This window comes from Pleurodeles waltl, chromosome 7, assembly GCF_031143425.1.
Source record: "Pleurodeles waltl isolate 20211129_DDA chromosome 7, aPleWal1.hap1.20221129, whole genome shotgun sequence".
In the NCBI taxonomy this organism is placed as follows: domain Eukaryota; kingdom Metazoa; phylum Chordata; class Amphibia; order Caudata; family Salamandridae; genus Pleurodeles; species Pleurodeles waltl.
Window position 1 is genome coordinate 1429209566 of NC_090446.1, and position 144179 is coordinate 1429353744.

Below are 144179 nucleotides of genomic sequence, written 5' to 3' on the forward strand. Positions count from 1 at the left end.
TAGGATCTACACAAATTACCCCTTGCTGATTTCAGAATTGTGTCTACTTGTCAGAAATGTTTAGGTTTCAGGGATCCAGCATTGGTTTCACACCCATTTCTGTCACTAACTGGAAGGAGGCCGAAAGCACAAAAAATAGTAAAAATGGGGAATGGCCAGTAAAATGCCACAATTGTGTTGAAAAATGGGGTTTTCTGATTCAAGTCTGCCTATTCCTGAAAGCAGGGAAGATGGTGATTTTAGCACCGCAAACCCTTCATTGATGCCAATTTCAGAGAAAAAACCACAAGCCTTCTTCTGCAGCCCTTTTTCCCATTTTTTTGAAAAAAACGAAACAGTCGCTGTATTTTGGCTGATTTCTTGCTCTCCTTCAGGAGAACCCACAAAGTCTGGGTACCTCTACAATCCCTGGGATGTTGGGAAATAAAATGCAAATTTGGCGTGGATAGCTTATGTGGACATCAAATATTGAGGGCCTGAGAACAAACTGCCGCAAACTGCCAAAAAAAGGTTTGCCACCCGAGGGGGAAAAGGCCTGGCAGCGAAGGGGTTAATAGTTCTGTCATGTGAATAAGTGGTTACTCACTGATCATCCTTGTGGTTGCAGTGTACTGTGGAGTAGTAACAGGCTGGAGAGGCTGCAGTGGTTCAGGTTTTATCTATTGCCCCGGAGTAGCGGAATGAAGGGCAGAACACATTAGACTTCTATGTCTTTGTCAGCATTGAGCTATGTTAGTTCTCTGATTATTTCAACACCATTTTTGTTAAATCACTTATTAAAAACAGAAAGTATTAAGAATATCTGTTGCACACCATCATCTTTATTTCCTCCTCTTTTTCCCCAAACCATTGCCGTGGTTTACTATTCCTTTTTTCCATTTTTATGCAAAAACCGTAAAAGTTCGCACTTATTTAGTATTGACATGTTGCTTGATTTCATGATTGTGTGTTTTTATTATAATTGTTTTCATTTGTTTTTCAGCGTGTTGATTTTTACACTTTCTGTAATATTCATTGGTAACAATTGTACTAGTAAAATAACAATAAATCATGTATACTGAAAATGCTTTCAGCCTTGTGGTACCTGCTACTGCAATCATTCCTACTGTCTGACTACAAGAGGGGGAATGCACTGTGTGCAGATTATTTCCCTCTAATGCTTCTAGGTCAGTCAGGTTCTACAGGAAATAAATTTGTTCAGCGCACCAAATAAGACATTTCTCTGGAACTTTCTTACATAGTCCACCCTGCCAGCCTGGCTGTAAAGTGCATCATTCAGATAGTGTACATTGGGCACGGTTTCAGTGTGGTTTCTCAAATGAAGAGAGGTGGACATTGCACTGAAACGTGAACGAACAGATTGCTAAGGTAGCTTCCGCTTGCCTTGCATGGCAACCTCCTTATTCCTCACCTTTGACATGATAGTGCCCTAGGTTCGTGGGAGTGCATGGGGCATGAATGTGGGTAATTTGTTTAAAAGACCAGGGGCCAGATGTACGAAACATTTTGAATGGCGCAAACAGCGAAATTCGCTGTTTGCGACATGCAAAAAGCACATTGCGATGCTCATTCCCATTTTGCGAGTCGGTAACCTGGTTACCGACTTGCAAAATGGGAATGCGAGTCGCAAATAGGAAGGGGTGTTCCCCTTCCTATTTGCGATTCGCATTGCGATGAGGAATTGCTTTGTGACCGCGAACGCGGTCGCAAAGCAATTTGCAGTTACCACCAGTGTCACACGGGTGGTAACCTATTCGCAAAAGGGAAGGGGTCCCCATGGACGGCAATACAAAAAAAAAAACTGCTTTATTTAAAAGCAGTCACAGACATGGTAGTCTGCTGTCTCCAGCAGGCCACCATCCCTGTGAGTGCTGTGAATCGCAAGGGGGTCGAAAGTTGTGACCCCACCTCATTAATATTAATGAGGTGGGTCTTTGCGGCCCCCTTGCGATTCGCAGATGGTGTCAGGAACATGCAATATGCGAGTCGCAAACTCGGAATTTGCTACATCTGGCCCCAGGTCCCTGGTATACACAACTCTTAAGCTGCAGGACGCTATTGTCCATGTTATATGTGCGCCCATAGTTTAGGTGAGAATGTCAGGTTGGCAGCATTTGGTGCCCATTAGACGTTGCAAAGAGGTGACAGGTTATGCCTGGCAATCATTATGGTAGTGCTGCAGTGAAAATATCACAGTAGTAGCAGGGAGCAGGGAGTAGGGGGGAAGTGGATTGTTTTCCACGTTGCCATCCGTGCCTACTCTATGCTATGCCTTGGGCAAGAGGACCGACGCACGCATGTGCCCTTGTTCCCATGTCTGAAGACGTATCCTTTCATGCAGACACACCCCTCGACGCACTCCAGGCTACACGCAGTTGGTGGTTTTCTGAAATTCTGACAGTTCAGAGGACAGGCCGAGCCGCAGGTACTGTAGTAGGCAGGACGCTTGCAGGATTGGCACAGTCTCCTAAGCACGCATCTATTGCTGGTTGTGTGTTCCAGGATGTAGCCTTTGTTGCATTCACACTTTGGAGAGCACATCATTATGCAAGTGTGAATATTCTGAGCGCAGCTCTCTGGGCAGACAGTTCCACATTCTTCAAAATGCATATTTTCGGGGCATGGACCTACTGAGAAAATATTAAGAGACAAGTCAAATAGAGATATCACTTTATTCCTTATTCTAGCGGTTAAACATTTGAACTACTCTCGCTAGGCTGTCTCTGCGCTCTGACTGTCTCTCTCTATGTCTAATTATCATCTTCATTAACTCTTCTATTTCCCTTGGCCTATCTCTCATTTCTAACTATTCTCTCCCTTATCTCCATCTCTCTCTTTCTCTCATTCTTTTTCATTCCGCTTGTAAGCCATTAGTTTTTCTTAAATTGTTATTGTTTCTTCACTCTCTGTATACCAGAGGTCTTCAAGCTTTTTTTGCTGATATCCCCCCTAAGCAAAACGTTTTGAAGTTTCCCCCTCTTTCAAAACTATGGGCCTCATTCCGACCCGGACGGGCGGCGGACGCCGCCCGCCGGGCGGAAAACGCCCAAACACCGCCCCGCGGTCAGAAGACCGCGGGGGGCATTTCAACTTTCCCGCTGGGCCGCCGGGCGATCTGCAAAAGATCGCCCGCCGGCCCAGCGGGAAAGCGCCTTCCACGAGGATGCCGGCTCCGAATGGAGCCGGCGGAGTGGAAGGTGTGCGACGGGTGCTGTGGTACCCGTCGCGCTTTTCAGTGTCTGCTAAGCAGACACTGAAAAGCAATGTGGGGCCCTGTTAGGGGGCCCCTGCAGTGCCCATGCCATTGGCATGGGCACTGCAGGGGCCCCCAGGGGCCCCACGACACCCGTTCCCACCAGCCAGGTTCTGGCGGTGTAAACCGCCAGAACCAGGCTGGCGGGAAGGGGGTCGGAATCCCCATGGCGGCGCAGCTTGCTGCGCCGCCATGGAGGATTCCCATGGGCAGCGGGAAACCGGCGGGAGACCGCTGGTTTCCCGTTTCTGACCGCGGCGTTACCGCCGCGGTCAGAATGCCCATGAATGCACCGCCAGCCTGTTGGCGGTGCATTCGCTGCCCTCGGCCCTGGCGTATTCAATCCGCCAGGGTCAGAATGAGGGCCTATATGTCAAGGATTTAGGGAGAGGGGAAGGGATAAATACATGGGGAGGGATCATGAGATCAATTTAGGGGTGCATGTTTGTAGCTCGTAACTAAATGTGGGATTTATAAAAAATCAACAGCAGCAAACAAGAACAGAATTGAGCAAAAACACAAATCCCCATAATTGTGATGCTGTGGGGCCCAGTGCACTCCACTTGCTTCACTAATGATGGTTGTAGCCCTGAGAAGCAGGCTATCTCCTCTACTTTCACTGCCTCCCCACAATGTCTGACACATCACTTCAATCTCGAAAAAAGTCTGGGCTCTTGCCGAAAGAAAATTATCTACTGCACGCTGCTCTCCCTTTTTTTGCACCAAGGGCATCATTTGTCCTGATACTAGGAAGAACAATGAGCTCTCATGCCCACTTTTTATTATAAAACATTCAAAATTGTGATGCAGTAGTCCCCTCTGCAAAAGTGTCACTGCACCTATTTCACAAATGATAGCTACTGCCTTGCTATGTGCTCCTATCTCACAATATCCCTCTTCCTCCCATATTTCACCATCCCTTTCCCTCTCATCTCTCAGAAGCCCAAACAAAGGTGTCTCAATTTCCATGTTTCACCTCTTGCAGACTCACCATTACACAGCAAAACGTCACCATTATGTCAAGTCATCTCCGATGTTGCAGACAAAAGTAAAGTATTGTTAAACGCACTACCATGGTATTTTTCTGGATTGTGAGGTATTATTTACATAATGTGCAACGTCACTCACACTTGTAATCCCACACACTACTGAAAAATCAATCCTTTCTTAATAAAGTAAATAAAGAATATGCAAGAATATTGACTCCTCAAATCCCTACAACAATATCAATAACAATATCAATTTGAGCTGACTCTACAGCTTTCTAAAGTCCGGGCTTCCTTCTCCCAAATTCGAACGGGTCTATGCTTTGCTAGAATGGTTCAATAATGATGTGCAGTGTATTTGCACAATGAAATTGTGTAAATGAACCCGAAAGAATGTGTGGATTATATTATTAAATGATCTGAACAACCAAGACCGAATCTCTGGTCCATTGAAATGTCAATTGCATTTTTTAAAATCTTTTGGCTATTTTTGCATTAAAGGCATGCTAGATGTGTATGCACTATTGTAGGAAACTGCCTCTCAATATAGTGCACTAAAATGAAGTACACTGTGCAGGGAGTTCAGTGGATCCCCAATTGGTATTGCAGAAGCAGAAGTAGATAGGAAATAATGCTCTCTTTGTGGTAGTGTGGTCAACGATTTAGGCGATTCAGCGGGTAGTGCTAAGCATCTGTAGTACTCGCAGAAGCAATAAATGAGACTCACACTCAAAGACAAAATCAGAGACCAATTTAGAAAAATAACAATTCATGTTATATTTGTTCCAAACCCAAGAACTTTGTGTTAGACTTTTTATCCTTGGCGTGGTCTCCCTTAACTTTTTTGCCTCTGTTTCCCAGGTTGTTGCTGTGTGCTGGATTGTGCTGGGCACTTTACCACTGCTAACCAGTGCTAAAGTGCAAGTGCTCCTTTACAAAATGTGTATGTAATTGGCTTATCCATTATTGGCATATTTGATTTATTAGTAAGTCCCTAGTACAGTGCACTGGAGGTGCCTAGGGCCTGTAAATCAAATGCTACTAGTGGGCCTGCAGCACTGGTTGTGCCACCCACCTAAGTAGCTTTATATTTATGTCTCAGACCTGTCACTGCAGTGTCTGTGTGTGCACTTTTAACTGTAAAATCGTACCCATGTGCCAGGCCTAAACCTTCCCTTTTCTAAGGTAGGCCCTAGGTAGCCCCAAGGGCAGGGTGCACTGTATGGTTAAGATAGGACATATAGGGCGTGATTCGAACTTTGGAGGACGGTGTTAAACCGTCCCAAAAGTGGCGGATATACCACCTACCGTATTACGAGTTCCATAGGATATAATGGACTCGTAATACGGTAGGTGGTATATCCGCCACTTTTGGGACGGTTTAACACCGTCCTCCAAAGTTAGAATCAGGCCCATAGTAATGTGTTTTATATGTCCTGACAGTGAAATATTGCTAAATTAGTTTTTCACTGTTGCAAGGCCTGCCCCTCTCATAGGTTAACATGGGGGCTACCTTTAAATCTGATTAAAGTTTAGATTCCCTTTGGGAGTGGATGGACATGTGGAGTTTGGAGTCTCTGAGCTCACAATTTGAAAATACATCTTTTAGTAAATTGATTTTAAGATTGTGTGTTTGAAAATGCCACTTTTAGAAAGTGAGCATTTTCTTGCTTATACCATTTCTGTGACTCTGCCTGTTTGTGGATTCCCTGTCTGGGTCAGTTTGACAGTTGGGCTGGTTGCACCTCACACTAGACAGTGACACAAAGGGAGCTGGGGTGTAGTCTGCATTTACTGATGAGCCATCTCTGCTAGGAGGGAGGGGAGGAGTGGTCACTCACACCTGAAAGGGCTGTGCCTGCCCTCACACAATGCAGTCTCCAACCCCCTGGTGAGTGTCTGGGCCTGGCCTGGGCAAGGCAGGATTTCACATTCAAGAGAGACTTTGCTTTGAAGTAGGCCTACTTCAAAGGAGAAAATGGGTATCAGAAGGGCACCCAAAACCACAGACTTTAGAACACTTCTGGAAACCAAGAGGAACCTCTGCCTGGAGAAGAGATGAAGAGCAGAGGAAGAAGAGCTGCCCTGCCTATGACTGTGCTTTGTGGAGCTATCCTGCAGTTGCTGCTTCTGCCAGAGTAAGAGTGCGAAGACTGGATTTTGTGTGGCTTCCATCTTGTGAAGATCTCCAGGGGCTTAATTTAGAGCATGCCTCCTGTTGTTTGAAGTCTCAGGGACAGCAAAGACTACTCTCTGCAAGCACCTTTCACCCCCGATCCCCCCCACCCCCTCAGTGACGACTGATAACCGGGAGGTGGGGCGGGAGAGACAAGAAAGGAACTGAAAGACCTTTCCTTTCCTTTCTTGTCTCTCACAGCATTTCTGCTGCCCGATTGCGATGCCATCGGGCAGCAGAAATGCCCACTAGACACCAGGGATTTTTTTTCCTGTAGATTTCAGTAAGGGGAGCCGCCTGGGATAATTTTTCTTTTTGTTTATTTTTATGTTTGGGGAGCGACCCCTTAGGCAAGGGTCTCTCCCGGGGGACCAAATTATTATTAGGCCATTTCTGCCCCCCCCGGGCACAAACCACTAGACATCAGGGATCATTTTTTTTTATTATTATTTTTATGTGTGGGGAGTGACCCCTTAGGCACGAATCGCTCCCAGGGGGCCAAATTATTTTTAGAGGGGCCAGAAACCACTAGACACCAGAGATTATTTATTTTATTCATACTTGCGCAGAAGGGGAGCGCCCCCTTGGGCAAGGGATGCTTCCCAGGGGGCCAAATTATTTGTAGGCCATTTCTGCCCCCCTGGGGGCAGATTGGCCTAATATAATTAGGCTGATCTGCCCGCAGGGGGGGCAGAAAACCACTAGACACCCGGAATCTTTTTTTGTTTATTTTTATTTTTTTATGTGTGGGGAACGACCCCTTAGGCAAGGATCGCTTCCGGGGGGCCAAATCATTTTTGGCCATTTCTACCCCCCCCCGGGGGCAGACCGGCATAATATAATTAGGCCGATCTGGCCCCAATGGTGGCCACTCCCCCGGGAGGGCAAAATATTTTTAAGCCTTTCATGCCCGCCCCCCGGAGGCAGTTTAGCCTAATATAATTAGGTGGATGTGCCCCCAGGGTGGCTGAAACCTCTAGACACCAGGGATATATATTTTTTAAATTTACTTTATGTTTTTATGTATGGGGAGCGACCCTTTAGACAAGGGCGCGCCCCTGGGAGGCAAATTGTATTTCAGCCAGGATCGGCCTATATTTGTTAGGCCAATCTGCCCCCAAGGGGGGCAGAAACCTCTAGACACCATGGGTTGGTGTGTGTATGTGTGTGTTTTGTTTGGGAGGGGCAGCCCCTTGGGCAAGTGTCGCTCCCCATGGGGGAACATTACGGTTGGCCATAACTGCCCCCCTGGGAGCAGATTGGCCTATTTTTGGAAGGCCCATGAAAGCCCACCAGAGACCAGGGAAGATTTCTTTTCAAAATAAGACCCCACCCCAAATTAATGAGGCCAAAGTTGTTCTGCCCACCAGTGGGCAGATTGGGCAATTATCTCCGATTCACACCCCGAGGGGACAGAAAGTCTACTAGATGCCAGGGAATAAAAAAAAAAAAGAAAATATTGGGGTGGTGGCTACCAACCAGTATGGGCCTGTTATGCCGCCATCGGAACTGAAGGGGGTAACAGTCTTTCAGCTCTCCCCGCACACTAAAACATCTTATTCCATGGCAAGCAAGATGACATTTTATTATTTTTGGTTTTTGTTTTATATTTGGGCCGTGAGAGCTTGGTAATTCTCAAAATCGTCCCACGTGGAATAGTGAGGGCTGCACTTTTTTTTACTTTGGGACACTCCAATGTAGAAAAATCCACAAGCCCTAGACATATCTGAAAACTAAACATCTGGTTGATTCCATGGTGGTCTGCTTCATATGCACCTCACACCATTTCCTTACCCACAATGCCCTGCAAACCTGCAACTTTGCTATAAAGCACACATTTTGTGATGTAACCTTCCAGAATCTGCAGGAATCCACAAAATTCCTACAACCCAGCATTGTCTCATCTGTACTGATAAAAATTCTGCTGCACTTGTCAGCCTAAAAATGTTTTTTTTCAAACTGCCGTTTTGGACCCTCATTGGTTCCCCTTCAATTTCGACATGTTTTTGCCTCTTCCCTGTCACAAGCACTTGGTTCACATACACAAGTGAAGTATCATTTCTACCGAGAGACTGAGGGGAACGTTGGGTGGTAAGAAATTTGTCCTGGTGCAGTGATCCCACACAGAAATGTGAGGAAAATGTGATTTGTTTAGCTAAATTTGAGGTTTGCTGAGGATTCTGGGTAAGAAAACATTAGGGGATCCACGCAAGTCACACCTCCCTGGACTCCCTTGGGTGTCTAGTTTTCAGAACTGTCTGGGTTTGGTAGGTTTCCCTAGATGGCTGCTGAGCACAGGACCAAAAAAGGAGGTGCCCCCGCCGCAAAAACAGGTAGTTTGGTATTTGATAATTTTGATGTGTCCAGATAGTGTTTTGGGGCATTTCCTGTTGCAAGCACAAGGCCTACCCACACAAGTGAGGTACCATTTTTATCAGGAGACTTGGGGAAACGCTGGGTGGAAGGAAATTTGTGGCTCCTCTCAGATTCCAGATCTTTCTGTCACCGAAATGTGAGGAAAAAGTGTTTTGTTAGCCAAATTTTTGAGGTTTGCAAAGGATTCTGAGTAACAGAACCTAGTGAGAGACCGACAGGTCACCCCATCTTGGATTCCCCTAGGTGTCTAGTTTTAAAAATGCATAGGTTTGATATGTTTCCCCAGGTGCCGGCTGAGCCACAGACCAAAATCCACAGGTAGGCACTTTGCAAAAAACACCTCTGTTTTCTTTGGGAAAATGTGATGTGTCCACGTTGTGTTTTGGGGCATTTCCTGACGCAGGCACTAGGCCTATCCACACAAGTGAGGTATCATTTCTATCGGGAGACTTGAGGGAACGCTGGGTGGAAGGAAATTTGTGGCTCCTCTCAGATTCCAGAACTTTCTGTCACTGAAGTTTGAGGAAAAAGTTTTTTTTTAGCCACATTTTGAGGTTTGCAAAGGATTCTGGGTAACAGAACCTGGTGATAGCCCCGCAAGTCACCCCATCTTGAATTCCCCTAAGTGTCTAGTTTTGAAAAATGCATAGGTTTGGTAGGTTTCCCTAGGTGCCGGCTGAGTTAGAGGCCAAAATCCACAAGTAGGCACATTACAAAAACACCTCTGTTTTCTTAGGGAAAATCTGATGTGTCCACTTTGTGTTTTGGGGTATTTCCTGTAGCAGGCGCTAGCCCTACCCACAGAAGTGAGGTACCATTTTTATCGAGAGACTTAGGGGAACATAGAATAGCAAAACAAATGTTATTGCCCCTTGTCTTTCTCTACATTTTTTCCTTCCAACTATAAGACAGTGTGAACAAAAGACGTCTATTTGAGAAATGCCCTGTAATTCATATGCTAGTATGGGCACCCAGGAATTCAGAGATGTGCAAATAACCATTGTTCCTCAACACCTTAGCCTGTGACCATTTTGGAAATACAAAGGTTTTCTTAATATCTATTTTTCACTCTTTATATTTTGCAAATAAATTGCTGTATAGCCAGTATAGAATGAAAATCCAATGAAAGGTGCAGTTCATGTATTGGCTCTGGGTACCTAGGGTTCTTGATGAACCTACAAGTCATTTATATCCCTGCAACCAGAGAGTCCAGCAGACTTAACGGTATATTGCTTTAAAAAATCTGACATAGCAGGAAAAAGTTACAGAGTAAAACATAGAGAAAAATTGCTGTTTTTTTACCTCAATTTCAATATTTTTTTATTTCAGTTGTTATTTTCTGTAGGAAACCCTTGTCGGATCTACACAAATTACCCATTGCTGAATTAAGAATCTTGTCTCCTTTTCATAAATGTTTAGGTTTCTAGGATCCAGCATTGGTTCCACACCCATTTCTGTCACTGACTGGAAGGAGGCTGGAAGCACAAAAAAAAGTACAAATAGGGGATGTCCCAGTAAAATGCCAAAATTGTGATGCAAAATTGGGTTTTCTGATTCAAGTCTGCCTGTTTCTGAAAGCTGGGAAGCTGGTGATTTTAGCACTGCAGACCCTTTGTTTGATGCCATTTTCAGGGAAAAACCACAAGCCTTCTTCTGCACCCCTTTTTAGGAAAACACAATTTTCACAGTATTTTGGCTAATTTCTTGGTCTCCTTCAGGGTAACCCACAAAGTCTGGGTACTTCTAGAATCTCCCTAGGATGTTGGAAAAAAAGGATGCAAATTTGGCATGGGTAGCTTATGCTGACAAAAATGTATGAGGGCGTAAGCGCGCCCTGCCCTAAATAGCCAAAAAAAGGCCTGGCACCCGAAGGGGAAAAGGCCTGACAGTGAAGGGGTTAAAGATTATGGGCAGTAAGCAATAGAAAAGAGGGGAAGTTATCATTAGTGTGAAGAATATGTGAATAGCATAAGCCTACACAAATACTTTACAAAATGTACATCTTACCCATGAATCAAGCTTAAATATTTATGAATACAACTTTCACGCATTTGTAACATAATATACATAACAAATTCCAAAATTCCAAAGCTATGTAATGACTCTGATCCTTATTGTTTTTTTCATACACTATGCAATTCTCTCTATCACAGTTAATGATGCTGAGCAATATGTATTATTTTTTTATGTAAAATTGAAAATCTCAAGTATATTAATTTGTTACTTCACCAATGTATACATTACACTTACAAAACAACCAGTTATAACAATGTTACAACTGGTTATTATCTTTATTTACTGAATACCTCCTAACTACAGTAATAAGAACTACCAAGCTTCATATTTGACAGTAATTTGCTCCACTGATTACAACTGTGATTATCCTTACTTTGGCCAAGTTTGGATCTCATGATCAATGTAAATCCTGTAGAAAAAAAGACAGAAATCTGTAAATGTCACACAAATTACATCATCTTCAAGCTTTGTGATCATGGTTTATTGTCACCCACAAACCCTGATCCCAGAAGGCTAAGTGGCCAGGACATAATGTCACCCATGAACCCTGGATGGCCACGTTACTAGGATGTGTTGCCATGCACAAACTTTAACTCCTGTAGCTCAAAAGACAAGGATGGGAGGCCATCCACAACCCTTTACCCTCTGAGGTCATGTAACCAGGTTGTTACATCACCCACAAGGTCTGACGCCAAGAGGCAAACTGATGTCACCAATGAACCCTGACTAAGGAGGCTGTGTGACCAGAATGAGATGTAGATGATTATGCCCACTTAGGTATGGCAGATACATATAAGGAGCTCCTCATGCATTTGATGTAAACGCTTAGCACTCCACCCTGAAAGAGCAAAAAGGGTACCATAACTAGTAACTTGAAATGCTCTCAAAATATGCAATGGGTAATACGAGTATATTTGGGTTCCTAAATTAGAAATGTGCAGAAAACCTAAGGTAGGTGGTCCCTCCAGCATGGACAATACCTAGTCAAGGAGTGCCTTAGACCCCAGACTATCCAAACTGCCACTAATATCCCAATGTCCTAGTTCTACTACTCCAACTTCAGTGCATATAATTGTCAGCTGAGCAAACAATGGATTCTTTAGACTGAAAACACAACAGGATAAGTGCCGCCAAGCACAGTCTGACTCCAAGGAGTCTACAGATCAGGAGCAGCCAATACTTCCTTGAGCATTCATAGCCATTCATAGCTTAGGCAAAAGAAGAGGGATGTGGTCTCTTCCACACAACAGCACTCTGGGCAAAAAGTGCTTTAATCGATTTTGGATTTGCTTCTGGAGCAAACAGTCTGGAGTGGTGAAATGCAGTGGCGAAACTTAATATACAAGCCTAGCAGAATGAAATAAAATAAAGTCTAAAAAGCATTCAAACTGAAAATATGGGTTAAAATCTAAACATTCAGTTGTGAGCGATCCATAATTCTTATTGTTCACCTCAAGCCCCCACACATGAGCCCTGTAGATGTCCTTTCTGTTCTGCTTAGAAAGGTGAAAAGGACTCTCACTGTCATGCCAGTTGTCCTATAGGCCCAAACGAGACAGCCTTTACATACCCACTTTATTTTACAACTAATATCTGCTTCAACTATGTCCCTAGTATTCGACAAGAGCTAGAGTGTGCTTATGCCTGCACCAATACAAAAGAGACTGTAGCTGGGCCTAGAGGGCCAATAAGGACTATATTCTCTGCTACCCCAAGCACAGCCAGTACAGATGAGCCCCGTAATTCAGGCAATGTCCTCTGCCTTGGCACTGTATACCTTTAATGCTGGTGAAATGCATCTCACTTTTGAGGTATGATACAGCCTCAGAATTCCAGCCTTGTGATGGCATAAATTTATACTGCTTTTCTTTACTTAGGGGAGCCGTAGCTTATTCTGAGTTAGCCTTATTTCAAGGTAATCAAAAGAGGTTACCCTGTCAAGGCTACTTCCGTCAAGAGTGAGGGAACCTCTAAATGACTTGTTTGGGTTAATAGTAATACATTTTTGGTATCTGCATGATTAATTCCATCCCTCGGTCAGCACAAAAAGCAGCAAAATGATGGCCAGCTGGGGTCTGAAAGACCAGCAAGGTGTCATCTGCATATAAAAGCAAGGGAACCTTTAGGCCTTCAACTCTAGATGCTTCATTATCACAGCCATCTAAGTATGCTACCACATCAATAAGGTAGAGGGAAAATGATGTGGGGCCAAGTACACATCCCTGCCAAATGCCCTTGTGAAGTCCAATGCACTCCATCTGCTCACCCTGAGGCTCCCAGAATACCTGATCATAGGTATCCTGATACAAACGCACCAGGATGTTCAACAAGTCAAAGGACATTTTTTTCGACTTCACTACCTCCCAGAGTTTCTGGCCGGGGACCAAGTTGAATGCACACTTTATATCCACAAACACTAAGTAAAGATGTGATCTCTGCAAAATGACCGTCTTCCAATAGATAATGAAAAACCTTAAGACATGGTCAATGGTGCTTACATCTCTCCTAAAGTGCTCTGGCTTCATAGGGCTTCTCCTCCCACCCCTTCAGGTCTCAGCAGACTTCTTGGGACACGTAGTCCCTTTCCTTGCAAGCACTTCATGTCCTATTCTGCTGCGAGGGCTCAAAATGCTCATGATAGCTCTCTGACATTATGGGGTTTCTCCTCCGGCCCCCTCAGGTCTCAGCAGGCTTCTTGGGACATGTATACCCTTTCCGTACAAGCACTTGCCATCCCTCACTGTGGGGCCTCTCAATGTGCTAAATAGCACTGTGGGATCACAGGACCTCTCCTCCTACCCCCTCAGGTCTCAGCAGGCTTCTTGGGGCATGTGGTCTCTATTCCTGCAAGCATTTGGTAACCTGCACTGTGGGGAGTCACAATGATTTATATAGCGCTCTGGCATCACAGGGCTTCTCCTCCCTCCCCTTCAGGAACACGTAGTCCCTTTCCTTGCAAGCACTTGGCATCCCCATGATGTTACATTTGGTATAGGTCTGAGGTATGGTATTTATGAGAGTCAAATGTGATTTGACAATGTTATCTAAGGTATTTCTATCAAACTGATATCTATATATTTGGAATGTATTGTGTAGTAATTTACTAAATGCCTCGATTATCATCTTGTTCATTTTACCTGAAGTCATTTTTGCTAAGTTTGTGGTTGACAATTTTTTTTCATACAATATTTTTGTAGCTATTTTTATTTTATTTTGTAGATGTTATCCACCACACTATACACACACACACACACACACACACACACATATATATATATATATACATACATATATATATATATATATATAATATAATATAATACCTAGTGGCGGTCACCACTAGGTAGGTACAGTTAGGACCTAGTTTCTATAGAAAGAGCATTTTTTGTTTTCCTAATAACTTTTGCGCCGCTTGACAGATCAGCACAAAGTTTCCCAAAAACTTTCATGCTCATGTTGGCTGCTGTCTGGAAAGTTTCGGTGTGATCTGTCAAGCAGGGGTCGAGAAAAAGGGGAAGCCCCAAAGCACATTTTCCACATTCATTTATCCATAGGGATTTTGAACAGCGATTGCGCCAAAACCACTAGACAGAATTGCACCAAATTTGGCAGAAAGGTAGCTCTTAGTCCAGAAAGAGCCCTTTCTTTATTTGGTGTGAATCCATTGAGTAGTTTTAGAGAAATTAAAGAAAATCCAAATTTACGTATATAGGGATGCAAATGATTCACAACCCCTCTGGATCTCATGCTGAGATATGATTGGCTGACAACACTTCAATAAGATAGTGTTGTCAGCTATGTTGGGACTCAGCTTGAGCCAAGTCCCAGAGAAAAAAGAAAAAGGTCCAAGTGCTGGGGTTCCAAATGGACTCCCCCCCACTCCTGCAGAGCTAAAAAAGCATGTTTTTTTTTATTTTACATCTGGAGTCGCGGTGGATCTGCGGATCCGCCATAAAATTTAAAAAAAGCACAGGCCATGCTTTGCCTTTTGTAAGCCTTGGGGTGGGCCAAATCCTTGGGAAATTCTGATGATAATGCGGGTGGGGTACCTGGCCCCTTCACACTGAGCCTGGGACTGTCATCACCCCCGGGCTTATAATTAATATGTTGAGAGGGGGTGCTCATCCCCTCGCTGCTCTGGGGTCCACCCATCCCAGTGGCTGAAAATAAATATGCGGAGGGGCCATGCTCTCCCCCACTGCCTCTCAGACCACTACCTCCCCAAGTCTGTACCTATATGCAGTGAGCGCATGCCCCACCTTGCCCTGGGGACCATCATCTGCCAGGGCAAATAGTTAAAAAAAAACTTTGGGACTCCCAGACCCTGGGGATCATCACCTCCCCAGGACTTTTAACACATTGAAGGGGGCCACTTGCCCCCCTTAAGGAGACACTGATGGCCCTTGGGACCGCCATCCATCAGGGCCGGCTCCTGCTATGTCCCAAGGGGTCCACCCGCCGGGACATAACTGTTTGCTGAGGCTTGGCTGCAGCTAAGCCACAGCTAATATTCTGGTTTTTGACAGCAGGACCTGTCCCAGATAGCCCATAAAGGACTTAAAACAATGTAAAAAAAATAGAAATTCAATAGCTCAGTGTGAAGGTCACATACCTTCACACTTAACGTTCAGGGTTTGAGGCCAGCCAGACTCATTTCCCTATTTTTTTTTTTTTAAGTAAAAATATTTAAGGCTCATACTGAAAGGTGATCTTACTTTTTCAAATAACAAATATTTAGCAAAAATGTTTTATTCTAAGTTGATCATACATCAAAGCCCAAAAAACTATCTCTCTCCCTCTCACTTTCACTCTCTCTCATTTTCAATATCTTCCTCCCACTCATACACCCACTCAGGGACTTATGCACCCACTTACAGACCCACTCAGACGTTCAGACACTCATGCACCCACTCACAGGCCCACTCAGACCCTTATACACTCAATCACAGCCCCAGTCAGACCCTCACACAGCCAGTCAGACAGTTATGCACCCACTCACACACCCACTCAGACCGTCACACACCTACTCACAGATCCACTGACACAGTGATGCACCCACTCAAAGACCCCTCGCGCATACTGATGCACCCACTAAAACACTGATGTACACACTCTCACACCCAGACACTCTGCCAGCCACTCTTACACCCACATACAGCCTCTCACACCTATTCTCATACCCAGAGAGGCCACGACCAACTTCTGCCGTGCATGGGCAAAGGGCAGTGCAAAGCATCCGGTTGGGTGGTCAGGGGGTTTGGCCGCAGTGACTGGCTGCAGGCCAGCCCTTGCAGGCACCCCCTCCTGTGCACGGGAGAAGGCCATGCATGGTGCAAGGTTTGTTGCTTATAGGGGGTTGGGCTCAGGGTCTGGTCACAGGCCAGGTCCTGTTGTCCACCCGCTGCCATGCATGGCTGAAGGCCGTGGGTGGTGGTGGTTGAATTCACGTATACCAATGAAAAGGAAAGGAACATTAAAAAAACATAGAAATTCACTGAAAATAACAAAGGCTACAGGGATGTTATAGTTAGGTTCTGAATTTATTCATACAAAACCATAGAAATTCAGCAGTTATAGTTATAGTTTTTTCAAGTAACTTCAACTCGTGCCCTAAGGTAACTATAACTCACGCCTTCGCCATGCACAGCTAATTACTCCACATATTATATGATTGATGACAGATTCTGTGCCATTTTTCTTATTCTCACTGCAACATTTGCAATAAAATTATTGATGAGACAACTATGCATGGCAAAGGCGCGGGTTATAGTTACCTTAGGGCGCATGTTTTAGTTACCTGAAAAAAACTCCAAGTATAACTTGCTGAATTTCTATGGTTTTGTATAAGTAAATTCAGAACCTAACTATAACGTCCCGGTAACATTTGGTGTTTTCACTTAATATATATATATATATGTACATACACACACACACACATGTATATGTATATATATATATATATATATATACACACATATATTAATCACACACACACACATATATATATAAATATATATATGTATATACATATATATATATATGATGTCTATCTTCACTGCTGTTGGCCTGTAATTCATGAAATACAGCAATGTGAATCATTCACAAGTAGCACAATTTTCAGTATTTTTCTGGCTTTTATAAAATACATTCAGAGAGGAACCACATTGTTTCCTCTCTGTATTTATATGTAAAAATGTGTAAAACATGAAAACTGGGAGCCTTATTAGTGGCAGTTGGCACTAGGTAGTTATAGTTAGGACCTGGTTTCCATAGGAAAAGTATTTTTTGTTTTGCTATTAACTTTGGCACAGTTTGATGAATCTTCACAAAATTTTCAAAAAACACAACGGATGTCTCTTCAGCCATCAGCAGCGCCCACCAGCAGAACACCACCAGGCCATATTATGGGTCCTAATACGGCTGACTACAGTCCACTGGCGTGGAGCTGTGGTCATAATATGGTGGATGGCTGGTAGCCGCGGCAATGGTCTTTTGACAGCCGTCGCCGCGACCGTAGGTGGGTTCTACTGCCATTGTCGACATGAGGGCCAAAGTGTGTAAAGCATTTAAAAATCACAAAACAGTAATAAAATAAAACACAAACAGTTTAAAAATCCAATTTGACACCAAAACAAATAGAATCGGATAAGGAAAACTGGAGATATGATTTTTTAGATAAAAAGGCCACTATTACAAGTTTGGCGGACGGGAAAGCCCATCTGCCAAACTCCAGGCAGTGTGGCCACAGCCTACATGGTGACCTCCCCACCAGAGTTATTTAGAGTTTCATGCTAAGTCGGCGGGCGGAAATCTGAGTTTGTGATCTGTGGTTTTAATATTGATGGCTTTATTGAATAAAACATACCTAATAATTTTACAGCAATATAACTTTTGACAACAAATAAAGTACATTAAGCATTCATTCCAGGGATTGGTGAAATGACTGTGTCTCCAGCTTTACACCAAGTGCCAGCTACATGAAATTATGAATCTAATGAATCAGTCCAGGAGCTACTTTGAACACGTGATCCTGATGCACCAATATCAACAATTGCAACTCCTGCAACCGTGATTTAATATGAACAGACACCACATCAATTGAAATGAACAATATTATTATGAATTATATTATAATTCCTGGTCCTTTCACACATTCTTGTTACATAAATATTGTTTAACAGTTAATTCATGAGTTACGTTTATATGCTTCACTGAATAATGAAGATCCCTATCTTAAAGTAGAAAAATTTCAAAAACTGTCTTGTTTATCATTATAAACACCATTACATTGATTGATTTCCCTAGCCTACAAGAATGCATAATTGCACATAGTGGGAGCATTATTGGACACCGCCCATAAATAGGCCTAAACAAATCTCAAGATGCAGAAAAGAATCATAGATTTATTTATTACACACACTTTTTTCCCATTATCCATCTGCACAGAGAGTGACATCACTGCTTCCAGCCATAATTGTCTTTAAAGGAGAAAGTTAAGCAAGAGGACATCAATCCCATCATCTCTCTGTGGAGGAAGTGACATCATTGCATTCCCCATCATCTTCCGCTACAGGAGGTGACATCACTACATTTCACATCATCCATCGGCACAGCAAGTGACACCACTGGATTTCCCATAATCTATCTTCAGAGGAAGTGACATTACTGGTTTGCCACTAAAACATCTTTAAAAGAAGAAGCCAAGGAAGAGGATTTAATCTCACATCACCCATCTACACTGGCATTGGTTGCACTGCATGTCCCACCACCTATCTCCATAGGAAGTGAATTTACTTCCTGCCTTCTCCCTTCTTCAGTCAACTCTTAAGGGTATCCCACAGCACAGGCCCGAGTGCGCACGTAAAGATACTACGCGTAAATGCTGTTTGCAATTAAGTTTACCTTTGTGACTCGCTCCCCAGAGTTTGACCATGACTGGGAAGAGCAGGCCTTTGTAATTGAGTTGTCTGTTATTTTTACCCTGATTCAAGGAACCTTATTGCCTTAGGAATAAATTTTACACTATAAGGTCCACCAGCAGTAGTTCGCAAATAGGTTACAACTGATGCTGTTGTTAAATTCTTTTGGTGTTTTTTCAGGTTTCTACTTGAATAAAGGAGTGAAATCGTAGAATGTGATCATAACTTTGTTTTCTAGATGAACAGAGAAATTGCTTTGGTGTCTTGGAGGTGCAGATAGAGCTTGTGTGAATCAATTAAGATCCTAAGATTTCTATCTCCTGTTGGTTGCAGCTTGTACTGAGAGGGTCTACTGCCAAACTCATTTTCATTAAGAACTGGACTTTGACATAATTGAATACTTGGCAGTTGCATTCACTGTGATGTTTGTTGAAAAAAGTGAAAACGGGAGTTAGAGTTGGTGTATATATCCTTAGGTGGGCTTTTTTGTTCTGAAAGCGGGAGGAAGCCTCAGGTATTCCGGGGCAAATTTACAAGCCCCTTAGAGCTGCCAAAGTGCCGCCATGGTGCTGCCACAGCATCATATTCTTTACTCTAAGGCAGCACTAAGGTGGCTTTTTCCATGCACCATATTTACAATGTGGTGCATTGTTTGCATTGCACCACTTTAGAACCCCTTGCGCCTCATTATGCCTACGCCATTTGTCTGTCAGTTTTTAATCCCTTCTCGGAGTAGGAGTTAAAATTATTCAAAAGGCTTCCCTGTGCTTTGCTGCACTAGTGTCAAAACATTTAACGCTAGTGCAGCAAAGCACCACAATGGCATCACAAATGTTGATGCTATTGTGCTAATGACCACCACGGTGCGCCTTATTGTAAATACAGTACAACCATGGTGTTGTTAGGTGCCGGGTGGGGGGCGCAAGAAAAATGACGCATCATAGCTTATGAGCCACTTTCCTGTGAAAATGTCCCTCAATGTCTTCAAAGTTTTGTTTAACATAGTCGGATGAATGACCGTTTTGCCACAGATTCAAGTCTTTCAACATAAATGCAAGGCAGGATAGGATGTGTTGGACCAAGTCAGAGAGGCGCATTTGGAGGATTCTGGGGCACTATCTAGAGTGCGGGCCAAGTCCAGAAGGATGTTTATGTGGTGACACCCGGTTATCAGCTCTTTAATTTATATGTAAGACACCTGTTCCACCTCATCTCCCATGACGCCTCTTTTTCAGAATGCAATAGTTTATGTGGACAAGTTCTCTGCCAGGAGGGCTCTTGAAAGATCTGCAATGGGAACATAAGCAGATTTCAGACAAGTTCATGCATTGTTGCGTGTGTTTCGAAGGTTTTGTTCAGAAAGATTTAATGTGTCCTTAGGTACATCTGTAAAATCAAGTCACTGATAAAATCAATAATCTTGACAGCGTCACACAACCTGCAGGCTTTGTTTAATACATAATAGTAAGCTCTGTGGTTCACCTGTGAGGAGCGCCAATAAAATATTGGCCTTGTTTCCCATTGCGAGCGCAATTATGATGATCTGCGAAGAAAATTAAAGTTCATGTTGTTGTGAGTTGCTATAACCTGTCTATGACATAGGCACAAAACCATAAATAAACATTAGTATAGCAATATCAAAATGCATTATTATTTGAAAATAAAATATATAAGTTTCAGCTCGACACTTTAAGTATATATCTATTTGAGACAAAGAAGATAACAACTGTAAATTTAAATGTTTTGTTTTATCTAATAAACCTTTGTTAGATTGGTGATGGTCCTGGAAAGGGATGTCTCCCTGGCAATAGACAAGAAGCAAAGAAGATACTGCACTTGTGTTCTATTCACCATTGTTAGTAAGAAGCAGTAAGAAGCAGGGGAGATTTTTTTCTCTTGACCTGGGCATAATGCTTTATACAACCTCCACCCAGCACTGGAGAAGGATGACAAAACCACATACGAAAGGCTTCTCAGTTCATAATAATAATAAATAATGATTCACAATAGATGTTAAAGAAAAAAGTGAGGCCCACCCCTATTGCGAAAGGGAGTCAAGTAACAATGGCAACACAATCATTTACAGTTAGTAAACTTCTTTGTTTAAAGACACCAGTCAGTAAAATCATGTTTACACAAACAGAAGAGATGTCTTCAACAGCTCTTTTTCCATAGATTTAAAGATCTAGCACCTTAAAGTCTGTATGAGGCACGCATTCCTCAGTCAAATCTTAAACAGTGCCTTAGAATTTCGATGTGTCCCAAGGACAGGGTTCTGGTGAGTGTTGTTTTCAGCAGAGGTATGAGAATAAAATGGTTATTTTTTATGTGGAAGTGAAGATTGTTTCTAAAAGTGAGATGCCTCTCTTAGGTCCCACATTACAAGTTAGTCAGATCAGAATTGCCACACCTCAACGCTTTCACAAAGGTTTCAAATCCTGACTTTCCACGGATCTTCCCCATCATTAAACTCTATAAAGCTATTAGTTCCACAGCACTTATTTCTGGATCTTTGCTTAGCTCTATAAAAACATCAATCACCATCTGACTCATGCCCCAGTGCAGCATCCTCACCTCTGCCACACCTACCATGTAGTGTTCTTGTACAATATGACCTAATTGGATCCTTTTCAGATATAGCTTCAACTTGTAAGACTTCATGGATGATTTCATTTCTGAACCTGGATTTTCAGTTCCTCCAGTTGTTGATATGGTTCATAGTTTGGATAGTCTGGTTAAAGTTGTTACTATCTTGAGCATGTATCTCGGAATCACAGCTCCCTAAATTTGTCATATGTATACTGGATTATGATGTCATCAGGACTTAGGCGGTCATTCTGATCGCGGCGGGCGGCGGTTTCCGCCCGCCATGCGGTCACCGCCAGAAGACCGTACCGCGGTCAAAAGACCGCGGCGGTCATTCTGACTTTCCCGCTGGGCTGGCGGGCGACCGCCAAAAGGCCGCCCGCCCGCCCAGCGGGAAAGCACCAGCAACGATGAAGCCGGCTCCGAATGGAGCCGGCAGAGTTGCTGGTGTGCGACGGGTGCAGTTGCACCCGCCGCGATTTTCAGTGTCTGCCAAGCAGACACTGAAAATCTTAATGGGGCCCTGTTAGGGGGCCCCTGCAGTGCCCATGCCAGTGGCATGGGCACTGCAGGGGCCCCCAGGGGCCCCACAACACCCGTTCCCGCCATCCTGTTTCTGGCGGTGAAAACCGCCAGAAACAGGATGGCGGGAAGGGGGTCGGAATCCCCATGGCGGCACTGCTTGCAGCGCCGCCGTGGAGGATTCCCTGGGCCAGCGGGAAACCGGCGGGAAACCGCCGGTTTCCTTTTTCTGACCGCGGCTTTACCGCCGCGGTCAGAATGGCCCCAGAAGCACCGCCAGCCTGTTGGCGGTGCTTCCGCGGTCGTTGGCCCTGGCGGTCCATGACCGCCAGGGTCAGAATGACCCCCTTAGTGATGTAATGTGCTCTGCAAGTGTAGTATGTTAACCCTTTTGTTTAGTATGTTAACCCTTTTGTTTTTAGTAGAGCATCCCATTACTCTACGTTGGGCTTCCTTAACATTTTGATATATCTCATTTTTCACTTTGCTATTAGATATTTTGGTATTTAGCAATAACGAAGATTTACTGTAGTAGTGAGAGATTAATTTGAAGTGTTCAAGTCATAGATATAAATCAGAGCGGCAGTACTAAAAGCTGCTATGAAGCTTTGGAATGTGAATAGAAACTTAGCAATAAGGAGACAGCGCAATTTCATATTTTATCATTTTTTGCGTTTATTTTTTAAGTGCCCCATCACATTCTCAATTCAATTTATTTATGAATGTGGATTAATTTTAAAAGGGATTGTTCAATTAAACCCCCCAGAGTTTATAATGTTTACATTTTATGAGTTTAGAAATTGCATAGTTTCATTCTGCCCAACAAGTCCTAATTTCCAGTGGGAATACTTAATTTAACCCCTAAAGAACTACACTTTTCTCACCTTGGCTTAGGTTGGTATGAGAATACTAATGTTTACAACTCTGAAGCCAAAATCTTTTGCTATTTTGTGTACGTTTGGAGTTGCAATAGGAAAACGTACCCCCACCGAGAGTCCAATAATGTTACTAATGTGGCTACATTTGGTGTGGATTAGGAAATCTGAATCCTACACTTCCCCTAATATGGCTAAGTTTGGGGTGGGAGTAATAAATCTTAACCCCCCCAAAAGGTTCAATCATTTCCACATTGTAGGTATGTTTGAAGTGTACATTGTAAAGCCGGCATTCTTGGAGTCCAACACTTTCTCCAACGTGGCAAACATATGGGTTTGGGATAGTAAATCCAGCTGTGCCAAAGTCTAACACTTCCTCCAATGTACCTAACTTTTGAGAGGGAACAATAAATCTAACCTAATGTCCCCTAAAAGTAAACACATTTAGCAATGTGGATACTTTTGGAGGGAAAAGAGTAAGTTTAACCCCTGCAAAGTCAAACAACTTCACAAATGTGTCTTAGTTTGGAGAGAAATATTAAATACAAGCCTCCCAAATTACAACTCTTTCTCCATTGTTGTTAGGTTTGCATAAGGAACAGCAAATCAAACACCCCAAAGTCCAACACTTTCCCCAACGTTGCTAAGTATAGAGGTGAAACAGTAAACATGACATACCAAAGGGCAGAACCTTCCACAACCAGTTAACAATTGGAGTGGGGATAGTAAATATGATGTTTCCAAAGTTTAATACTTACCCAATTCTTAAGTAAAGATCTTCAAAGTAAGTACATTTTAAACAATTTTATAATTTTTAAATGTTTAGGTTAGTAATAAGACTGCTTATTTCAAATATTTGTATTTATCAATTATATATTTGTACTTTAATAACACATGTTTTGACTTTATATTAGTTATAACACTTTATACATATGAATGTTTAGCAATGTTTAGTCATGCCTTTTCTATTATCACTATATTTGCAACATGTTTTAAATATTTTTTGTTTTGTACTTGAAATACGTTCATTGTTTGTATTCCTGCCATATATTAATAAATATTATAAATATGTTTTTGTTCATGGATGGGTATTTGTTTATTATATATATATATATATATATATATATATATATATATACATACATGTTTTTTTGCATATATATATATATATATATATATATATATATATAAATAAATAAAAAATCCACCTCAACTTCTCCTACCCCAAAGAGTCCAACTCAATCCTCACAGTGGTGGTACAACCATGGGTGGGGGACCCATAATATCCAATTTCTTTGCCTGCTCCCTGTTGGAAACACCAGCCAGATGCCAGAACCATGCTTTATTGATTTGGCTGCTTTCCCTGTCATGTTTTGGCTACCAAAGCCTTGCTCACGGGGTCAGGGGGCAGTCATTACAATGCACTTACATACTCCTGTCAATAACATTGCCAGTGAAGAAATATTATAACAGGGAAAATGCCTGTTTCATAGCAGCCATCATGAAACGCTAGAGCAAATTCACCCTGTATACATAGCTAGTTTTTTTCATCTAACATTAAAAACTCTTTATCTGTTATATGTAAAGTTCTAGTCAAAATCATGTAACAATCAATTACTTCCATGATTAGCTCTGAGTGATTACACTCAAGATCAGACTATGCCCTGTAAAAAGGACTACAACAGGAAGTGTAAATATCTAATATTGAGCAGCTATCTTGGAATGATAATACATTCACAATCCACTAAATGCGGGTTTCTATTATCCGTGATTAACAAAAATATAAAAGTTAAAATATATTGCAATTCTGTGATTGAGGTCTTTACAACAATGTTGAATTGTGCCCCAATGGGCATTCATAGCCAATATATATGATTTATGTCAGAAATTGTATTCAAACATAAAAAAAGATTGTCTGACATTGTCTAGGATTGCACACACCATATTGCACTCACCACCCTTACAAGAATACTAGGTTCAGCCCCAGTGGGCTTATTGCAATTACATTATTGTCTGGCTTCTTGTATTACCAGAAATGGCAAAAAAGGAAAAACAAAACTTAAATGAATCAACACCAGATCTCTGGTAACTTCAAACTGTTGGATCATTATTACACGTTTGAAATAAAAAATAAAGCTCTATTAAAACACTATTAAATGCTTTCTGTTCCTCTTAAAGACTAAGGGCCTGATAACTCCAATACGATGGTGGGGAGGCGGCCTTCAACCCAACGGCATAACCACATTCATATCATGATGTTTTTGCTGGGCTCACCGGTGTAAGCGTCGTATTGCAATGGAAACAGTGCGGCAGCAGGAGCCGAGGCCAATGCTGTCGTGCACAGCACCATTGGAACTTGCATTGTTTGCCATGACAGACAGTGCGAATTCCAAGGGTGTTGACAGGGGGGGCCCATTTACTGCCCATAACATGGTCGTGGGCAGTGCAGGGCACCCCCCTGTGATCCCAACTGTGCGTTTCCACCAGCCATTCCATGGCGGGGGCTCCACCATGAAAATGTTTGTGGAAAGGAAAGCTGTGATCAGCAGGGCGCTGCCAAATTAGGCATTGCTGTGGCTGACCACGACTTTCACAGCTCCCAAACCATTGGGATCCCTGAATCCAGTGGTGACAGCAGTCTCCTGGTGGTCCAACTGCCAGGATCGTAATTTGGCAGTTGGACTACCAGGACTGCAGCAGTCGGACTACCACCGTGAGTCCATCAAACTCGTTATCAGGCCCTAAAAGGAGTTTAAGACAGACTCAATATTATCCTGATCTGAAATTACCCTCTTTGACCAAATGGACTGACATCTCTTCATCTGAATGTATTTCTATAGGTAACTTGGTATTGAATCTGATAATATACTTTGATTCCAATCTTCTTAGTTGCAAGATCTTTTTTCCACCCTAATGTTTGCTGGAACTCTATAAAAGGGAAAAAAATCTTAACAAATCTACTTTTTCTTTATGTATTTCAGCAAAGTGTCCTACAAATGGATATTTCATATCCAATGTACTTAAATCTCTCTGATGCTCTATCACTCTCATTCAGATTGGGAGAATCACACTCCCAATACACATTCCTCCATATGAGCATGTGAGGGCATACACACAGTAGTCTGAATTACATGTCAATGCTTTGGAAATGTGGAATTCCTTATTGCTTTTGGAATATGGAACTTTGTTATATTTTAACTATTCTACATGCCACATAATTATTTCACTCCACATTAATCAATAGCTATGCTCTCTGTATTGTATTTGTAAGTTTTATTCACTTTCTCGACTGCTGATTTAATTATACTCTTGCTGTAACCTCTTTCCAAGAATTTGGTAGGCATTATTATTTTCTCTTTTTACAAGTTCCTCTCTGAACTGCAGTTTATTGTTGACCTTAGTAATTCTCTGTAATAAATGGTTCCAATTAGTTTTTTCAGATGTGCACTGCTTGCATGTAAGAGGCTATTACCTGCAGTCAACTTGTGGTATAATTTTGTTTCCAACTTTTGCCCACTTACATAAATCTCCAAATGCAAATACTGTATTCTTCATTTGCTAGTAGGGCATGTAAAACTTAAATTCAGCTCATTATTGTTAAGGCACTCCTTAGCTGATTCTGCTGAACCCCTCCAGATAATGCATAATTCATCAGTGTACATTATCCCTAGCACAAGGCCGTCAGAATATTCTGGAATGTTACTTATGACCTACTGCTCCTCCTTCTGTTTATGAATACATTTTTTTAGCTGGGGGTGAAGCAGGTCTCCATCGTTGTGCCCTGAATTTGTCTGTAGTGTTTTGCATCAAAAATTAAAAGTATTGTAATTGAGACAAAATGTAATAATTTCTACAGTTATTTCAGTTTACAACAACAGAAACAGAGATCTAGCTCGCAGGAAATAACAGCAAGCAGAAATACCTAGATCATGTTTTATGAAGAAATACTGCATACATCTAGAGTCATTAAAGTGTAGTCATCTTCCTGGTCTATTCCATGAATAAATCATAGGAAATTTCTACTCACTTTAATGTAGGATGTTAAATTAGTCAAAAATTGCCTCAATAGGTAATCTATATGTCTTGATGGATTGCCTAATAAACATCCTATAGAGGAAATTATAGGTCATCTTGGAAGATGGAGTAGATCCTTATGTATTTTGGGAATGAGATAAAGAAAAAGTGATTTGGGGAAGTCATAGATTAAAAATGTATATTCCTTCCATTCAATAATACCCTGATTTCTCTATAGTTCCCATTTGTACCAAACTAGTTTATGGGCCTTGCCTACTTCTTGTTTACCTACAGACTAATTAGTGCTGGATTCCTCTACTTGTATATATCCCTCTTTTAAATATCTCTCTCCTGACATGACAACAGCATTGCCACCCTTATCGGATTCTTTAATCACAATATTGTTATTTATGAGTTAATTTATTGCTTTTTGCTGGGCATACGTAGAGTTACCATAACTTTCTGTGTTCACATATCTCAATTTCTTCATTTCTTTAATTACCCCCTTTTCAGAAACACCAGTGGCATTTTGTTGTACTGCCGGCAAAAACATTGACTTAGGTTTAAAGCCACTAAGGCAACTAGTATCTATCTGTATGTCCATAACTGTCAAATTCTTCATAATCGGGTCCAAACAAATATGTATACATGTGTGTGTGTATGTGTGTGTGTAAATGTAATAATTGTGAATAATTGCATAGATGTTACATATGCAATTATTTACATTTATAAGTGTTTCAAAATGTACACATTTTTAACGTTATATGCAATGGACATATAAATTATTAGAATTAGTTTTAGGTAAATAAAGTTTTATTTATTACAAATGTTGGGTCATTTTCTTTAATGGTTGCTGTACTTTGTAGTCTGCCTTTGTAATTTTTCTTTAACAGCAGGTCTCCAAAGTAGTAGTTCTTCAATGCCGATCATGTGTACAGGTAATTACAATATCTAACATATAGAGAAGATAGAGGTGGGGTAACTTAATCCCAAACACAGAGAACTCTTATTCCTCTCTCTGAATGCTCACTGAATGCTGCAGGGGTCGTTTATGCATGTACAATGGACGTGCAGCGATCCTCGCCTCCTGCCTTGTGCACCTTTTTGGCAGAAGATGTGCCATTAGCAGCTTGTTCTGCTTGAAAACGAAAACTATTCCATCAGCTTTGAACATCTGGACATTTGAAATGGGAAATAAGTGGCTATTTTAACTTTAAATTTTTCCTTGTAACCAAATTGTGCCCACATATTTATTGTGATCTCTTCCAAGAACTTTGGAGCTTCTGGTCAGCCCTGCTTAGCCCTATGTTTGGCCACTTCCCAGGGAATCAAGGGAATCATTTTCATGGATTAGTGGTGGCTGAGGAAAAATCTAGGGAGGTCCCTACAAAGAGTGCCATAATGGGTAGCAGTGGTAGATGTGAGTACTGCTGAGGTGCGCCTCCAAGGAAGTGAATACAATGGAGTGGAGGCATAATACTGATCAGCAGGGCTGTTGGAGGCAGCAGGGCTGGCGGCAGCTGGTGGGTCATTATTAAGAGGGTTGAGGTAAGGTTTCGGTTTTCTGCTTTATTTCTCTGTGAATCTTTGGGAGTGCACTTGTTTGGTGTTATTAATTCTAACCTTCTACAGCTTGGTTCAGAATTTAACAAAATCTTCTATTCACATCTACCTTAGATTTAAGTGACAGACAACCCACAAGTCAAGCGGAGACTACCTGTCAGAAGAAAAGATTACCAATCTTGCGTAAGGGAGAAGAGGTAGGAAAAGGCTATGGTGAGTTGGACAATACCAGTAACAGTACTCAGAAAGGAGGGAGAGTGAGAAAAAAAGGGCCTATGGAAAAGATGCTTGAGGAGCCTGCTCTAACTCTGGCTATGCCCACCTCCCCCTGCTCCAAAAAGTGGTCAGAGCCTGCCCTAGAACCATTTGCCACTCATTTAGTTGGCATCATCAATAAAGGTATTTGTGGACAGATACTTTAAATGAAAAGGGGGGCTAGCACCCCTTTTGTCAACACTTCTCAGAGCTTTACAGTTCCTGGCAGGTGCTGATCAGTTGCCCGATTTACAGTTATTTGAGGAAAGGGAACATGGAGACAAGCCGGCTTCTTGACAGACTTACATTCTGGGCTACTGGATGACTTTATTGTTGAAAAGGAAAGGGATGTTAAGTGCTGAACTGGTAATGAAAGAGCAGGTCTTGTTCCAATAACGTTAAGTGGAGAGAAAGGGGCAACAAATGTGGAACATCTTCAGTCTACACTTACTTTTAAGCCATCTACATTGGCCCCATCACCAATGCTAGATGTTTTATTGCATGGTATTTTAAAAGCAATATATTTGAATGATAATAGTATAAAGTAGCAGTCAGATCTATTGAGAAATATTGGACATGGAAATGAAATATGTGTGTCCTTCTGAGTGAGATTCCAAGCCCCTATGTTAATAAGAATACGGGAGGAGCGCTGCAAGCAGAAGAGGCTGGGGTATGTAAAAAGCTCTCACCCGATACCTCCGGCCAAGTTGAAGGGAAGAAGATCTCAGATAAAGTAAATCCAGAAACAGTGAGAGAAATAGCAGTAAATAGGCAGAAACTGAAAGATAGTGTAAGGAGTGCTCTACCTATAAGGTCGCAGGTAGCTGAAACCAATACTGTAGAGGACTTACTGACAGAAATTCCCGATACAATTAATCATTTAAGGAGCACAGGCCACGTAACGTTCTGATAATAAGGGAAACCCTATGGTCTAGAGTCAGAGAATATGATGAGATAATTTCTCCTTCCTTGGTGAGAGTGGAAAGACGGTATCAATAAGGACAGCAGCAGCCAATACATTTTTATGTTTTGAAGTGACACAAAATGGGAAAAAGTACAAAAATTTTGGCCAATAAATATATATAATTTGTTTATTTATTACTGCCCCTTTCTAGGCTTCTTAACCTCTAATGATTTTTAAAAAAGTAGCATTTAATAAGTTTGACCGAGAGACTGATAAAATAAGTTGCTATTCACTTCTGGTGCAATAGGTAATAGTGAATGCAGAGAAATAATTAGTTGGCAAGGGTTTAAGATTAGTGAGCCAAGCAGAATTAGATGGGAGAATAGTGAATTCTTTCCTCAACAGTCATGCCAGGTGGATAGCAGGCAAATTAATCCTTCTTCCAATGAGCAGGCCAGGCTAAGTGACAAACATACTGTGGGGTTTAGGAGTGGACATTTTACAGTATCTATTCCATAAGATAGTAATGGCATGATAGATCATTACCTCACAACGTAAACTTGGTTTAGCCCTCATAATGAGTGCAAGCAGAAAGGGCAGACAAATATTAGGATGTGTGTACCCAACACAACCTAGCAATTATGCCCTTGGAATATGCATGGTTTAAGAAGATTAACTACATTACAAGCAAAATAATTTGCTTCCAGGAGACTTGGTTGTCACACAAATTTGTACTGAGGCATGTAAATTGGGCATGGGTCGGGTCCTTTCAGGCGGGGTAATGGCCCTTGATTCAGCTAGAATTGCATCAAATGCATCAAGAGGCACAAATTTAAGAGGACCTAGAGCCTCCCTGCGCCACATTTTTTATGATGCTTTTGTGGTTCAACAAGGCCACATTTACAAAGAGGTGCAAGGCATGCATTGTACCACTTTGTAACCCCTTGCTCCACGTTATGCCTGCACCAGGCATAACCCATGCAAGGGGGGCGCACAGTGAAATTTATGAGTATCCACTGTGCTATTATTGTGGCATTTGACAACTGTACAAAGAAGGCATTAAATGGAGGCACACCATTATTTATAATGGGCCTCCATGTACTTTGCCGGATTAGCACCATACATGGTGGTGTTAGGGGGGCGCTAAGGGGTGCAAGAAAAGTGAAACTGCACATAATGCAGCTCCACTTTTCTTAATTTTGGGCCTAAGTTTGTAGTGTGAGTAAGGATCTTGGCAATTTATGCACTAAACTTGAACACACTTTGATTTTTATAATGAGGATTTTTAATTGAGACTGTTGCCTGCATTGAAAGCCATGGTTCTAGGAGACATGTTAGCGGCATATATTGTTCTTGCAGCTATCGTTCCGAAATGGGGTAGCAAAAAGCATGCGCACAAACTGCAAAAACCGCTAATTCAAGAGGATTGTTTTTGCCTTAACAGCCGCATAGGGCTTGATAGGCCAGCTAAACAAACTTTTCTACAAAGTCATTCATAAGGGCCAATAGATTATATTTCTATCTATTAAATCTGGAATTGTGAGTTGTGTAAGTGCTTCTAGGTGTTGGATTGATTTGGAGAGATCAGTGGCTGCTACCCCTAGGCTAATATTTAAAATAAGTAAATTATAACCCTGGAAATTAGTTTTCCCAGGCAACTGACTACACATATCGATAAAAAGCAGCTGGCTCTGTTAGCACATTTTCAGTTGTCAATGGACGAGGGAGAAGGGAGGGGTATTATATGTCTGCAGAATGGTATTCTGGAACTAAAAAAAAGCTTGGTTGACTGCTGGCAAGTAGTTTTTAAAAATAAGCCTCCCAGTATAAGAAGGCCCAAGTTGGCATGTTGATTTAATTTACAGTGCCAGAGATTCAGAGAGATATTTGAGAAAGTTAAGAAAACAGAAAGGGAAAATGAAGCACTCAGAGTGGGCCCAGATGTATCAGAAGTACAAGGTGGATTATGTTGCCTTAATTAAAAGTCGGAAGATGCTCCTTTTCAAGGCAAATTGGGAAAAAATGATGGTGCAAAGAAGGCCATGATAGAGTTGCAACCTCTATAGTTGTTGAAGAGAATTGGATAAAACATTCATCCTCTATATATGGTGCTGACTTGTTTGTGGCGTGTGGTAGTGCAGCCAAAGAGTTTGGGGTTTTTTTTTTACAGCAAAATCCATAGAGAGCATAATTTTGACAAATAGCTCGACTAGGGCAGCTGACCCAGACAACTTTCAGACTATAATTATTTTAAAAAATATGGAAAGATGGGTTAAGTTTTTTAGTTTAACTTTTGATACATTTATGAGGTCTGGTTGTTACCACAATACCAGGAAAGGTTCAATTATAAGGTGAGTATTAAAAAGATGTCATCCGTCCAGTCCTATAAAGTATCGCCTATAACCTTGCTTGACGCAGGACTTAACATGTTCTAAAAGTCCATTTTGAAATGCATGAAGTGATATTTATCCTAATCAAATAAGGAAGATTTGAATACGGGCACTCAACTCTAGACCACTGCTTTTGCTTGAGGGCCTTGTTGTTTTGTGGATTTTCATGCTATTTTCAACTTATTACATTGTATTATTCCGTAGGAAAAAATTGTGTAGGATGAACATTCCCAGGGATTTTTTGGGCGTGTTGAAAGAATTGCATGAGGGAAATTGAGTCAAGGTGGTTCTTCAGAATAATGGCCCTCTATCTTGTGAAATGCAAGTTAACAATGGGTTACAACAGGGGTATGTCATGGTGCCAATATTGTTCTCCTTGTACCTTGCAGCCCTGCCTGCACTTTTCCAACTAACCCAATCTTTCTGCCCATGTAGGGGAGCAGCATATACCCCCCAGAAAATATTGTCATCTTGGATGTAACACAGCCGAGTCTGCCAAGAAAACTGGATGCTTTTGATAAATATTGCCACGAGAATAAACTCAATATCAACTTGGAAAAATGAATACCTTGGTTTTTGGGAAGAGTTGCAAGCAGTTTATCTGGTAAATAGGTAGAACTGTTATGAAGGAGTGTTCCTTTTATAAGTACCTGGGGGCAAAATTGAATAGTAATTTCTAGTGGAAGCTGGAATTGAAACTTTGAAAACCCTGGTGCTAACCACCATGGCACACTTGAAGAAATTTGAAAAAGACTTTGGAGGCCCCTTCCTGGAACCCATTCCTACAGCTTATAAAGTGATGGTAACCATCCAATTGTTATACAGGGTTGAAGATGTAGGAATAGGATGTAATCATAGCTGGGAGAAATTGGAAGGAGCATGTTTAAGAAAACTTTTTGGACCTTCCTGCAAGCTCTATGATCCAAGCGATTAGCGTTGAAGCTAAATGTAATTTATGGAATACTACTGTTGCATGCTTTCTTTACAGTTTTGGCAAAAATAAAGATCTGGAAATAATGCAAAGGTGTATGCTTTAAGTGCGAAGGAAATATGTGACAGTAGGTTTGTTTGTGTGAGAAAGGTAGGAAATCAGGTGGTAAGGACTGCCCTCTCTGTATAAAATACAGGCTTGTAACGTTGATGCAGCTCTAAAGATATCAAAAAGGGAATTGAGTTAGAATGGGGCATCAGAAACTAGCAATGGGGTTATGGAGTATTTAACCACAAAGAACTCTGCCATCTATTAAAGGGAATCCTAGGCTTAAGATTCTGCTTTCCCTAATCTATATAGTCTTACCAACCCAGCAATGCATTCAGCACTTTTGAGATTCTGTTGCAAGCCAATCACCTGATCTCCAGGTGGTTCGGATAGGGCCACGATAATCCTTGAATCCTAATGAGAACTGACAGGGCAGCAGTGAAAGACACATTGGAACCCTAGGAGTTTCAAAGGGGAAGAGAGATTGGGATGAGAGAGAATGAAAGAAATACCTGGATTTCTGCGTATTCTGATTTTTCTACTCTGGCCAGTGCTGGGCTCAAGGATATCTAAATCCTGGTTCTGGATTCAGGATACTGGTAATCAGGATTATTCAGACACAAGGGTCTGGACTCGGATTAACCTGAAATGAAACCACACTTTAAAGCATGAAAAACTAAATGGATCTTTTGCATTAACTAATGTGAAATCAACATACCAATATTTCACAATAGAACCCTTCCTCAGTGTGATTCAAGAATTATCCAGTAATTATCATGAACTGGAATTATCATGTACAAGGATTTCCACTGAGAGAAAATAAGCGGGTTAACCACAACAAAACATCTTCAAATTCTTCTGTAGTTCAAGAGTCCCAACAGCTCAAGGTCCATAGGCAAATACGCAGCGGCAATTAGATTGTAGTTCTCAATTACCCAAAAAAGTCTTTAGAATACTAACATCAGATTCTGTTTGAGAAAACACGGATTGAAAACCACCTATGAGCACAAGATCCAGGAAGGAGCAGCCATTACAAAAAATCCAACTTTTCTCTAATGTCTTTTAGTCATGAGATTGATTCAACTATTATTGCTGGCTTTAGATAAGTTTGATAAACCAAAGCTGATCAAGATCTGAAAATAAAGGAAAAAACGTGAGAGATGAATTGCAAGGTGCATTTTACAGGTCCTGTGGTAACTACGACGAAGATCGGGAACACTAGGTCAGAGCTCAGGAGGTGTGCTGCTGCAAGGAAAAGCCTGTTTCTTTTAAGGTATGGATGCAGATGGAAAGAGAGAACTGCCACTGTGAACGGAAGGCTGCCCAAGACTTGAGACAGGTAAGTGTTGCTTCCAAGTTAAACAAGGCTAAGCAGGATTTAGTCTGAAATGACAAATCAGGTGCAAGGAAACACATGAGGAAAACAGAGGAACTTGTTAGTTATTATTGTAATTGCATGTTTCTCAGCTGTCCTATTTCCTTTAGGAGGAATGTTAGACATGGGGTCTCTGGTTGGCAGTCAGTTTGCACTCTGTCCAAGCAGGGACCCTCACTCTAGTCAGAGTGAGGGAGTTACACTCCTACCACAAGCCTTGCTCACCCCCTTGGTAGCTTGGCACAAGCGGTCAGGCTTATCTCAAAACCAATGTGTAAAGTATTTGTACCAAAACACACAGTAATACAGTGAAACACTACAAAATGGACACAACACCAGTTTTAAAAACAGGTAATATTTATTAAAATCGAAGAAGACCAAAACGACAAAAATCCAACATACACAAGTCAATATATGAACTTTCAAAAGAATAAGAGCTTTATTCCATAGAAAACGATGGGAACATTGATTTTACACAAAGTACCTGGTTTGCGTCAAAAATAAAGCTGCACAGGCGAGCGTGTATCGGAAAAGTCAGTGATGCATTGATTTCCTACTCACAAATAAGGCAGTGCGCTGTTTCTTCTCCAGTCGGGTAGGCAATGAGTCATTTTTCTCCCTCGCAAGTGAGCGATGTGTCGATTTCCGGACAGGGCACCTCAGATCCGCGACGGGTAACCATGACTTTGATGCCCAGTGGCGATGCATGTGAAATCCGGTCGCACAGTGTTGGAAAACCACACTGAGTGGGGTTTGCGTCATTTTCAGCAGCCGCAAGCGGGTGTTGCATTGTTTCTCCAGCGTGATGCATTGATCTCCCAGTCAAGATGCAGGGGAGCGTCGATTTTAGCCAAGAAGTGGGTGGCGCATCATTTATCAGCCTCATTGCAGGTGGTGCTTTTAAAATTTCCCTGCACTGTGTTCTGTGTGTGGATTTTGGTCTTGGTTCTGCCAGCTTCACCTTTCAAGGGTCCAGGGACTGAATTGGGCACCACTTGGTAGGGCAGGAGTCTAAGCAGAGAGTCCAGGTTCTGGCAGAGGAAGTTTTTGATGGCCCTGAGACTTCAAAACAGGAGGCAAGCTCAGTTCAAGCCCTTGGAGATTCTTCTCAAGCAGGAATGCACAACAAAGTCCAGTCTTTGCCCCCTTCCACAGGCAGAAGCAGCAACTGCAGGATAGCCAAGCAGAGAGCAATCACAGGCTCTCCCAGCTCTTCTACTTGGCAGAGATTTCTCTTGAATCCAGAAGTGATCTTCAAGAAATCTAAAGTCTTGGGTTTTGGGTCCACTACTTATACTCTTTTCTGCATATGACGTAGGCAAGCTTCAAAGGGAAGTCTCAGTTGTTTACAGGACCATGCCTTGCCCAGGCCATGCCCCAGACACACACACCAGGGGGTTGGAGACTGCATTGTGTGAGGGCAGGCACAGCCCATTCAGGTGTAAGTGACCACTCCTCCCTCTACTCTAGCCCAGATTGTTCTTCTGGATATTCAGGCTACACTTCAGCTCCCTTTTTGTCACTGTCCAGAGGACATTCACAAACAGCCCAACTGTCAGTCTGACCCAGACAGGAAATCCACAAACAGGCAGAGTCACAGAATGGTTTAAGCAAGAAAATTCCCACTTTCTAAAAGTGACATTTTCAAAATACCAACTTAAAAAACAACTTCACTAAAAGATGATTTTTTAAATTGTGAGCTCAGAGACCCCAAACTCCAATTCTCCATCTGCTCTCAAAGGGAAACTGCACTTTAAGGATATTATTTAAAGGCAGCCCCCATGTTAACCTATGTGAGAGACAGGCCACAGTGAAAACCAAATTAGGTATTATTTCATTGTTAGGACATGTAAAACGGCAAGCAACACAAAGTTTCAAAGGCATTCAAACTCTGATGAAAAGAAAATAACAACATCTCTGATATCACTCAAAAAGGGGGGAATAAGGCATGACTATGGCATGACTAGCCCTGCTCACAACTGGGACATGACAAATTACGGTTGCAGTTGAGCTAGGTGTATCCCAGGCAAGTGGGTGAGTTGTGTCAGAGAGGGGATTTGTAACTGTGGGCTAGGAACTGCAAGATAGCCATGTTGGTGGTCCTCAAAAGACTGTTGTGTCGGGACTCCACGGAATTCCACAGAGTTCTTTACAACTCTGTGTGCTCTGCCGGGCCCTAGGTCCGACCTTCAGTGCCATCACCACAATGGCCAGCCACAGAGCATATTACAAACACACAGTTGCTGTGGCAGTCTCCTCACAGCGGTAAGTCAATGGCGGACAAACACTGGGGTCAGCATCCACCAAAGGAAAAGGCAAGTGCACAATGGATGAATTCAAAAACAACACAGCTGACACACATTGGCCAAGTGGACACTCCTGCAAATCAGCTATACACAACACCTCTTACAGACCAAAATCCTTTGCATCTCCACTGCCACTCCACTCAAATTTATCAATTTTTCGTAATAAGGCAGCCCTTTTTTCTACCATCAAATTTTACACCCTTCACACACATTGTCTATTTTTTTTCCCATATTAATTCGTCTTGTTTCATTAGTCACTGTGACCCTCTTTATTTTTCAGTCATGTCATGGTCCAAAAATCAACATTTTTCAAAGGATGAGTTGAGAGTCATGGTAGATGAAATCATTAGAGTAGAGTCACAATTGTTTGCAGCCTAAGTCCAGCACACTGCTATCAGTAGGAACATGGAAATGTGGGACATGATAGTTGAAAGAGTGAATTCTGTTGGGACCACCCTGCACACAAAGGAGGACATCAGGAAGAGGCGGAATGACCTCAGGGGCATGATGTGTTCCCTGGTCTCCAGGCACCAGCTGCAGGCCAAGAAGACGTGGTGGCACTCCCAGAGCCCCATTAATACTTTTTCTCTGGGAGGAGAATGTATTGGGCATATTGCATCATGAGGGCTTGACAGGAATGCCTGGGAGAGTATAGTTTGGTAAGACACAACACAAAAACTTTCATAAAAACTGCAATGTCATGCATGCTCACAGATCACCTTTTGCCACTGTCTTGTTCATTTTCTTCATCAACATTTAATACCCAGAGTACCTCAGTGTTAACACTGTCATTCTGTATTGATGGACCCACCTTCACAGCTACCAAGGCCCATCACATGTCATATCTTCAAATGGTGTCTGTAAGTCTCACAATAGCAAAAAATCATCCCAGGACACATGGTATGTCTCAACACGTAAATGTATGTCCAAACCCGAATGCCACCTTCATACAGATATGTAATACACAATATTTGTCTTCAGTGTTTGTATTTAAGACAGTCCCCTGACTGCAACTTCCAAGAGGCCCTGTTTCTTTAATTCTAACCACAAGTCCAGTGTTCACGTGTTCAAACACCTCTATTCCTCAACTCTCCATTGAAGTGTACTCACCGGGGAGTATACCAAATGTATAGTGTGTAAAGTAAAGGGAGTAAACTGAATGCAACTCCCAGGAGGCCTAGTGTCTGTAGCTCCAAACACTAGCTCAGTGTTCACTAATCCAAATACTCCTGTTTGTAATCTATCAACTGAAGTGTACTCACCTGGTAGGACACCATTTGTATAGTGTGTGTAGTAGATGGTCTGACATGACTGCAACTCACAGGAGGCCCTGTTTCTGTAACTCCAACCACCAGCCCAGTGTTCACTTGTCAAAATACCCCTGTTTCACAACTCACAATTGAAGTGTACTCACCTGGTAGGATACCATGTGCATAGAGTGTATTGTTGAGGGACTGACCTGACTGCAGCACCCAGGAGACCACGTGTCTTTAACTCCAAATACCAGCCCAGTGTTCCCTTATCCAAAAACTCTTGTTTGTAATTTCCTAATTGAAGTGTACTCACGTGGGAGGATACCATTTGTATAGTGGGTGTAGTAGAGGGAGTGACATGACTCCAAATCCCAGGAGGCTCTGTTTCTCTAATTCAAACATGAGCCCAGTGTTTACTTTTCCAAATACCCCTGTTGCTTAACTCTCAATAAAACTGTACTCACCTGGAAGGATACCATGTGTATAGTGTGTGTAGTAGAGGAAGTGACCTGACTGAAACTCCCAGAAGGCCTTTTGCCTGTAACTCCTAACCCCAGCCCAGTGTTCACTTGTCCAAAAACTCCTGTTTCTATTATTTTAATTGAAGTGTACTCGTCTGGGAGGATATCATGTGTATAGTTTGTGTATTAGATGGAGTGGCATGACTGCAACTCCCAGGGGGCCCTGTTTATCTTACTCCAGCCACCAGACCTGTGTTCACTTGTCCCAATACCCCTGTCCCTCAAGTCTCAATTGAAGTGTACTCATCTGCAAGGATACCATGTGTATAGTGTGTGTAGAAGAGGGAGTGACCTGACTGCAACTTCCAGGAGGCCTTGTGTCTGTTAATCCAAACACCAGCCCAGTACAAATACTCCTGTTTGTAATCTCTCAATTGAAGTGTATTTGCCTTGGAGGATACCATGTGTATAGCATGTGTAGTGGAGGCAGTGACATGACGGCAACTCACAGAAGGCCTTGTGTCTGTAACTCCAAACACCAGCATGGTGTTCACTTGTCCAAATACTCCTGTTTGTAATCTCTCAATTGAAGTGTACTCATCTGGGAGGACACCATATGTATAGTGTGTGTAGTGGACAGAGTGGCATGACTGCAACTCACAGGAGGCCCTGTTTCTGTAACTCCAACCACCAGCCCAGTCGTCCCTTGTTAAAATACCCTTCTTCCTCAACTCTCAATTGAAGTGTACTCACCTGCTAGGATACCATGTGTATAGTTTTTGTAGTAGAGTGAGTGAGCTGACTGCAACTTCCAGGAGGTCTTGTGTCTGTAACTACAAACGCCAGCTCAGTGTTCACTTGCTCAAATACTCCTGTTTGTAATCTCTCAAATTAAGTCTACTCACCTGGGTGAATACGATTTGTATAGTGTGTGTAGTAAAGGGAGTGACATGACTGCAACTCCCAGGACACCCTGTTTCTGTAACTGCAACAACCAACCCAGTGATCACTTGCCCAAATAGACCTATTTGTAATCTCTCTAATGCTCTTCACCCACCTGGGAGTACAGCATTTGTCAAGTAGAGGAAGTGGAATGACTGCAAAGCCCAATAGGCTCTGTTTCTCTACCTCCAACCACCAGCCCAGTGTTCACTTGCCCAAATGCCCCTGTCACTGTCAACTCTCAATTTAAGTGAACCACCTGAGAGTGATCAAGATACAGATCATGCTCAACTCAGAGGTGTGTCTGTCTATCTAGCTCCATCTTGACTTGCTAACCCAAGATGGAACTCTTGAGAATAGGCATGACACCTTACCCAGTGAGTAAAACAAGTATACCTAGGGCCTCAAGCTGCATCACCAGATTGGTATCAGCAGCAGACACATAGACACAGAACTGTGCACATGATGACTCCAGTCACATATACCACAAAGTCTGGGGTTTGCCTGCATCCCACTCAACTCGGCTTCCAAATGGTCAAAGCCATAGCTTGCCTCTCCAATGTGTTGCTTGCACTGGTGTTAAAATATAATTTTTAGGACATCTTCCAAAGTGCAACTGATCTGCACATCTCCTCAGCTGCTTGAGTCAAATTGTGTTGGCATGCTTCACACAGGTCATGAGAAATCACCCTATACCATGGTTACTTGGCACAATTGGATTACCAGCAACACAACTTTGTCCAAGGTCTCTGCTTATTGCAACACAAAACCTTTAAAGGTAGATGTCACAGTTTAACCAGTAACAATGTATGTTTTCCATCAACAGGTTGAGCTGCCGCTGCGAACATAGAGGCCACAGAACAGGATACTACTACCTCGTGGATGAAGCCCTCAGTGACAACAACACTCCTGGACATGGAGGATGGTTCTGGCTCATCTGGGCAACCTTGTCAGGCGGCAAGAGTGAATCTCACTATGCCCACAATGTCATCTCCCAGCCGTCTTCACCCGACATCACAGGAAACCATTTGCTAGCCCACCCAACTGTGTCCCTAACACAGTGTCCACCATCTTGTGCCCCCAGTCCTGGACCCTCAGTTGCAGCCCAACACTTCGGACAATGATGGTCCAGGAACACGTTGGGCAGGGCACTTTGTAGCAAGGGCAAAGGCATGTGGGGGTATGGTACATAAGAGGGATGCTATGGGCCAGTGGGGTGAGGCGACTGGGTCTGCTCTTGGCCAGGACACCATCAGCCTTGTCTTGGGGGTCTATTAGAAGTCCCAAGGCGTGATGGGCCAGGTGTTGACCAAACTCCGGGAAATCAAGCAGCTACAGAGGAAAATGCATAGGGATGTGTGAACAGATGGAGGCCCACAATTTCAACAAGGCCCCCCTAACAGGGATGTGGAGGGACACACATACCAACCTGAGCAGGGATTTCCAAAACCTGTATACCCCTTCCTTTCGCTCATCAACAGCAGACTCATCAACATTGGCGCCAGTCACAGGAAGGGAGGCCCTGCCAAAGGAAGAACCAGTCACAGACACCGCTGCCTCTGTGGCAGCTGACCACTTTCCCTGCAAGCGGGGTTGTCCAGCAAAGAATCCAGGAGGCACGGATAGCAAGATACCCACCACTGCCAGCAATAACCCTCTTCCTTAATGTCCTCCTTTGTGTGCCACACATTCACTCTGTAGGCTGATCCGGAACCTTATCATTCCAGTTGCAATAGGAGAAGAACTCAGAACTTTGGACTTCCAGTGGTGTGGCATCTACTTCAATGAGTTCATTCACCATGACTGACCCCTTCACATCATTTTTTAGATTGATTCATGACACATATATTTTCTGTTATTCGTAGCTTCGCAATAAAATCATCCATCACTGATTGATTGTCTGCTGATTTTGATTTCATATTGAGCCATGTAGACATGTCAGACCATGTGAACCATACAGTGATGATCTACAGTACTTGTTCAAGATGGGATATGTTGCATGTACACAGTTTCCAGCTCAGGGTTATAACCAACCCACACAAACACATATATGCAAGTGTCTGGTCAAACTGAAAATGTATTATTGTTCAGCACATAGGCTGTCAATATGTCTGAACTATTGGAAACTTGAATGATTGTCTCATACTGAGTAAATGATCATATTTACAGGTTCATACCTCCAGACCACAGAATGAAGGGATTTATCAGACATTGTCCTGTAGAATAGGTAAACATTGAAGCTGTTGATGTCATCTGGTTGAGCCTTACCACATACCACACCAAAGTAATCCAACATCACATTATCCAAGATTCAGACAGATGACAGTACAATAGTTCCTGATCACAGGGCCATTTTAATGCAATGCGCATGCATCAGTTGGTATGACACAATCATATGTCAGTGTTTTGGTACAGGCACTGTGGCCTGCAATAATAAAACACTTCTACAGGTATATACAGGTCATACAAAAAGAGTGTTTAACCAATGTGAATGGAAAATGACTTTGTTGTATGCTAGGACTACATATTTTATGACTACATGACACACATTGCCGGAAGAGTAGAGGAGGGCTCCAACAGTCCTGTCCAGACAGTGAAATCTGACCTTCAGGAGCCCAAAAGCCTACTCCACTGACTGCTGTGTTCTTCTATGGGCCTCACTGAAGTGGAGTTCCCCAGGGGACACTGGAATCCTCAGCTGCGTCAATAGCCAATGATGGTTTGTATATGGTGAGTCACCTGTAAAGGAATGGGACATAAGTGCAACAAGTCACTAACTTCATCACTGTAGCACCTGACATTGCACACACACAATCAGAACAGACATGACTCACCAACCAGCCAGGCCTTCTTTGGTTGCAGTTGGGACATCAGCTGGTATATGGTGCTGTTACACATTATAAAGGAATCATGGGCTGATCCACAAAAATGAGCACATTCATTTGAGATGTAGAGATTCGCCAAATAGACAACTTGCACGTTGATGGAAAATAAGTTTTTTCTGTTGTGATAGACTTGTTCAGTGGACTTTGGTGGCATCAATTGCCCCCACCACATGTGGGAAGCTGGCAAAACCATAGAAGTCAGTCTTCACATTGGCTAAATCCTCATGTTGGAGGAACCTGACATAGCTGTCAATGTGTTTCAACATTGCTGATAGGATATCTCTCAACACCACACTGAACATAGGTTGGGACAAACCAGCGGATAGGGCCACTGTATGTTGTAAGGATCCTGAGGCCAGGAAGTGCAATACTGACAAGACTTGTACAATGGGTGGTCTGCATTATGGATTAGTGTTAGTTGGCATCAGATCTGGCTCCAACTGATAACATAAATCCACTATTGTTTGCCTAGTCAGATGGTACAGCTATATAACATGGCATTGCTGCAAGGTCTGAAGGTCTGGCAGTGGGTTATTGCATCCTCCCTCTCCCAGGGTGCCTATGTGTGAAAAGACTTGATTTCAAACATTAGTGACTGTGTCGACAACAACATACATGATACATGCCAACGATATCATGTGACAAAGCATTACTCATTGGATAGATATGACACCCAGTATATATCACAACTGCCAACTACACAAGAGTCAAATGTGCCCTTAATGTGAACACATTTGTCCACAACATGGATTTCAGCAACACACAAATATCTGTTACACAATTGCCCCCTCAAAATGCAAATGTATTTTCCCACCCCCAAAAATACAGTCAGAGGTGCACCACTGTCATATGCCATCTGTGCTGTGCAACACACTATACTGGTGATTGTGTAATAGGGCCCACATAACAAAACCGAATAAGGATGTTTGTGATGATCCAACAAATATATTGTAGGTGTGAAGCAGTTTCCAAAGCCATATAAAGTATTTCAGACCACCAAGATGGAGGATGCCTGACCTACTACACTGGGCATTAGGAACCGCCAGCGACCTCTGGTGGAAGTCATTTGCATGGTAGGCAGTTCTGTCCACTGCAGACACAACCATAGGCTAACGTTGTTGCCTGTGGTGGTCATGGCCCAATGGCTGATTCCGTCGGTGGTGACGACTGCGTACATGGCAGACGTGACTGCCATGATGTGCAAAATCAGTCACTTGACTCCTGACACTGCTGCCAGGAACACCTTCACTACTTAAGCTGCTGTGTGCTGCCTCTGGGAGCGATCATGCCATGTCCAGCAGTTGATAGGGCCCCTGCCTTCTCTCCAGAGGAGCTGGAGAGGATTGTAAATGAGGTCCTACCCATGTATGGAGAGCTTTATGTCTCACCAGAGGAGCAGGTCAGTACCTCATGTACAAAATTTACTCTGTTCAACACCATCCTTTCGCTCCTCACAGGCTACGATATGCCCCTGTATAAACACGAAAAGTACACTGTTCCAAGTCAGAGACAAATAGGAAAACCTGAGCAATCAGGAGTGAAACCCTCAAGCATCACAATGGATGACTCGCATCATCATCGGGTAATACTCCACGCCAGGCCGGCAATGCAATGCCCGACGGGCTCCCCAATCAGGGAGCAGCCAGCCGTATTGTTCTAACTGGTAACTGATAAATATCAGCTGTCTTAAACGACTGTGTCTATGTTTAGGCACAGACGCACAGAGGAGAGAACACAGAAATCGAGATAAAATTGGTTCAGCATCACTGCATATTTCATAATTTTAATCAATAGCCAGTGATGAAACCAAGGTTAAAAACAAGGGAAAGTCTTCAGTTGAGTATCAATGCTCAATTGCTTTCACAAACAATAAACTCAAGGGGATGTCATTCTAGATATCCCCTAGACTAGGTCAACATGTGTCGCGTCACCTCCAGGCGTCTGGCCGATGCAATTACGATTCAAATCAATGCATTGGAACATGGTCTAAAAACGACAATTACATTGACAGCTTTTAAAAGCCGTCTTGCTGAAATTACAACTGAATTAAATGAAACCAAAGAGTTTTTGACACAACAGAAAGTAACCAAACTGCAAAAAGATATTGTGAGATTCAGCAGAGAAAAGGTGTACCCTTATATAAAGGAGGATTATGATGTAGACACCCAATCCCGATCATCTGACGAACCCACTGCTATTTTAAAAAAGACCCGGACATACAGTAGTGGGTCATCATCCGACAGTTGGAGCACGGACGAGGTTTTCCTATTTGTCTCTGACTTGGAACAGTGTACTTTTCGTGTTTATACTACGGTTGGGAGAGTGTACACTGGACCAGTTTAATCTCCCGGTCCCCCCCCCCCCCCCTTGTTCGTTATATACGATATGCCCCTGTCTGCCATTTAGACTTCTTGTGTGCCTTTTGTTGCAGTCTGTGTGGCATCAATGGGATGTACATGGTGCATGTATTGGTGACCTGTACTATATGTTGTGGACATTCACATTGCGTTGCGTGGTGCTTTTTGGGGACCTAGATCCTCCTTGTGTTGGATGCACATAACTAGCCAGGAGACTTTACTGCCTTCCAATGACATTTCTTTGTTTATGATAGTTGTTAATGTTAGTCAACATTTACGTGCACGACAGCATGAGCTGAGTATTCATCTTGTCTGAGTCATTTGAGGATCTTGTACGCAATGTGTATAGTGCCAAAGATCTTCCAACCCACATCTGGCCTTGCACAACTGTTGTCGGAAGGCATATCATGACTCACTCTGCCCCTGAGGTTGCCACACAAGCAACAATCCACATTAATGATGGCCATATGATGTACTGTCATGCATGGAAGTGATGGTGATGTGAGTGACATGTAGGTTCTGTATGCTCAGCCTGCCGAGTCCAGGGCCTGTCAAATGTATCTCCCAGTATGGGACATAGTCCAGACTGTGGGAGAGTCACTGTGGGTATGCAACTGTGGCACTGCGTGCACTCCATATTAACCTGCAGATCATGTCAGATAGCTATCTCTAGTGACAAAACTTGCCCTGAATTGACTAGATTAGGAATGGGTACTTAGGTAAATCCCAGAACTAGTCCATTGTGTATTTTGCAGCATTGTCAATGTGTGTATTTGACTCACGACATGCCCCTTACTCCCCCAGCTCTGTTGTCACCTTCACAGAAGTCATGATTGTCCTTTTCAGGTTTATTGCACAAATGACAGACCCATAGTGCAGACAGTGTGTAGATTCCTGGGAGGCCATGAAAGGTGACTCAGTAGCTTGGTTACATAGCAGAAATTGTACAATACATACCTTGGTATGTTGGATGGGATCTCTGTGGGTTAGAAACATTTGTCCAAGTGAGTGTACTGTGGCACAGGTACATAACACAGAAACCAACTCTGAAGTGGCATGAGTGTGCATTTGGTAGGCAACATGTCCATACATACACAGGGAAAACACATTCTGTACCAACCATGGCAGCCCCTTCATTGTCACTCAGTATAAGGGTGAAGTCTGGACTATGGTACTTCTCTCTATAGATTGTATGCAGTGAGTGAATCTTGCAGAATGTACATGTGTTGGTCCAGTCAGGTCTAAGGAGTTTACCCTTCAGAAGCCACATTGGTGTGTAGTGTTTCATTGTGGCTCACCTCACAGTACATGTTGCTTGAGCATGGGCTACCTGATGTCAGTAGGCTTGCTTAATCATTGCAGGCCATGGACAGGTCAGTGGGTTAGGCTGCAGATGAATCCTAAAGTGTATAGTCATATCCCTGTACATATTGGCATGTGTGCCCTAAATTTGTGGTTTAAAATGTTGTGCAGATGTGTGTGACAACCATTTGTGCAAAAACATCCATACAGGATAACACCCATCAGAAGAATGAAATTTGGAGAGCCAGCCCCTAAAAGGTATGGATCCTGGGGGTCCAGAGCCAGCAGAGTGCCCACTAATGCAAGAGGTTGGAGAACCTGAGATGCTGGGCCCAGAAGATCGCGGAGGTCCAACTGGGGCGGGTCGCACATCAGAGCCTGACCCCCCCAATGGCCCACATTCTTGTGGTGTTGTACGCAGACATTGGTGGGCGTTTGTCATACACAGCATATTCCTACATGGCTGTGTACATTGATCAATCAAGTAAAGTTTGTTGTAGTGGGTGTACACTCTACACTTCAGTGGTACAGGCCAAAGAAAAAGAAGTGATGGATCACTGTCCTCAGCCATGTGTCTGGTCAAGTGAATAGATTGGCATCTGCTCCACAAGGGCCACTTGACTTCAGTGTGTGACAAATGCTGGTGCCCCACTACTGCCTGTCATGTGAAGGTGGCCATCATATATGTGTGAGAACAGACATTGTTCTTTGGGAGCAGCTACAGCTAAAAACTTTCCCTTGGTAAGTGGGGAATGTATATTGACATGATTTATGTGCCATCACTGTTGCCATAATATGTTGTGCCAACTTGTTAGCATGTGTCCCTTTCTCTTTTGACAAAATGTGTACACTGCTGTTTCATACATGGTCTACCTGTGTTCATGGGATAATTTCTGTATTCCCTCACACACATGTACATGCCAACCTGTGTTTGGAATTGGGCATGTGCAATGGGGCTGCATTTCATGTGGTGCCTCAGATAGGAGTGTGTCGCCATTGTCTGTTGGCTCACACATACCCTCGCCCATCATTGCATGTCTTTTGGCATGCACAACTGCAGTGGCAATGAGGGACATGACAGGTAGGGCTAAAAATGCATATCCATGCAATTTATGTGGCATCATGTGGAAATGTGCACTGCACATGTGTAATGACGAAGGTGTGTTACCTGACTGTTAGCATGCATCATGGAGTGACTTGTAGTTGTGTTGGAGTCACATGTGGTTGGGTGCAAGCATTCATCCACGGAAATCTGGGTTTGCAGGACCAAAATAGAGACAGTGATGTAGGTTCCCATTGGGCAACATGTTGAGGGCCATCTACAACTACTTGGAAATCTCTGGGCCTCTCCAACATACAAAGGATGAATAGATTCTTCTGATGCAATCAGAGTATGTCACTTTAAGGGGTGCCCGACAGTAGTGGTGATTATTTCCCTGGGGCTTGCCGATTTTTCTTGTGGTAGATTTTAGAGACATATCTCCCTGACATATTGCACATTTCTTGACAGTGTACACTTCCATGCAAACGTGTAGTATATCTGAGCAACAATATTACTACCTCAATGACTTCATTAGGGCAAGTTACACATGGTGAAGGATGTATTGTTGATATGTTTCCAGCTTGACCTGAGTATTTCCATGTCCCCTTCCTCAGGCTACTGTACTGCTGTTATCAACATTGCAGGATTTTGGAACATCATTTGTTATTGTTGTGTTATTGTGTATGTAATAAAGAGATGTCTGCACGACTTGTGTGGGATCTGTGGTAATAAACTTGGCATTGGCCTACTATTGAATGACAACAGGTAACTGCAGTTTGCTCCATGAGGCAAAGCATTGGAGGTGGTGTGGTGTCCTACTTGTTCAATGGTTACTGTGATTGCACAACTTCATCCATGCAATTGTAGTTGTCTGAGATCCTGATTTTCCTGTGAGAAACTGTTGACAGTTTATGTGGCATGCATGCATATGGTATGGTACATGTAGGAGCTACTTTGATGTAATTTGTTGCTGGGAACTACTTTAAGTCATGGTAAAGTTTGCTATTCACAGCTGTTGTTCAAGTGTGATAAAGAACATGTGATGACCCTTTCCCTCTTGGTATTTGCAGCATCAAACCCAGGCAGGAGACAGGGCACAACCAAGTAGGGAAGCATTTGGCTACGGTACCTCCACTCATGACACCACTGACACGGAAGGACTCAGTGGCCTGCAGGGTAAGGGGAGTGCTATGGAGGCAATAGGATGAATCTCATGATCATCGGATTCTGCCACTCCATAGTACAATAAGGACCTGCTCCTGTACCATTCTTGTTTGCCACCCCCAGTTCTTTTGCCAACCTCCCTGTTGCTCCCCACCCAGTTGGCAGTGGCAAGAGGGTGGGCTTCTCCTTTCCCCAGCCTCTGTTACCCCTGCTGCCTTGAGTGAGGAGGCTATTGACCTCCTGAGGGGTATCACTGTGGGGCAGACAGCCATTGTGAATGCCATCCAGGGGTTGGCAAGCCAACTTCAGCAGATCATTGCTTTCCTGGAAGGAATTCATAGTGACATGTCTAGCCTACATAGATCTGCTGTTAGGCTCTGGCATCCTTAATGACAACAACCCACCACCCCCTACATTCTTTCCCCTCAACCTCCCTATTCCCAATCCAAATTCCTTATTCCCCTCCCTGTCCAAGCACACAGACACATTCATACGCACCCACCTCAACACACAGAAGCAGCACACATTGACATAAACACCACAAGACTCACTGGCACAAAATCACTCAACATTCAATCACAGACACCACATCAGCCACTACTTCAACAGATACGCATCCAACCCCACTGACCCACACACCACATCAAGCATACCCACAAACACCACCGCAACACTCAGTGACACATCCACCACGCCCACCATACACCCAGACAACAGTTCACCACCCACTGACCCACACACCTGACACCATACCCACAGATACCAGTACAATGCTCACCTACCCATCCACCACATCAACCATACCGCAGATACCACCCCAACAAACACAGACACATCAACAACACATCCACCATACCCACGGACACTACCCCAACACACAGATACATCTACCACATCCTACATACCCACAGACACCACCCCAACAGACACACACACATCTACCACTCCCACATCACCCAGCACCTTCACCTCCCAGCCCCCAAGACACACACACCTATACTTATACACACAACAGACACCACCCAAACAGAAGCATACCTCAAACACACCTAAGGAATCTACACCCACATATTAGAGGGCTACTCCCTCAACCTCCAAATCCCCAACCCCTTCAGATGACCTTACCCGTTTTCCCAAATAGAGTTTCACTTTCAAATGTGCACTTACCCTATTACCTCCTATCCCCTCCCACCCACATTCCAACCCACACCTTCCACCTCTAAGTCTTCCCCTGTCACACCTGCCCCTCTGCAAGCACCCATATACCTCCCCAAGAAGAAACCCAACCCTCCAAAGAAAAAGACCCCCTCCTCCCAAACCCAAACCCACCCATCCCAAATCTGATTCCACCCAATCCAAGGATGATCCCTGAGCTGCCTGCCTTCCCAGTTGATGTCCCTTCCTGTGGAGGATCTCTGGCAGTGATGGGAGTCAGATTCGGGCACAGTAATATGCATGGACATATATGGACTGGCCTTTGCTTTTGTTTTTGTTTTGTTGGGTACAAATTTGTTACTTTTCTGTCTTTATGTTGTTTCTGTGTAATTTGTATTGTATGCCTATAGTGTGTGCTTCAACCTGATTGCTGATACATTTGCTGTTGTTTGCAAAATCTGGCTTTGTGAGCAGTGCTGGTTTCAGCCAGGACTACGGTAGATGTTCACTGTATGGATCTTTGTTTGTTAATGCAATTGGGGTGTCACTGCATTGTGTTATGTTTGCTATGGTAACTATATAATCTTGTGTCATCCAATGTCAGCATGAATGGTGTTAGATGTGTCCCTCTGATATGGATTGTACATTCATCTCATGTGTGGTAGCTTGAGTTTTGTGTGTGTACACGTGGAGGGTGTTCATTTGTGCTAGCTTCCTTTGCATCTGTCGGAGCATGTGTACATTTTGATGTGTGTACTTTGCAGCTACTTCATCTAGATGTATGGCCGTGCTGTTGCTGTTGTATGTGCTTTCTTCACTTGCACTTGCACAGTATGAAAATATGCATGTCACTTGGTTCTACTATTGTTTGTCCCTCAGATACATGAAGGGACGGTTACTGTGCAAATGTTGTTTTAAATGCATGTGCAAAGTGAACCAGGCAGGTCGCTCCCCCCATCTGCCACACAGCCCCCTGTGGGTTGAACCTCAGTTGCCGCTTTTGCCGCCTGACTACTCGCTCCCTTTTTTCTGTACCCCTGCGCTTGGCTTCTGTGCCACTTCGTTTTTTCATTCTGTGCCCCTGTGTTTTGCTTTCTGTACCCCTGTGCTCTGTTGTCACTCTCCTGCCGTCTTTTCCAGCCGTTTTTTGCCCGGCTTTTCCCCCGGATTTTTCCCTTGCTGCTGAGCCCCTGCTGCCCCGCCCCCTTCACTCCCATTGGCCACCCCGCTCCCACCTCCCAGCTGCTCCTCCCTCCCTCTGCCCTCATATGGAGGCCACGAAGCGGGCGCACCTAAGGCAAGCCCGTCTGCGCCCGTCTGCGCCCGTCCGCGCCTGGACCGCACGCAGCACCAGAAGCCCTGGAACCCTCACCCCCGCAACGCCAGACTGCACTACGACGAATTCACCCTCCACGCACTCAACACCAGACAAGACCACCCCTGCTACCGGGCCACCCCGAAACGCACCCAGGGACCTTTCACCTGCCGGAACTGCAGATTCACCAGCATCCAACCCTCGACACCACCAGCCAGAGAACCCAACCACCTCCGCTGACTCCTCCTCAACACCTGCTCCGCTCGCAAGCACGCCATCGAACTTTGGGACCTCCTAGACTCCACCGCCCCGACGTCGCCTTCCTGACGGAGACCTGGCTGAACGCCACCTGAGCACCAGACATTGCCATAGCCATCCCACAAGGCTACAAAATCTCCCGCAGAGACCGCACCAACGGAGTGACAGGAGGAATCGCCATCATCCACAAAGACTCCATCAAAATCTCAACGAACACCAATGACACCCTCACCACCGCTGAGCACATTCACTGCCAGATCCACACCGACCCCAACACCACCCTCAGAGGAACTCTCATCTACAGACCTCCCGGACCCCACCCACAGTTCATTGACACCATTGCCGACCTCATCAGCACCCACGCCCTCGCTTCCACGGACTACATCCTCCTCGGGGACCTGAACTTCCACCTCGAGAATAACAACGACGCCAACTCCACCGCCCTGATCGACAACCTCGACAACCTCGGACTCAAACAGCTCGTAACGACACCCACTCACGCCGATGGACACACGCTCGACCCCATCTTCTCCGCAAGCCCCCACGTCTCCTTCAACCACACCACCGAACCACACTGGACCGACCACAGATGCGTCCACTTCACCTTCAGAAAACCCACCACACACCACCGCACCCAACAGCTACCACGCCGCTGCTGGGGCAAGGTCACCGAGGACCAATTGACTACCGCCCTCGCCTAGAGACCACCCACCGACCCAGACACCGCCGCGACCAACCTCACACAGTGGATCAACGACTGCGCCAACACCCTTGCCCCTCTCAAGACCTTTACAACCAACCACACCAACAAGAAAGCCGCCTGGTTCACCGAGGACCTCCGGATCTCCAAGCACACCTGTTGGAAGCTGGAGAAGAAATGGTTCCACGTCCGAACACCAGACAACCACACAGCCCTCAAGAGCGCCACCCGCAGACATCAACAACTCATCAGGACCGCCAAGAAGACCGCCTTCAAGGACCGCCTAGACAACAACGCATACAACATCAAAGAGCTCTTCAGCATCGTGAAAGAACTCTCCATCCCCAGCTCCATCACCAACAACATCCCGCCATCTCAAGACCTGTGCGACTCCCTGGCCATCTTCTTCCACCGCAAGATCACCGACATCCACGACAGCTTCAAGCCCGACCCCCCCGCACCCACCACCGAGTCCACCACCCCTGCGACTACCACTCGCACCAGTCGCCTGACAGTCTGGTCCAGCGTCAGCGACGAAGACACCATCAAAACCATGAACTCCATCCACTCCGGATCCCCATCGGACCCCTGCCCTCACCACGTCTTCAACAAAGCCAGCGCAGCCATCGCGTCCCACCTCTGGAAAACAATCAACTGTTCCTTCGAGACAGCAACCTTCCCAGAAAGCTGGAAGCACGCTGAGATCAACGCCCTTCTGAAGAAGCCCAAGGCGGACCCCAAGGACCTCAAGAACTTCCGGCCCATCTCCCTGCTCCCTTTCCCGGCAAAAGTGACCAAGAAGATTGTCAACAAACAGCTGACCCGCTACCTCGAAGTCAACAACATCCTGGACCCTTCCCAATCGGGTTTTCGCAGTAACCACAGCACCGAGACCGCCTTCATCGCCGCCACTGACAACATCTGGACCCTGATGGACAAAGGAGAAACACCCGCCCTCATCCTCCTGGACCTATCAGCAGCCTTTGACACGGTCTGCCACCGCACCCTATCAGCACGCCTCCATGACGCTGGTATCCAAGAGAAGGCCCTGGCCTGGACCACATCCTTCCTCTCCGGCAGAACCCAGAGCATCCGCCTCCCACCCTTCCGCTCCAAAACCACTGAGATCATCTGCGGCGTCCCACAGGGATCCTCCCTCAGCCTGACACTGTTCAATATCTACATGGCCCCCCTCGCCCACGTCGCACGACAACACAACCTCAACATCATCTCCTACGCCGACGACACCCAGCTGATCATATCCCTCACCGAAGATCCCCACTCACCAAAGCTCACCTCCACCAAGGAATGAAGGCCGTAGCCGACTGGATGAAGGACAGCAGCCTGAAGCTGAACTCAGACAAGACAGAGGTCCTCATTCTCGGACCCACCCCATCAGCCTGGGACGACTCTTGGTGGCCCACGTCACTAGGCACAGCCCCGGAACCCAGGGACCACGCACGCAACCTGGGGGTCATCCTCGACTCCACTCTCTCCATGACCAGGCAAGTCAACGCCATCTCCGCGTCCTGCTTCAACACCCTCCGTATGCTCCGCAGGATCTTCAAATGGATCCCCCTCAACACGAGAAAAACCGTTACCCAGGCCCTCATCACCAACAGACTCGACTACGGCAACGCCCTCTACTCAGGAATTACAAACAAGTTCCTGAGACGACTCCAACACATCCAGAATGCCTCGGCCCGACTCATCCTCGATGTCCCCCGCCGCAGCCACATCACACTCCACCTGAGAGGCCTGCACTGGCTCCCCGTCAAAAAAAGGATCACCTTCAAGCTCCTGATCCACGCACACAAAGCACTGCACAACACCGGACCCACCTACCTCAACAACCGACTCAGCTTCTACACCCCCACCCGAAGCCTCCACTCAGCCAACCTCGCCCTCGCCACAGTCCCCTGCATCCGAAAAACCACCGCCGGCGGCAGATCCTTCTCCTACCTAGCCGCCAAGACCTGGAACACTCTCCCCACCATCATACGACAGACCCAGGACCTGCTGGCCTTCAGAAGACTCCTCAAGACCTGGCTCTTCGACCAGTAGCACCCCCCCCCCAGCGCCTTGAGACCCTTGCGGGTATGTAGCGCGCTTTACAAATGCAGTGATTGATTGATTCATTGATTAATTGAAATGTGTCCCAGTGCAGTATCCTTCCATGAATGCTCCTGATACCCCCATCCCTATTGTGCAGGTATTGTTGCATTATGAGCTTTGGATATTTGTCTCCCAAACTTTTGTGCTTTCCATTGACCTTCCATTGTGGTGCAATATGAGTGATGTATGGGTCCCTTCCAGGGATGTTTTGTGAAAGTGGTATTTGTTTTCCATGTCACTTCCATACATATGTGTCTTCATTCAAACAATAGTCCAAGGCGAGTGAGGAATGTTAGGGTGTCAGTTGACTAGGTAGATGTGACGTTGCTGTTACTGTATGACATGATGTTCTGTACACTTCACTGTCCCTATGCCTGAGATGGGCAGACGTGTGTTATTGTGGAGTGTGGTAGTGCAGTGTCAGTGTCTTGGCCAAAGGGGGCTTTTGATAGTTGTGAATGTGTCATTCGTTGTAAATGACTCCAACCCAAGACACAATGACAGGTGTACTTGGTGCCCGTAGCGTGAGTCTCATATCATTTGGATGACAGTGCAAGGATCTGTTGTTGAGAGGAATTACACAGGTATGTGTGTTTAATTACCATTGGTTGTTACTACGGCAGAATGGATTTTGGGCTCCTTTGAAGAACAGCAGCAAGACGTGTGTGATGGTCTCCATGGTGGCACAGGACGTGTGACGCTTTCCACAAGGTGGGACGTGGTGGTTAGACCACCATGCTCAAATTGTCAGTGTGCAATATCATAATGTGTCCGGTGGAAACACTGGCTCTACCGGCCTGTTTGTCCTGCCTCGTCACTGCAGTGTCTGCTCTGCCTAGATGTGCCGGAGTGACCACAGCAGTTCTTCCTGGCAGCATTATAATACAGTGATCCGGCCGCCCAGCTGATGGCGGTTGGACTGCCACCGCTGCCATGGCGGTACATGGACCGCCAAACTCGTAATCAGGCCCATTGTTTTTTAAAACTGCTTTTAGAGAAATATGGAATTTGGGCAAATGCTGATTAAACATAAACTTGTCTTTGAAAATTCATTTTTGAATGTTCTGTGCTGTAGGTAGGTTTACATTAGCAGTAAACAGGGGTGCAGGATTTTAATTGTTTTTTTAACATTCCTGTGTTTTTATGTTATGCTAGAGTTTAACAAACCATTTGTGAGAAACTGGCACCTTTTGCAGTCCCCACCCACACTTTTTGCCTGGTTTAAGAATGCAACGTGGACTGGAGTGCACTGGGATCCTGCTAGCCAGATTCCCATTGCCAGTGCTCTTTCCCTAAAACATTGTAAAAGTGATTGGAATCACCTTTACCTACCACTATAAGTCCCCAGTAAAAGGTATTTAGGTACCTAGGACATGGGGGAACTATGGGTAAGGGAGGGCAGCAGCACTGATAGTGCCATCTGGATGCACTGAACACTGCCATAGCAGGCTGAGTGTCCTGGCACAAACCTAACATACAAACTCGACTGCATACTGCCTGTGTGGCCTGTCCACCATACACTGCATTTACTATGGGTAAGATACCCCTATAGCAGGCCTTACAGCTCTAAAGCAGGGTGCTCCACATTATATGTGAGGGCATAACTCCATGTGCAATATGCCCCCACTGTGTTCTTTCCACACCTGGGACATAGTGAGTGAACAGAGCAGCCATTTTAATGTATGTGCTAGACACTGGTCAACACGTGTTTCCCAGCTACTTAATGACTACTCTGCACCCTGGTTTCAAACAACTCAAAATGATAAATCCAAACTAGTACCAATACTGGATTTATAATAAAATGTACCCAGGCGTCACCTTAAAGGTGCCCCCTGCAAAAGCTAACTATCATGGCATGGTTGCTGACTGGTTCCAGCCAACCTACCACATCCAGACAGTAAATATACAGACCTGGGGGAGAGCCCTGCTCTCTGGTTTGTAAGACAATGCCCTTCCTGGGTGCAGGAATGTGCACTGCCATGGCAATGAGCTTCATAGGGCTACCACCCTTGATACTCGACCCCCAGGCCTGGTGCTAGCAGCAGATGGCCTCCGCCTTTGCAAACCCCATTTTTGGAGGGAGCAAAGGTGGGAAACCACAAAAAGGGTAGGAGGAGTAGCCTCACCTAGCATGCACCACTCCTAAGGTGTTGCCTGCAAAGTGGACTCTCAGATTTTGTTTCCTCCATCTTGGGATGGAGTTAACTAGCCAATCAGGTTTAGGGAAGTGACCGTTCCCACAGGAAGTGGTCACTGTAGTGAGTGTAGCTATCCAAAGGCAAGTGGCCCATTGGATACTACCAGGTTCCCCCTGAAACACCCACTAAATTCAGTATTTAGTGGGCTCCCCTAGACCAAGAAATTGGATTTGAAAAGACAAAGAAGACCAGCACCATAGATGATCCAAAGCAAGAGAACTGTGGACCTGCTGCACAAGAAAAGGTGCCAAACCCTGCCTGCTGTACTCAGGACCCATAAATCGCTGCTGCGGAGGAGCTGGACACTGGACCGACCCCAAGAAACCCAGGGGACCTCCATGCTTCGAGAATAACCCCAGATCTCCCTTCTGATTGGAGGCACCACTCAGCAACCAAGCAAGACCAACAAACTGGTGAGAGTCACTTCACCAACCGGCCAATAACTCTGTGACCAGAAGTCTCAGCTGGACCCGACAATACACCAACAACTGCCTGGATATGACCTACAAGTGTGTCAAGGTTAGTGGCACTGCGTTCTCCAGTGGCTGAGTTACTCCAATACCCTTGGTACTGGTCAGCTGATGTCAGACAACCAGAAAACTAGCTCCTTCAGAGCTGAAAAAGGATCACAAGGAAGCCCCTATCGAGGGACTACAGTAACACCCTGGACCTCCAGCCAGAGTGCCCCCATTGTCCTTTAAGCAGCCCTCAAAGAGACGCACCTCCAGGGCCAAAGGACTCTGTTGCACACATCTCCAACTTGCCCTGCATTCGGCCGCTCTGCCCCCTGCAACGAGAAACCAGCTATGCTCCATGGGTTTCCAACCCCTTGTGTCCTAGACAGCCCAAGGGGACCCCAAGGCACCATCTTTTAATTTGCAAACCAACTCCTTTTCCAGGCGGCCCCTCCAAGTGGCCCTGTGCCAAGAGACTTTCTAGCCCTGCTCCCGCTGGAACCGCGAGCTGTACAAGGCTCTCCAGATGGCACAGTGTGCCCACCGACTGCTTCAACCATCCTGCAAAAGAATAGACTGGAAGAGACTGGTAACCCAACTGTGCAATTTTGAATGCATTTTTAAAGGTGACTGTGCATTGATTCTAATGGTGCGTAATTACACACAGAAAGACTAACTTTATTAAACCTTGAAAAAGTCATAACTCAAAAAGTACTTAATGTATTTTAAAGATCTTGGTCTCAAAAACTATATAAAAGTCTGAAGTATTTTTATAAGTTCTGGTCTCGAGTTATTCATTGAGTGTGTGTGCTTAGCACATCTCCTGGATTAGCCTAACTGCTCGACCCGCTAACTTAAAAATTAGAGCATTAGGTGGTCGAATGTTTACCTCTGGAAATCAATGAGTGGTTGCCTGTGAGTTAGAGATGGTAGATTTTTAATTTGTTTAGGTGTTGTCAATTAATTAAGTTTTATAGTTTAAGTTAGTGTAAGGTCTTGATGTAGATTTATAATTTGTTTGCCATAGCCCTTACTGTGTAATGTTTATAGTGTATGTATATATTAGGTATAGATATTGTATTTTTCTTTCCTTTTAGGTTTCTTATGGTATTCTATGTTATCTTATCTTATCTTATCTTATCTTATCTTATCTTATCTTATCTTACCTTATGTTCTGTGGATTTGTACTGCACACTGAACACCAAAGGGCCATTCAGTAATTACTTGTTTTATTATGGTAGTGTTAGGTTCTGTACAACAGAACCCAGAACAGGGACGGCATGATGGCATGACAGCCATTTTTATGTTAGAATGAGAATGCTATGTTAGGAGTGTTCCAAGGACAGCAGTTTGTTTGCGGCTGCCTGCACTGTCAGATGTTCCTATCTTCACTCTGCAAATACATAACACAACTCCAATTACCATGGGTCCTGCTACTTTGTAGGTAGTTTGTGGGTTTTGTTTGTTTCCAGGGTGGTCTTTTATGTTTTTATAGGATTTGTTTCATCGTAGCAACGATTTTTTGGATGGTGGTCATGTTTCATTTTTTCACAGGAGAACTTTTGGAATTCATTTTATGCGCAAAGCAGGCATTAAAGGGGCATGGCATTGTTTTCAATGGGCCCTTGTGTATTGTTCAGGGTTAGTACTAAAATGATGGTGCTAACCATGAACAGTCCATCAATAGCGTCAGATATTCTGACGCTATTGCCCCCTACCGAGTGGCAATGTGTGCCGTATTTCAAATACGACACACATGGTGTGGGTAAGGGGGGCGCAAGGGGACCATTGGCTTCAATGTGATTGGATCTACGCAAAGAGTTGATTTTTGTTGTGGTTGGTAGACAGTGGATATCATGGCTTGCTCAAGGTCTATAATTATTTTTGAGTTTAAAAAAAAAAATATTAATTACTGTTATGAGTTCATCATATTTTGCACATCGCTTACTTGGGAGCTGTTCATATACTAATGGTAATAAGTGATGGCTATGCATTGTATATATCTATGACAATGGTGGGGGACAACATTTACATTTAAATGCCCCATTCATCACCCAATGTTAGCAAAGTGTTAAGGTTAGTAGTTAAATATTTGTAGCATAGACAAGGATAATTTGTCCACCGGTATGTACTTGGAGTTTCCTATGGCTTACTCTGGAACATGGGAAATTAATTAAGTATTGTTCCTGTAGGTGCTTGAGAACTAGTGCTTGCTTCCTTAAGGACATTTCTCACTTGAATTTATGTGATATTTGGAGAGTGAGTGTGGTCCTTTCTATATTCTGCAGTACCTTCTTTGGTGGTGGTTCTATTGTAGCGTGTATTGGAAGAATATTTAGTGATTTCTGGTGCATCGTTTCATTACAAGTGCTTCCTTTACTGTAGGTGTAGCCACGGTATATTAAGAGGTGTTCCCAAATTTGTGATGCTATATATGTTGCAGTCTCAGACATTTTATCTATGGGTAATAGGAATATTAAACTAGTTTATAATGTGTAAACATATTGTTAAATAATTTATTAAAAGGGATACAAACTTTAATATGTTTTACATTACCAACTTGCATGACTTTTTTCTTTTTTCAGGTTGTTGCAGGTTTCTTATTTTTCTTCTTTTTGTTATTCTGTATTTTCAGTTTTACTCTTGAGAAAGACATTTGCATTATTTTGTTATTTAAATTTACTTATGTTTCTCTATTAAATTTATGAGCCGTTATTTCTTTTAAAATGGGTTGGAATTTTTTTTTCTATTTTTCCTGGCATAATTAAAGTTACATTTTAGTATGCCTTTGCTTTTCTTGGAGTTTTCTATTTCCTTTTAGTGTTGTCTTCGTTTTAGTGTTTATGTCTAGTGTTTCAATCCTTGGAATTTCCATTTTGAAGATATCATTTAATAAATAGTTGTGAGTGTTTTTTATGTTCATGAATTAATGTTAGAAATTTGATTGTGTTCATTTTAATTTATCTCTTTTTTAAATACCTATCTTGTAGGTGTTGTTTTTTTCTTTAAAGTGATGCAGTCTTTCTGTCAGGATCTTTGGCTGGGCAAACCAACAATTTTCAGCAGTTGTGGCTTCATGTGCAGCAACCATTTGCACTTTTTTGTTCTCTTTTTATATTCTCTTTTTTTAATTAAGAACCATGCCATTCACAGTGTTCTCCTCAGTAATGTCACTGCAAAGGTTACATTGATATTATCAATGATATTATCGAACATGTCATGAGTGATGTAATATGCAGGGTAATTAGCAGTGCATGGTGAGGGCACGAGTTATAATTACCTTAGGGCACGAGTTATAGTTACTTGAGATAGTCATAACTATAACTGCTGAATTTCTATGGTTTTGTGAGAGTAAAATGTGAACCAAACTAGAACGTCCCTGTAACCTTTGGTTGTTTATGTGAATTTCTAGATTTTTTAATATTCTATTTCCTAGCTATAATGTCCATGTAACCTTTGTTTTTTTCAGTAATTTTCTATACTTTTTTAACTTTAAGTAATTTTAATTCAGCCACTGTCATACATGGCCTTCAGCCGGGCATGGTGGGGGTTGGCCGCAGGGCCTGGTCTGGCCACTACCTCCCTGGGTCCAATCACCACATTTTGCTTACACTAATGTGCAGTGCAACACCATGCACTCTTAAGGGAAGCACTCTTTGATAGACCAGGGTTAAATAACACTTCTTCTAAGATTCTACCCTTTTGCAGACTTAAGGCCTGATTACAATCTTGGCGGACAGGGTTACTCCATCACAAATATGACGGATATCCCATCTACTGTAGTATGATCCCATTAAAGCCTATTGTGATCGTAATGCGGCTGACATTTGTGACAGAATATTCTTTCCACCAAGATCATAGTCAGGTTCTTACTAATACAAATGCAAGTTGAATTAAAATATCTTCATAAAATGTATTCCTACCTTGTGGCATTTCCAGTGGCAAGAAGTGAGGCTCTTGAGCACTAACATGAACCCAACCAAAGTCACTAATGGTTCTTGAGAATAATCACAAGGGCCAAATCCATCATCAAAATTGTATGCCCCTGTGGCAGGAAATGTGTTACTGTACAGTTTCTCAGCCTACACACGTTGTGGGAACATTGGCCTTGTACTCCCACTGTAGTCATTGGCTGATGAGAAAGGACATGAATGGACTCACCTCCCATGGTTTGTGACAAATGCTGCACTTGATGATATTGTTAGTGTCTTCAGGTATCCGTGGCTGTGGGAGAGGTTGCATTGCCTGTGCCTCAAACAGATATAGATAAGCAGAAGTACAATATGACTGGAAGGAGCCTCCGTCTCCAGTGTGGGCAACGACAGAAACTTTCGAGCTCAGGATTTCCTTTTTTTCCTAGCCAGGGTTTTCTTTAAAACAAGTACAAGAGCCTGCACATGTATTTTCAAAAAGCTTTGCCATAAATTTGTGAATATACTGCGAATTAGCAGCAAGATTAGGAAAATGTTTTCTTGCCTTGGTGGGGCTTTAGTGGGGACCCCATGACCAGGGCTAGGGTTTAGGGTATTCCTACCCTGCCCCCTTTTCTTTATTTTTTTTTTTTTTTTGTTTAGTACTGAGTCTCAAAATGGCTGCCAACACTTCCTGGTTGAAGTGTGGGCAGCAAATCAGATAACAAGATCAGGAGTATTTGCAAATTCTCGTGACCCTAGATATTAAACTTTCAAACAGATTTACACCAAATAAAGGTGTGCTTTCTGTATCAAGAGCTACCTTTCTGCCAAATTTGGTATAATTCCATCTAGCAGTTCGGGTTAGAGTCATGTTCAAAATCCCTACAGGAATTACATGGGAAACACAATTATTTTACCCCCTTTTTTCTCGACCCCATTCAACAGATCTTCCCAAAACTTTCTTTGTACAACAAGATTCTAGAGGACACATTTATTAGAAAATGTCATGATGATTTGTCAAACAGCACCAAACATATAGCCAATATTATATATTATGTACTGGAGATCACAAGTAGGTAGTCGTAGTTATGACCTATTTAGTTATTGTCGGGACCTAGTTAGAACCTAGTTTCCACAGGAACAGCATTTTTGACTTGACATTTTTGACCATGGGGGGGGTCAAATAAGTGAATTTCTCATGTTGATTCCCATAGAGGTTATCGACATGATGTTATGATGAAGGAGCTTTCCACATGATAATTAGTATTACCTCTGCATCGTAGTATCCCCGCCGAGCAGCTAGCGGCAACTGCCACTTAAGCTCTAGCTCGAGGGTATCACCTTGACTATAGAATCATGCGTTAATAACATTTGAGGCATATTGAGGCATAGAGACTAGAGCTTACAAAATACCCCCCTTCCTTCACAACTGAAAACCAAAAGAACGTTCTAAACTTTAAGATACAAAAGTTCTGTGTCTCAAAGGTAACACAGAAATAAAAATGAAGGAAACAAAAATAAAGTACAAAATAATGTTCAAAGCCATGGGATCTCCACAGAAACAAATAAAATGTTCCTAAATATAAATAATACAGAAAAATAACAAATCAATGAAGTGAGCATCTAACAAAATTTGTATTACTTCATGGCATAGTCATTTAAGTTACTCTGTAGCTTCCTCACCCTCGAGTCTTTGTCCCTCGTAGGTTCTTATGTCATCTCCTGTAATATCTCTTCCTATACTGTATCCCTCCAATCCATTGTTTCTCCATTCAGTACTAACAACAGGTCTGTCCAACAATTCTTGATCATGAATTAACATATAACCACTACATGCATCTTTATAAGCATCTTTACAATCTCTCCTCCCTTGTTCAGTATTAATCAAACCAAGTTTTTACACCCTGTGCAAATTCCACCTCTGGACTATTGGTTAATTAATTACCTCTTTAACCAGAAACAGTCCACAAAATTTACTCAAACCACTCCCAAAGCACCCTGACTTTATTTTGACCCAATCCCCAGTATTGATTTTCTCTTTGTTTTTGTTTACGTTTGTAGATTCAATATCATGATTTCTACAGTCAATCAAATCTCGTACTCACAACATTGTCAACTTGGAAATTGGTTTCCTTCCTCTCATAACATAAAATGGCACTTTCTTTGTGGTAGTATTTTCTGTAGTGTGATAGGTCCACACTAAATTTGGCACCTTCAACATCCATATTATTAGTCAAGGCAATTGTAAAGCCCCCTTTACCTTATGACTAGCTCTATCTACAATGCCATTGGCTTTTGGATTGTAAAGAACCGTACAAGTGTGTTGAATGCCACATTCATTCTAAAAGCTTCTTATTTCCTGAGAAGTTAATTGAGTGCCATTGTCAGTTACTAGTACAGCAGGATAACATCCATCTTTAAAATCATTATGTAAGATCCAAATGGTCCTTTTTGTAATAATTTCTGTAATTAATTGCACAGGCAACCACCTAATATGAACACCAACTAACACCAAACCAAACCTTTTGTCATGCTTGATCCCTGCCATCAATGAAATCGAGGCAAGCCGTATGCCATGCCTGACCAGGATCACAAATACTGCTTGCAACATTATGTGGTCCCACCCTCAATCTCTACTCACACTCTTTGCAATCTACACACCATTCAATCCACATTGGAACCTCTCCATCCATACCTGGCAACCAAAACTCCATCCGCAGCCTTTTCTTCGTTAGAGTCTGACCAAGGTGTACTTCATGAGCAATATCAAACAATCTCTTTCGTAGTGCAATGGGTGGAACAATCTTTTCACCATGCATTATGATCTGCCCAGCTACTATGGACATTTCATCTATCACTTTGTTGAATGGCCTGAGGGCACCCAACAAAGTACTGTCTCTCCTTGGTCCTTGGTCCCGTTTCTATCAAAACTTGTACTTTCTTTAAAACATCATCCTCTTCCATGGCACAAGACTATTCTGATTTAATAATAGCTCCTCAACTCCAAAAAATCACATCCTGAACACTAGCCACCGCTCCTTCTCTTTCACCCTTGTTTACACCTTTCTTGTCTACTTTCTTCCAATCTAAAGGCAGTTATGACAAACAATCAGCTTGTGTGTTCTTCCACCCTGGAATGTACTCAATTATGAAATTGTACTCTTGCAATTTCGAAGCCAACCTCATAAGCCTTGCTGAACCTTTCCCTTTACCCCAGAAGTCAAAGGGGGTCATTATGACCCCGGCGGTCGGCGTTAATGTGAGGTAGTGCTGCCAACAGGCTGGCGGTTCTTACCGCCACATTATGACATTGGTAAGTTGGCTGAAGCCAAAACGCCAATGTACCACTCCGACCGCCATGGCGGTAGGAGCCGCCGGGCTGGAGAAAACCATCTCCAGCCCAGCGGCTGCCATTGTGCCGCCGGTGGGATTATGACCCTGCCTACCGCCATGGATTAAAAGCATGGCAGTAGGCTCTATCAGTGACAAGGAATTCCTTCCCTGTCACTGATAGGAGGCCCCCAACCACCTACCTCTCCAGACAGCCCCTACCCTCCCACCTCTCCAGACATACCCCTACCCCCATTCACGCCTCCCACACACACACACGCAGACACGCACTCATTCACACATACAAACACGCATACATTCTTCCATTCACACACACATCCACACACACTTCAAAACATGCACGCAGACACGCATTCCTATTTCCATACATACACGCACTCACACTTCCATACATTCATGCACGCAATCAACACTAAACACACACCTGCATTCACGCTCATACACACTCACACAAACATGCACACACCCCACCCAACACACACAACACCCCCCACTCCCCTCCCCTGTCGGAGACCTGACTTACCTTGATCCAGGGGGTCCTCCGGCAGGAAATGGGACGCTGCTACTGTGAGCAGCGCCCACCAGCAGAATACCGCCAGACCGTATTATTTCTCATAATACTGCTGTCGGCGGTCTACTGGTGCGGCTCTGCACCACCTTACTGCCATCTGCCAGTATGCCCACAACCGGATTTCCGCCCTTCTTGTGGTGGAAATCCGGCTGTGGTCATATTATGGCGGACGGATGGTAGCCGCGGCGACGGTCTTTTGGCAGCCGTCGACCACGGCGGTAGGTGGTTTTTACCGCTGATGTCAAAATGAGGGCCTAAATCTTTAACAAAGGTTTATGATCAGTGTGAAGAGTAATTTTGTGGAACCACACATACGTTCTATAATACACTACACTCCAAACCTCCGCCAGGGTTTCTTTTTCAATTACATAGTAGTGGTGTTCTGTGGCAGTTAAGGAACGTGAGGCAAATGCAACAGTTCTTTCAGAGGACCCAAACTTCTGAGCTAAAACAGCCCCAATACCAACATCACTGGCATCAATTATTTCTATGTTTACATCAAAAGGTGACAGTATACCAGCTTCATATATTTCTTCCTTAATGTTAATAAAACGCTTTTGCTGATCTTCACCCCATGAATACGCTATACCCCTCCTCATAAGTACTTTGAGGTTCTCAGTTTTACTTGCAAAATTTTCTACTAACTTTGAATAATATTCAATTAAGCCCTGGAAAGATTGTAATTGATCCTTATTTTGAGGTGTTGGTGCTGATTTTATTACTGCAAGTAAATCTCTTTCAGGTCTTACCCCTTCTAACAAGAGGGTATGCCCTAAATATTCCACTTGTGTTACAAGGAATGAACACTTTTCTTTGCGTAATGTCAAGCCAAACTCAGCTAATCAGCTCAGTGTCTCCTTTAAAGCCCTGTTGTGACTCTTCACACTGTCTCCAAACACCAAAATGTTGTCTTGAAAAAATTAACATTCTCTAAACCCTTGAATACTTCATTCACCATTCTTTGGAAGACACTGGCCGCTGATGACAACCCAAATGGCATTCTTGTGAACTGAAAAGTGCCACCCATGGTATTGTATACTTTCAATGGTTTAAATTAATCATCAAGCCCAATTTGGTGATATGCATATCACAAGTCTAATTTGGAAAAATACTTTCCCCCTTCAACAACAGGATTCATTCATTGATGTTTGGTAATGGGAAAGTGTCTGCAATTATATTGTGACTTAGACTCCTTAAGTCTACACAAAAACGCAAATTGCAATCTGCTTTCTCCGTGATTACAACAGGAGAGATCCACGCTGATGTTTCAACTGATTCAATAATTCCATTGGTCAGCATCTCATCCAACATTTTTTTACTTCAACCCTTATCTTAATGGGAACCCTTCTAACCTTATGCTGGACAGGTACCACACCCTGTTTTAACTTTATTTTGTGTACATACCCCTTCAGTTGTCCAAGTTCTTCTTTAAACACTTTGGGAGACCCTTTCAAAATGTCCTCTATTTATATCTCCTCCGCAACCATAACTAGCTTGTAGATCAATCTTTATGCACAAATCATACTGGTGAACCAACCCCAGAATAGGTGGCCCTGACTCTGACACATAAACTTTGCCTTTTATGTATCTATTTTTAAATTGAATGACTGTATCCATATACCCTAAATACTTATCTGTTATCCCTGATAACCTGCTGGGCTAATATCTCTGGGCAATAATTTTACATTTGGTCACTCTTTCTTAAACACATTTTTTGGGATGATTGTGTACAATGACCCTGAATCCACCATTACCTCTATACTCCTGCCTTTGTTGGTAAAGCCAGCGGTGGGTCTCTTTCTCCTCTTACTTTCACTGTCAGTGTATGCTACAACAGGAAACTGTTCATTGCTATTCTCATTTGCACACAAGACTCTATCACATCTTTCGCTATCACAAACTATTTCTTCTGCAACAGCTACAACCTTGCTTGGCAAAATGACCTTTACGGCCACAATGTCTACATTCCTCGCCTATAGCATAACATTTCTTTGACTCTGAAGTGTGATATATACCGCTGCACTTTCCACACACTATACTACTGATTTTATTGCCATAGTTTCTATTTTCCTGGCAAGATCTTCCTCTTCCTCTGAAATTCCCTTTGTTCGCAATTGCTACTTCTTCATCAACTTTGTCCACTGTTGATGTTCCATCAGCTGCCTTAATGTATCCCTTATTATCTCTTTGTTCCATTTCCTTCATGCCATATTAAGATTCCTCGACTATTTTTGCAATTTCGATGGCATCCTTGAGAGAAGGATTTTTTACAGCCCACAAACGTTCTTGTGTTTTTCTACTTCTCACTGAACAATAAGCGGGTCTCTTATCATCTCTTTTGTCATTGCTCCAAATCTGCATTTAAGAGATAGTTTGCAATTTTTTTTTACAAAGTCATCTATAGATTCTCCTACTCTCTGGGATTGAGTATAGAATTTGTTCCTTCTCATCACCACATTTGTCTTCTTAACTTCTTACGTTCCTCCACATATACAATCTCTATGGGTTGACCTTCATTGTCCAAAGCCATGGGAAGATATTTAAATATGCGTTGACCCTCTTTTCCTAGGGTACTCAAAAGGATAGCTCGTTTCCTACTCAGCCTAAAGCCTTGACCGTCAATAGCTTACAAATAATTGTCAAACATTTCCACCCATTCATCCCATTCAATAGGTGGAACTCCAGGTTGTGAAAGGAAACATGGAGGTGGTGCAATTGTGGTGAAATCCATGATATAATAATACTAATACGGAATCCAAAATAACTGAAATGGGTAATTTGCCCTTCCTTAGTTTCCTCTTCTTATTTTAGACAAAAGAAAATTAAAATATTAATTTGTGCAAAAAAATATAAATATTGTGCACATATAACCTTATTTGCTTGTAACCACCATTTATAAGGTTCTGTAAATTAAAAATAACACTGCTGTCTAATTAACTCTGATTGCCAGACGTGCTGCTACATATTCCTTTGCTGAACAACTTCCCCTTTAAGAAATTGGATGGCCTCCCCTTTATATGAGGCTCATGAGTAAGAGCGAGTGGTCTCCTCCCCCTTGTTCACTCTGAAACAAGAGATGTGTTGTTCACTTCATCAACAGTTTTATGGTGAGTTAGACTGCAGAAACCATCAATATAATATGACGCACGGCTGAAATAAACATATCTCATCACAGCACACACAGCGTCACTGCAATTATCATGTTATTGGTTAGCAGTAGGTTCTTCTCCACACGAGAAGAGTTGCTGCTTCCGCGTAGTTGTCGCTCATCCCCAAATTAATGTTATGATGAAGGAGCTTTCCACGCAGCAATTATTTTCAATTTGTTTATTAAAGAATCAACTCTCTACGTCGTTGTATCCCCGTTCAGCAGCTAGCGGCAACTGCTACTTAAGCTCTAGCACAAGGGTATCACCATGACTACAGAATAATGTGTTAATAACATTCGAGGCATATCGAGACATAGACACTACAGGTTACAACACATGTCTGCAGCCCGAAACGATGAATAGCATTACACCAAACTGGGGTGGCATGGTGAGCAAAAGAATGATGGATTAAACCCAGATCTGTGACTGGGGTGAGTGTTTGCATTGTTCAGCCCTCCTCCATCATCCTTTTGTGTTGCTAAAGTTACCCTAAGTGGGAAGGGTATGCCCAGATGTGGGTTCCTTGCTCACTGTGCCACTGGATTCAAGCTAGCCTGGCTGATGAAGGGTGAAATCCTGAAACCGGTCCAAGGAGGCTTGTTTCTGATCCAGCGAGGACCTGGCTTGGCAGTTCGGTCAGGACTGTTCCCATGAGGAACAGGGTCGAGACTGATTTGGATATGGCTGGGTCCAAACTGGGGTGGCATGGTGAGCAAAAAGAATGATGGATTAAACCCAGATCTGTGACTGGGGGTGAGTGTTTGCATTGGTCAGCACTCTGACCATCATCCTTTTGTGTTGCTAAAGTTACCCTAAGTGGGAAGGGTATGCCCAGACGTAGGTCCCTTGCTCACTGTGCCACTGGATTCAAGCTAGCCTGGATGATGAAGGGTGAAACCCTGAAACCACTCCCAAGATGCTTGCTTCCGGTCCAGTGAGACCTGGCTTCGCAGTTCAGGCTGGACTGTTCCCATGAGAAACAGGGTCAAGACTGATTTGCATATGGCTGGGTCCAAACTGGGGTTGCATGGTGAGCAAAAGAAGGATAGATTAAACCCAGATCTGTGACTGGGGTGAGTGTTTGCATTGTTCAGCACTCCGTCCATCATTCTTTTGTGTTGCATGAGATAGAGTTACCTGAAATAAATTTCTATTGTATACATACATCTCAAATAACGCTAACCCACAGCTCACGCTGGATCCCCAGGGATTGATGCAGACAGAGAAATATTGCTCTCATTTAATTGTTTAATCAATATTCCAAGTTTGTCGCCATATGACCTAATGCGTTTTGGCTGTCACTCGTGGCCTTGATCACAGAACCAGTGCAGGCCATCTTGCCTGCATATTTATCCATTACATCATCATGGATATCGACAACACACTACAGCTATTAAGGCACTGTTGTTGTGCTACATACATGTATATAACCCCTTGAAATTACGTAAAAATAGCATACAGGTTCAGGGACATTACACAATTGAGCTCAAGCGGACAACTTCATTCTTAACATGTCGTTTAACCTGAATATACATTCAAAACGTCATAATTCCCATATATCAGATTTCAGTCCAAGTAAATATACACACATACATACATTTATTTGTGTTATTATTGAAACATTTGTGTTTTCATTGCTTGGGATACTTTTCATTTTAGTGTGCTGTGGCTATTGTACAATTCTTTACTTTTGTTTTCACTATTACATGTACTGCTATATTTTCAGTTACGTTTTTTTACTCAATATTTTGCAGTGTGTGTTTACTACACATAAAGTTGATATTCGATCCGCGATAGGTTTAAGTGATATTTTTGTGTCTCGATATCTGGGCACATGATAGTCCGTCACCAAAGCAAAACGATGTTTCTTCCTGGTCTAAATGCTGGAGATAACACATGTAACAACATACAGCAGCGCAATCTTTCACTGCTCTTCATACGTGCGCATGGTCAGCAATCATGTTAGGTGAGGTAAGGCATAAACCTTAACGCTCCTTCACTAAGTGGAGCCACATAGCATGAACATTCCCCCAATAAACACTTTTCTTAGAGAATGAATACCATTCCAATGGCACGCGCTACTTTACATGAGCATCTAACATACTTGCTCGATTCTTGCATGTGTTGTACAGAACAATTCATCAATTAACAAAAAGCACTTATGAGTATGGTAAATAGTACTGAGAGACAGACAGGCAAGTCAATGTATGCGGCTAAAAATAGACATAAATATGCACTATAGCAAAAACATATAAACTACATTTGAAAAGGACGGTAAAAAGATAGAAATCACTTCCAACAAAAACAATCTTAGTTAAATATTACACTACTATCTTATAATCCATTTTCCATCTTTTGTACTCGTTCCCCATCTACGTGCCTTCATACTCCAGAGCAGTAAGGGCTATCTACCAGACAGCTTTATTTATGGTTCAATCTTGCTGCAAGGTGGAAAATAAAATTGATGGACCTCTGGAATTGAAGAAACCTAACATTTAACTTGGAGTACACTTACATGCCTTTGTGACACAACCTCAAAAGTTCTAACTCTCTGTGAGTGTGCAAAGAGGGCACTATCCTTCTGTTTGTTCTAATTGTACACGAACAGTACTACAGGGATACTAGTTTATGTGCTCCAAAATACAGTTGGGAATAAACGTTTCGGATAATAAACGTTACCAAATAAGTAAAGAACATAAACCTAAATTCAGAGAGCCCTATTCACAAAGACATTTGGGAATATTCAGGGAATCGTAGAATGAATACAAATACAAACGTCTGTAGCCTCTTTGCACGTTGGCTAATAGGTTGACATTTTGAGGCTAAGTCGCCGAGGCATGTAAGAGAATGTAGAATGAATGCATGAATGAACATTACAGAGTTCACTAGACTGCCAGTCTGCCACCAGAGGGTAAGGTGTTTTGTCACTGCATAGCTTTGTCATTTCAAACAAATATCATCGCTGTGCGAGGCTGTTTATCACCTTGCTCCATCTATTTAGCCATATAGCGGTCGCCCTCGTAATTTGTACTTAGTGGCTAGATATACACTGCAACACTGTCTGCCTCCAAGTAACCTAACGGAGCAAAAAATACCAAGACATTAGAGCTTCTGTTTTCTTACTTTAAGGTTCACCACTGCTGAGCTGTAACCAGATTCTTGGGCTAAAGCGGAGGCGGATATGCAAGAGACGAAGAGAAACAGGATTCCTGCAGTTATTGCTTTTTACGAGATGGGAGCTTTAAACGCGAGATTACTGCATTTGTTAGACTGAATTGTTTGTCTTTTCCCCTTGTTATGGATGGGGAGTGTCACTTGGATTCCCTTTCATTTGCCCTTGGTGACTGATTTATGACATTAATATAGGGCACTCAAGACGTGGTTGAATACACAAGTAAAATGAATAAAAACACACCTATTAGTGAACGTTTAAGTACCAGCAATTGGGTCAAGTGCATTGGGTTCCTGGGTGACATATTAGACAACATTTGCAGTGCTTGAACCATTTATGTCACTTGAAATCCTAGAGATATTACTCCCCTGTACGCAAGTGTGAACTGATTATGCCCCTGTAATGTTCATTCTCACCCATCATAAGTAGTGTGGAGACCTGTTTCTGAGCGGACATAAATAACACCAATCAATTTCATACCCACCATGCTGCTACTCAAACACAGACATTTACCTAACCATTTATATTCCCTATCACTATTGTTAGCGCGTCTGACCTTAATAAGTAAACTTACAAGGAGATGAGAATAGGTCGATGAACCTTTTGACTCGCAATTAAGATGTTCTTACCATAGCTCCAGTACATAATCCATAACCAATACACAATATCAATAATCTACAACAAGCAATAACATCAATAATCAATGGAGTCAGTAATTGTCACGCACCATGACCTTTCAGTCATGAATAACCACACATTTTAGTATAAGTTAGAATATTTATTTCCTGTTAGACTTTTCATCCTTGGCGTGGTCTCCCTTAACTTTTTGCCTCTGTTCCCCAGGTTGTTGATGTGTGCTGGACTCTGATTTTGCTGTTTTTATTACTCTGGGCACTTTACCACTGCTAACCAGTGCTAAAGTGCAAGTGCTCCTATTTAAAATGTGTACGTAATTGGTTCTCCATGATTGGCATATTTGTTTTACTGTTAAGTCCCTAGTAAAGTGCACTAGAGGTGCCCAGGGCCTGTACATCAAATGCTACTAGTGGGCCTGCAGCACTGGTTGTGCCACCCACACAAGTAACCCTGTAATCATGTCTCAGACCTGCCACTGCAGTGTCTGTGTGTGTATTTTTACACTGTAAATTCGACTTGGAAAGTGTACCCACTTGCCAGGCCTAAACCTTCCCTTTTCTTACATGTAAGGCACCCCTAAGGTACGCCCTAGGTAGCCCCAAGGGCAGGGTGAAGTGTATGGATAAGGTAGGACATATAGTAATGTGGTTTATATGTCCTGACAGTGAAATACTGCCAACTTCGTTTTTCACTGTTGCAAGGCCTGTCTCTCTCATAGGATAATATGGGGGCTACCTTTAAATGTGATTAAAGTGTACATTCCCCTAGAGAGTAGATGGACATGTAGAGTTTGGGGTCCCTGAACTCACAATTTAAAAATACATCTTTTAGTAAAGTTGATTTTAAGATTGTGCGTTTGAAAATGCCACTTTTAGAAAGTGAGCATTTTACTTGCATAAACCATTCTGTGACTCTGCCTTGTTTGTGGATTCCCTGTCTGGGTAAGTTTGACAGTTGGGTTGTTTTTCACCTCGCACTAGACAGTGACACAAAGGGAGGTGGGGTGTAACCTGCATTTCCTGATTAGCCATCTCTGCTAGGAGGGAGGGATGAAGTGGTCACTCTCATTTGAAAAGACGGTGCCTGCCTCTGACAATGCAGACTCGAACCCCCTGGTGTGTGTCTGAGGCCTTGCCTGGGCAAGGCAGGGTTTCACAAGTAGCTGTGAGTCCACTTTGAAGAAAGGTGACTTCAAAGACTAAAATGGGTATAAGAAGGGCACCCAAATCTACAGACTTTAGAAACACTTCTGGAACCAAGAGGAGCCTCTGCCTGGAGAAGAGCTGATAGATGAGGAAGAAGTGCTGCCCTGCCTGTGACTGTGCTTTGTGGAGCTTTCCTGCAGTGCTGCTTCTGCCAGAGTAAGAGGGCAAAGACTGGACTTTGTGTGCCTTCCATCTTGTGAAGAAATCTCCAAGGGCTTGAGTTAGAGCTTGCCTCCTGTTGTTTGAAGTCTCAGGGACAGCAAAGACTTCTCTTTGCCAGCACCTGGAGTCTCTGGAGAGACTCCTGCTCTGACAAGTGGTGCCCTATCCAGTCCCTGGGCCCTTGAAAGGAAAGCTGGTGGAAATCCAAGGAAATCGACTTAGGACGACTCTGGACGGCGACGCTGCTGAATCCGGTGACGCCGCCTGCACCCGACGCCGTGGCCTTCGCTGGAACATGATGTTCTTCGCAGGCCTGACGCCGCTGCAGCCCTGCTGAAGTCTGCGACTCCATAGAAGTCGCCGCACCACATCATGACTGACGCCGCTCGAAGTGCGTGGATTCAACGTTTCACACAGATGCCGCGATCCCCGACTTCGCGCATCGGCTTGTTTTCACTCTTCACCAAAGGTACTGTACTTGGGGGTCTACACGACTCCGTGTCCGGCGCCGTTGGTGTTGGCTTGTTGGGAACGACTCCGTCACAACGCCGTGTCAACATCTCATCGAAGCATTTTTGTTTCTAAGCGCTATTTTTGAATTTAATCTTTAAACATTCATAACTTGACTTGTGTATGTCGGATTTTTGTCGTTTTGGTCTTGTTTTTCTTAGATAAATAATTCATATTTTTCTAAACTGGTGTTGTGTCATTTTGTAGTGTTTTCATTAAGTTACTGTGTGTGTTGGTACAAATACTTTACACCTAGCACACTGACGTTAAGCCTACTGCTCTGCCAAGCTACCAAGGGTGTAAGCAGGGGTTAGCTGAGGGTGATTCTCTTTTACCCTGACTAGAGTGAGGGTCCTTGCTTGAAGATGGGGTAACCTGACTATCAACCAAAGACCCCATTTCTAACATTTCCCTATATTACCAATGCTAAGGTCAGGTAGATTAATCTCAAAATCAAATGAAACACATACAGAAACAATACTGGCTGTCCAAAGCGGTGGAAGAAACGTAATCTAATCAAAGCTTGAACTACGTCACATTCTAAGGTTATGCTGCAAATTAATAACAAAGTCAACTGCATCAAAGTGATTACATGAATTCGAATTCAGCAGAGAAATTCATCAAGCATTTTCCCTATTAGCATAATTTCATTAGTGAGAATCCTTAACTAAAACCAGATTAGCATCAGCATGTCGGGCTTCATGCAAAACTATTTTGTAACACCAATTTGGAAAACATCTAACTATGGCTCTTTCAAAACAGTGCAGTTGGTACCTAGAAAGGAAAAGCAAATATGCATAATAATCAACAGTCTAATTCATAATACCTATTCTAAATGTGGATCAGCAAGCAGAGTCAGTCTTCGTCCTCAGGACAACAGTCGATCAGCGAGGCATCAGGATTCTGCACCAAAGTTCAGAAAAGGCAGTCTTAAAGCATTATGTTTAAGCATGTCTCTTGTCAGGACTCAAAATGGGCAAGAATGAGTTATGGCAAATTGCTTAAGGCGAAAATGCAAAATGCAGAATGCTGGGCTAAAATGCTGCTTTCTTTTCAGTGCAGTGTTGGTAAATAAAAACCACTAAAACGATGTCTCAAATCCCTATTGGTCAGTTAATCACATGTTCACACTCTGTCCAATAAAACTAAAAAACTAAAATTACAAATCTATGAATTCTACTAGTACTCCGTTCACATGCCATTGATTGGTTGTCCTACAATGTCCAAATCCTCCAGCTTGTCAGTTAACAATATTGTTGCAGATTCTACTCCAGTTAGTATCTCCATTGTTCTCCTCCTGAGAAGTCAGTCTCACACACATTACACACAAAATGTTACATTAGCAAGAACAGCATCTTCTAGCATTCGGTTCTCATGAGAACCTTCAGTTATGAGCACATTTAAACAATGCAAAATGGAAAATCACAGTTTAACGCTCTAGGACAGCCATGTATTAAACGTTAAGAAATACAGATTTGACATGAGGCCTGGCAAGTAGGCCAAGACATTTGCAAAGTTAAGGCCTACAATTAATTAAACTAGGACATAATGAATAACCTCTAATATGACATATTACTACATTAGTCAAACATATATTCAGCACTTCAGAATATTAGACTATTAATAAATACACTTCGTGAACATTGGCAGCCACTCATCGTAATCACATTTTCAAATGCTTGCATTTTTTTTCAACAGTATTATTTTCTACACAAATCCATTACTCAGAATACATGAACACTCATTAATAATTTTTATTAATACACCTGCACTAGCAATATCAATCAATCAGTCTATTTGTGTAGCGCAGCTAATCACCTGAGGGGGTACCCAGGCGCTTGTACGGTCCAAGGGACCCAGTCAAATAGCCAGGTCTTGAGCTCTTTTTGGAATGCAATTCCAGTAGAGAAGGGGGGGTCCAGAGTTCCAAGAGGAGGCCAGTTCATGTTTTCGCTGTGAGGTAGGAGAAGAAGCGCCCTCCACTCATGCTTCTCTTGATGTGGGGAGTCTGGGCAAGTGAAAAGGAGGAAGAGCATAGATGTCTGGCTGGCTGGTTATTGGAAATTCAGGCAGTGGTTGATGTAGGCTGATCCTAGGTTGTGTAGGGCCTTGTATGTCTTCGTCAGCAGCTTGAACTGGCATCCCTTCTGTACTGGGAGCCAGCAGAGTTCCTTGAGGTGAGGGGTGATGTCAGTCTATCTGTGGATGTCAAGTACGAGTCTGACTGTGGCATTCTGAATGGTCTGTAGTCTCTGGAGGAGGTGTGCAGTGATCCCAGAGTAGAGAGTGTTGCATAGTCCTGTCTTCTACTGATGCATCTACTGTTCAGGAGCCACTTGAAGATCTTTTGTAGCATGCACAGAGTGAAGAAGTAGGCAGAGAAGATTGCGTTAATCTGGGACATCATGGTCAGTTTGCTGTCAAGGATGATGCCGATATTTCTGGTGTGGTCTGGCAGGGAGTGTGCTGTGCCCACTTCCTTGGGCCACCAGGAAGCATTCCAGTAAGTGGAGTTGTTGCCAATGATCAGTACTTCTGTTTTATCAGTGTTGAGCTTCAAGCAGATGTCTCTCATCTGGCTGGCAATGCTCATCATGCCCCAGTGGAAGCTGGTGCTGGTGGAGTCCTTGGAGATGGACAGGATGAGTTGACTATCGTCTGCATATGATATGATGTTTAGACTGTGGGATCTGACATGTTGGCCAAGGGAGTCATGTAGGTGTTGAAGAGGGTGGGGCAGATGCATGAGGGACACCGCAAATGATTTTCTTTTGTTTGGAGATGAAGGGAAGAAGGCCGAATTTCTGTGTTCTTCCAGTGAGGAACTGGATGCTCATTTTGTGCAGCATAGCGATCAGCGTGTGGTGGGATATGGTGTTGAATCCCACTCAGAGGTCGAGGAGAATTGGGGTTGCTGCCTCTCTTTGGTTGAGGAGGGCTCCAGTGTCATCGGTGGCTGGGTGCTATCTCCGAAATAAATATATCCCCAAAAAATAATCTAAACTTACGAAACTTCCTAAAAATTAGGAGTCCCATCATTCCCCTTCAACTTTAAAATAATAGACGTAGTCAACACCTATATGTCTCTCGTGTCCCTCTGCATACACATCAGCTACATGTTGTTCTGACCATTCTAAGGTTTCTCAAGTTACAGCCACACACACAATATTACATCTGGACCTTTCTTTGGGGCCTCACGATGAGCCCTCCCTGCCTCACTAGGAGTGTTGGATGCTTGTGTACTCAAAGTGAGTGCAAGCAAATATAAGACTCAGAAGTAACAATGGCTGTTGTGACCCAGGAGGACCATGTGAGGGTTAGAGGAGTGTACCCTGATGCTGATTCACCAGGTAAGAGCTGCAGGTTGAGACTTGGATGAACTCAAACCTACAGGATCTTGTAAGGGGAAAACTGAGATAGGAGCAGCAAAAAACACATTGGAAGCTGAAGGATCAACTTACTGGGTTCCAGTAGTTCATTAATCTTTGTCTATCAAGGAATGCAATATGGAGGTGGAAATGCACACCAAGGTGTCAGAGGCCTGGCTAATACTTCAAAAGCTAAGGCTGGTAATGACCTAGGAAGTACCTTTCAATGACAAAATACAGAAGATCCAGCAGAACTTCAATAACACAAAGCCTGTTTCATCTCGGATGCCTATCCTTTCCCGCAGAGACCAGCAATAGTCAGCCTTCAAAGCTCAATTTCTTCAACATACTTAACTTCCTCAAAGACACTTCTTGAAGATTATGTTTTGCTCTCATCCCTCATCAACGCTATCTCTGGGAACACTTTCACATCCCATTGACCATCGTCAATGCCTCCCTTACGCAGGGCATCTTCCCAGAAACTCTGATTACAAGCCAGATCCTCTCACTCCTAATGAAACCTACATTAGACCGTGAAGACCTTGCGACTACCAGTCCATCACTCACTCACCATTCATTGGCAAGATCATTGAAATAGAAGTAATGTTCAACTCCAAAATCACATCAATGATAAGCATTGCCTGCCCTAGTATCAGTCTGTCTTCGATCATGATACAGCATGGAGACCATTACCTAATACATTGTCACAACCACACACATTGCAGACAATGCCCTCAACCAAAAATGAAGATGACCCCAGCTTCCTGATCTCGCTGAACCTGTCAGCTGTCTTTGACAGAGTTGAACATCCCTCACTCACAGGCACCCTCGTGTCTCGAACGGGATCCATCAGCAATGTCCTTCACTGCTTTTTCTCCTACCTTTCCAATTGACACTAGTTTGTTCACATTGGGATTTCCATGTCCCTAAAGATCCATATCACCTCAGAGTATTCCAGGGTTCCATACTGTCTCTTGTCATCTTCAACCTCTACATGGAGCTGCTTGGTGTTCTACTTATAAATAACCACATCAAGATTCACCATTATGCCACTTATATATATAACTGTACTTGCAAGTATTCTCTGCTGCAAATATCCAATGCCTCAAATCCTGCCTGCAAATCATCTATACTTGGATATCCAGCACATAGCTGAATATCAACCCAACCAAGGCAAAATTCCTGTTATACGCCAAGAACAACAAACATGAAACAATTCAAACTTGGCTCAATAACCTTGATGGCTTCGAACCCAACTTTCACTGAATGTCAAGCCACTTGGATTCTCTGTAAACACCAACCTCACCCTCAATGAAGACAGTGTCAAAAAACAAAGACAGCCTGGTAACAGCTCTCTCTTCTATAGAAAGTGAAACAATTTCTTCCAGAGAGCGACTTCAGACCTGCTGTTCAAGATCTCCTGCTGTCACTCCTGGATTGTGGCATGCCCTGCTCCCTGGCCTCCCAGACTCTACATGTTGATTTTAAAGTCATAAGATATATTTGTAGCATATTCTGAGTGTACCTATTCATGGTGAAAAGTGATTTTGAAACCACTAGCAACAAATCATTCTGTGAGTGTCACAGAAATGATGTCTGGCCAGAATGCACCATCCTCATGTAATGCTCAGGAGGGCTATAGGTAAACGTACATCAAGTTTAGAATGCTCTGTCCAGCAAATCCTCAGTCCTCCTGCTCTACTATAGGCGGAGTCAGTGGTTCTTCTGAAGAGGCATACATCTTCCCTGGGCCAGCGGTAACCTTTAAATATGGCATTTTTCTGACCATCAGGGTGGTGAAAGTAATTGTTTCCAGCACCATGATGTAGAGAATAAAGACCACCCATACTTGAAGTCCGTGTCTTGGTCACAGTTACAGATAGTCCACGCTGACACAGGAGACGCCTTCATAGAGAAGGCAGGCGGAAACACAAAGAAGAGACAAGGAAAACAAAAGAAAGGAGTGAGGAGCACCAATATGGTGAACAACCAGAGTACCCGCAAACCATACAACAAAGTAGCTAGGAGGAATCTTTTGCCTGCCACACTATTGCTTACATTATCCTGGAAGCAGCCCTTCCATTGTTCTGACTGGCCTTTGCTCTCTGACTGATTTGCAAGACCCTGTCCTCCTGTTTCAGGCCTGTTAGAAATGGGGCAGTTGGTTGGCAGTCAGGTGACCCCGGTCCAAGCAAGGACACTCACTCTAGTCAGGGTAAATGAGAATCCCACTCAGTTAACCCCGCTCACTCCCTGGGTAGCTTGGCAAGAGCTGGCAGGCTTAACTTCAGAAGTAATGTGTAAAGTATCTGTACTAACACACACAGTAATACAGTGAAAACAATACAAAATGGACACCACACCAGTTTAGAAAAATAGGTTATATTTACCTAGACCAAAACAACAAAATTCCAACAAACACAAGTCAAGATATCAATTAAAAAAAAATTAGAGTCTTAATCTTAGAAAACAGTGAGAATGCTGTTGTTACACAAAGTACCTGGTTAGCGTAAAAAATGAAGCTGCATGGGGGAGCGTGCGTCTGAAAAAAGTGTAGCGATGCATCTATTCCTTACTCACAAGTGAGGCCGTGCATCCTTTCCTTCCTCGTCGAGTTGGCGGTGCATCGCTTTTTTCTCCCACGCAAGAGAGTGATGCATTGAATACTGGATTTATGGATGGGGCACCTTTTGATGCATGAAAAATCTGGTTGCACGGTATCAAAAACTGCTTTGCGTGTAGTTTGAGTCATTATCAGCCTCCGTAAGTGGCTGTTGTGCATCGTTTCTCCAGCTGCGATGCATCGATCTCCCAGCCGTGATGCAGGTGGAGCGTCAATATCAGCTGCGAAGCCGGCAGTGAGTCGTTTATGAGCCGTGCAAAGGTGCGTCAAAAATGTCCCTGCATGGCCTTCTGTGCGTGGATTTTCATTTTCAGCCAACTTCATCTTTCAAGAGCCCAGGGACTGGATAGGGCACTACTTGGCATGGCAGAAGTCTCAGCAGAGAGTCCAGGGGCTGGCAGGGGAAGTCTTTGATGGCCCTGAGACTTGAACAACAGGAGGCAAGCTCAGTTCAAGCCCTTGGAGATTCTTCTCAAGGAGGAATGCACAACAAAGTCCAGTCTTTGTCCCCTTTCACAGGCAGAAGAGGCAACTGAAGGATAGCCCAGGAAAGCACATTCACAGGCAGGGCAGCATTTCTCCTCAGCTCTTCAGCTCTTCTCCTTAGCAGAGGTTCCTCCTGATTCTAGAAGTGATCTGATTTTCAGGGGTATTGGGTCCAATACTTATACCCCTGTCTGCCTTCAAAGTAGGCCTACTTCAAAGAAAAGTCTCTGTTGTTCACAAGATCCTGCCTTGCCTGGGCCAAGCCCTAAACACAAATCAGGGGGTTGGAGACCACATTGTGAGAGGGCAGACACAGCCCGTTCAGGTATAAGTGACTACTCCTCCCTCCACTCTACCACAGATGGCTCATTAGAATATGCAGGCTACACCCCAGCTGCCTTTGTCTCACTGTCTAGAGGGGAGTCACAAACAGCCCAACTATCAAACTGACCCAGACAAGCAATTCACAAACAGGCAGAGTCACAGAATGGTTTAAGCAAGGAAATGCCTGCTTTCTAGAAGTGGCATTTTCAAACCAACAATCTAAAAAACAACTTAACTAAAAGATGCATTTTTAAAATTTTCAGAGACCCTAAACTCCAAATTTCTATCTGCTCTCAAAGGGAATCTTCACTTTAATAATATTTAAATGCAGCCCCTATGTTAACCTATGAGAGAGATAGTCCTTGCAACACTGAAGTCTGCATTTAGCAGTATTTCACTGTTAGGACATGTAACACACAGCAGTAAATGTCCCACCTCTAACATACAATGCACCCTGCCCATGGGGCTACCTAGGGCCTACCTTAAGGGTGCCTTATATGTATAGAAAGGGAGGGTTTAGGCCTGGCAAGTGGGTACACTTGCCAAGTCAAATTGGCAGTTAAGAATTACAAACACTAACAATGCAGTGGCAGGTCTGAACCATGATTACAGGGCTATTAATGTGGGTGGCACAAACAGTGCTGCAGGCCCACTAGTAGCATTTGATTTACAGGCCCTGGGTATCTCTAATGCACTTTACTAGGGACTTACTAGTAAATCAAATATGCCAATCGTGGATAAGCCAATTACACATATATTTTACATAGGATCACTTTCACTTTAGCACTGGTTAGCAGTGGTAAAGCACCCAGAGTCTCAAAAACAGCAAAAACAGAGTCCAGCAGACATCAACAGCCTGGGAATCAGAGTCAAAAAGTTAGGGGAGACCACGCCAAGGATGCCAAGTCTAACAAGCCCCATCTGCCACTCTTTGGTCTTTAACAACCTCCAAGACTTGGATCTTGATTTTTTTATTTATCTGGTCCTACACTTCGCTCTGCCACCAGAATCATATTACTACTCCCCTGTAAGATTCCCCTCACATTATATGAAGGTTTACTAGGAAATCTATCATTACATTCTCTGACCAGTGGGTTTTGGCAGGGTGCATAAAAAATCCAGGGTCCAAATACCCATTTGAGAAATTGTTACCCTTCCATGTTATGAGGAATTCAAGAGGTCCTCTTCCCATTATAGTATAGAATCATGCCTACCTCTAATTCCTATTGCTCTTGGGCTGTTATCAGCGGGAGAGACTAGGGGGGTTATTCTAACTTTGGAGGAGTGTTAATCCGTCCCAAAAGTGACGGTAAAGTGACGGATATACCACCAGCCGTATTACGAGTTCCATAGGATATAATGGACTCGTAATACGGCTGGTGGTAAATCCGTCACTTTTCCGTCACTTTTGGGACGGATTAACACCTCCTCCAAAGTTAGAATAACCCCCTAGATCTGTTAATTACCCCATATTGGTTAAATCATAGAAACATAGAACACAGGACAAATCGTCCAACTTTCTAGAAGGTTAAGTAGACTTATGCAGAACCCACCAGTACTATTATGGGAAAGGGTACAACAAAGAGAAAGAGAGACCAACTTCAAAAGTGACCAGTGGATGATTAAATAATCTTTAGATAACCAAACCTGTATTTTGGTGCTAGAATTATTTTTAGATCTGAAAACGTTTGGCTTTTGCTTTGCTTTTAATAGACTTCAGACTGCTAATTGGTCTTGAAAGTGATTGCAAAAGCACATGGACTGAAAAAATATTAATTTTATAGAAGCTGGAAAGTAACACTTGAGTGTGAAAGCCACTGACACAAAAAATGGAGAATACCGAAGTAGCTATATAGGTAGTTGCTGTAAGCAAACTCTACTAGAGATATCCAGTAGACCCAATCATCCTAACATTCTACTAAAAAGCACCACACATTGCCCCATGTTCAATGCAACTGCTAAGAGGAATATCTTTAGTGAGACTAAGGGGGTTATTCCAACTTTGGAGGAGGTGTTAATCCGTCCCAAAAGTGACGAAAAAGTGACGGATTTACCACCAGCCGTATTACGAGTCCATTATATCCTATGGAACTCATAATACGGCTGGTGGTATATCCGTCACATTTGGGACGGATTAACACCTCCTCCAAAGTTGTAATCAGGCCCTAAATGTGCAAGTGTTGTTACCAAAAGTACTATACTCTCCTGAGAACTAGTATATTCTACCACAAATTCCATATAAATATGGGCTTTGGGTTTTTGAGATATGGGAAGGTGTTGCAATAGACCAACAGTTCACCTCAAGTCAATCCTATTTTGTACCTATTTTGCGTTCTGGTTGACATAGGCCTCAACATTCCTTAAATTAGGCCATCAAAAAGTCTTTGAAACCATGTTGTAGGGTCTTTTTTGTGCTCCATAATGGCCTATCCAAATGATGTCATAGCATACACTGATAATATGAGTTTGTAGTTCCTGGGCAGGAAGAAAAAGTGTTTTCTCATAAAACAAAAAGTTTGTGACTTTTTCCCTGACTTAGGCTGTCTATCTCCAGCAACTTAAATTCTTGATTTAACCTGTCTTGTTTCTGTCTTATCTGATGAAGTAACAGTGTGTCTGTAACCAGGGATTTTTTCTGTATGGAAAAAATGGTTGGGCGATTTTCAGGAGCAAGGTGTTCTTTTGTATCTTGCTTTGACAGTACATCCATCTTTCCCCACCAAGAACTGGATATATAAGTGATGTTATATGGGAGGAGGGAAAATAAAAGATACAATAGAAATAAAAGAGACAATCAAGAAAACTCAAGTTCTTGTGATCAGTCCACACTTGGATGTGGTGAACATTCCAAGCAATGTTTCCAGTGTACAAATGCCTCTGTGATTGCTAGACGTTTACAATCATATTTGCTGAGACTATTTTAAGGAGCAGATAGGGTGCACGAAGAATAGAGTGCAGGGTGAATCATGGTTTGTGGATGCTTTTGGAATAAGATGACACTATTAGCAATTGCAGAAGCATCAATCTCTATAACTAAAGGCTGATACAATCCGGATATTGTAAAATTGATTCAGAAGGTCCTTAAAATATGGAATTCCTTTTTAATTCTTCCCTCCCATACGATTGTGTGATTCTTCTTGGTCATATTATCCATTATTGATTTAATGGTCTGCAAAACATTTTCAACAAAATGCATGCAAAAATTGTCTAATTCCAAAAACATATGGTTGACTGTCTGAAGAAGATGTCTTCCACTCATCCCTTTCTCTGTTATGGAGGAACTTGGCTCCCCTGATATTTTATTCAGAGAAGATGTTAGCTCTTTTCACTTCAACACAATAAGATAGAAATAAGGGAGAGAGGAAGTCTATTGTAGATGGTAACCACATTCACCTTTCTATAGCCTATGTATGGTTTCCATTCAATATTTGACTCGGGTATGCAAAATATGGGAGTCCCTGCAGTAGAAACAGAATGACAAATACAACTTTTGGCTGCGTTTTGTAGTATTTCTTCTCCTTGTGGAATCTGGCATTTAGACTGAAGATTGATAGTGTAGTCATATATGTGACGGGAGTTAAGTATCAACTCTCTTCTTGCTGAACAGATCTCTAAATATTTGGTATGCAACTGGTATGTATAGGTAGGTTTCAGCCAGCAATTTTATTTGTGGTATTTCAAACTCTTGATATATTCTGCTTTTCAGTTAATCTCCGATTTGTGTAATTGTATATTTTTAATTTTTTTTAATTTTTAAACAGAGAAATGGAGCACATACACATCTTCCACATATAATAGGTTGCAAAAATTACTTGCGACATTATCCCTGAACATACCAGGCAAATCCATAACTTCACATTTCGATTTATGAATTCCTCCCAGAATGACTGTGTGTTACTCCACTCTTTCACAACATATCCACCTTTCCAACTATGGAAGTTCCTCTCTCTGGTCCTCTCAAACAGACGCTTGTGGCAGGGAGTCGTCACTTGCCAAGACATTGTTTAGCTTTACTGGTAGCTGTAGGAAAGTGGAGCATTATGCAGTGAGGCTGGTTAGGCTTCACTATGAAATACTCTCACAGTACCCCAAAGATGGTTTCTTGGATTCACAAAAATAAATCTTTGGATCAGTCTGGGTAGTGACAAAGAGCAGTCATGCTTTACTAGAGGAACATGTGTTAAGTATTTCAGAGTACCAACATGGACAATAAGTAACTGTCACAACACCAATTTACAAAAATAGAGCAGATTTTATGTAATTTTAGACACCAAAACAAAACAAGTCAGTTATGTATGACCGGAGTTATGGATTTTAAAGCAAAAAGAAAATCAGTGCACTTACAAGCTGTCAAATCACACCACTGCGGTCAATAGGAAAAGTCACTAGTGACACTCTGTGTTAGACCTGACGGGTATAGGCAGTGGTTCCCCCAGATTTTTTGCTTTTTCCAGTAGGTTTCATTGATTCTCATCCACCAAGAGCCTAGTGCTCAGAACCCTTTCCCGCTAGCAATGCAGAGTGAAAGCGCACCTGCCATCCATATGGCTTGACACTGACCCTGATGCCAGGGTATGACGTTAGGGTACCAAGGCAAAGCCCACTATGAATGGGGGTTAGCCTCTCTGACCGCAGGCATGCATTATAATGAGGCTAACCAAGGCGCACGGGCTCCATGTTGACAGTCGTAACAGACGTGTCACCTGCGTTAGCAGGAGGGTACGTGTGCCATGACATGCGTGCCCAGGAAGTGCAAAACAACTAAGCATGTTTGCACTACCCATGAGAGTTGCTCTACCAATATAATAATATGGGAAGGTGAGGCTTATTAAGTCCAGTTGCACTAGTGGATTGCAGGGGAGCAACCTCATACTGTTGGGTATCGTTGAACTCAGGATGACAAACCTGCACTGTTGATTACACTAGTTTTGTCATCACTGCCCAGGCAGTGTCACTTCAGGGAAGTGAGCATTTCTAAGTTGGGACTGGTTCTGGCACTCCATAAATTTGGTTTCATTCCATTGGTCAATGGGGAAGAGCACATCTGTGCATTCCCCAGAAGACCGCTATAAAGCTTGGGTATCCAGAATGACAAACCCCTGCCATTTGGGGCCTGGTCAGATAGATGGGGAGAGAGGTTGTTATCTTGGCCTCCCAGAGCTAGAGCCTGGCACCCGTAAAGATACAGATCTGCATTCCAGGACCCCAGGGCAGACATGAAGGAAATTTAGGGGCGATATCTGTGGTTCAAAGGGATACGCTTTGAACCATCCCCAACTTCAAAGCATTTACCTAGTACAAAAAGGGGTACTCAAAGTCTGAAACTCAAAGTGCCACTTAGGGATACATGGAACCAGTGTGGCTGGACCATATTGATGCACTGGAAGAGGATCTGAGGGTGGCCCTAGTGCTGACAGTGGATGGGCACTTTATGCGGGTGCAGGAATGGAAGGTGTGTTTTCTCCAAGTGTATTTAGAGTGATTGATGCCTAATATCATGTATTGCTTAGTTCATTGAGATTCATGCTTACATTTACAGTGTATATTAGTATGCGGAGACCACATTGTAATTGATCTGTGTTGATCATGTGTGTGTGTGTGTGTGTTGAATACAAGTTTTCTATACATACAACCCATGTGAAGTCTTTTTTTCGGGTCCTTCAGGTGGGGGTTTTGGGTAAACGTGTTGTGCTGCTGCTTTAAACATTTCCTCTGTGATAAGCCTGACAGCTTAGTGCCAAGCTATCCGAGAGTGAGCACAGGTTATCTAGCTGGTGTACCTGACCAGCCTGGATAGGAATAGCGTGCTCTGTCTGGCTGGGCCAATGCCTTAGCCAACCAAACTGAGCTGCCTCCACCACTCGGTCACTTGTGGGGTGAGTTCAGAGGAACCCACTGGTTGTGCAGGTCCCAAGTTCAAGCTGCAATAGTCAGACCAGTTTGACGTGGCTCGTGGGGCCTGGGTGCAGAGGGTCCTAACTATCCTTGGTGCTCAATGCAGGAGCCATGGGTGGTGAAAAATTGTACTTGTGACACTCGATCACTTGCAGGTCGAGTACAACGGAGCCCACTGGGGGTTAAGCTTGTGCGGGCCCCTGGACCAGGCTTCACCAATAAGAACAACTCTAACTAGTCTCTGCATCTCATGTGCAGAGGTGTGCTTGGCTATCCTTAGTGTTGAACAGGAGCTGCTGTTGCTGGTTTTTACTACCGAGATGGTGCGGGTGAGGAAATAGATGCAAAAACTCGACAACTGAGCCACAGGTGACATTGGATGAAGGTGTTGCAGTGTGCCCTAGAGTTGAAACATTGAGTAAAAGTGGTGATGACTGGACTGGCCAGGAAGAAGCTTGGCAATCGTAAGGTGGAGGAGAAGCTATCTCTCTTTCCAGAGGGCCTGTGGAAATTGTTAGCCAGCTGTTCCTTGGCAGGGGCCCTGGGCACTACTATTTCTAGGCTACATCATACATCAGACAAAAAGTGGGGGCTAACCATGTCAAAAAGAGGCCTTTTCTCACAGACAGTGGTCCTGGGATGTAGCACGCTTCTTCCATTTTCTGTTTTCAGGCCTCATTTACAAGAGTCTGACACATCAGCTCTGATGCGACAGATTTCTTGGAGTGCCCTGCAACTCCCTAATGACGCCATGGATGTGCTGTATTTATAAAACAGAGCCCCATAGCACACATTTCCACAGATGTGTCAGAAATTCTGACACATCTACAGTGCTAATCTGATGCATTGCTGGACTAGCTTTGTTAGAAATGGTGTCTTTGGTTGGCAGTCAGGTTGCCCCTGTCCAAGCAAGGACCCTCACTCTAGTCAGGGCAAAGGAGAAATACACCCAGTTAATCCCTGTTGACCCCCTTGGTAGCTCAGAATGAGCAGAAAGGTTTAACCCAGAGACAATGTGTAAAGTATTTGTACCAACATACACAGTAATACAGTGAAAGCACTATAAAATGACCAGGTTAGGAAAATAGCCAATATGTATCTGAACAAAATAAGCCCAAAATGACAAAAATCCAACATACACAAGCAAAGTTAAGACTTTTTAAAAGGTTAAACATCAACATAGCGCTTAGAAACACAAGTGCTTTGATTAGTTGATATCACAGCGTCATGATGGAGTCATTCCCCACAATCCAACATTAATGACGCCGATCATGGAGTCACATGGACCCCCATGTGCAGTACCTTGTGAAAATGAGGAAACAAGCCTGTGCACAGTCAGGGATCATGGCGTCACCAGATCTGGTGCGGCGTTGGTTCTGGTGCTCTGTAGCGAAGAAGCAGAGACGTCATGAAGAGGCATTGGGTTCTTGCTGTGGAGTGGATCCCCACACTTCTGGAGGAGTTGATATCCGGTGGTCATGGAGTAGTGCAGCGAAGTCAGGTGGTACGGATGTGAGTGACATGGCACTTCAGGACTCACACAGTTGCAAACTTCGGCAGGGCTGCTGCGGTGTCAGGCCTGCATGAGCATCACACTCTTGCGAAGACCACGGCTTCAGGTGCAGGCAGCACTGCAGAGTCCGGCAGCGGTGTCAGTCCGGGGTGTTCTGAAGTCAGTTTGTTTGTTTTGTCTTGATTTTCAACCAGCTTCTCCTTTCAAGTGCCCAGGACTGGATTAGGCACCACTTATCAAGGCAGGAGTCTCAGCAGAGAGTCTAGGTGCTGGCCTTTGATGGCCCTGAGACTTCAGAACAGGGGGCAAGCTTACTCCAAGCCCTTAAAGATTCTTTTTAAGCAGGAATACACCACAAAGTACAGTCTTTGTCCCATTTCACAGGCAGAAGCAGCAACAGTCACAGGAAAGGGCAACACTTCTGCTCAGCTCTTCTCCTTGGCAGATGTTCCTTTTGGCTCCAGAAGCAAACATAAAGAAATTTAAAGTCTGGGGTTTTGGGTTTAATACTTGCACCTCTATCTGCCTATGAAGTTGCCCATCTTTAAGGAAAAGTCTCTGTTGTTTACAGGGTCCTACCTTGCCCAGGCCAGGCCCCAGACACACACCAGGGGTTGGAGACTGCATTGTGAGAAAACAGGTACAGCCCATTCAGGTGTAGGTGGCCACTCCTCCCTCCATCATAGCCCAGATGGCTCATCAGGATATGCAGGCTACATCCTAGCTTCCTTTGTGTCACTGCTTAGAGAAGATGCACAAACAGCCCAACTGCCGGTCTTGCCCAGACTGGGAATCCACAAACAGGCAGAGTCACAGAATGGTTAAAGCAAGAAAATGCATATTTTCTAAAAGTGGCATTTTCAAACTAACAATCTGAAAACCAACTTCACTAAAATATGTGTTTTTAATTTGTGAGTTCATAGACCCCAAACTCCAAAACCCTATCTTCTCTCAAAGATAAACTGAACTTTAAGAATATTCAAAGGCAGCCCCCATGTTAGCTTATGACAAAGATAGGCCTTGCAGCAGAGAAAACTTTGGCAGTATTTCACCATTAGGACATTTAAAACACATCAGTACATGCCCCATACACTGCACCCTGCCCATGGGGCTACTAGGACCTACCTTATGGGTGCCTCACATGAAAAAAGGGAAGTTTAAGGCCTGGCATGTGGTTCTACATGCCAAGTTGAATTGGCAGGTTAAAAACTGCACACACAGACACTGCAGTGGCAGGTCTGAGCCATGTTTACAGGGCTACGCACGTGGGTGACACAACCAGTGCTGCAGGCCTCCTAGTAGCATTTCATTTACACACTCTAGGCACCTCTAGTGCATTCTACTAGGGAATTACTAGTGAACCAAATATGTTAATCATGGAAAAGCCAATTAAAAGTACAATTTCACATAGGGAGCACTTGCACGTCAGCACTGGTCAGCAGTGGTAAAGTGCCCAGAGTAACAAAAAGAGCAAAAACCAAGCCCAGCACATAGCAATAACCTGGAAAATAGAGGTGAAAAGTTAGGGGATACCACACCAAAGATGCTAGGTGTAACAAGCAACAAAAAATGACGCTACTCCAGCAATGCGTCTCCCATAGGAAAAAGTCCTGTGTCAGTTTAACACCTGCTCAGGGCATGCATTACATTATTGACGCAGTAAAGTCTCAGAATAACACAGTGAAAGGTGAATGTCACCACATCAGTTCTCCATGGCTTTCTGCCTGGGAATGCCTACCTTGCATACAATATACGTGGTGCAGGTATAATGTGACGCAAGACTTTCCAAACTGATGCATTGGGCCCAATGTGTCAGTTTGTGAATATGGAACAGTGTATAGCACTGCTTATCGCCACCATTGCATAAAAAAATGACGCAGCGGTGGCGCAATGCCTTGTTAAAGAGGCCCTTAAAGTGTTAATAATCCGCACTTCCACAAGTGATTCCAAACTTGGACTCAAGCAGATATTGCTTCTCTGTCATCTTTGGAGTCATCCAGTCTGGCCTGGATTATTGCATTGTCTTTCTCTAGTTTGTCTATGGCACTTTTTAGGATCTTGATTTTTTGTTAAATCCCAGTAATAGTTGCTTTTCGACCCTGTTACTTATTTTTTTTAATGTTATTTTTAATCAGCTCACCTGTATGTCAATGTAACTTTCCAGGTCTTAGGGCCTGATTACAACTTTGGAGAAGGTGTTAATCCGTCCCAAAAGTGACAGAAAAGTGACGGATATACCACCAGCCGTATTACGAGTCCATTATATCCTATGGAACTCGTGGTGGTATATCCGTCACATTTGAAACGGATTAACACCTCCTTTAAAGTTGTAATCAGACCCTTACTGTCTCCTTGACTGACAATATAGGCCCTCATTACAACATTGGTGGTAAATCCCGCTTACCGCCGTGCAGAAGACCGCCAACACACCGCTGCGGTGGCGGAAATCCGCTACAGCTATTACAACCCACAGCTCGGAATCTGCCAAAATCCAGACACCCACACAAGTCCACCACACCAAAGATCAGTGATAAACTGGCGATAACAAAACTGACACCGTCACGCCAACAGGAATACGCCCACACTATCACGATCCACGAATCCCTGCGGCAGTCTTTCAACCGCGGTATTCCATTACCGGTACACACTGCCGCGCTCAAAATACACACACATTTACAAAACACAATCACATTGGACAATTCCAATTATACACACACCTGATACACATACACACACCACTCCCACACACCCAATCCAGTATAAAACACACACCCACATCACCCACAAACCCTTACGACCAGAATTGCAAAAGAAGGCCAGAGAGAGACACCACCAGAAACAACACTAGCATCCACAGACACACAACATCATCACTCACATAACATCCACATACCTCAGACAACACACACAAAGACATCCCCTCACACATCACAACACACAGCACCCCACACATCACCCACACCACATCATGGCATCACAACGACACCCACACCCCAGGTTCTCAGAGGAGGAGCTCAGGCTCATGGTGGAGGAAATCATCCGGGTAGAGCCACAGCTATTCGGATCACAGGTGCAGCACACCTCCATTGCTAGGAAGATGGAGCCATGGCGCAGAATCGTCGACAGGGTCAACGCAGTGGGACAGCATCCAAGAACACGGGATGACATTAGGAAGAGGTGGAACGACCTACGGGGGAAGGTGCGTTCCGTGGTCTCAAGACACCAGATTGCAGTACAGAGGACTGGCGGTGGTCCCCCCCCTCCTCTCCCACAACTAACAACATGGGAGGAGCAAGTCTTTGCAATACTGCATCCTGAGGACCTCGCAGGGGTAGCAGGAGGAATGGACTCTGGCAAGTCAACTCTTAACAATTGTATCCCCCACCCTACCTGCATGGCATCACATACCCCCACCCTCACCCTCACCCCATCACACCAACACCTCACATATGTCCCACTATCACAAACCACCCATCCCAACACCAAGCCCTGCATGCAACACCAAAGCATGGACAACCATCACCAAAGCATGTCCACTACAGATACCCACACAGACCCCAAACCAAATATCACACAAGGACCTAGAAATGAATGCGAGCACTAGAGTACAGGGTCACTCACCAATTGCACACAATGGCACACACGGATGCAATGATCATGCTTTTACACCCCTGCAGGACCCCTACCCAACCTCAGCATACAGGAGGTTCCAGACATGTCCACTCCCCCCACAGAAGAGGCCCACAGTGATGACAGCAGCTCTGTACAACTGGATCAAGATGACCAGCCCGGCCCATCTGGGACCTCGGGACAGTTGGTTTCCCTGACACTAGCACAAGCCACCACAGAGCCTCCCCCCTCAGGAAACACCAGCACAGCACCCACCCAGCGGGCCAATCCCTCTGTCCCCAAGACACATCAAGCAGCAGTGTGTCCACCACTACAGGGAACCCAGGCAAACCCACCACCACAAGAAAATCAGGGACCTGGGGCAGTGGCAGTGGGCACATGGTTCAGGGGACAGAGGCACAGGAAAACAGGGGAACTGGGAGGACTGCTGTGCGACAGGGGGAGGACAGGCCCAGGGAAACCACTCTCCACGAGGCCCTCTCCAACATCATGGGAGCGTACCATCATTCCTAGGAGACGATGGCAACGGTACTGGCCAACTTTCAAGAGACCCAGCGGCTGCAGGAGGAACACTATCTGGGGATCAGGGAGGAACTCAAGTCCATCATTGTAGGGGTGCTGCAGGACCTTATCAACACCAGGAGGGACACTGTGTCACAACAAGGGGCCCCTGACACTAGTCTGGCTGATGAACAGCCCTCCACCTCTGCCAGCGCTAGTGGACAGGAGGCACCGCCACAGGACCACGACACCAGCACCCCACCCCCTGCAGATGGAGAGCCACCCCGCAAATGGTCCTTGAGATCCAGGACCAAGACAGAGAACACTGCCAAGACCCCTGCCAGGAAATGAGATCCCCCTGAATGTCATCCTTCTGTCCCACTTTGTCACCCTGTCCATCCTTAAACTACCCTAGCTCCACTTCCTATGCCCCTTTGGACAGTGCACATGTAAAACAAATACACTGGACTCTGCCATGGACATTCCTCCACCATCGCCCCTGACCATTTTACAACCCCCTCCACTTATTTGCACAAAAATAAACACACATCAATCACAAAACAATCTGGAGTCAGTCTGTGCTTTCACAAATGTGTATTCACAATAACTATGGAATATAGCAGTGTCAATTTTATTGTCAACATACCGATGTAACACAGCTTTAGTCCATGAGGAAATATAGCAGAGGTCACACAGTGGGACCCACATCTGTGAAATGAAAGGCAAAGTGACAAGTCAGGGTCCATACACTGGGTGAAACTGACAGACTTATGATAGTTCAAACAATACTATGAGATGTGTGAGGCAGTGATATCTTCTTACCTGTGTCTCACTGGAAGTATTGCTGGATAACGTTGTTTCTGTTGTCGATATCCTCTTCTTCTGCCTCCTCTTCTTCACTGTCCACAGGCTCCACAGCTGCCACAAGACCTCCACCTGGACCATCCTCCTGCAGAAAAGGCACCTGTCATCGCAAAGCCAGGTTGTGCAGCATACAGCAGGCCACGATGATCTGGCACACCTTCTTTGGTGAGTAGTAGAGAGAACCACCTGTCATATCGAGGCACCGGAACCTGGCCTTCAGTAGGCTAAAGGTTCTCTCTATAACACTCTTAGTTCGCCCATGTGCCTCATTGTAGCGTTACTCTGCCCTTGTCCTGGGATTCCTCACTGGGGTCAGTAGCCATGACAGGTTGCGATACCCAGAGTCACCTGCAAATGTCGAGTGACAACTGTTAGACACACACTAACCCCAGACAACTATTCACAGGGTATAGGCTTCTTGACCTCACCTTTTAGCCACACACGGTGGCTCTGGAGTCCCCCATCACATAAGGGATGGTGCTATTCCTCGGAATGTAAGCGTCATGCACTGAGCCAGGAAACTTGGCATTCACATGGGAGATGTTCTGGTCGGCCAAACACACCACCTGCACAGTCATTGACTGGTTGCTCCTCCTGTTTCTATACACCTTTTAACTCCTGCGGGGGTACCACGGCCACATGTGTCCCATCAATGGCACCTATGATGTTGGGGATATGTCCCAGGTCATAGAAGTCACCTTCCACTGTAGGCAAATCCTCCAGCTGAGCGAAAACGATGTAGCTGCCCATGTGTTTCAGCAGGGCAGACAACACTCTGGACAACACATTGGAGAACATTGGCAGGGACATCCCTGATGCAATGGCCACTGTTGTTTGAAAAGAGCCACTTGCCAGGAAATGGAGTACTGACAGGACCTGCACTAGAGTGGGGATACCTGTGGGATGGCGGATAGCTGACATCAGGTCTGGCTACAACTGGGCACACAGTTCATGGATTGTTGCACGATCAAGTCTGTAGGTGACTATTATGTGTCTCTCTTCCATTGTCGACAGGTCCACCAGCGGTCTGTACACCGGAGCATGCCTCCATCTCATCACCTGCCGCAGCGTACGCGCCCTATGGACGAGAACAGCGAGCAGAGAGTCAGCCAACATTGAGGTATCACAAATTGTCATCAGCACACGTTTATTAATCCGCAGTGTGCCTGTTACTGTCTGTATTCAAGGCCTACATAGGTGTGACGCAGTTATTATTCTTGCCATGTGGCCCCCTGAAATGGCGGCTGCCTGACCTGTAAGGTGGGCAAGGGGATATGAGGTAACTGCGCTGGCGTTCTACACCATGGCGGTAGGCAGTCGAAGACTGCAGCACAATCCTGCATTGGTTAACATTGGACCCTATGGGTCAGAGGAGGAAATGACAATGTATGCTGGCGGTGGTGGTACGCGCCGCCACGGATGTGACCGCCATTTTCTCTATGTTCACTCACTTGATACCTGACCTTCAACAGGAGAGGACCTACACTGCAAGTGCTGCTGTGACCTCAGTCTGGAAGCGATGATGGCTCATGTGTCTGGGTAAAGGGCCCCTCCCTTCACTTCGGAGGAGTTGGAGAAGTTAGTGGATGGGGTCCTCCCCCAGTACAAGCTACTTTACGGTCTTCCAGACAAACAGGTGAGAACATTGTGAGCATGCTGTATGGGCAATGGCTGTTTGGAGTGGTGTGGATGGAAGATACATGGGGGTGGGGACTGAGGCCTGCATGTGCAAATGGTGAGTGTATGTGCATCAGGGCAAGGGTGGCAACGTGGGCCAATGACTATGACGGTCTGGACGGTGAAAGATTTACCTTTTCCCCTGTACTATTCCTCTAGGTCAGTGCCCACCAGAAGAAGGATATTTGGCGTGCCATCGCCAAGGAAGTCCGGACCTTGGGGGTCCACCACAGACGGAGCACCCACTGCCGGAAAAGATGGGAGGACATTCGCCGCTGAAGCAAGAAGACGACAGAGGCCCAGCTGGGGATGGCCTCCCAACATGGGAGGGGTGCCCATCGTACCATGACCCCCCTGATGTTCCGGATCCTGGCAGTGGCGTATCCGGAGTTGGATGGATGCTTGAGGGCATCACAGCAGCCACAAGGGGGTGAGTACAGACACATTCATCTGACTCTGCGCGCATTACGAGGTATCTGGGTGGGGGAGGTGGGCAGTGGGTTCCCCTAGGCCAGGGCGAAGTTTGTAGGCAAGTTCCCTTGTGAGGCAGGCTATGTGGCACCCCAACCCCACCAGTGGTAAGAGCCATCTACACCTAGTCAGGATCCTGTGACTTCCATGTGTGCAGCAATCGGGCATAGGCCTCGTACCCCATGGCCTTGTGAATAATCTAGGAACTGTTAGTGCATGGCATAGTGCTGAGGTCTGCAGTGTCTATAGTGTCCGCCAACTGTAGTGGTATTGCATGCACTGAACATGTCTTTCTTCTGCCCCCCCCCCTTTTTGTGGTCTCCCTGTTCTTGTGTGCAATAGCATCTTCTGGTGGAGGAGCAGTGGCACCAGAGCAGGAGGGAGTTGTATCCCACTTGGCCCTGGAGGGCGCAACAATGGAGTCGGAAGCCAAAAGTGGGGCTGAGGGCGAGGGGAGCTCCACGGCGGGGACTGGAGGTGACAGCAGCGACAGTGACTCCTCCTCTGATGGGAGCTCCCTTGCGGTGGCGGGCCCCTCTGTGCCCCCCATGCCCACAAATACAGCTGCCACCCCCCTTACCAGCACCACCCTCCCAGCAGCCCCTCAGCGTGTGTCCCGTGCCCGCTCACCCAGGAGGTTGGGCATCTCCTTCACCCCAGGTACCTCAGGCCCTGCCCAGTCAGCCCAGCTGCCCTCAGTGAGGAGGCTATTGACCTCCTGAGATCCCTCACTGTTGGGCAGTCCACCATTCTGAATGCCATCCAGGGTATTGAGAGGCATTTGCAACAAACAAATGCGTACCTGGAGGGCATTCATTCTGGCCAGGCAGCCCAACAGAGATCATTTCAGGCTCTGGCCTCAGCACTGATGGCAGCCATTGTCCCTATGTCCAGCCTCCCCCTCCAACCTCCTCCACCCAGACCCAATACCCTGTACCTCAGCCTATCCCAAGCACACCATCAGACCAGCATGCACACACATTTCAACACACAAAAGTGGCTCAGGCAAACATAAGCACCACACATCCCACAGGCACTCACACAAGCATCATATCCATGCAGACATACTAACATCCACTGCCTCCACTGTGTCCTCCTCCTCCATGTCTCCCTCCTCCCTCCCAGTCGCGTCTGCACTCACACCTGCATGCACTACATCTTCAGCCACTACCTCCATCACCAGCACGCCCATCACCACACACCGCTCACGTGCACTCACCACCCCACTACCATTCACACATCCCCTGTGTTCTCTCCCAGTGTGTCTGTGAGCCCTCCTCCCAAAGTACACAAGCGCAGGCACATACCCACCCAACAGCCATCCACCTCACAACAGCCTCCAGCCCATGCACCTTCACCCAAATTCAGCAGACGTACACCTCCTACAACCACTACCTCTTCCTCCACTCCCAAACCCCCTCCATCTACCCGTCCCAGTGTGTCTAAAAAACTTTTCCTGGCTAATATTGACTTCTTCCCTACATCTCCCCCCCCCGCCCATCCCCTAGGGCCAGGCTTTCCATGTCCCAACCCAGCACCTCAGCCACTACATTACCAGGCACAGTGGTGCCAGCAACTGCTGGCTATTGGAGTGTGCCAACAATCAGGGCTGCCAGTGTGCCTCGGAGAGAGGGCAAGGACATTCCGCTAACTGCAAAAATTTAAAAAGTTGTCCACATCCCAGAGGGAGAAGCCGAAAACACCTGCACCAAGGGCACAGGGAAACCGAAAGGGGATAGTGGCAAGACAGCAGCGCCACCATCTCAGGTGTGGAAGGGCCAGAAAGTGAAGGGCAGGTCAGGGGAGGGCATGGTGGCACCAACTGAGGGACCAGTGTCATACCTTCTGTCTACTGTCTACGTCAACACCAACCTGTACGGCGGAGAAGACCGCCACCTGCACTGCCATCTGCACCGGCACAGAGCCCACCACCAGCACCGCTGTCCCTGAACCCGCCACCAGCACTGCAGTCACTGAGTCCGCCACCAGCACCGCCGTAACAGAGCCCGCTGCCAGCACCACCGCAACAGAGCCCGCCGCCAGCACCGCTGTCACTGAGCCCGCCACCAGTACCGCAGTCACTGAGCCCGCCGCCAGCACTGCTGCCACTGAGCCCACCACCAGCACCACTGCAACAGAGCCCGCCGCCAGCACCACCGCAACAGAGCCCGCCTCCAGCACAACCGCAACAGAGCCCACTGCCAGCACCGCTGCCACAGAGTCCCACTGCCAGCACCGCTGCCACTGAGACCGCCGCCATCACCACTGCCACTGAGCCCACCACAAGCACTGCTGCCACAGAGCCCGCTGTAAGCACCGCCGCGACTGACATCGCCGCAAGCACCGCCAGCACCGCCAGCAGCTCCGCGACATCCTGAGACAGTGGCACCACTGCAGACATGGCTGCCATCCACAGTAGTCCGAGGCTGTTGGTGAGTTCCAGGAGCCTGGGCAGCTTCAATGATGCATCACTTTCAGTGGAGAGATACAGCCACTACCTCTGTCCTTGGCAGGATGAAGCACTCTGGGCACAACTCCCCCTCCAGAACCAGTGGAGAAAGACATCCACTACCTCTGTCTTTGGCAGGATGAAGCACTCTGGGCACCATGCCCCCTCCAGGACCAGTGGAGACTGTTATCCACTTGAAAGACTGTGGCTTTGCACTCCCCAGGATAAAGCAGTGGGCAACCCACCCACTGTAAAGACTTGAGAGACTGTGGCTTTGCACTCTCCAGGATAAAGCAGTGGGAAAACCACCCACTGGAAAGACTTGAGAGACTGTGGCTTTGCACTCTCCAGGATAAAGCAGTGGGAAAACCACCCACTGGAAAGACTTGAGAGACTGTGGCTTTGCACTCCCCAGGATAAAGAAGTGGGCAACCCACCCACTGGAAAGACTTGAGAGACTGTGGCTTTGCACTCCCCAGGATAAAGCAGTGGGCAACCCACCCACTGGAAAGACTTGAGAGACTGTGGCTTTGCACTCCCCAGGATACAGCAGTGGGCATGGAGCCCCCTCGTGGAGCAGTGGCATTGTGCGTTCATCAGGCTGAGGTGCCCCCCCTCCCCTGAGGTGCCTGTTTATTTTCCATCTGATGCCCCTCCAGTGTTCTCTCCGTTTGGAGTCAGGTATCGAGTGTGGGCCTCGTCCATGCATTTTTGGCCCACTGATCCACGGACAATGATTGGTGCACTATCCAGACTTGTGTAGTTGGTGTACATAATTGTATATACTGTATTTAGAGTTTTGACTACTGGATTTTTCTTGATTACAATCGTTCAAATCAATTCCTTTTGTCCTTGCGTTATTGAAGGGAGTGGGGGGGTGTATATGTATTGTTGCAGCATGTATTTGTGTGTATGGTGTTGTGGGTGAGGGTGGGGATGGGGGTGTTGCGTGTTGCGTGTGTGTGTCACTCTCTTTTCCCTCCCCCCCTCCCCTGTGTTGTAGGTGCAGTGCTCACCGTGGTCGTCGCCGCCGTCTCTGGAGCTCCTGATAGAGGAGCAGGAATACCATCGCCGGCAGGATGTGAAGTTCTGGCTCCATGGCGTCTTGGTTCCTCATGGGGTGTGGAGTGGTGAGTGATTTCCCCTTCTGTGTACTGTTTCCACCGTGTTTTTTATCGCTTTGGTTACGCCCCGTAAAAGGTGGCGGATTGGCATCTTGTGATAGGGTGGACGGTATATTGTCTTCCGCCTGTCTGTTGGTGGTTACCGCCGCGCTTTTTTTTTGTACAGCCATGGCGGTCGGAGTGTTAAAGTAGCTGTCTATGTTAGTGGTTTCCGCCACGGTCGTAATCCCATTTTTGTTTCTTCCGGCCTGTTGGTGGTATTGCCGGCGCTTTAACACCGACCGCCACGGTTGTAATTACTTTGTATAATGTCTTTCAAAGTGGATTCCTGTTCATCATCAGCAATTCCACCCCTTTGTTCTCTGCATGTTTCCTCAGTTTTCTCATCCTCCTAAATGTGCTTTTGCTGATAGAAAGAATATCTTTTGATCTGGCTTTGCTGAGCCATTCTTCCAACTCTGTCATGCCCTATCTTGTTGCCTGTTTTGGGGCACTGATTTGCACTGCTCTTCTACCTCTCCACTATCCACTGTTCTCATCTAGTCGGGTGCTCTGCACTCTCGGGTCAAAGGTATTTTGGCCTGAGAGATGGTACTCATTGATGCCTACCAGAGGAGGTGGGGAGGTGGCAAGAGTTGCCCTCTCAATTCTTTTGTTTCCACTGTGGGCTGTCAACTTTTTCACTACCCCTGTGTTCACAGTTTGTCTTCAGCATGGCAGTTGATTGTATCACAGTGTGCACCTCTCATGCTGCCCTCCACTGCAGTCATATAAAAAAAAAAAATTTTATTTAATGATGGGGGGCATGCATGCGTTCCCACTGGACACATGTTCCAACTAGCCCATGCCGTCTAGTTGTAACTGCCTTGATTTATGAGGAGGTGGTATCATACTCTCAATGGGTCCCAATGTAGAATTATTACCTATATTTAGCTTTGAAAGCCCCACCCCACAACTACGCCTGTGCCACTGACCACACTGGAGCTTCTCACATCATCTGTCTCCAGCCATCCCCCATCATTTATGGTCTGTTGCCATCCACTCAACGGTCCTCCTTCTCACTGTTGGTGGGCCCCCTGCATGCATATGTCCCAGCACTTCTGTCCTGCCTTGTCAGTGCACTGATTGTGCTCCCTTGTGAAATGTTGTCCTATCTGCACCACAGGGATTACAGTCGTGCCCAAAGTCTGCCTGAATTCTAAAGGTGATTGTTGTCACCTGCCAGCACACACAGGGCCGCACACCTTGTCTCTAACTCACGATCTGCTTTACTCCCCCCCGACTTCACTGTTACTCATATCTCACCAGTCTACTTATTTTCCAAGGTAATCAGCTAAGGATCTGCTTCCGATTAGATGTCTGCGGACACCAAAGGTATTCCTTCTATTGCAAATACTGCATCTGCTTGAATCTTTTTGAGTTCATGGAAATGCATGTTGTCACAAAACCTTTTGTCAATAAAACAGTCTGGTGCCTCACAGTCTACGAGTGCCACAGTTTTTACAGGCCTTGAGGAATGGTAATACTAAGCCAAAGATGGAAATTAGTTTATTTAATAGTGAAGGAATGCTTATCCTAGATTCACTGTTCTGACACAAATCGATTATTTTTCCCGAAATTAAGAACAATTCCATAATAAATCGCTGTACTGAACTACTCTTCATTGGCTCCTAAAATCGTCTTCCATAAATCTGATGTTTCTAGATTATTTAAGTGAACCACCCTAAAGCAGGCTTAATTTGAGTCAGTGGTTGCAGGTCAACCAGTACTTACTTTTGGGCACCAGTACTTCGTCATCAGATTCTGACCCAGAACAAAAGAGAGAAAAACATAAAATGGGGAAAAGAAGGTGTAAGAAATTTGGTTTGGGATTGAAGGGATGAAAATCCTCCTCTAGGATCAACGATAATTTCTGTCAGGGTGAACCACAACAGTCACTATATTAAACTCTGCTTGACCCTCTGGTAGATTGGCACCATAGTAGTCAGGCTTAAGTTAGAGGAAATATATTAAGTATTTACACAGAACACAAATAGTAATAAAGAGAAAATATAGCACAAGAAAAATCACAGAGTTATTTAAATAGAGAACATTTTCATAAATAGACGCCAAAACCAATTGAATTCAGTCAGTGGAACCGGAGCCATGAATTTGTAAAGTTTTCAGTGAAAAATAGCACCTACAAGAACAATGTGCGAACCTCGGGCATCTAATTACACAAGACTAGGACAAAGTCAAAAGATATGGCTAACACCGATGGAACACCGTTCGGATACAAGAAGTGGATTGGACCCAGCGTCAGCTGAGAAGCTGAGAAGGTAAAGTTCAGTGGGGCAGAGCAGATGGCTCTGTCCTGAGGAGGAGGCGTCATCATTGGGTAGCCGCTGGCCAAATTTGTGGTGAGGATTTCTAACTTCGGACTGCCAGCTGTAGCAAAAGAGGGCTCAACGAGTTTGGATACTCTTCTGGAGAGGAGCCGCTGAAATGGATTTGTTGCTGTGGAGAAGAATGTAGCGGAAGCTACAGCAAAGTCAATCCATCCAGCTATGCACTTGAGTTGATTGCAAGCAGGTAGGTCTTAGTCTCCTATTGTTTCAAAGACTCCAACTCCCTGTTCCTGTCTAGCAGGCTCGACCTACTGCTTTGTCCATTTCCTGGTCACTTTTCATTTGGATTGCGAGCTAGAAGGATCACTATTTTTTGTATCCTGAATATATCATTGGATCTAAGGACTGTTTTGTATTTGAGATTTCACAAGTAACTTAAAAAAACACTTGTATAAGAGTGTTTTACAGCTTGTTTGTTTGATAGGGGGCATGCACCAGGAATTATCTGTACTTTTATTACATTTTTTAAATTGGCCTGCATTTGGGGCCTAATTGTAGATTTACTTGTGATTTCTGTTATACAAAGGCAAACATGTTTTACAGTTCACTACATTTTTTCCATGTTTTGTTTTGTAAATTTACAATATTCATTAAATTGAATGTTAATGTTAAGTGGTATAGACTGCCAATGGAATAGTCCTTCCAGCTGTAGGCACAGTACCATCCATGGGTGTTGATGAAAAAAACAACTGTTTGTGGTGTCTGTGGAACTGAACACCATGGGTGGCATTGGATTAAATATAACAAGGTGATGTTTGGTTGTAGTTCACATTTTATTTCTGAAAAAAGTGTATGATGTGTTCATAGTGTTTGATGCCATTGTGTGATGTGTGTTGTTGTAAACTTTTTAGCCCCTTTAAGTTTAGTTTTTGGAATTACTAATACTGACTTAAAGCTGTTTTTTCTCCTGTACTAATGCCTTCTTTGTTTGGCCAGTGCGTGGGAGTGTTTGTCAAAGAACCCCTTTATCTTTGTTCCCCATGCCATGTGGCCAGGGGCCCTTTTTGTATAGTCAATTATAGTCCAATACCTATATGCGTTTTTTGTTTTCTATTCATCCTGCTTGTTGTTTGACCATGTGGCTGGTGGCCATTTTGTTTAGGCAGCCAGTATGCTTTATGGCTGCATGTTGTGGTGGCCATGCCTCCTTTCTAGTTGTTGTTTGACCATGTGGCTGGCAGCCATTTTGTGTGTTATTCAGGCCTAGTACCTACTGCTAATAATTAATGTACTGTATGAGCAGTTTTTGTATATTTTAGTAAATACGTTTTTTTGCATTTTTCACATCCACCACTCCTTGCTTCGCAGATCCCTGTGGTTTTTCATGCTAATCCCATTCGCCTAGTACATCAGCAATTGAAATCTATTTTTTCTTTACAATGTTGTCCTTTATTTCATTTAAATTTGTAATATCAGTCTAATATTAACAATAATAATAATAATAATAACATTTTAATATTGTTTTAAACTTTTTTCTTGCTTTTAAATTAAAAAATAAATAAATACAGTTATAAAAAATATTTTTCCTATTTTCCTGGTTAGGCCCATGTCTGCCATGGGCATACAGTTGCACTACATTACATAACATTACATTATTTAAGGATTATTTTTCTATTTATCACCAGCACCTCCCACATGCCAACTTGATGCAGACAGATAAAGCTAACAGTTATACTCTGTATGTTGTAGTTGTTGTTCTTTCTTATCCTTCATGACTGTACATGATAGTGAAAGTTATTGTTGGTGTCTTGTTTTTACAAATGGATACACTGTATTTCATAATTATTTATAATTTTTTAAGTAACCATTAAATTATATTGTTTGTTTCTACTACTAATGCAATTGCAACAACAATGCCACGTTTCACTGATCCCTCTTTCATGTTTGCTTTTAGATGCATGAAGAGAAATAGACATCACTCACAGTACTGCCAGACTGTAGGCCTGTGCACAGCGTGATGTGTGACCACACTCACGACCACACAGACATCTCTTCAGCTTGTGAAGCTAAGTCCTACTGCCAACTGGCAGCTTCAAGATGGCCCTAGATGCTATCAAGAAAGCAGCCAGTGATAAGAAGAAGCTTTCCAGCACTGGTATGTCACCACCAGACTTTTTTGGGCAAAGGAGTGTGCCTGCTGCACCAGCCTCTGGGGAGCAAGCTGTGAGCACCACTACCACTTTAGCATCCCCATTCCAAACTAGGCCCAAGTCCATGTCTGGCACAAAGGCAGCCTCTCTAATCACAGGAACGCCGACGATCAGTGATGTTGAATGGGACTTATCTCTTTCTCAAAGTAGTACCTAATGGTTGCCGGAAACTCAGGCTCAGGCTAGTGAACAACAAGAGAAGCAGCCTGCAATAGCAGTTCCTCCCTCCTGAAAACCTTAGAGTTATGGATGAAGAAGAGGAGGATAACAAGTCTGATGATGAGCCAGACATCATGGATGTTAGCCCAGCCCCAGTGTAGACAAACATTACCCCATCTTCTTAAGCTGCTCTAAGAGATGTGGCACCGAAATCAGCACATCCACCTCCTCCTCCATCAGCTTCCATATTTACAAGGTCCTGGGTGGGACCTACATGCACAGCTACTTCAGAGAAGAAGGCACTGCAGAGAGGCAAATGTCATCAAAGCAACATCCACCTACCGCCACTTTTTCAGACATTGGCAGTGGCACCAGTGTTAGAAACTTGACCTCCCAAGTTTGGGACTTCTTTACAGCCAGTGAAAAGAAGCCAAACATTGCCATAAGCCGAGCAAGTGTTAGTTGGAGTTAAGCTTGGTACAAACTATGGAACCGGAGGACAACCAACCCATTTGAGAAAACACCACGCAACCCTGGAAGGCGCACCTTAGCGGCCAAAAGGAAAAGCCTGCAAGTGGTGTTAGTGAAGGTGAGGAAAGCAGGGATCTGATCTGATCATGGTGGAAGGTTAAGATGAAGAAAAGGGTGACATTTTTGTTACACAAATTAGCCCTGTCCCCAGCAGTTCAGTAGAACCGTCGCCCACATCAGCAACATCGCAATGGCACAGGAAGACTCAGAGTTATGTCTAAACACCAAGGCAAGAACTTACAGTGGCTGCCCCCTAAGACGCCTGCATCAGTGGCACCAACAAAGAAAAAAATCCAGGCTACTATTACTTCCATGTGTAGGCAGGAGGGGAAGTACAGACAAGACTACCCAATGGCACGTATGTACAATAGGAAGCTGGCTAAAATGTTAGCGTTGGACCTCCTCCCTTTTTCTTTTGTGGAAGGAGTGGGCTTTCTAGAATTTTTGGCCAAACGGAAGGTTAACAGCTGGACCTATTTCGCCAGAGATGCTGTTCTAGCGCTACATCACAATGTGCTGGAATTGGTTGGACAAGCTTTGCAGCAGAGTGCTGTCCACACAATCCACCTGACGACAGACATGCGGACAAGTTGCCAAGCCACTGATTACATGTGTTTCACTGCACACTTGTGGGGTCATTACAACCATGGCGGTACAAGACCGCCAGGGCTGAAATGACGGCAGCACCGCCAACAGGCTGGAGGTGCTTCCCTGGTCATTACGACCGTGGCTGAAGTGCTGCAGTCGCACCGCTGGGGCCGGCAGTTTACCGCCACTATGGCCCCGGCGGTAGTAATCCGCCAGGGCAGCGCTGCCCAGGGGATTACGAGTCCCCGCCAGGAAAAGGCTGGCGGTATGGGGAGTCGCGGGGCCCCTGGGGGCCCCTGCACTGCCTATGCCACTGGCATGGGCAGTGCAGGGGCCCCCTGACATGGCCCGTGCAACTTTTCACTGTCTGCATAGCAACTGCACACGTCGCACGGCCGCTACACTGACGGCTCCATTTGGAGCCGGCTCCTGTGTTGCAGCCGAGATCCCCGCTGGGTTGGCGGGCGGAAACTAGGTTTCCGCCCGCCGGCCCAGCAGGGATCTCCAAATGGCCGCGGCGGGGGTGCGGCCGCATTGGCCAGCTTCAGCAGCCCGCCAAGGTCGTAATGAGGGCCTTGATCTCTGTTCTGGGGGTTAGAGAAATAATATCCGTAGGTATTGACATAGCTGAAATGTTTAAAATGCTCGGAAGCATGCAACAGTAGCTATGTTCATTATGGAGAAATCCCATACAGCTGTAAACATCTTAACTTTAACACCAAGATCTTTGGCTACACCCCAGAGCAAAACATTGGATTTGTTGCCACAGACAGTTACAGTACTATAGTTAAAGTCATGTCAGATGGTGGCTATTTCCGGGTCCTGTGTTTGGCACACTGCATAAACAACATTGTACAGGACTTCCTAAAAAAACAAGAACCCACAGTCATTAACTTACTGTCCACATGAAGAAGAATCTGCACTCATTTTAGTAATTCTTTTATAGCCCTCAAGCTGTTGAAGATTATCCAGCATGATAATAGAATGGCAGTTAAAGCCCTTATACAGGAGGTGCCAATACGTTGGAATTCTACTTATTATATGTTACAACATCTGTTTGAGCAGTACAAACTGTTTAAGGAATATGTCATGCAAAGAGGGGATGCAACTACGAAAGGAATGATCATTGAGATGGACCAATGGGGCCTGGTCAACTGCCTGACAGATATGCTGTTTTCTTTTTTTTTTTTAAATTGTCACTCGAGAAGTCAGCAAGGAGGACTCTACCATGGGCCAAGCTACCCCATGGGTGCATATGCTGCAGAAACAGCTAAAGGAAGTGTGTCTAAAACATAGGTAGGTGTCGATGAAAAACAGATGTGCAGGGGTTGTCGGAGAGCTTAATCCTTTGCTACAAGGCTTCAAAGAGACATTGTGTCATTCAAACATTACATCTGTGCCACAGTTCTTGATCCATGGTCCGAACAATTACTGGCCACTTTCATTCCTTTTTCAGATGAGGCTGTTTAAACCTACAAGACATATATTGCTGAGCAAACCAGAGACTTAGGAAAAGAACATCTAGAAATTAGAGGCCCACTCATGGGCAGAAGTTCTAGGGTGCAGCCTATAACTTCCATAGAGCCTGCGGACAGTGCTGTTGGCTCACAGCAGCTAAATTCAACACCAGCAACAACAACATGAACAGGAGCAGTTTCTAAAGGCGTTGCTTAAGTCCGCTGCAGAGGTGAAGACAAAAGAGCCCAAGCAAGGTGGAGCACCAATGACTATTGAGAGGATGGTCCAGGCCTACCCAATGGTGTATAGGTATGGAAAGAGGCGCCAATTGCCAGTGCTCAGTAGGCTATCAATAAAGTATCTGGCTTGCTCTGTGGCCAGTGTGTCTGGTGAGCATGTGTTCAGTGCAGCAGGTGCAGTCTCTCTATCAAAAATGTCGAGAGATTGACCATAATCAAAAATGAATCAGCACTTTATGCCACCAAATTAAAGCATACTTGAAATACAACATGAGGAGGATAAGGGTGATGATTGGTCGGACTCAGGTCATGGTATTGAGCTAGCTGACCACCTGAGTTTGAGGACAAACTCTCCTTCCGTGACTAGACCTGGGGCACCATAGAACTTCCTACTATGAACTACTTTGAGAAATAATAGCTAGCTGTGGAAATATCATTGTTTTATATTGTTTGTTTTTAAATGACTAATGGCCACAACTGTTTTAGGCAGATGCATGGCTGAATTGTAGTTGGACCAGTGTGCACTAGAGAAGCCCCCAGCTCCCCAAAATCACTTCAATGAGATTTGAGAGACAATGCCTGCCTCCATTCTGTGCCTATCCTTTCTTTTGTCCCGTAGCAGGACTGCCACAGATATTTGATTTACAACTTACTGGCCAATGTGTGTTTAGTTTCCTAAATCAAAGAGGATCAGCAATGTGCCACAATTCTTGATTGGAACAGGTAAGTGGCAATGCTATATGCCTCAACAATTGATATAGGGATACTTGTTTCAATATTGAGATAGATTGTGTGACTCATCTCTAGTTGTGGCAGATAGAAAGTGTTAGAAATGGGGTTTCTGGTTGGCTGGGGTATGTACCTAAGCCAGGCAGAACCCACCCACTCTAGTCAGGGCAAGCGTGTTCCACGGCCAAGATAACCCTTGCTCACCCCTTTGGTAGCTTGGCATGAGCAGTCAGGCCTATCCCAGAGGCAATGTGTAAAGCGTTTGCACAACACACACAACACATGTGATGCACTATCCCCACCGCAAAGGAAACACAACACCAAGTTATATGAAAATATATTGTATTGAACAAAACGTGATTATTAGACCAAATACAACATGTCAGTAATTTCCTGCTACCTTAGCAGTTGTCAGAACATTACACATTAGTTACTCTCCAAAACTAGCAGCAGTCACATATAACACACAGGTTACTTAGTATTCTGCAACATAAGCAGTAGTCAGGAATCAAGTTACCACACCAATGCCCTTTGCATAGAAATACATCATAAACGCCCATATTAGGAACATTATAAAACCTATGGCAAGTCAGGAAGACATATTAGCAGGTCATGCCCATTAAAGGAATTTTAGCATACATACATGTAATACATCATAAAATAACCAGGTTAAAATAAAATTATATTATGTCCATATCAGGAACATTATACTCTGAATGTCTGTCCAAAGTACCTGTTGGTGATGAAGGCACCTCCAGTGTCAGCAAAAGATCAAAAGTGGTCCCCGGCGCTCCACTCTGCAAAACGGGGCACTCTGGTGATTTGGAGGAAGAGGGGGGTGACACGCACCCCCTCTGGATTTATGACGGGACCCTCCTGGGGCCCGCGATCACTGGGGATCCCCCAGGCCTCAACCGGCCTTCATGAGGGTGGGGCCAAAGTCAGCCAAACAATTTAGCGAGGGAGGGGGTGTCACGCACCCCCTCCAGTTTGTAACAGGCCCCTCCTATGGCCTGCGATCACTGGGGCCCCCCCTAGACCTTCATTGGTCCTCCAAAGCTGGGGGCCAACACAATGCCACTAGCCCCCACAGAACCACAAAAGTGAGATCGGCGGTGCGGGGGGCCACTGGCAAGACTTCCTCCCTGTCCGCAGTCTCTGGAAATGCCTTTGGGGCTCCGGTGGGGCTGGGAGGAACCTCCGATGAGCTTCCTTTCCCCCACCCATCCAAAAAAGGCACAAAAGGGCCCGATGGGGCAGAGGAGCCTCTGATGAGGCTTCCATTCCCCGCCCGGCTCCGAACACCAGGGAGAGCCGTTCTGGCCCACATCAGCGGGTAGGCACCACAGTAGATGCCAGCTTGTGCCCTGGGGGCACTCCTTGGAGTGTGCTTCGCCCCAGGGGCACGATAGGAGCGCGCTCACACCTTTCCTTGCTTCTAGTGGTGCCCTGGGGTCACCAAGGACAGCGCTACTGCAGTGTACTTTCTAAAATAAGCCGGGTTGCGGCAGTGAATTCAATCAAGGAGATAAAGGAATGAAGAGCCTATTTTGAGGCTTCGTTGAATAAGCTTTACTGTGCAGAATCATTAATATTGAAGATGACTCTATCAAGAAGTGATAATCTAGAATTTGAACTATTGGGTGCTACCCTATAGAGAATGATTTCCAGTCCTGATGATGACCCGTTGTTGATTCATATCTAAATACAGGGTTGAAACGTCACATAAATTGAATGTGGATTGACATTACATGTTTTCTAAGTGACTTCAGGACTCTTGGATTGACGGAGCCACTGGAAGTTCACACTGATTTTAACCACACATTGTGTATATATTGTACATAACACCACCACTTTTGTTCCCAATATTCACTTTCACTGTGTTTATGAATATAGGAGCACCTATAATTATACATCGCTTATTCTTCAATAAGAAACAATGTATGTTCAGTCATTTAGATGACTTTAATTGAGTTGATAACAGAAATTAAAAAAAAATAAAAAATAAAAGGAGACTGGATGTATTGAATATAATCATAAATATATCTTTCCGTGGAAGTCTAGGTTTACTTCCCCCTTATAGTGACCACGTATTATTATTATCACTTACTAGAAGTGGCATTTCTGTAATAGTAATAAGAAATACACCTACACCAGTAAGCAGCATTTCTTACCACCATTACAACCATACTAAACATGCCTACGCTACGCCTCATAAATCAGACAATACCCCCTACATATACAGCGGGCATTTCTAATGCAATCCAATGAGAAGGTAGCAGTAAGACCCCAAGTTAGGCTATTTGTCACTACCAGGACAGGCCACGCAACCTGGCACATGTCCTGCCTTTCTACATACATAGCACCCTGCCCATAGGGCTAGCTAGGGCCTACCTTAGCGGTGACTTACATGTAGTAAAAGGGGAGTTTTGGGCCTGGCAAGTAACTTTAACTGTGGTAAAAAACTGCACACACAGGCCCTGCGCTAGCAGGCCTGAGACTGGTTTGAAAGGCTACTATAGTGGGTGGCGCAACCAGCGCTGCAGGCCCATTAGTAGCATTTAATTTGCAGGCCATGGGTATAGAAATACCAATGTACAAGGGATTTATAGGTAAATTAAATATGCCAGGTAGGTATAACCCAATCATACCAACTTTAGATGGGAGAGCACCTGCACTTTAGTACTGATCAGCAGTGATAAAGTGCTCAGAGTCCTAGAGCCAACAGCGAGAGGTCAGAAAAATAGGAGGAGGGAGGCAAAAAGTCAGGTGATAAACCTGCCACAAGGGCCAGGTCCAACAGTTAGAGTGGGTGTTTAATATATATTGTTTACCTATATCAATATGCTGGCTTGTGTATGTGTCATGATTGATTTACAATGTTGGTGGCATAATAATATTGTGTGATATTTTTTTTCCAGAAGGGGTTTTTCCCCTTCCCCTTTGACACTTTGCAAAATTTGTTTGTCAGTGTTTTCATTCTCCTTTGTTTTCTGGTTCACATTTGTCAAAGAAGACCCAACCAGTCCATTTAGCTAACAAACAACATTTTAGTACAGAAAAAAAAACTACTCAATGTTTCGCTTGTTGATAAACACAGCTATGCACTACAGGGCACTGTATCTCAATTAGGCCTGGAGATTGTCACTCTTGGGAGCAGTTGGTATGGAGTTGGACATAGTAATCTTTAATCAGAGTCTGGATGTTGATGAAAGGAATCAGAGCATCATTTGAAAACAACTTCCAGAAGCAGGAAGTTATCAACTTTACGCAAATCAATATGGGCGATGTGAGGATGAGTCTAAGAGGCCTACTCCAATCTGTGGACTGCTGGTGAGAGGTGTGTCGATTATTTGATTTGGGAAATGCAATGCTGCTGTGTGTCTGATGGCTGGCTCAAACTTGAAACTATGTGGAAGTTGAGTGGGGAGCCTGTTGTCAGAAACTGGAGGAGACAGATGTGATGGGCAATAACGTCACATAATGCACATGCTCTCGGCTAAATGTTATTTATGATGATCTTCACAGTTATGAGTTTGATCACCCCGACACATGCTGCCACTTGTCAGTGATTGTTGGTTCTTGTAATTGGTCTCACTTAATTGATCGCTGAGAGAAAAGGGCTGACTGCAGAGACCCCCTAACTTTTTGCCCCATTTTCCACTTTTTGCTGGTGTTTTCCTGACTCTGTTTGTACCCTGGGTACTGCTAACCAGTCCCAGGGCCTGTGCTCTGTGTAAACTCAGTATGCAAATTAGGCTAATTATAATTGGCTAAGTCAACCCACCTATAAGTCCCTAGTATATGGTAGGGCATGTAGGTTTAGGGACCCTAGCATAGGTAGTGCACCCATAGGTGCACTGCTGAGGTACCCAGTGTCATTTTAAAGGCAGGCCTGCCTTGCTGGCTGCTTTTAAATGAAAGTTACAAGCAAATTCGACTTTGGATTTTAAAGTAGTTCCAAAGCCTTAAACAATCTTATTTTTACATATAGGTCACCCCTAAGCTGTGCCCTATGTGACCCTAGGGCTGGGTGCCATGTAACTATAAGCAGAGACCTTATAATAGTAGTTTTATAAGCCCTGGTGAGGTAAAACAGTCAGATTCGTTTTCCCCACATTGTAGTGAATGGCCTCCATAGGCTAGAATGGGGAGACTTTATTTTAATTTTAAAAATCCCCTTAAGTAACAGATACCAGAGGTTTGGTATCAAATTAATTGTTATAATAAATCCCACAACTTCCAGTTGTTGGATTTAATATAACTTGTTCAGGTAAAGAGTTTTAAACCTTACCTGAAAAGTTGCCAACTTCAGCCCTGCAGTGTATTTGCTCCTGTGTTCTGATTGGCCAGCATCTGGCAGCCTGGCCAGGCTGCCTTGATGAGGTGTGAAGTGACCTCGCTCCACACAAAGAGATGTGCCTGGGAGAGGAGATGTCCCCTCAGCAGATGGTAAAGCAGGAAGGGGGAGGGCTGCCAGACTGGTCTTCAAAGGCAGGGAAGGACATTTGGAGCAACCCAGCAACACCCTCACATCCTGAAAACCCAGACAATTAGGTGCCCCCTTGATTAGATTAGGAGAGGGCAGGAGAGGGGTATGTTTAGGATTTTCAGCAACACCAGTGGGTGGGCTCAGCCAGATGTAACCTCCAAAAATCACTTTCAGCCATGATGGATTTTTGAGGAATGTTGCTCCCTAGGATTGATTTTTGGCACACTTCCCAGGAAGTGGTCATCAGAGGGGGAAGGACCCTGCACCTGATTGGAGAACAAGGACCCCCCTGTTTTTCACCCAGGAGCAGGGATAAAACTGGCAGACCTGCACCCACACCTCAGATCCCTATCAGATTCCAACAAGAAAGAACTACAGGAGAAGAAGGACTGCCCTGCTGGACCCTGGACCTGCACCTGGTCACTGCACTCTGGAGGACTGCACCAGCTGCACACTTGGGCTTGACCACTAAAAGGACTGTACCTGTCTTCTACTGCTTCAAGAAGGGACTCCCTGTTTGCTACAGGTACAAAGGAGCTGCCCAGAGTCCCCTGGATCAAGTCCTGCAAGCAGAGCCCAGCTGACCAGCGTCCAGTAGCCATTTGAGGATTCTGGCCAGGTGCATTCTGAGAATTGTAGTCCCAACTCCCAATGAGCAACTCAGAGCTTCTGGAACCATGGATCAAGTTGTGGACACTTCAAGGACACAAAAAGGACCTCTGGAAGAAGATCCAGAAGTTTGGAGACGTTTGGAGCAACTCCATAAGTTGAAGAGGTGCATTGTGGGAGTTGTAGTCCCAGACCCTAAGAGGCACACGAGAGCCGCGGACCACTTTCCTGAATCAAACACTTCTGAAAGTAAGTGTGACAGTGTTACCTCATGGGTGGCCTGAACTCTGGACTTTGTTCCTTTCCAGTGCAACCTTTTTTAACCCTTTGAGCACTAGTTGCTTCTATGCAGTAGAAAGCATTCATTCTTTAAAAATTCATATCTCCTGTTCCCCTGATCTGATTTTATTCATTTTGGTGTCCTTTTAAACATACAAATATAAACCATTTTAATAAATTGATTTTGGATTTTTAAACTGTTTCCTGTGTTTTATTTAAATACTATTTTGTGATATTTGAATGCTTTACGCTTTGTCTCCCAAGTTAAGCCTTGTCGCTCGTTGCCATGCTACCAAGGGTTGAGCTAGGTTTAATTTACTGAGACCTAAATGGAGGTTAGTGGCCTATTGCTAAGTGTAGGTACTTACCTGCCCTTACCAATAACCCATTTTCCAACAATAGCACATCAGTCAGTAAAGGAATGATCGCAAAGGTCTTTGCTCCTGCTCTGCCACCTCTGAGACTTCTTGGTACACTACTCATGAAGCTTACCTTCCATTTAAATCCTTCTGGATTCTACAATATCATAATAATCATTTCTATTTTATGAACCGCAGGCCTTCTCTTCTCCTGCACCATAACTCTCATGCTTAACTTTTTGGACCACTTCAGGCAGGTACCCAAGAAGATTGACGGGCCAGTCCCTGAAGATTGCGGATGCAGCACCCAATTTGGCAAGACAGACTAGTATAATTTTTCTTTTGATTTTCTTTTGGAACTGTGTGTGTTAGCTTCACCCCAAGATTAGATATATGTACTATGTTGCAAATGTATGTGACTAAACATTTTTAGCTATAAACAGCTTGGGTCTCAGTGGGGCTGACAGAAGGTAAAAGTTACCTCTGTGTCATACATATTCATGTGTTTCTATTCCTCCCCCAACAGGCTGCTGATCATCCTTTCCCAGATGAATATTGTGTTTGTGTAGTGTTTGTCTTTTTGTCACACCTTTCTCAAAATCCCTCTCCCATCCATTCATGAAATCTCTAACCCTCTTCCCCAGGGCTGTGTGATCTATTTAGGTGTTAATTAATAATTTACCCCATTGATTAATCATACACTTGGTGGGGCAGATGTGGTAGAAGCAACCTCAACTCAGTGTGAACTATCTTCATTTGAGTTCACCTACGTGGAGCGTGACTTTGCTTCCAATGCCTTCACTGTTTGTGCCCTAGCATGCTACTACTACACCATCATGGTAAATTGAGAAACCATGTAGCTCTCGCTTTATCCAATCAGGTAAACGAATTATGGAGCATTGCTGCACTTTTAGTTTAGGCAATGGCAAATCTCTCCGCCCTACTCCTATGGGTCAAATTTTGCAGTTGTACCGCAGAGACTTGAAGCATATTAGGTGAAGGTTACCTATAACATAAATAATTGTTATACACTGTCAGCAGACTTGTAAAACACTGCGTAAAGGCGGCAGTGTGAAGTTAAACACTCCAAAAAAGATTTCAGGCATAAAGAACTGTAAATAACTATTTATTTTCCCCCATCCCTAACAAAATGACTAAATATCCACCCCTTCAACCTACAACAGGCCCACCCCTATCCCCAAACAAATGTCCCTTCTCCCAACCAATGTTCTAAAAAAAACATGTCCATTTGTCCATGGTGGGAAAAAAAGAAAAGTCACACAAAAACCCATCTCCTCCCTCTTTATTCACAACAAGTCCCACCCACCAAAATAAAAAGGTTAAAAAAGGGACAGAGGAGGGCACTTGACTAAAGGCGTGCCAGGATTCATCTGAGGAGACTCTCCATATATGCCTGACAGGCCTCGATCAGTGCTAGCCTCCGAAGAACGCGACATTGGAACACGTTGTCTGAGGGGGAGGGGGAGCTGGGATGATGTGATGGCGGGCAGCTGCCCTGGCACTGCAGCGTAGGTGTTGCTAGGCTGGAGACACTGGGGCCTGTTTGGGACCTTGAGTACTGCCAGCAACTGCTGCCACCTCCTCCTCTTCTTCCTCAAGGATCACCAGCTGCTAGTACTTGGCCTGTATGGGCCCCAGCTTCATCTGCCCCAGCGGGCTGCTATTTCCTGCCATGATGATAGACCAGCAGGAATAGCTACATCAAGAAGGAAAAAAGAGAAATTGCAAACATCACTCTGAGCAAAACACTTTCAAATCATGTAGTGTAGTGGCACAGTAGCAGTACATTTGGTCGTCTTCTTGGCTATTTACTTTTAAGGTGATAATTGTCACAACCATAATATGCACTATGGAGTACAGGTATTCTTCTATCTCCTGTTGTGCTAGATTAAAGGTGGAATTGTTAGCTCAGCTGGCACCCTAGTCGTACTTGTTACTGTATGCAGCTGGGGCAGCTGTACTAGAAACTTATTTAATTTCAATGGCCCTCTCCTTCTTTGTACCTGGACTACAAGTCTGATAAATACTAAGAATGAAATACGCCCGTAGCATAAGATAATCAATCATGCATGAAATCTGTCTGTCGTAAGTAGGTGGTGGGAAAAGTGATGCACTACAGTATAGGGAGAGGATTAAGGAATGGGATATAGATTGTATTTGGCACATTCACATCGTCACAGCCTGTCCCATTCAGAAAGCCCAAGGCACTTAATTATGGACCACTTTACACACTGTCCTTATGCCCCTCTTCCACCACCCTTGGTATTAGCTAATTTTTTCCAAAACAATACATTTGCTTTGCAGATAGGAAAGGAATCTTCCTAACTTTCCCAACTGTAAGGTAAGGTAGAGGGGATTAGGATGGGTAGGTAGAGTACACACTTTACTGATCAATCAATTCCTCATCATTGTTTTCCTAAGGTTTGGCCAGTAGTGTGACTCAGTCTGGTTGGCAAATGTTGAAAGGGAAAAATTAGAACAGAAGTAAATCCGTTATGGAAGCCATAATGAATTATATTTATCACTTGGCTTGAAAAATGGGGCGCAAGCAAAGATTGTATTTTTCAAATTATTCAGAAGTCTGGGACAGACCTTAAGAAAGATTAAAGGAGTGAATTACTAGGAAGTGACTGACACAGTTGGCACTAGGAGGAAAGGGAACCACAACTTGTTTTTGCATTGCCATGCACTGAAAAGTGTTTGACACATTAACTTAACTTAAGGTGATAGATGCACATTGCACAGTCAACATTGCAGAGATGAGTTTGCCGAATTGAACCATGCAGCTGTTAGGTCATCATGGGTGGCACTGGTGAAAGGCCATAGCAAGGGAGGGAGAAGATGATAAAAGAATGCTGGCCTGGGATACGTATTGCTTTTCTCACTAGAAAAATACTGTGAGTCAAGGAAATATTCTGAAATAGCAGCCAAACCTTTGATAAAAAACATTCCAAGCAAGTAAAGTGGGTGTGAAGAACACCCCTGTCCAGAAGAGCTCCCTTGTTTCTTCATTCCAAGCATTTATCTATTCATCATTGCAAATTTGTTCTTCAAGTACTCTTATTCTTCACCCCTGGCTTTGATACACACATTTAAGCTAAGCTTAAATTATCTCATCCAGTTCTTTGCCATTTAAAATCATCCAAACATGGCTCTCTGCCAACCTTTCACCAACAGCCATTTACTCAATAACCACCCATGCATCCTTTCACCAATGTATTCATCCAAGAGATCTAACCCACCCGAAGAGTACGTTCACCCATCCAGGCATATAATCCTTTCGCCCATACCCTTTCACCCACTTGGGCTGGCATCCTTACACCTGTATACTCTTTTATCCACGCTTCACTCGCCCATGTATCCCATCATCCTCCTCATCACCCACCTACGTGATTATTATGCACCCTTTCATCCATACTGTTAGACATGACAGCCTTAGTGTGGTCACCCCTAACTTTTTGCCTGCCTCCCTCTACTTTTTTGGACACTTTTTTTGCTGGTTTTAAGACTCTGCACACTTTACCACTTGTTGGAAAATGGGTTATTGGTAGGGCAGGTAGGTACCTACACCTAGCAACAAGCCACTAACCTCCACATAGGTACAGTTAGGTCTCAGTAAATTAATCCCAGCTCAACCCTTGGTAGCTTGGCAACGAGCGTCAAGGCTTAACTTAGGAGACAAAGTGTAAAGCATTCAAATATCACAAAACAGTAATTAAATAAAACACAGGAAACAGTTTAAAAATCCAAAACCAATTTATAAAAATAGCTTATATTTTTATCTTTAAAATGACACAAAAACGATTAAAATCGGTTCAGGGGAACCGGAGATATGAATTTTTAAAGTATTATTATTTTCTAGCGCTTAGAAACAAAAAGCGCCAATCGGGTCATCTGGTTGCACCAGGACCGGGGCAAAGTCAAACTTTCAGGCCGACCGCGATGGAGCCCTGCTCGGCTACAAGTCGCGGGAGGCCTCGGTTAAAAAGTTACCTTCTGACTTAGTCTCTTTTTTGATGTTTTTCTTCCCCGGGATGAACCTGCCAGTTGAATCCGACCTCCTGGAGCCCTTGTCCGTATACGCGAAGTCGGTTTCCTCGGTGGTGATTTTTACCTTCGGACTTAGTCGTTTTTTCGAGATGAAAATCCTTCGACCGGGGTAAACCTGGATCTTGATCCGACGTCCGTGGAGCCCTTCTCGGATACGATGGCTGGGAGGTCCCGGTCAACTTTTTACCTTCGGACTTAGTCTCTTTTTTGGATGTTTTTCTTTACCGGGACGAACCACGAAGTCAGGCCGGGTCGCGGTTGAGGCAAGCGGGCTAGAATTTCCGCGTCGGGTCAGTCACTTTATGGAGCTTTTTTTTCAAAAATTCTCCAATCTTTTCCAAACTTCTGGGGCTTCACCCAGATGTTCTTTTAAGGTTCTTTTGGGGTCCACAGCTCACCCCAAGGGTCCAGAAGTTCTGTGATGGTCCTTGGGAAGTGCGGACTTCAACTCCCAGAATGCACCTGGCGCAAACTCCTTTTTGGCCACTGGACAGTGGTCAGCTGGTCACTTTTTCAGGAGTTGGTGCAGGGGACTCTGGATAGCAATTTTTCACCTGTAGCAAACAGGGAGTCCCTCCTTGAACCAGTTGAAGCCAGGCAAAGTCCTTCTTGTGGTGAAGCCCAAGTGTGCAGCTGGTGCAGTCTTTCTGAGTGCAGGGTCCAGGTGCAGGCCAGGAGTCCAGCAGGGCAGTCCTTCTTCTCCTTGTAGTTCCTTCTTCTTGAAATTTGGTGGGGATCTGAGGTGTGGGTGCAGGTCTGCCAGTTTTATCCTTGCTTCTGGGTGAAAAGCAGGGGGGCCCTGGTTCTCCAATCAGGAACAGGGTCGTCCCCCTGTGATGACCACTTCCTGGGAAGTGTGGCAAAAATCCATCCCAGAAGGCAACAGTCTCTAAAAATCCAACATGGATGAATCTGATTTTTGGAGGTTACATCTGGCTGAGCCCACCCACTGGTGTGGCTAAAAATCATAAACACACCCCTCTCCTGCCCTCTCCTAATCTAATCAAGGGGGCACCTAACTGTCTGGGGTTGCAGGATGTGGGGGTGTTGCTGGGTGCTTCAAATGTCCTTCTCTGCCTTTGAAGACCAGTTTGGCCGCCCTCCCCCTTCCTGCCTCACCATCTGCTGAGGGGAGATTTCTCTCCCCCAAGCACATTCCTTTGTGTGAAGTCAGGCCACTTCACACCTCATCAAGGTAGCCTGGCAGAAGCTGCTGCAGGCTGGCCAATCAGAGCACAGCAGCAAAAACAATGCAGAGCTGAAATTGGCAACTTTTTAGGTAAAGTCTAAACTTTTTACCTGAACAAGTTATATTAAATCCAACAACTGGAAGTTGTGGGATTTATTACAACAATTAATTTGATACCAAATTCTTGGTATGTAACATTTAAGGAGACTTTACAATTTAAAATAAAGTCTGCCCATTCTAGCCTATGAAGGCCATTTACTTCAATGAGGGAAAAACGAATTTGGCTGTTTTTACCTCACCAGGGCTTATATATCTATTTTTATAAAGTCCCTGCTTATAGTTACATGGCACCCAGCCTTAGGGGCACATAGGGCACACCTTAGGGGTGACTTATATGTAAAAATAAGGTAGTTTAAGACTTTGGAAGTACCTTTAATTCCAAAGTCGAATTTGCATATAACTTTAATTTAAAAGCAGCCAGCAAGGCAGGCTTGCTTTTAAAATGACACTGGGCACCTCAGCAATGCACCTAGGTGTGCACCACCTATGCTGTGGTCCCTAAACCTACATGCCCTACCATATACTAGGGACTTATAGGTAGGTTAACTTAGCCAATTATAATTAGCCTAATTTGCATATCCATTTTACACAGAGCACAGGCCATGGGACTGGTTAGCAGTACCCAGGGCACCTTTAAAGTCAGGAAAACACCAGCAAAAAGAGGAAAATGGGGGCAAAAAGTTATGGGGCCTCTGCAATCAGCCCTGTTTTCTCACACCACTACTATCCAGTGCTAAAGTGCATATGCTCTCTCCCTTAAAACATGGTGACATTGGTTCATTAAATGCTACTAGTGGGCCTGCAGCACTGATTGCAAGGCCTGTGTGTGCAGATTCACTGCCACTTCGACTTGGCATTTAGAAGAACTTGCCAAGCCTTAAACTCCCCTCTTCCTACATATCAGTCACCCCTAAGGTAACTCATGGGGCAGGGTGCTATGTAGGTAAAAGGCATGATATATACCTGTGTAGTTTATATGTCCGGGTAGTATTTAACTCCTAAATTCATTTTACACTGCTGTGAGGCCTGCTCCTTCCATAGGCTACCCTCACATACTGTTTGAGTGGTAGATTCTGATATGAAAGGAGTAACAAGGTCATATTTAGTATGGCCAGAATGGTAATACAAAATCCTGCTGACTGGTGAAGTCGGATTTGATATTACTATTTTAGAAATGCCACTTTTAGAAAGTGAGCATTTCTCTGCACTTAAATCCTTCTGTGCCTTACACTCCACATCTGGCTATGTTACTTGACAGCTCCCTTGTGCATTTCACTCAGACAACCCCACAGGCAGGATGCTCAATCACACCTGCACACATCTGCATACTGAAAGGGTCTTCCTGGGCAGGGAGGGTGGAGGGCCTGACACTTTCATTTGAAAGGACAGTAGCCTGCCATCACACAGTGGACTACCAAACCCCCTACTCGGACCCTGGCTGACAGGATGGAACTGAAAGGGGACCTTGTGTACTACTAAGCCACTCTTTGAAGCCTCCCCCACTTTAAAGGCACATTTGGGAATTCATGCAGGGTCCCTGACCCTACCAACTCGGACACTTCTGGACAAGATACCACTGGTGAAGAAACTCTGAACCAGACCCTGCAACCTGACAAGTGGAACTGCCTGGCTACCCAAATGACTCACCTGACTGCTTTTATGCAAAGGACTGCTGCCCTGCTGTTGCCCTGCTGCCTTGCTGCCCTCTGGCTCTGCTGAGAAGTGCTCTCCAAGGGCTTGGATAGAGCTTGCCTCCTGTTTTTATCATTCTCTAAGGTGATATTTCAACATGTACTTATCAAATCTTGATCCTTTTGACCTGCATTTAACCAGATAAATATTATATATTTTTCTAAACACTGTGTGGTGTATTTTTGTGGTGCTATATTGTGTTATTGTATGATTCACAAATACTTTACACATTGCCTTCTAAGTTAAGCCTGACTGCTCAGTGCCAAGCTACCAGAGGGTGGGCACAGGATAATTTGGATTGTGCGTGACTTACCCTGACTAGAGTGATGGTCCTTGCTTGGACAGGGGGTAACCTGACTGCCAACCAAAGACCCCATTTCTAAAAGTTGCACTAAGGGCTCATAGGGACTCTGAAGAACAATGGGGACAGCCTTGTGGTGGCATGTACCAGTAGCGTGGAGGGACACACTCCTTGCATTGGATCCTAAGGATCAAAACAGATACACACCCATGAACACTGCTTTGCTTGCAAAGTTTGGGCTGACACCTGAGAAGTAACGTCAGAGGTTCAGGGACAGCACCAAACTCTTCACACAGAACTGGGTAGACTTTTTTGATTTCTCCAGTAAGGCACTGAATGGATGGGTGCAGGGCAGTAAAGTAGATGACTATTTGGGTTATATAATTTGATCCTGAAAGAGCATATGTTCAGTCCCAGGCTGAGTCTGAGAGGAGATAGGGATTCTTTGACAAGAAGAAATGGAAGTTTTTCTCCAAATGCTTAGAGTGCATCAAGTTTGGACACTCTAAGGGCGACTCCCAGTGTCCCAAGAGGGCCACACATCCTTTCAACCATATTATATTTCACCCATCCATTCTACTTCTATCCTTCTTTCAAATTTCCAAAACACATCATAGTTTTTATGAACCTTAGTCTGCTGAGTTGCAGATACAAAAGCATTTAATACTTACTTCCGCTGCATCTGCTAAAATAAGATGTTGACGAGTGAGTCAACAGCAACACTAGTACACCCCTGTGGTGACTATGGGCCAGATGTAGCAAGCCGTTTGCATGGTGCAAACGGCGAAAATCGCAGTTTGCGCCATGCAAACGGCCTAACGCGATGCACATTCACAAATTGTCGGTACCGACTCGCAATTTGTGAATGCGACTCGCAATAGGAAGGGGTGTTCCCTTCCTATTTGCGACTCGCATCGCAATTCAGAATTGCTTTGTGACTGCGAATGCAGTCGCAAAGCAACTCGCAGTTACCACCAGTGTCACACTGGTGGTAACTCATTCGCAAAAGGGAAGGGGTCCCCAGGGGACCCCTTCCCCTTTGTGAATGTCGACAAAAATATTTTTTCAGAGCAGGCAGTGGTCCAATGGACCACTGCCTACTCTGAAAAAAATGAAACCAAATGGTTTCGGTATTTTTTTCATTTTGCAACTCGTTTTCCTTTAAGGAAAACGGGCTGCAAAATGAAAAAAAAAACTGCTTTATTTAAAAAGCAGTCACAGACATGGAGGTCTGCTGACTTCAGCAGTCCACCATCCCTGTGAGTGCAGGGACTCGCAATGGGGTCACAAAATGCGACCCACCTCATGAATATTGATGAGGTGGATCTTTGCGACCTCATAGCGAGTCGCAGACGGTGTCTGAGACACCGTTCTGCATCCAAGAGTGCGACTCGGAAATTGCGAGTCGGACAGACTCGCAATTTCCGAGTCGCAATCTTGGAGTTTCCTACATGTGGCCCTATATTACTAATTGTCAATAGGGAAGCCACAAGACTTATCACCGCCCACCACTGGCGCCGCATAGGCTCCCCCCTCATCTGCTTCCACAGTCACATCTCCACTGAAACTGTTGCTCTTGGTCCCGGAACTAGTGGTCGGTGATGCTAGAAAAAAAATTATACATTTTAGATGCCAGATACGCCTCCCCATATTGATTTTTTGTAATAGCAAAATACAAGGGCAATACATCATTATATTTTGGTTACAGACTTCTCTTGTATCAATTTATCAGGTGAGCATTTTGTTTGTTGGTCATTTCTTAAAAACCATGCAGTCAACTAAAAACAAAATTAGTATTGGAGAGGCAGAACTAGCGATTGATGAATCTGACTTTTTCAAGAAAAATAAAAGGGTGTACGAATTGGTCAATGAAGGACATGTGGTCTTGGTTGGCTAATGCAATAGGGCTATTTTCCTCATACTTCCATCAATGGTGCACGGTCATCAACTGCTAGTACACTAATAATACATACACAATATACATTACCATGTTCAAAAAACATTTTTCCCCTTTTTGTAATTATTGAGCTGCAGCAACAAAACGAAAGCCTTCTCATGAAACGTGTAGAATAAGTTAAACAGGTATGCAGTACTCAGTACATGTGTTCTCTGAACATTCCCACCACTCCACAAGATATGAGACATGAGGGGAGAAGAAAAAGCTCACTGACAAAGCAGAAGAAAGGAAGCTATAGACAGACTGGTACAGACAGACAGTTTGAAGTAAAGAAACTTGAAATATATAAAATGAGTAAATAGGATAAAGCAGGGATAAGAAGAGCTTACAAAACAGATAAATCAAAGTGGAGTTGGAAAACAATTAGAAGACAGGCATAGAAAAAGGTAGAACATATTTCTAAGTGTGTAGCGGTAACAGTTAGGGAAATAAATATTAATGTTAACAAGAGCAGGAGGATTTACTGGGCCATCTGCCCTGGCACTTGTGGAGGGGCCACCTTCAGCTGCCTCGCCCGCCCCATCACCACTAGCCCTCCTCCTGCCCATGGATGCTGGACGATGATGGAAACATTTTGAAAAGATTAGTGGTACTGTTAATAAATAATCTCTCCAAGAATATTTTATTTTTAAGAAAGAGGCAAACACAGTAACATTTCTACTTAAGACGTTCAGAGTGCCAGTATATTAATAATACTAGTAACTTGGACCAACCTATTCTAAATTTCCTAAGCTACATTTTGGAATTACGAATAAATTGCAATGAATGATTCCTACAGTTCTCATCTCAGTGCTTGGCAGTTGGCACTGTACAAGTTACAATTAAAAAAATAAAGGCACAAAGAAGTAAGAGAACATGTAAACTAACTAATACTAATATTAACAATGACTATCTTAGGCATGGCACAGAAAGAGTCTCTGCATTATTTCTTAATCAGACCAAGCAAGGACCAAAAACAAGTACAATTAGGCAGCGCCAAGCACCTGTCTAGATGATGATCACATAATATTATATTTGTAACATAAAATTAACTTACTTGTGTGTGAGCAGTATGCTTGCTATTTGAGAAGAAACTATTAGCATAGAACACAACTAATAATTAATAACTATTACTCACCAAGACCCACAACCTCGAAGCTTAGCAGGTCAAGCAGGTCCATCTACTGATATAGGATGTCAGCCCACCCATGTGTCAGCTGTTGCTGTGTGCCCCGGACCCCGGACCCCGGAGCTGTGGCCTGGTGCACCCTTCTCCAGTGTTGCTGGCACTCCCAGATGCCATGCCCAGACCTGGGCCTGCTGCCTGCTGCCAAGGTGGAGGGGAGATGCCACTGCACGTAGAACACCAAGGCAGCCACCTCCACCTTGGAAAATATGGGGTGGGCTGCACCCCTTCATGCCACCACCACCCACAAGGAAGGCAGCTGGTGCTTGCAGTTGGGGACCCGGCCATGGGCCTGGGGACTTGGGGGTGGGGGAGAGATAAGGAAGGATTAGGAAGAAGAAAGGGGAGGGGGAAAAAAGGCAAATAAATGAAAAAGTAAGAAAGTCACAAAAACACACAAAAATTAGGAGAAAAGTTAAGATATAAAAAGAGAATAGGTGATATCATAAAAAGAAACAAACTATAGTAATATAGACAGGGAGGCATTAGCATGTGTTTGGGCTATTCATCATGTTTGCACTTATCTGTGAAGCAGAGAGTTTACCCTAGTGATAGATCATAAACCCCTTGTTTATCTTTTAGCGGATGGTAATTTTAGCAAGCCAATTCCTAGATTGGTGAGGTTGTTAGCCAAAATGCAGGAATTCAGTTTTAAAATATTACTCATACCGGGGGAAAGAATCAAGGGCATATTTTCTCGCACTATGTCCTTACATTCTGATGGAGGTGAGGGTGCTATGGGTTTGGTTGATGTAGTGGTAGTTGTAGAAAAAGGATTACCCAGAATAAATGGGAAGAGGTTAGGACACAGGATAATACTTAAATATTGAAGATAGAGTGCATCAGTCATGGCCTGAGATTTGTGATATGGGAGAATAAATGTAGGTATTTCATAAAGTTAAAGATGAAGTGTGAAAGTTATTCTTATTTTATGGGGAAACATTTGGTTCCACCAACAAAATTAAGAGTCAAATTATTAAGATTTGCTCGTAGTGAACACGTAGGACTTTCTGGATCCAAGAAGAGATTATGGCCCTCATTACACAGTCAGTAATAAAGTGGTGGTAATACCGCCAAAATGCTAGCAGTAACTACCGCCAAATTATGACCATGGCGGTGATATCTTCAAAAGATAGCCAATGTACCACACCGACGCCAGGGCGGAAACAACAGTCACCATGGCGGTAGCCACCTACAGCCAGACGGAAGACAAAGTATCACCCACCATATTTTGACCCTTCAATCCGCCACCTTTTTCGGGGCGGTACCAACGCCATCAAAAGCCTGGTGGAAACAGATCACGAAAGTCAAAGGACTCACCATTGGAGACACAGGGAAGAACCACGCCACCATGGAACCAGAACTGCAAGTTTTCCCGATGATCTTCTACGTTATGGTCCACCTGGAACACCAACGCCGGCGAAGACGACGACGGTGAGTACAGACACCAGGGAGGGGGGTAGGAAAACGAGAGTGACAATCACACATGCACAACACACACACCATACACACAACCAGCTGCACACAAAAATCAATTTGTCCCCGATAATCGGCAAAATAATGCAAGTACAACTGGAATTGACTAAAGTGATTGTAATAAGATCAACATCAAAATTAATAAGTCAATGTGGCAATGCAACAGATATGTAGAAAGGTACAAAAAAGGGACACTGCCCAATCCATAGTTCACTGGGCCCACATGGCCACAGGGCAAAGCCCACGGCCCCACTCAAATCCTGCATCAATATGGAGAGTACACTGCAGAGGCATCAGTTGGCAAATAGGCAGGCACCTCGGGGGGACCTCAGCCAGTTGCGGAAATAAGGCCACATTCTCTCGAGTGGGTGACTTCCCCACTGGTTCTAGAGGGGGCGACATGCCCTGTGCTTGGTCATGGTGAGTGCAAGGCCACAGTCTCCCAAGTGGGTGACTTCCCCACTGGTTCTGGAGGGGGGCAGCATGCCCTGTTCTTGGTCCTGGGGAGTGCAAGGCCACAGTCTCTCAAGTGGGTGACTTCCCCACTGGTACTCGAGGGGGCAGCATGTCCTGTGCTCAGTCTTGGGGAGTGCAAGGCCACAGTCTCTCAAGTGGGTGTCTCACCCACTGGTACTGGTGGGGGCACAGCAGTCCATGGAGGCTGGACTATATTGGGTCCGCCGGCAGTGACGGCTGCACTGTGGTGGTGGTTGTGAGAGGCTCCTGCTCAGCCCCTGCACCATCCGATGGCTGCACTGTGGTGGTGGTTGTGGGAGGCTCCTGCTCAGCCCCTGCACCCTCTGATGGCTGCACTGTGGTGGTGGTTGTGGGAGCCTTCTGCTCAGCCCCTGCACCCTCCGATGGCTACACTGTGGTGGTCCAGGGTATTGTTCCAGTGTGTTCATAGCACAGGTGCATTGCCCAAGGGGACATAGGAAGGGGAGCAATGGCAGTTGAAGGTGGACAAGGTGACTGAGTGGACACAAGGGGGACAATCAGGAGAGTCTAATTTCCTGGTGGTGATCTTGGCAAGTGTCTCTGGCTTCTGTCTGGATAGCAGGAAACATTTGCAGTTGGTTCACGTTTAGCAGGGGGAGGGGTGCTGGTGGCCTTTGGGTCCTGTGACAGGGCCACCATGGCCACTAGCGGCTGCGGAAGTGGATGGCTGTTCGGATGACTGTCTAGTGGCAGGGGCCCCCTGGTGTGACACTGCCTCCCTCATAATGTTGGCCATATCTGCCAGCACCCCTGCTATGGAGATCAGGATGTTGTTGATGGCCTGCAAGTCCTCTCTGATCCCCTGATAGTGTCTGTCCTGCAGCCGCCTGTTCTCTTGTATGTTGTCTAGGATCTGGCCCATCATGTCCTGAGATCTCGGAGAGCGCCTCCTGGAGAGTCGGTTCCCAGCTCCTGTCCTCCCCCTGGCACACAGCAGTCCTCCCAGTGTCCCAGGTGGCCTGTGCCTCTGTCCCCTGAACTGTGTGCCCACTGCCACTGACCCCAGGTCCCTGATTGTCTTGTGTATGAGGTGTAGCCTGGGGTCCCTGCACAGGTGGGCATACTGGTTTGGGGATGCTGGGTGGGTGCTGTGCTGTTGGTTCCTGATGGGGGAGGCTCTATGGTACTTGGGGGACCGGATGCCCATTGGTCCCTGATGGGCCAGGTAGATTATCCAGATCGGGAAGTCCAGAGTTCCTGTCATCACTGTGGGCCTCTTCTGTTGGGGGACTGGATAGTGATGGCACCTCCTCTCCAGTGACATTGGCAGGGATGCCAGTGGGGATGTACATTATGTATTATGCTTCATGTGTATGACATAGTGTACATCCCTGGCTTCCCCTCTATGGTTGGTATTGTCTTACCAGCTTTTACTTGTGTATGTTGGTTTATAGTGGGATTGTTAGTTTCCCTATGCTGTGCATGCTTTTGCGATGAGTGTCCACGCAGGGCTGTGAGGGGTGTCCATGCATTGGTACGGCATGTAGGGCTTGGCATGGGGATTAGTGCGATGTGATGGTGGAGTGTGTGGAATGGAGTGGAGTGATGGGAGTGAGGGTATGTGATGGCATGCAGGTATGGGGGATGATAATTGTTGAAAATTGACTTACCAGAGTCCAGTCCTCCTCCGACTCCGGCCAGGCTCTCAGAATGCAGTATTGCCAAGACTTGCTCCTCCCATGCTGTGAGTTGTGGGGTAGGAGTTCGGGGTCCACCGCAGTCCTCTGGATAGCGTGCTGGTGTCTTGCTGCTTCCCCCATAGGTCATTCCACCTCTTCCTGATGTCATCCCTTGTTCTTGGGTGCTGTCCCACGGCGTTGACCCTGTCCACGATTCTACGCCATAGCTCCATCTTCCTGGCTATTGATATTTGCTGCACCTGTGCTCCAAATAGCTGTGGCTCTACCCTGACAATCTCTACCACCATGACCCTTAACTCCTCCTTAGTGAAACGGGGGTGCCTTTTTGGTCACATGGGTGTTGTGTGATGTGTGTTGGTGAGGATATGTTGGGTAATGGGGTGTGTGATGTGGAGTGCGTGAGGGGTGTATGGGTGTGAGTGATGTGTGGCTCTAGTTGTCGCAATGGTCTTGTGCCAATGATTTGTATTCGTAAGGGGTTGTGGGTAATGTGGGTGTGTGTTTTATATTGGTGTGGGTGTGTGGGTGTGGTGTGTATATGGGTGTCAAATGTTTGTTGTTTGAATTTTCCAATGTGCTGTTGTTTTGTCTGTGGGTGTCCATTGTGAGCACACGGGATGTACCCCCAATGGTTTACTGCAGTTGAATGCGCGCCGTGGTGATTCGTGGGTCATAATGTGATGGGTGTTTGTTCTGTTGCCGTAACGGTGTGAGTTTTGGGACCACCACTTTTGCATTGAACTTTGGTCTGGGAGATTTGTGTATGTGGCTGTATTCTGTCAGATTCATGTGTGTGTGTCATAATATGGTAAGAGTGATTTACCGCCAGTGTCATAATGAGTGCCTATGTGCATTTTAATTTTGGCCTGGAATGGATGCTGAAATTGAGTTAGTCATGGCTAGATGTGAAGTGTGCTATGTGAAACAGAAATAATTGTGAAATTTCCTTGTCACCCTTGTAAAGGGTAGGAATGGATTTTATTGGCCCAATGTATTCTCTGAGTAAGAGTTCGTTATGCCTTAGTGATTGTTGATTACAACTCATAAATTTCAATTTGTAAGGGAATAAAACGCTAAAGGAATGATTCACATTTTTGAGAAAATGTTTCATACTGAAGTCATTCCCAAGTTCTTGGTAACACATAATGGTGTGCATTTTAAGTAAAGCATGATTGAATAATTTCCTACCACATTGGGAGTTAATCATTTAAACATCTCTTTATATTGCCTTCAAAGTAATGGCATGGTAGAGAGAGGAAACACGATAATAAAAAAAGACTATTCAAATGGCTGAGGCAAGTGGACTAGATGTGCAGTCTGCTGTCAAAAAGAGATTGTAGAGTTATTATAACACCCCACACAATACTATAGGTGTTGCACCATTTGGTTTTTTGAGGGGGAGGCACTCTTGTAAAATGTTATCTCCCACTTGGATGCTTGATAAAACAGAGGGTAGCCGTTTAGTTTTTGATGTTCTTGAGATCTAGCACATAGTGGAGAAGTTACAATATAAAGGTGAGACCATATATGATGGGTTGAAGAAGGTTAAGGAAGGTTAAGGAAGTGGACTTCAAAGTAGGTAATCTAGTCAGAGCGAAACAACCATTTTCGATGAAAGGGTCCAATTTGTTTTCCAAAATCCAGAAGTATTCAGATTTACATGTATTCTGTCATAGTGAATGATGGTCGTTGGTGGAGCGATTGAAGTGTGGCTAAAATAAACCTGAGTTTCTTAAGAAATTGGCTGATATGACAGATGGAAATGTTGAAGGACAGGAAATGTAATGGATATAGGGGGTCAGTTAATTAAATAGTGGAGAGTAGAGATTCTGGAGGGAGTAGTGCAGATGTTTTTCTTTTTTAATACAGGTGTGAAAAGAGGGGTAATGAATCAGTTTTATTGACACACACATGTGATAGTTACACAAATAACCCTAAGGACCTTAATGCATATGTTTTAGTGTGATCTGCAAGTATACCTTAAGTATCGCTTAAAAATACTCTCAGCTAATAATTGCTTTTAACCCTAGCTTTTTTCTGTCTGTAGTATCAATAGTTCTTTTATTTCATTTGTAGTGGAGTGATATGTCATATTTTTTGGAAGGGGTTGTATGTTGTATTGTGGCCTCATGAAATAGTATGTTAAAATTGAGTGTTAAGATTCCATGGTCTCACGCAGTGTTTTCTGAAGACAGTTGTGCTTGGAGGCAGCTGCTGAGAGACGTTGTGTACTGTTCTCAGAATAAACAATTTAATTTACTGCTGGCTTCTTGTTGTTTGACTAAACACACTCTTGTAGTCCTGGGGTGAAGCAACAAAGAAGGTCTCAAGCAGCATGCCATTCTTCTGAAGGTACAAGGAAGGCTTTGAGAAGCAGGGCAGTCACCTCATAGTAACATTACAGTCTTATGAGGTACAAAGCAGGCCTCAAGCAGCAGGGTGATTCTCTGACCAACAAGGCAGTCCTTCTGGGGGTCCTCTGCAGGTCCAGGGGTGAATTGAGGAGTTGGTCTGAGGGTCCAATCTGGTGCCAGCCTTTGAAGTGGGAGAAACATCTAGGCTTTTCCTTCAGCTGGTTTTAGAAATGTCTTTCCTTCTCATGCCCAGGCTCCAAGAGGTCAAAGGTGACACAGGGCTGGTGTCAAGTTCTTTTTGAGTGTGCTGGAGGCAGCTCTTTGGAATATAGGTGGAGCGTAGAACAGTTCCACCCCGCCCATCCTGGCAGGATGGCCCTTACTTTAAACACCTAGTTCCCCCTTTGTCTCACTGTCTGGGAGGAATACCTCCGATAAGACATCACAACTTGCCTTTACTAACTGAGATAGCAATTTACAGACATGGCTGGCAGTTGGAGAAAAGCCACAGTTCTGTGCTACTGTGATAGTGAGTGGGAAGCAACAATAAAGTCAGTAGATCTGGTCTAACATTGAAAGGAGGTATGGGCAAGAGAAAGATGTACACAATGCATTCAGGGCACTGGGTAGACCTTAGTCACAAAGTCAGTGAGTTAACAGACTGTGGAAGAACAAGGCCTAATGTGAGATCATATTTAATATGTGGGACAAATTGGTCTGTTGGTTTATTGGGGTGTGAGCCCTGGTCAAGCAACGGCCACAGTCCCTTGCAGGGTGCACCACAAAAAGTCATTAAATTAACCTGTGCTTAATCCAGGGTAGCTTGGCACAAACAGCAGTCAGGCTTAACGAAGAGGCAATGTTCAAAGTATTTATCCAATACACAAACAGCAATAAAGTAAAAACACAACACAAGAAAAATCCCAAACCAATTTGGAAAAATAGAGTACATTTTAATAAATTATTTGACCACAAAATGAGAAATATACAATCAGTAGAGCTAGAAAAATACTGCAGACGGTGATTTTGCGCTGGTCACTTACAAGTAGTGGAGTGGGTCCAGTCAGCGCTCACCTTCAGACTTAGAAGAAATTTTGAGGAAAATGTCCTGAGAAGGTAAAGTTCAGTGAAGTAAGGCTGGAGGTGATGTCTGAGAAGGGAGTGTAATCATGGGGGAGCTTTGGGTTCAAGGAATGGTGTACATTTCTATGTACAGACTTATGGCCTTATTTAGATATTGATGGATGAATTACTCCAACACAACAGTGTCGGCTATCCTCTCTGCCAAAATCAAAATCCCATAGGATGTAATGCTGTTTAGATTTCTGCAGACAGGAGATCGTCACAGTTGTGATAGGGGTAACTCGCCCACCAATATCTAAATCAGGCCCTTATTCATTTATTTAGAAGTAAAAAATCTCTAGCAGGACGAGGCAGAGGGCTGTAGCTCAAGATGGTCCAATGAGGCCGGATACCCCTTTAGTGAAGGACTTCTTAACAGGATTTACTGCTGCAGAGAAGAACATAGTGCTAGAAGCCGCAAAGTAGAACCAACTGGTGATGCATCTCGGGTTGATAGGCGACCTGGTTGGCTCCGGTGTCCTCCTGGTTTTTAGAGCATTTCTGTCCGTAGATTTGGGATTTGGCCATCTCAGCACCTTTAGCACTACAACCAATGATCCAGGATTGGTAGGACACCTCTTGGGGCTTCAGGACTCACGCATGCTCGGACCAAGAGTGTGTTCAAGGTGATGGGAGCCTTTTTTGTCCCTGTGGCCCTGAACAGGAGGCCAGCAAACTAGTCCTTGGATTCTCTCTGGTAGAGATGGGTTCAGGTGAAGATGTAGGACTCAACATCAGGGCTGGCCTCTGAGGGTGTAAGGGAGGCTCCCGGCATCAAAGCAGCCTTTTCAAGTTCAAGTCTGTTTAAAGTGTGAAGCACATTAATAAAAGAAGTATTCAAAACAAACATGTTTCTCATTGTTAATGTGCTAAACACCTTTATAAAAACTAGATACAATTTCCAGTATAAAATGCAATTGCAATAGCATCATAAAATTATTTAATGAAAACAGCTCAACATGTCTGTAGTTTTGGCCAAGAGTTTCATAGGCTGGTTGATAGCATTAATTAAGTTTAGCAACACCCACAAAATTGCATAAGGAAACTGTTTTTTACGGAGTTGCAGTTATTTGTAAAGTGCTATGCTCTGTAAAAAGTAAAGTACTAAGGGCCTCGTTACGAATCTGGCAGTCTCATGACCACCAGTTTGTGCCGCAGTCGGACCGCCAGCACCACCAGGATTATTTGTCCCGGTGGTCTGGCGGTCTTGGTGGTCCTAATCCATCAGGGCAGCTCTGCAAGCAGTGCTGCCCTGGGGATTACAACTTCATTCTCAGTCAGTGATTTCATGGCAGTGACACCGCCATGAAAAGGCTGGCAGAGAATGGGTGGAGGGGGCCCCAGGGGGCATGGAATGGGCAGTGCAGGGGTCCCTCTGGCCAACACCATCGCAATGTTCACTGTCTACTTTGCTGACATTGCAAGGTTGCTGGTGCATCCTGCATTCTACAGCATTGCCGCCGGCTCTATTACGAGCCGAAGACAATGCTGTAGGCCATTTCCCACTGGGCCAGCAGGCAGAAACCGAGGTTTCCACCCGCTAACCGAGTGGGAAACTCGTAATGGGCCTGGCGTGGAGGCAGCCACAATGGCGGCAACCTCCCCTTTGGGATTTCGGCAGACGGTTTTTCCGTCCTCCAAAATCGTAAAAAGGCCTGAAGTCTGGTGCAATGCCAACAAACATTTCACAAGCTGGTTGACCACTCTGAGTGAATTAGTGGCAAAAATGATTAAACATGGCTTAAGAATAGGCTCTGTGCCTCATCCACCACTAATACTATCATTTAAGCATGTATACAAATTACAAAGTGCTGTGTGGTTTAAACTGGCTTTAATCAGAGCAGCTATTGAAACATTTGATGTGGAAAAAGATCTGTAAAACCACCAGGAGTTTTAAAACCTTATTTCACTAAAAAGACACACAGACTCGGAGGACAGTAATAAACTATTGACTATACATTGTGTTACATAAAGCGTCAGGATAGATAGATCTGTCAACCTAAGACTGTCATAAAAAAAATAGTTTAGAAGTAAAGTTGGATGACAACCCTCTCCTAGCAGCCTGACTGATATGATTACAAATACCCCATTGTTTAGCGAAGGTCCTCTGAGCAGCAGTGAATTAAGTTCCCCCAGATGCACCTGGCTAAGCTACACTCCTAATGTTTTCTCTGGTATCTCACGGGCCTTATTATCACTTGTGGGGGTGCTTTATTCTAAAGGAAGTCAATGGCCACCTGAACCATCTGCAACCCCTAGCTAATCAGTGGCCATTGAAGGAATCTTCTGCTCCCATTATTAAAATGTGAACCAATGCAAAGGAGGTGTGGCAATGTCTCTTTATAGAAGCCGCAAAAATTACATTTGCTGGAGGCCGTTTGGATCACCCAAGGCGGCAAAAGATCTAATGAAGAAAGACAACCCATCTGTATCTGTAAAAATCTCAGTTTATGATAAACAGTGAAGTGTTCACTAAGGTACTTTTTTGAATCAATGACAAGTTGGGCATACTTTCTTTTTTTTTAGCTGCATTGGTCCGTCATAGAGGAAGCTGTATGTACCACTTTATTTAACGCTAGTCTGAACTGATAGTGAGGTAAATGTTGGTCTCATAGCACAGCAGTGCCTTTCATTTCAATCCCCTCCTTGAGGGCATCTGACCAACAATTACTGCCCCATAGGTTGTTGGACATTACTTCACTCCAGATTAAGTTGCCTGATTTGGCAGTAAAGGTCCTGCTATTCACTTTTTGACAGGAAACCTTCCTGCCACCAATATGGTCCGCCCACTGTACTTAGATGTCAGCAAGAGCATAGACTAAAGAATACAGATGTTCCACTGTCACCACCAAGAATCTTCACCCCTGTCGATGGCGCCATAGGCAAAAGTGGCTGGTGGCGGGACAACAGCTCCTTTTATCACCAAGCCAATCATGATGTACAGTCCCGCCGACACATCTGTGGCAGTTAAACCTCTGCACCTGAGTTGGCAGTTTGGGAGCTATCTAAACATGAAACCCATTTTTTTAATGCCTTCCACATATCCTGCCACCATGAACCCGCTGCTACCAGTCAACCTGTTTCTCCTGAGCCAGGTCCAAGATAGAAATCAACCCCGTCGTCGCCAGAACAGAAGGTAAAGTCACAGGCATTCCTGTTACCCTCAGAGATGTTGTGGCACAGTAATACTGAACCCGTTCATGGCTCAATAATTTGTGTAAACAGCACCATAATGTTGTGCAAAGATGAAGCATGTAATGTTGTAGTCAGAAAATGTATCAGAACAAACTTTGAGATATAAGTAACACCCATCAATCTGGTACGGACAGCCTTCATGGCAATGGACAACTACACAAAAAGTCTCAACAAACACAAATAGAAATGTGTCAGTAAAGCTGTGTGCAAAAATTTGCCCAAAATATCACAAATATTGATTGTGAATAACAATTGCATGAACAACTAATATATATATATATATATATATATATATATATATATATAGTCTAAACAACTAATAAACCATAAAAACCAAAAAGAAAACCTTACCTTAAAATTAGTTGTTCAGGCAATTGGTATTCAGGCACAATTGTTGTTTAGACAGTAGTTGTTCAGTACTTAGTTGTAGAGACTTTTTAGTTGTTTAGCAGTAGTGGTTCAGGCAAGGCAAGTAGTGGTTTAGACCTAGTTGTTCAGGATGTTTCCCGTGCATATTATTGACACATCAGGTCAAAATAAACACATGCAATCTCCACTCACAAAAACAGAAACACATATAATTTTGATGTAAGTGTCCAATTACAACATGAACGCTTGAACCAAATTAATATGGCCATGTAATGTATGCATTTAAAAGACAACTAAAATACACAACCTGTGTTTGTCACTGTCAAAAATTAGAGTAAGGGCATGACTTACACATTAGCAGAAAGAAGACCATCAGCAAACAATTATCAACAGTCAAACTATAAGACAAGGACAAAGGTATTTTCAAAACTAAATTTCTTTATACAACGATGAGATAATTCTCCCAATGAGAAAATGAAAAGTCCCTCTGGACAAATGGTAAAATACATATGCAAAGATGTTAGCCCATGTGAGCCATAATGGCTGTCAGGCCCATCACTTGCCTCCTAGATTTACTGCCAGAATAAACTTCCTCTGGAAGGGGCATCTATGGGGCAGAGGGCGGGTGCCTCAATGATGTTATGGGGGTGGGTCCTTGGGTTTGGGAGGGTGGGGTTTGGCGTGTGTTTTGGGAGGGGAGGGTTTGGATTTGAGAGTGGTGACTTTGGGTTTGGGAGGGTGGGCTTAGGTTTGGGAGGGGTGGGTTTGATAGAGGTGGTTTGTGATTTGGAAGAGGTAAATTTACATTTGGTAGGGGTCAGGTGGGTATGGAAGAGGTGGTTTGAGAGGAGGAAGGGCTAGAAAGACATTTGGGATGGGTGGTTGGATATATGAAAGGGGACCGGGCTGGGGAAAAAAGTAGGCTCTCCTTAAGAAAATGGGTAGGATGTTTGTGAGGGAGTTGGGTTTGGGAGGTAGAGGTAGTGGCTGTGGCTGCTGTGCATGTGTGTGTTGAAGGTGTAGGTGCTTGAGGGTCTGAGGTATGTACTTTAATTTTAGATTTGTGTCTTTTACTGCTTGCCTGTTGGGTGGGCGAGTTTGGGCATTTGTGTTGAGAGTATGTGTGTGTGCGGATGTGTGTGCAGTATATGTTGTATCTTTTGGTGTGGTGTATGTGGGTGTACTGTGGTATGCATGTGTGGTGGTAGGTGTGCTATCTGGGGGTGTGCTTGTTGTGTGGTGGGTGTTGCTGTGGTGGTGTGCTTGTGAGGTGTGGGGATGTTGGTGTAATGGTGGGTGTTGTGTTTGTTGGTTTGGTGGGGGTGTGTGGTTGTTTAGTGGTGGGTGCACTGATTGGGGTGTGCTTGTGGTGTGTGTGGGTGCTGCTCTAGTGGTGGGTGCTGTGTCTGTGAGTGTGGTAGTGGTATGGTTGTGTTGTGATAGGTGCACAGAGGGCTGTGCTTGTGGTGTGTGTGGTGTCTGCATGTGTGTGTCTGTGCTTGTGTTTTTGCTGTGTTGGCATTTGGAATTTATTGCTTGTTGTTGTTATGGCTGCATGTATATGTTTGTGCATGCTTTGGATAGAGCTGGGTTAAGGGCATTTAGGATAGGGAAGGGGTGGGAGCATGGGAACAAGGTTGGGGTGGGTGGGAGTCTGCAGCCAGTGAGGAGGCCAGACCCTGGAATGACCATTGTATGCCAGACAGGGCACAGTGAAAATGCATTCCAGACAAGCCAGCATCTGGGTATTCTGGACAGCCAACACCTGGATGGCATTACGTAGTGCAGTCTGGCCTATAGCAATTATTCTTAAAGGATCAACAGCCCTTTCAGTGAGCACAGCCTGGGACACCAGGCCAGGCGCAGAGGCCCTTTCTGCAAAGGTGATGATGCCCCTTTTAGATTGGGGGGCTATGGCCAAAGGGTGGAGATTGGAATGGTAGGGTGTAAAAAGATGCAGGTTTCACTGTCTCTCCATGGTCTGCCCCCACTAGGGACTGTTCTTCATCAGAGGCATTTGAGGAAGACGTAGAGTCAATGGTGGCCTCCGTGCCAGTTCCCTCACCCTCCATGCTACTGGGTCCCTCCATGCCTGTGGTGTCCACACCTGATCCCAATTTGCCAGCTTCATCCCCGTCAATGTGGCCACTGTCACCTTTGCCTTGCCAGTTTGATGCTGAAAAAAAGATATAACAGTTTTAGGGAATCTGTGAGAATACAATTGGACATCAATATACATCACACAATATTTGCAACAAGTTGATTAATCTCCCATCTCAACTCCCATATCATGTATACCTTTGTCACTTATACACTTGTAGTTCACTCCATTAAAAAGAGTTTTAACAGCAAAAGTAAACACATAGGCCTGGCTACATCTCTGAACCACTGCAGTACAGAGCTTAAATTGATTCACTTCTCCCAATGGGTAAGATTTTTAGGGGAATATTGACTGCTCAAGATAAGACACTACAACATCTATGTGATGTTACCTTCCATATGCAAATGTTCCTTTCAGTATTACATTGCTCTCATGCTCTCAATTTCTCCTCTGGGCAGGACTAAGGTCACCAAAGTGTTGTCTGTGGAATGTACAATTCTCTCATCAGTGTGGACACATTCCTGTCTGCTGCAAAAAAATCAATTTGGCATACAAATCCACGCTAGCAATCACTGACAGACTTACATGCACATTTGTGAAGGACTAGGGACTCAGGTCCACCTGCTACTATCTACATTAACTTACTAGAAGGTAGCTAGGCAAACTGCTTTCAAACATGTGTCAAATAAGGAATAATGCCACTTTACATGGAATAACAATAATTTTGGTGCAGATGCACATTCTCAAATTGTCGCAGCACCAACTTACCAATGTCGTTTGGTATATCAGATGCACCATACTTGTGCAGTTTGCCACAGTTACCAGTAATGAAGCCTACATTCACTACACACATCTGTGGTGTACCATCCCACCTGACCAAATCATGACATAGGGCATGTTTTGTGAAACTGTTCCTCATGTCACTGTGAAAATGCTGGCAATCCCTTTGCATGCATCCATGTGTCTGCCCACAACAGTACTTGCTTGGTGAGGAGGAATCTAGTGGCGTCCTTCAGCACAAAGCAATACACCACACAAAGCATTAGAAACCGTCTGATCAATTTACAGTTCTAGAAATCCTCATGCGCCTTGCATGTGTGTTAAACTCAATGGTGATGCCATACAACATAGCTGGAAAATAAATAGGTTAAGCCACAACACTATGTAAATAAAATTACATACCCCCTTGTTGCTGCTGTTGGGCCCTCAACTGCCCATCAAGCTCCGGGTAAGCCACTGCAAGTATGCAGGCCATTGGGAGGGTCAGGGTGTGGCGCACCCACCTGGATCGCTGGAGGGCTGCCCGGCTTGGCTTTTGGCTGACTTTCTAGTTCCATGATGCAGGTCCTCCCACCTCTTTTCACAGTGCAGGCTACACCGCCTGTGGATTTCCAGGTCTGCACCTTCTTTGTGATGGCCTTTCAGATTTCCTGCTTCTAATAGCTGTTGACTTGTATAGCTGACATAAACGAATGAGAAAAGAAAAGTCATTGTTACTGTTAGGCAGTACTGCTGTGACATTACATTTTGAATATTCACACATACATTCACCAAACAGTTACTAGATTATACCTTTCACCAGAAAATTGTTACAGGTGGATTGGAAATACTGATTTGCAGTGCTCCCATGTGCACCATTAATGCTTTCTAGCTTCTCATGTTACCTAATCAGGCCTACAACATCATCTTGGCGAGAGCTTTGCATGCTATCCTGATTACTCACAATCATTGTGCGCTACTAAAGGCCTGACCACCTGTACAGTCAATGCACATAATCATACTCTCAGCTAAATTGGCTTCCTGCCTAAACTCTCAAGAGTCAGAACCCAAGGTCTGCGTCACATACAATGACAGCGGACAAGAAAGAAGGGCCGCTATATGTTAGAGCAGGAATCTGTGTGTTATTTGAACAAGTGTGTTTTTGAATGGGAAGACTGGAATGGATGATTGTGAGCTAGTGTCATCTGACCGTGATGCACCTAAACTAGCTTTATCTATATTGCTCCATGACAGGTCTAAGCCATGTAGAGCAACCTAATACACTATGGGCCTGATTACAACTTTGGAGGAGGTGTTCATCCATCCCAAAAGTGACAGTAAAGTGACGGATGTACCACCAGCCGTATTACGAGTCCATTATATCCTATGGAACTTGTAATACAGCTGGTGGTATCTCCTCCAAAGTTGTAATCAGTCCTATTATGTGCTGGAATTCCACTTGACAATTTAGCATCGGACAACCATAGACCTTCTACATTTTAAATCAAAAGCAACATCATTCAAACATTGGCTGTATGTTGTCAGCCATACTACTGGTACACAGTCTACTGGCCACTGATAGTCAGTGGCCTGCTGTTTGTGTGATGAACTATGATTTGTGTGTTACATGGACACACATTACAACATCTACTTTTGATGACATTTCAGATATTGGTCAAAAACAATCTGTCACAGCTACATCCTTCTGTCAACTCCAATCACAACACTACTCACATTACCAAAAAGGAACCAAATAGCCTGTGAATCAGAAAGGAAGAAGTTACTTAGTCAGATATTCCTCAATTAGAAATGTACCTGTTCCTCTGGGGCCCTACATAGTTGGCGGTACAGAGCCAAAGCCTCCCTAACAAGGAGCTCCTCATGGAGAAGACAGGAGCCCTCTCACTTGCTTTGTCTGGCATACTGGCTCCCAGAGGTAGGTAGCAGAAGCAAACAAGCATGTGCAATGCAATGGGCCTTGCATTTTCTCGAGTTAGAGCTATTAGTGCTGTAAATTCCTAACTAGACTGTTCTTGCCACAAAAAAATGAAAATAAAAATTAAACAGTTGACATAAGTGAGACAATTTATAGCACCACAACCGCCATGAGCGTGAAGTCAAAGTTATAGGCAAGAGTTCAATTATCCATGTAACAGGGTGGATGGCCAAGGCGGTAACAAAACCACCCCAAGGAGGGACAAAGGTAAAGCATTTACCTTAAAAAACAAAGGATTTTTGAAAAGCAAGCCAATGAACGAGTGATAATGATGGGCGTGCAATGGGCGTGGTTAAAAGCCTGGATACATACCAACACATCAGAAAAAGCAGCGCTTCGTCTGCTATGCTCCACATACAAAAGACGATGTGCTTCCAATCTGTAAATTATCAGTGATGGTTCAAGTAAAGTGTTGTGTTCGGGAGGCCACACCTAAAAGTGAAGAAGACTTACATTGGCCAATATACTGCTGGGATGACACAAATAGAGATGGAAGATATCATATCAGCATCACCCGCAGGATTGGAGTGAGGCGCAAGATCAGAGTAGCTATGGAATATTTCAGTCCTAACTTTCAGTAGCGGTATCGTTCTAGAACAAGATAATGCCAGGGTGTGAAGTAAAACAGTGATGTTCTTCATAGAAAGTAACATACAAACATGCATTTTGTCTTACCTACTGGTAGCACGTGACTCCTGGATAAAAAGGTGGTGGGAAATTGTAATGAATAAATAAGTTCACCACAAGAAACGTGATGTCCTTGTAATCCCCCTGTTAAAAAAAATGGAAAAATAGCCTGGTAATTTACAGAAGAATTCTGTAAGTCATTTGTGGGCACTGTCTTGGTCTGCACCGTCCAGTGTCAATGCTCATCCACTATCCTATTCCAGAGAGAGAGTGAGGGTGTCTTTCTGGAACCAAAATGGAGTAATTGGCCAATGCAGTTAATGAGAGACCTTCTTGGGTATATAAAGTGCCCGCATACATCTTCAGCTCCTTTTAAACTTCAAAATCCACAGACAGGAACATAATAGAACAGAAACAAGGATGCTTTATCCCTGCCCCTTGTTATGCATTAAACCGGATTCTGCAGAGGGCAGCCTGCATACCACAAATAGAAACGAATGTAAAAAAAAAAAGCTGCCCAACACAGTTTCTAGAAAGAGTGGAAGTGAGGGCTTCCCATTCCAAGGTGGCAAATAGCACTAATTACAACAAAAAGGGAATCACTGTGTGGAGCTTACAATATTGTGCATTGGAAGAGAATGTATGTCGGAACAACGCATGCTGGTACAACGCATGCCTGAACAACGAGGTTGGAACAACAACCGCGTTGAAACCACTAATGCCTTTAGCACGAATGCCTTAACAACGATTGTTTCTTAGTAGAGGCATTCCTGGTAAAGGCATTAGTGATAGGCATGCATGGTTCCAGCATGCGTCCCCCCTGGCCCCCCACCCCCACCACTAAAACTTACCGGGACCCCCTCACTCCCTCCCCTAAAACCACGCCAACCTCCCACCTTGCCCCTAAAACTACCCCAACCCCCACCTCGTCCCTAAAATAACCACGACCCCCACCCTGCCCCTAAAACAACCCCAACCCTATCCCTGAAACCCAACCCCCACCCCTTAAACCTAAAACCACCCGCCCCTAAAATTACCCCGCGGCACCCACCACGCCCCTAAAACCTAAACCCCCCAACCCCCCACCCCTAAAATTACCCGACCCCCCAACTCACCCCTAAAACCTAAAACCACCCAACCCCCACCCCTAAAACAACCCAACCCCCACCCCAACCCTAAAACCTAAACTACCCCAACCCCCAACCCTAAAACCACCCCAACCCCCAGCCCATCCCTAAAACCTAAACTACCCCAACCCCCACCCCTAAAACCTAAAATCACCCCCACACCCCTGCCCCTAAAACTACCCCGAGCCCGCACCCCTGCCCTATAACCTACCCCCTCCAACCCCCACCCCACCCCTAAAATTACCCGACTCCCCCAACCCATCCCTAAAACCTAAAACCACCCCAACCCCACTCCGAAAATTACTGAAACCCCTCACCCCGCCCCTAAAACCTAAAACCACCCCAACCCCCACCCCTAAAACCTAAACCACCCCAATTCCCCACCCCTAAAAGCCTAAACCACTGCAACCCCCAACCCCAAATACTAAAAATACCCGACCCCCACCCTTCCCCTAAAACTAAAAATAACCCTACCCCAAACCTAAACCGCCCCACCCCCACCCCTAAAACTAAAAATACCCCGACCCCCCCACCCTCGCCCCTAAAACTAAAAATACCCCTCCCCCGCCCTAAACCGCCCCGACGCCCCGTCCCCTAAAGCTAAAACTCCAACCCCCACCCCTGCCCCAAAACTAAAAATACCCGACACCCCACCCCACCCCTAAAACTAAAATCCCCCCACCCCGACCCCCGCCCCTAAAACTAAAAATACCCCAACCCCCACCCCACCCCTAAAACTAAAACCCCAACCCCCCACCCCAGCCTCTAAAACTAAAACCCCAACCCCCCGCCCCACTTACCTGACTCATTGCGTCATCCTCCTCAGCCGACTCCTTTGTTCTGTGCCTTAACCACGCATATTGCGTTATTCAGCACATGCGTGGTTAAAGCACAAAACAATGAAGTCGTGGTTAACAAAAGCGTTGTTCTGCTTTTTTTTGTCTACGACTTCGTTGTTACGGAGTCGGCGTTCAGGGCGTTTCCCATTTGAAGATGCATGCTAAGCAATGCAAGCGCTCCTTTGGCAAAAGGACATGTGAAGTTTTCAAGCTGCATTCTGCCCTCAAGCCCAGTTCTTAAAATAATTTTAATCTAGTGACCATAATGTGCGCCTTTGCCAAACCTCAAAAAAACTATGACGGGCATAGGAAAGTAGGCACCTCAATTAGACAACCAAGCATTCCCTATCGGCATAGCGCGCTAATGCGCCTTGATGCCTCACCATGTGTATGAAGCGCTATATTATCGCAATTACATAAGAATAACAGTAAGACAAAGTCTGCTGAAAATTAAGGGGGTCCTTCTGACCTCGGCGGTAAAAGGCTCTTACCGCCGGTCAGAAGACCGCCATTATACCGCCGCGGCCGCGGTAAACCGCCACGGTCATTCTGACCCACAACTGCCAAACCGCCAAAAACCCGACATCCACGGAAGGCCGCCTCATCAGCGGTCAGCGATAAACTGGAGATGACCAAACCTCCACCGTCACGCCAACACAAACACGCCCATGCCATTACGACCCACGAATCCACGCGGCGGTCTTTCAACCGCGGTATTCCATTGGCGGTACACACCGCCGCGGTCAAAATACACACACCGTTACAAAACACAGCCACATTGGACAATTCGAAATACACACACCTGATACACATACACACACCACTCCCACACACACATCACCATATAAAACACACACCCACATCACCCACAAACCCCCACAAATCGAAATTCAGAGACAAGGCGCAATACACAGAGAGAGAGCACAGGGAACGCAAACCACAACACACACAGGAACCCAACATCATCACCCACACCACATCTACGCACAAAACACCACACACCACCACTCACATCACCACAAACACCACCCCACACCTCATCCACACCACCCCATGGCACCCCAAAGACACCCCAGGTTCTCGGACCAAGAACTCAAGGTCATGGTGGAGGAAATAATGAGGGTAGAGCCCCAGCTCTTCGGCACACGGGTGCAGCACACCACAATAGCCAGGAAGGCGGAGCTATGGCAAAGGATCGTCGACAGGGTCAACGCTGTGGGACAGCATCCCAGAAATCGGGAAGACATCCGAAAGCGCTAGAACGACCTACGGGGGAAGGTGCGGTCGATGGTGTCAAGACACAACATCGCTGTGCAGAAGACTGGCGGCGGACCCCCACCCACTCCACCCAAATTCACAGCATGGGAGCAAGAGGTCTTTAACATCCTGCATCCTGAGGGCCTCGCTGGAGTAGGCGGAGGAATGGACTCTGGTAAGTCTAATTTCAACTACTTCACCCCCCCAACCACCAGCATGCCAACCCACACCCCCACCCTCACCCCCATCCCCCCAGCACACATCCTCCCTGCCAATGTCTCACCAGCACAACCCACCCAACCCAACACCAATCCCTGAATGCCAACACAAACCATGGACACCCATCACCTGAGCATGACCACTGCACATACCCATCCCCCCCCACAAACCACCCTCACAACTCCTCCCACAAGGGACTGCCAGCACTGGGGGACAAGGGCACCCACAAATCGCACGCCATGGCACACGCAAAAGCAATAACCATACTATTTTACCCCTGCAGGGCCCGAACGCCAACACACCGGCCAGGAGGGTCCAGAATTGTCCATCCCACCCCCAGAACAGGCCCCCAGTGATGACAGCAGCTCTGTCGACCTAGAACCTGATGACCAGCCCGGAACATCAGGGACCTCTGGACAGTCGGTTACCCTCAGTCAGTCACAGGCCACAGCAGACCTACCCCCCTCTGGAAACACCAGCACAGCACCCACCCAGCGGGCCCATGCTTCTGTCTCCAGGACAGGTCAAGCAGCGGTGTGTCTACCAGTACAGGGCACCCAGGGTAACCCACAACCCCAACAACAACAGGGACCTGGGGGCAGTGGGCACACCGTCCAGGGGACAGAGGCCCAGGAACAAAGAGGAACTGGGAGGGCTGCTGTGCGACAGAGGGAGGACAGGCCTAGGGAACCCACTGTCCAAGAGGCCCTCACCACCATCATGGGAGCGTACCACCACTCCCAAGAGACGATGGCGACGGTCCTGGCCAGGTTGCAGGAGATCCTGCTTCTGCATGAGCAACAGAATATGGGGTTCCGGGAAGAACTGCGCAGCATCAGTTCCGCAATGGGTACAATGGTGGTGGCACTCAACCAGATTGTCACCACTTTGCGGGATCATGTGGCCCCCCAAAGGGCCCCTGCCACTAGCATGGATGAAGAACAGCCCACCACCTCCGCCGGCGCTAGTGGTCAGGAGGCCCCGACACAACAGCAACGGCCCACCCGGACCCCACCCCCTGCAGAACAAGAACCACCCCGCAAGAAAGGCCTGAGAGCTAGGAAGAAGACAGAGTAGGATGTCAAGACCCCCGCCATGCACGGAAACCCCTGGATGTCATCCCACTGTCCCACTTGTTCACCCTGTCCAACCTTGAACTGCCCCTGCTCCACCTTCCACAGGCATATGGACAATGGACCGGTAGGAACGACAGTCTGGACACTGCCATGGACATGCCACCACCATCACCCATCACCCTTTTTGAACTATACACCTATTTTAAAACTTCAATAAACACAATTATTGCACAAAAAACAATTTGATTCTGCTATCTATTTATTTAAACCAAATGTATTTGATATAACCAACAAAACATTTCTATTTACATTGTGATGACAACATACCAGTGTCACACAGCGGTAGTCCATGGGGAAAAAAACCAGAGGGCACTCCGTGGGGATCAGATCACTGAAATAGGAAGTGAAATACACAACTACATTACCATACATAGGGGTGAAAGGTCAGACAGTAGAGAGCCACTACAGTTACAGATATAATACAATGCAGGAGTAGATTATTACCTGTGTGTCACTGGAAATACTGCAGTATCACTTTGTCCCTGTTGTCTGTGTCGTCCTCTTCGTCTTCCTCCTCTTCACTCTCCGCAGGCTCCACAGCAGCCACAACACCACCATCTGGACCATCCTCCTGCAGGAAAGGCACCTGGCGTCGCAAAGCCAAGTTGTGAATCATGCAGCAGGCCACGATGATATGACACACCTTCTTTGGTGAGTACATTAGGGATCCACCAGTCATATGCAGGCACCTAAACCTGGCCTTCAGGATGCCGAAGGTTCGCTCAATCACCCTCCTAGTACGCCCATGGGCCTCATTGTACCGTTCCTCTGCCCTGGTCCTGGGATTCCTCACTGGGGTCAATAGCCAAGGCAGGTTGGGGTAACCAGAGTCACCAATTAGCCACACACGGTGTCTCTGTAGCTGTTCCATCACATAAGGGATGCTGCTATTTCGCATGATGTACGCGTCATGCACTGACCCTGGGAACTTGGCATTTAAATGGGAGATGTACTGGTCAGCCAAACAGACCACCTGGACATTCATCGAATGATAATTTTTTTGGTTCCTGTACACCTGTTCATTGTCTTTTGGAGGGACCAAAGCCACATGGGTACCATCAATGGCACCAATGATATTGGGAATGTGTCCAAGGGCATAGAAACCACCCTTCACTGTAGGCAAGTCACCCACCTCAGGGAAAATGATGTAGCTCCGCATGTATTTCATCAGGGCAGACAACACTCTGGACAACACCTTTGAAAACATAGGCTGAGACATCCCAGATGAAATGGCCACTGTAGTTTGAAATGATCCACTGGCAAAAAAATGCAGTACTGACAGCACCTGCACAAGAGGCGGAATCCCTGTGGGTTGGCGGATGGGTGACATCAGGTCTGGCTCCAGCTGGGCACACAG

General features: G+C 44.7%; 1 long non-coding RNA gene across 1 annotated transcript; it reads right to left on the bottom strand.

The window, feature by feature from the left end:
- Positions 1-1993: 1993 nt before the first annotated feature.
- Positions 1994-70328, bottom strand: LOC138247425 (uncharacterized). The gene is made up of 4 exons (XR_011194500.1): positions 70206-70328; positions 20209-20269; positions 11181-11216; positions 1994-2630 (listed from the first exon to the last, which is right to left on the bottom strand). It is a non-coding gene; the product is annotated as an uncharacterized lncRNA (long non-coding RNA).
- Positions 70329-144179: the final 73851 nt, after the last annotated feature.